This window comes from Astatotilapia calliptera, chromosome 7 (genome assembly GCF_964374335.1).
Source record: "Astatotilapia calliptera chromosome 7, fAstCal68.1, whole genome shotgun sequence".
In the NCBI taxonomy this organism is placed as follows: domain Eukaryota; kingdom Metazoa; phylum Chordata; class Actinopteri; order Cichliformes; family Cichlidae; genus Astatotilapia; species Astatotilapia calliptera.
Window position 1 is genome coordinate 33,593,033 of NC_137428.1, and position 143,740 is coordinate 33,736,772.

The window sequence follows — 143,740 nt, forward strand, 5'->3', positions numbered from 1 at the left end:
ACGCTTTCCTTCTATATTCATAGAGACATACATACATACATACATACATACAGGTAGCAGTGTTTCCCTTTACATAAAAATATAAATATATTCAGCCCCATCTCTACAGTTGTTTTTGCCATCTAAGTCATCCTGACTGGCTAAAGCTCTTGAGTAACTATCACTATGCTGCTTTATTCTGTGTAGGATGCTAAATAATTAAACTCCACATCCCCCACAAAAGAAAGAAAAATCCCCAAACTATGGTGGTATATGTGAGTAGACGTGGCATCAGGCATGCAATTACGCACAGTATGTGCTGTTACAAAGTATGAATTTGTTATTATTTTATGTATTTTATGTGTTTTTGGTTTTTTGTTTTTTTTCTGTATTTCTTTTCCATTTTCAGGTCTCTTGCACTTTGCTGGCTTTCTATTGTTGCAGTTTTAAATTTGTTTAAATGTTCACTTGGATGCTCTTTCTTTGCCTGTTTTTTTGTAGTATGCCAACATTCCCAATGCAGAAATACAAGAGATTGAAGATCGCACAAAAAAATAGTGTAAACTTTACCGTTTATTGGAGCAAATGGGATGACTCCAAAATTAACTTGACACTTCATTCACCTTCGTTGAACTCAAGTCTTTATAAATAAATAAATATAAATAAATAAATTAGAATTAACTACAACGTTCCTGAATTATAAATATTATTGCTCAGCTCATGTTTTATGTAATAGGAGGCCATTCTTGTTTGGTTTTACAGAGAAACTCAAACAGAATGACAGGCTGATGTTAGAAGAGTCGGTCAGAGTGTAAAAGACAAATCCGTGACTGTTGTGACACACAAAAAATAATGTATTATTTATTATTTTATTAGGAAACATAAAAAAACTACAAATAAAAACATTTGTAGGAAATCATCTGTGTTTGATTTACATACATTTACTGTAATAGATCACTTTCAGAAACACTCAAAAACATGATGTGTTTGGCTTTAATTATTTTCCTAGAATCTCTATAACACAATCAGAGTTTAAGTTATTGGATCTCCTTTTGTTACCAGGCCTCAGCTGCTCATCATGTGTGCTAATACAACTGTGAGAATGAGTTGCACAAATTCTTTACTTCTTTTGTTCAACTTGGTGATTTCTAGACAATACATTCATACTTTAGCACAAAGCATGTTGTTACAGTCTTGAGTTAGAGAAAGTGCCAAGTTACAACACACATTTCTGTTTCTGTTTTCTGTTTACAGGTTGGAGAAAGGAAAAACGCTGTGCTTTCCAGTCTGGTCAAATATCTAGGTCCTGAGGCTGCATCTTTCATGCATTATGAAGAAAAAGTAAGTGCTAAGTGCCAAATGTCTGGTGAAATAAAACGATATTTTTAGTTTAAGGTGGTTTTGTACAGTGCCAAAATGGATCCCATCTCTCTCACTCACTTTGCAGTTTTCTGGTTTGTATTCTTAAGGTATAGAGTTTTTGTATTATATTAGGGGGAAAAAATGCTTAAATTAAAAGTTATTTTAGACTTCACTGGGGTTTCACAGTGAGTCTAGAATCATTTCCACAAACCATAAATTGTGTCTAAAACCCTCCAAATTTGCATCCCTTTCTAGTGTGGAAAGTGGACAAGTTCTGTTAACAGACCTGCCTTTTTAAATTCCAAATGAGTAGCTGCTGCATTCTGTTATTCTTATTTTCCTGATAGTACTGCTTCTGATTACTCCGCTTTTAAAACATCTCAGGCACAAGCACAGCATGGTTTGCTCTTTTATTGACTGCATGAGCAAATACAAGAAACCTGAACTCCCAGCACCTTAGGAAATGAAAAACCAGTGGATTACACTTAAGTTGATGGCAATACCACCATAATAGGCAAATTATCTTATGGCTAGTGCTATCTTAGCTTTGATTTACTTTAGAACACCATATCTCTATCAATCTAGACCAGGGCTCGACAACCCTAGGCACGCGTGCCACACTTGGCATGCGAAGGGTTAACTGATGGCACGACCATAGCTGGACTAGCCATCGGTGGCCCGATGATTTTTTTTTTTTTTTTTTTTTGTAACGGTATAAACAATGAAAGCTTGTGGATTGGCCAGATGCTGGCCGGTGTGTAAAAATAACTCAGTTGTTTGGTGGTGGCTATGGCGGAGCTTCCACAGATTCAGTAAAATTAACAAGTGGTGGAGGCTGGCAGGTGGATGAGGGAGAGGGGAGGCAGGAGGAGGAGAGACCCGAGACGGGGCGGTCCGAGTGTCAGGTGAACTGAACTTCAGGTAAGAAGTTATGACCTGCAGTCTATCTGGGTCAGATATGAACCAAGTTTAGGTGGAGTTTATTTTCGTTGTTCTGTTTTTTTAGAGTCAGTTACAATAACTCGTACTGCGTACTAGCTAGCATGACAGAGTTTCTATACAGCTGGGTGGGTGCTACTATGTTACTGATAGTGAACTTTGTTTTATTCATAAGGTTAGTTAGTAGAGTTGCCAACCGCCCCGTAAAAAGACGGAATCGTCCCACATTCAGAGAAAATATTACGTGTTTCGGGTTGAGCTGAGAAGGAACACAGTCTGTCCCGGACTTCAGCTAGGATGGAAAAAGACACAAAGGTGGAGTTATTCTGTCGTTACGCTGCACAGCTGCCTCTTCTTCTCCTCTCATTCTCTCCTGTTGCTACTTTAATCATGAAACTGATCAATGATCAGCTGATCGGCTCTCTTGTTTGTTTATCGCCCACTTTGCGCCAGAAAGAGGAAACCGCCGGATGTCGCGCTAAACAACAGCAGCACGTTTAAGCTTGATCAGCTGTTGTTAGAATGTATTTAATATTAATTTCTAGTATCAGCTGATGTTTGCTGGAGCCACAGCTGTAAAAGCTGCTGGTCAGGATGTCGGTTTGGATATGTGGTGAGAGGGAAACATGAAGATGAAACCAGGAGATGTCCTTACTGAATCATCAGAGCTGAACAGGTGATGGAGAAACAGGTTTACCTTTTAGGTGACATGAATGAGTTGAAGGGAAGTTATGAACTGTTTCTGAGAGACAAATAACACCAATATCATTTTCTATGTAGCTGACAGCTGGTAACTGTGCAGGGGCGGGTCTAGCAAAGTTTTGCCAGGGGGGCAGGTAGGGCATTAACAGGGAGAGGGGGGCACAAAGAAATACTTTCTCATTCTCATTTAAAATGTCTGGCTGTTCTTAAATAATTATCTGAAGCTTACAACCAAAGTTTTCATCTTATGTAAAATGTATAGAAATCATACATATACCAACAAGACAGCGTTTGTTTTCATTCAAAGGCTTTATGGCTTTAATACCTGGTGGGCCGGTCTTTAGTCAAAATGCCTGGGCTGTTTTTTTGTCCCAGTCCAGCCCTGGGCACGACACGCAGTGAATTAATCTGAGAGGGTAAAAAATAAATGGCCGGGCCAGCGGTGCACATTGCAAATCAGCTCGCATAGACACATTAGTTGACGATATCTTAGCTAACAGCCCCAACTACCAGATTCAACTTGTAATTGGCTAAAAAAAATAACTTACTTACTAACTCACCTACTGGTGAGAGGGACGTTGTTAGCTTTCCACATTCCGACACTTCAAAAGCTTCAGGAGCTTTCCGCTCAGCACAGCATCAGCACCACGGAAATACACGGATACATCCGTAGACTCGAGACACAATGCATTTTTGGGACTTTCAGGTGTATGGACCAATGTTTTCTTTTCTGATCAAACCAGAAAGCTTTAATGAGCAGCTGGGTTTGTCTCGCATTAACTGGCTGGGTTAATGCCAGTTAATGCAACATCGAAGCAGCTAGAATCCACAGCTGTGCGTGTTCATGGAGCTTTCATTTTCACCTGCTGGACATCACTACCTGACAAGTTTAACTGTCTTCAGAACATTGCAGAGGCCTTATTGACAGTATTTGGCTCTACATATCTGTGTGATCAGATTTTCTCTCACATGAGTGTCCTCAGGCAGCCATCTGAATGCTGGACACTTGGAGACCTGTGTCTCTGTATTAACAGACATGCCATATTGGCTTAGTTTATTTTTCTTATCATTCTTGTGAGGAGACCATAAATAGCATTTGTATTTTCTGTTGTACAATTCATTTACTGTTATGGATAAAAAGTCTTTTTTGTTTCAAAATAGCTGATAACTATTTACTGATAGCTGCCAACATCTGCGAACAAATATAATTCTATAAAGTGGTTCTATATAGTGTGTAACTGTTCATATAGAGCGTTATTAAATTCATTGCTAATGCAATCATGTGGCACACTGACTTCTGAGGAAATTTTAAATGGCACTCGCCATCAGAAAGGTTGCCTACCCCTGCTCTAGACAGATGGACGGACGGACAAAAAACACCACAATGAAGAACATACACAAACAATTAACATGACTGTGTCATCAGCCGCCAGAATAATGAGGACGAAAGCCAGGATAGAATCAAAAAGTATAGTGGTGACTCTAAATAAGGCTCATAAAAAAGGTAATTCTTGACTTGTGACAGCCCCTAGGGACACACTAAAAAAAGGTCACATTTTGAAAGTTCAATGGCAGACTTTAGGTGGCTGCTTTAAAAACATGATGTCAAAATAAGCAGAACCTGAATAAATAAGTCACTGGAAGGCAAGCATGCTGAATTTAGGCTGGGTCTCCAAATGGGGCACAATCACCCATTTTGCACACGAGATACTACATCTTCTACAGTCCTGCATAACAACAATGTACATGCAATAAACTTTGAAAGATATTTTAATTTTAATCTGCCTATCATCCTAAAAATGTGTCAAACATAAACCAAATAGCTCAGCTATATTACATGACGTAGCACATTCATTTATGGCCTGTAAAGGAATACAGGCCAGATACAAGACTGATAATTTATTCACTTCACCAGCAGCTGCGGAGACAGAAAATATATGGCAGGATTGCACTGGCACGATCTTAAAGTCACTGAATAATCCACAGGACTTGTTGAGAACATTTTTATTTCTATGTTTATATTTAGTTGTCCTTTCTAAGGTGTTATTTAAATGTGTTGTCATGAAGGCATCCTTACTCTTCTTTAACTGGATGACATCCTAGGAGGTGCAAGTTGAAAGATTAGTTTTCCTGTGTGCAGATTCAAGGTGTTGGATGATTAGTATTAGTCAGTGTTGGGCAAGTTACTTTGAAAAAGTAATTAATTATAGTTACTAGTCACTTCTTCAGAGAAGTAACTGAGTTACAATATTCTAAAAGTAATTAATTACTTGAAAAGTAACTATTGCGTTACTTTTAAAAAAAATGGTTTAACCCTCTGGGGTCCAGGGTATAATTGGCCATTTTTAACTACTTTTGATTTTCCCTCCACATTTTACCTTTAAAAACTATTTACTTTGCCTAGTTTTGTATCATTCTTTTCACCACAACCTCACGTTTCTGAATTTACAGTTATGTTTTCATTTTGTCTGCATTAACACAATTGATCTAAAATCAGACAAAAAACATAAAATCAGAGTAGAAAAAGTTATATTTTTTACTGTAACAACCACAAACATGTTTAATGAATCATATTTCATAACTTTAAATGCAAATATAAATTGTCAATTTTAAAATCCTATGCACAAGTTTTGCAAACAACAAAGTTATTTGCAGCCATTTACCTTTTACCTTGATTTTTTTAAATAACCATTTCAAACTATTTACAGAACAATCAGCTGTTCTGCATCAATAAGATGCCACAAATTATTTGTGCCACTCCAAAAAAATAATTTCTGTTCACTATAAAGGAGAACATCACAGCCTGATACCTGCAGGTCTGACAGCAGCAGGTGTATCACTCCTGTTTCTACCTGGAGACAGCAGTCGCCTCATTGTTCTGACAAACAGCACAAAACTATCCACAACACTACACACTAACTACACAAGACAACACATTAACTACACAACACTACACACTAACTACACAAGACAACACATTAACTACACAACACTACACACTAACTACACAAGACAACACATTAACTACACAACACTACACACTAACTACACAAGACAACACATTAACTACACACTCCAAACACGCTAAACTTCACAAATCTCTCACACCACAAAACTCGCTCTCTCTCTTTTTCTGCTGTCTTTCTTTCTCTCTCTCTCCGTCACTCCTAAAACTTTCTGTTTTTTGTTGTTGTTTGCTCATAAGCAGAGAGTGCTTGCTAGCGCTGTCCTTAGACAGTAAACGTGACGAAACTATTGAGGAAAAAACACGTGTATATATTGTTTATCATGACTCACCTTGTTGCTTTGTCATGTGGTCATGTGATTGGCTTACCACGACTACTTTATTCTTCCTCAGTCAAACAGCAGCACTCATGCAATTGTTTTGCCCCCTTAGCTCCAGGTGTTGTGCTAGAAAGTGATCGTGATTATCGTCTGCGGGAGCGCGCAGCTGCTTAAAGCTGTAGCATCCAGATTACTTACAGCTACTTCCGTACAACTGATATAAGATGCGGTAAGCTGAACACAACTTCAACCGTCTGTTTGTTGAAAAGTAGTAACAGACCGCATTTTCTTGTTAGTAACGGTAACGGCGTTGTAACGATAGGAATAGTAATTAGTTAGATTACTCGTTACTGAAAAAAGTAACGCCGTTACTTGTAATGCCGTTATTCCCATCACTGGTATTAATTAGTATTACACATTTTCCTCAACAAATAATTCAATATAGTTAACATTTTCCAAAGGAAAATTAGATGCTACATTTTGTACTTTAGGCCTCACTGGGGCTTAAAAAGAGTCAAATTCTGTATAATCAAAACTGTTATTATGTCTTTTTGGTCCCCGCCTGAGAATCATTATATATTTAAGTTTTCACACTAAAATGTTTAATATTGAATGATTGTAATACGAGTTTTACGGATTTAGGCAGCCTGCAAACATTAAACTAATAACAGCTTATTTAGCATACTATACAGGAATGTCAAGGAGTAGTCCATGGTGTTTTCCATGGTCCATGGTTACGTCCTCATAAATTGTCAAAAATATTATGACTACTATGAAATCAAGTCATGTGATGTGAAACAATACTGAAAAATATAATTAAATCCATTTTCTCCTACAGGATTGGGCCAAGGAGGACTACAGTGGTGGCTGTCCAGTTAATGTCATGGCACCAGGTTTGCTAACATATTACCACCCTAGCCTGAGGAAGCCTTTTGGCAGGTAAACACCTTACTAATGGCATATATACCAGTGAATTACAATACTTATTCTCCCTTACATTAAAATAACTCATCGTCCATCTGTATTTGTATCCACACAAGATTAATATTAATGTTTTCAATGGCTAAACGTGTGGAGTTATAGAATTCACAGTTGTAAATGTTAACATAGTACAGAAGGTGACAGGATGAGAGATACTGAGAATATTTGCTGAATGTTTATACTATTTTTATACAACAAAAAATAGGTCTATTCTCCCTGCCAACTAGGTATTACTCACTAGCACCCAGTGCGTACAGATCATTGACATGAGTCGTGGGAGTGATTACATCTTTAATGATACATAGCATAGTAGTCCAGTTCTAAAGAAATGGCAAGAGGTCATCAGGAGGGGTGTTCTCATGGGAAAATGCCCTATAATCCATTTCTAATGGCCTCTTCAGAGATGCACAAAGCTGAAAAACGAGAGAGAGCAAGAGAGAGAGCGAGAGAGCGAGAGAGCGCGAGAGCGAGAGAGCGCGAGAGCGAAAGAGCGCGAGAGAGAGCGAGAGAGATGGGGGGGGGGGATCCAGGTAATGCATTTCCATAATGACATCAAGTCCGTGGGGAGCAGAGGAAGCTCATTACATAACGTGACTGAAACAGCAGAAAGGTGATGGTAGCTCTCAGCCACATCCCTACCCCATATAGGAAATTGATTCTCAAGGGCATACTGTAACCTTGACACAAATCTAGCACATGTAATGAAGACAAACCCAAGACTGGTGGACAAAAATGCTGCTGGTGCTTCCAAGGTAATGTATTTACCAGTGCAAAAAATTTAGCTAGTGTCCCATTATGGGATTTGACATGGTCTGTATCTTTATACTGACAATGTGATTTTTACACTTCACACACTGACTAATTATTCTAGGTTAATAATACGCTTGAATAGACAGCATGGAGGATGTTTGAGAGCAGAGAACAGGGTATGTGAGGTGTGAGGAAAAACCAAGACATATGAATAAACTGACCTCAGTAGGTTTTACACCAAGTTAGCATTTTGTTTAAAGAAAGATTAATTCTTTAGTATAAATATAAATACGTAGTTTAAACAAAAGATCTCTGTTTTTTACCAAGGGAGGATAATATGTCAAATCCAAAACAAGCACTGTTGTGCCCCTTTGTGAAAAAGGAGCAACTAAAAGTAGCTTGCTTGGTTTACACTAATTTGATTATATGTTTAATATAATTCCCGGGGCTTGCATCATTGTATCACTGAATTCTAACAACTTACAGAGCTATCACTCTCCATCGGATCTATGTTAAAGTCTGCATCTATTCAGTCAGTTCATGATTAGTCTGTGAGTCCCATCTAAGTCTGTCTTAACAGCAGCAGCCTCATTCTAAAATACCAGTATGAGTCCCTGTTCCAGTAGTTAAGGCCTGAACTTTCTTACTGTTTACAGGTGGTTAGCTCAAGCTAAAATAATGCAAAGGAAAATTAAGTCATGACAGATTTTCCACAAGCAAACCTTCAGGGGAACCACTTCATTACTGATTCTTTATGTATTTACATGGTTTACAATAAATTACATTTTCTTTGAAAACAAATACATTCTTTAAGCAAAACTTATCCTTCTGAATTTCTGAATCTTGATTTTGCCATAATCAAGGAACACTGATATATGACTAGGAAACACTGCACAGTAGGAGTGCTGAAAACATGCAAGGCACCCCCACTTTAAATGGCTGAGAAAAAAAAAAAAAGATACTGGCCACCAGTTCTACCCCTCAGCCTCAGGAGTGTTTTCAGAAAAGTTGATCTCAAGATCAAAGGTTTCGAACTCACACAGGCGACTGCATGTATGGGATGAATTTAAAAACCCACGTCACCTTGTTCTCGATTTATTGTGGTCACAAGATTTTTAGAAAACTTCAACTTTGACCATGACATTGAGGCCAAGGTCACCCGGGGTTCAAACTTGTCTGAGACGATTAGTTGCTTTAGTTGGTATCAATTTTAAAATCCTAGTTGACTTCATCATTCCCAGTTTTAGAGACTGTATAAATGTTATACTTGTGCATATCCAGCCGCACCTGTGTTATATGACTGACTTTTATACCACTACTTTTACATCCCACACACATTTAAGCTCACAAAACATTTCCTTTATTTTGAAAGAGCGCTACAGTTATGACGGCTGTCAGCTGAACGGTTTCACTTACTTCTTATCATTTAATCACCCATTTAAACAAGACACCAATCAAGTTCAATCAGGGCCAAAATGCAGACGTTTTAATTTGACAAGCTCTCGTTCTTTTCATCATAATGCTGCGGCTCATTATACTGTTTACTGCCACCTGCTATGCATGCCACTGTAATGGCCGAGTTGATTGATTTCCCTCTCCACCACTTCTGCATGTTTGATTTTTTTTTTTTTTATTCTTACTGGATATATTGCTTTCCTTTTTCATTATCATGTATCCTATATCTCAATGATATGAATCACTGCTGCATAAATCCATTACAGAGTACCCCTCAAGCAAGTGTGTAATCATATGCTGCAGTCAATTATCCTATAGTTGAGGTGATGTCTGGTACTTCCAAACATACATTCTGGAAAGCTAAACTTTACCTCTAAGCTTAGGCAGTTGCGTGTTGTGAGAGACAGACTCAGCATTACCAGCTCATTACCAAGCTCTCTGACATCTCAGACTTGGGTCTTAAAGTCTTAGAAATTCTGCTGTTGTTGAAGTTGCCTATTGGGCTGGACTAAACAGTCAAAATCCTTATTACACTCAACAAAAATATAAACGCAACACCTTTGTTACTGCTCCCATTCCCCATGGGATGGACGTAGAGACCTAAAATTCATTCCAGATACACAATATAACCATCCCTCCCAAACAGTGGTCACAAATCAGTCCAAATGTGTGGTAGTGGGCACATCTGCCATATTGAGATAATCCATCCCACCTCACAGGTGTGCCACATCAGGATGCTGATCTGACATCATGAATAGTGCACAGGTGTACCTCAGACTGCCCACAACAAAAGGCCACCCTGGAATGTGCAGTTTTTTACGCTATTGGGGGTCTGGGGACCCAGAACCGGTCAGTATCTGGTGTGACCACCATTTGCCTCATGCAGTGCAACACATCGTCGCATGGAGTCTATCAGATTGTCAATTGTGGCCTGTGGAATGTTGGTCCACTCCACTTCAATGGCTGTGCGAGGTTGTTGGATATTCGTGGGAACTGGTACACGCTGTCGTATACGCCGGTCAAGCACATCCCGAACATGCTCAATGGGTGACATGTCCGGTGAGTATGCTGGCCATGCAAGAACTGGGACATTCTCAGCTGCCATCTGCCCTGAACAATGTGAACCATGATTCATCTGTGAAGCGCACACCTCTCCAACGTGCCAGACGCCATCGAATGTGAGCATTTGCCCACACAAGTCTGTTACGGCGACGAGCTGGAGTCAGGTCAAGACCCCGATGAGGACGACGGGCATGCAGTTGAGCATCCCTGAGACGGTTTCTGACAGTTTTTGCAGAAATTCTTTGGTTGTGCAAACCAATTGTTCCAGCAGCTGTCTGGGTGGCTGGTCTCAGACGATCTTGGAGGTGAACCTGCTGGATGTGGAGGTCCTGGGCTGGTGTGGTTACACGAGGTCTGCGGTTGTGAGGCCGGTTGGATGTGCTGCCATATTCTCTGAAACGCCTGTGGAGACGGCTTATGGTTGAGAAATGAACATTCAATGCACGGGCGACAGATCTGGTTGACATTCCTGCTGTCAGCATGCCAATTGCACGCTCCCTCATTGCTTGTGGCATCTGTGGCATTTTGCTGTGAGACAAAACTGCACATTCCAGGGTGGCCTTTTGTTGTGGGCAGTCTGAGGTACACCTGTGCACTACTCATGATGTCAGATCAGCATCCTGATGTGGCACACCTGTGAGGTGGGATGGATTATCTCAATATAGCAGATGTGCCCACTACCACACATTTGGACTGATTTGTGACCACTGTTTGGGAGGGATGGTTATATTGTGTATCTGGAATGAATTTTAGGTCTCTACGTCCATCCCATGGGGAATGGGAGCAGTAACAAAGGTGTTGCGTTTATATTTTTGTTGAGTGTACATTCACACTGCAGCTTTGCCACACATTGACCCTCTGTTTACTCCTGATTACGCTCTATTCTTTTAGCACCTTTGCTGAATGGTATTTTAGTTGTTCAATTCAGTGTTCACATCTATTTGTGGATTTCATCGACATAGCCCATGAAATCCACAAATAGCCATAGTGTGAATAGAGAGTAAAGACTGTTTGTTGCAAAGACATCAAACACTATTGCTCAGACAACAGAAATTCATCAAGCATATTTGCCAGTAGGTCAGCTGAGGTGAAGCCCTTCTCAGTTGCATTGATCAGTGAAAATTGGTGGCTGCTGTAGTTTCAGAAGAACCTTAAAACCAGTTAGATGAGGTTATGTTGAACTGGACAAACATAATTAAAGTAGTCTAGATCAGCGGTTCATAAAGTGTGTGCAAAGGCCAATAATGTGGAACCCAGTGCAAATGAACAAATTTTAAAAAGCCGGGGGGGGGGGGGGGGGGGGGGGGGGGGGTTTAAATCAGCACACCCATTATTCACACACATTAAACTCATAACTTCAACTGGCTTGATTTCCTCTAACACAGTTATCACATGCAAGGAGGTAACCACCATGCTCCTGTATCATTATTCCTATTTTATTTTTATTTTTTTTGCATATTTGTCACATTTACAAGCTTTAGATCAAACAGATTTTAATATTAGATAAAGGTAACTCAGGTAAATGCAAGTTTTCTGTTTCATTATCCAAGGGAAAAAACTGCATGCCCCTTAGTAAGTTAATACATACATAACTCGATAAATTTATTTATTTAATTTAATTCAGTATTAAAATGCAATTGATGGCCTAAAACATGTAACTGCACACAATCATTGTGGTGGTGTAAGCAATAGCTTCTAAGTATCAAAACTGAGTTAGACTGGCATCATTTTTAACCAACGTGATTGGTTTATACGTCTTATTGTGGCATATGGTTTTTCCCTTTTTGTGGGTAGCCACAAACAAAGAAAAAAAAATTGTATGAGAACAAAAGAACCAATCATATGTACCAAATTAAATGCATGGTTGCCATATGAAACCTTAGATAACCCACCTCTGACCGCAGGTCATTCAGATTCACTCCCACTGAGGAGGCAAATAGTTTTTTTTTTTTCATAGATAATATAAAACAATAGGACAACAGTTACTACATAATGGACTGGCACTCTTACTTGCTGTAGGGCACTTGAACCACCCGGAAGATTGTCTCTCTTTAACCTGGAGAGGCTGTGAGTGACTCCATCAGGTCACCAAAACGTGGTACAAAAACATATTATATCCCAAAGAAAAAAAATCATCCACATAAAAAACCCTCATCATATCTAATAGTATGTTGAAGTACCTATAGTGTAGAAAGCTGTGAATAAAAAGCTACAAATCTCTAAAACATGCCATCCTCAAAAGGGGATTTGTCCAGTGAAAGCAAAAATGATCCTACATTTTATTGGTGTTAGATTCCAGTAAGACTGAGCGTTGTGTTAAAAAAAAAATCAAATTAACCATCATCTGCGTAAGGTGTGCAAACGCAAACATCAAAGAGACTGCTGGCAAAAAATACATAGTCAACAGACACAGGGAGGCAATGAGGTTAAGGGATATGTCCAGTTGCTACCTATATATCCGCAAACAGGTGGATAATTTACAGATACGTCCATAAATATTTGGACAATGACACAGTTTTTATAGTTTTGCCTCTGTACAACTCCACAGTGGATTTTAACTCAATCAGGGCGTGATTCAAGTGCAAGCTTTTTTTACTTTTAATTTAAGGAGTTTAATACAAATATTGCATAATTAGAGCCAGTTTTGTAAATAGTCCAACATGTTAAAGCACTTAAAAAAATATACAATTGACTGAAAAGGAATTTCACAGCACGACAAGGCCTGGTCCTTTGTTATTTCAAGAATAATTAATTAGTGTTGAACTTACTTTTGTTTGCTCACCGACGATGACTAAAATGCAGAATAATTTCCTTGGTTAGTAAAAATGCCTTTACAAAATTTAGCCACATTGAGAACTCTTGCTTGACTTTGTCAACCTGTATTACCAAGAGAGACCTTCATAAATATAAACACAGAGAGTTTGCAACAAGGTACAAACTGGTTACAGTCAAGAACAGGAAGGCAGCCACTGGCACTAGTATTTATTGACGTTTTAACTGCTGACAGAAGTAGAAGGATGAAATTTGATGTGTTGACAGCTACTCTCCGCTGTGCTCAGATAATGACCCAAAGCATAGTACAACCAACAACCAAGTCAAAAACCTGATCTCAATCTGACACAGCATGTTTTCCACATATCAAAGACAAAACTGAAGTCAGAGATGCCCACAAACAAGCAGAAACCAAAGACAGCTACAGTAAAGGCCTGACAGGGAATAACAAGGACGGAAACACAGCATTTGGTGATCCCGATGGGTTCTAGACAGTCTTTGACTTTACTGGATTTTCACCCAGTTATTCGAAACAGTCATTGTCCAATTACTTTTGTACCTCTGAAAAAGTAGTAGACATTATATAGCTGTAATTCCCAAACAACTAATGCAATGCTTTTGTTAAACCCCTCTGAAAGCCTGCACTTCAGTCACATTTTGATTCTATGAGCTAAAATCTACTGTAAAGATATGCAGAGGCAAAATTCTGAAAGTTTGATTGCCCCATATATTTCTGATCCTAACTGGTATCAAATGATCAGTGTGCAGTTGTTGATCGTAATTACGACTAAAAATTGTTGTTGCAATTAAGAACCAAGCAGACAGAAATGACTGTAGATGCCCTAATAGTCATTTTGTCACTACCTCTTCTGGTGAAAAACAACAGTGTGTATAAAATGGCCCAACTCCAACTGCTAATTTGAATCAGCCAATGCAGTAAGCACCCTTTAGAGGTAATTATTTACTGAAATAAATTCTCAAGGAGGTGCACAATTCAGTTCAGTGTACAAAAAAATGACAAAAATTACCTCTCGAAAAAATAGAAACAATTGACTCGGCTAAGCACAGATAGACTATCATCCAAAAGCACCAAGCCATGACACCCATCCCAATCTGCATTGCATGTTTAGTTTCTGCAGAATCTCAATTACAGGATCAGGTCAGGAAACGTTACGTGTTATTATGCTTGTTTAGGAGCTCATGTTTGGTTTTCCAGACCTTCCAGACAGTTCTTCAATACTATCCTACCTCTCGCTTCTATAGCTATTTGATTGGATCTTTGAAAAAAATAGCTAACCTGTATCAACAGCAGAGGGTGGATAGTGGCCTCTTTGCATAATGTAGCTGATGATAAGGGACAGTAATGCATGCACTGTAGGTTTGGGTATCGTCACTGATTTCTAGAATCAGTTCGATTCCGATTCACAAGGTCCCGATTCGATTCGATCCACGATTTCGATTCGATTCAAATTGGGGAAATTTTGCCTCAGACAGTCAGAAATATTATATTTACCAGTACTGACACTTGTGAGACTGCATCAGAGGTGTAAGAATCACAGCAGGTGCCTTTGTGTCAAAGTAACTGAGGATAAAACACAGAAAAACATGACGGAGATTTTCCTGGCCTGGCTTTTTATAGTAGATAGCCTTAAAAATATTCTGTAGTAGAACAAAAACAGAAGAATACCATCAATCAGCATATGAACATTACCTGATGCTGCTGAAGTGAAGCAGAGCAAAGTTACGGAGGTTTTATTAGAGACACAGCTAAGCATTTTGCAGTTTGTCATAATTTTAAAAAGTTTACATTTCTTCGGTATTGAACAGCAGAAGTGAGGCTTCCTTGTCAGAAGTCATTAAAAAAAACAAAAAACAAAAAAAACAGCGGCTGACAGCGTTGTACACCAACGGTAGACTAGTGGGTAAAAAGCAAGCGAATAATGCAGAAAATGGAGATTTTAAGATGGGAAACTGTTCTTAAAGTACACAGAGAGGGAGAGAGAGCCCTACAAAGTGTGATTTTATTGTGGGGGAAGCAAAACAGCAAAAGTAGGAGGGAATTCATGACGATGTTTATGGGAAGCGAAATGTGAAGCTTAGTTTGGATCTTCTTTTGCTGCTGGTTCAGTGAATTTTGGTTGGAGAGTGATGAAACCTGCAGCTTCAGAATCTAGTGCAAAATAAGACGTAAACACAAAGCGCGGATCCGATGCATCAGAATCTTTGAGCTGTCTGCTTTCAGCCGCGACGGTGTGAGAAAACCGACGTCTCACTGATTCTGATGCGTCAGATTTGTGCTTTGTGCTTATGTGTTTTTGCACAATCCATTTACCTTCTGTCATTTGCTGTCTAGCTGTTTGTTTAAATAGTTTTGTGAGGTTTAACCTGAGATTCTGGGATTTCTGACAAAATACATGTATATTTAAAAATCAATTCAGGATCTTAATGAATCGATATTGCTTTATTCAAGCTAAAATCGATTTTAATCGATAAATCGATAATCCAAACCCACCCCTATTTAACAGAGCTTTTGTCTACTGTGTCTTTGGGATCACCAGATGAAAGCAGCTACATGCATTGCCATGGTATCTCTATAGTCTATGACCAGCGTTTGTTTTCCAGATTTCTTTCATTAGCTCAACAACAACACAGCACTTCTTTTGAGAAACCCACAATGATAGACTCTTACCAGTGACATAGCCCTGCAGTCTGCACAGTCTGGCTGAAGCTTACTTTGACAGCAATGTGTTCAGATCTGAAGCACATGATGTGGACTGATGTTGACAATAAAGCTGGATACCATGGGCAGTAATTTGTAAGATTTATAAGACATTCTTGGCCGTATTGTCATTACATGGAGCAGAAGAGGTGGATGAGGAGCAACATCGTTACTGTGCTTTTCCAGGCAGCAAGCCCTACAGCGTTGAACAGACCTAATCTAATTTGTTAGTGGGAGATTTCAGTGCACAGAGACATAGACCATCTAAGCCAGGAGAGATTTGTTTTATGGGTGAATCTTAAATTGTATCTGTTTGTGAGAGGAAATCTTATCAGTCAACACCATCATATGTATTATTATTTCTTAAGACATCATAAATACATTACTATCATGTATTGACAAGGGCAAGGGAACACTGAACTTTGTGTGTATTCGTATATGAATCACTAAATTTCTTGATTTACAGGATACATTGGGCAGGAACAGAGACAGCCACCCAGTGGTGTGGATACATGGACGGAGCGGTGCAAGCTGGTCAGAGAGCTGCTCTGGAGGTGCTGGCTGAAGTGTCCCACATGACTCTGACCACAGAGGAGCAGGAAGAATTGCAGCGCATTCAAAATGTCAAGAGTGCTTCTAAGCAAAGACCATCATCCAAACTCATGTACCTGCCTACAAGCAAATCTGTGGTTATAGCAACACTGACAATAGGAGCCGTTCTTCTGCTGGCTCAGCATCAAAATACAGTATTAAAGATCAAAGAGTACTTCACAAATGCCTTTTCACCAATCAAGCACAACCTTCTGCTGTGATAACAAAAAACCCTGTAAACCAAGAGTACATTTAAACAAAAGCAATAAATAAAATAAATAAATTTAAAACAAGATGAAGGATATATTGGCAGCAACCAATGATATCAATTTCAAAAAGTTTTCACAAGATTTTCAAAAAACTTGACCTCAGACCTCTGATCTTGAGGTCAGACCACTGAAATTGGAACTCCATTCAAGGTTTTTAGTAGTTGCACCTGGGGTATCAATTTGAATGGTCTCCTTCTCGAGTTATTGCATTAACAAGCTTCCACAGTGCCCGTCTGCCAGCCGGGCAAGGTGACAGCAAAACCCCATCAGCCTTTTATGGCTGACGGGTAAAAAGCTACAGGTTTTGCTGGAATCTAAATTATTTTCACTAGCAGTGACTACAAAAACAACAACAACCAAATGCCCCCCCTAAAGTCATAAGGTTGTGCTTATGACATTAGGACCAGAATGCAGGACCTTTACATGTACTCTACTTTTGCTTGCAAGATGTAACTAATGAAGTGACTGGTGAATACAGATATATGTGGTAGAGCCTTTGGGAAAAATAGCTAAGAAAACTCAAAAGAAACTATTTATATAAATAGGAGGGGAAAAAAGGTCGGCACTGCAGTTGAAACCAGTTTGTCATGAGAAAATCAAGCCTTTACAGTGTATGCCTTTTGAGGTCTCACACAAAGCCATAACATCTGGATGAAAGGTTTGAAGCTATTCCACAAGCATGTTTTTTGACTCACAAAACCATCAAAAGATGAACGAGCGCAAGATGGATGAACCAGTCACACAATGGACATATCCAAGAGAAGGTGATTTAATCGCTATCACTTGATTGCACAGTCGATTGAAAGGATTTTTGTCACTTCCAATGTCTCCTCTAGAGAGAATCTCAAATGCCCACTAATCACTGTACGGTAGTCTGTGACTCCGTTGGCGCCATGGCTTTCCATTTGTCTTTGTTATCACTAGCTTGCACTGAATCAACTGCTTGTTCTCCCTGGTTTCACTTAAGCCAGCCCAGGCTGAATCAAGGCCAGTGTCCTAACATTTCTGAACATGTTTGATTATTTGTAGCATTTGATTACTGACCCATTTTTTGTTGAGAGTCAAATGAGCTGAAATCAGTGCAATGGTTCTCGTGTAAGTAAGTTCTGAATAAATTCAGTATAAAATGCAAAAAGATGCTTATGTACATTTTTCTATGAGTCGTCTGTAATACGTATAGTGGATTGTACTATTTTAGAACTCCTCATTGCTCTCAGAGGTACCTTATTATGATATATGCCATTGCCAGCTCAAGGCACACATGCAGTAATGTACCATCTGGGAGAATGGCAGCTTGCCTCGTCGGTTGCTATTTTTTACATCATTAGTTGAAATCCAGGTCTTGATTTTAATGATAAATGCATTCCCATCCCCATTCCCATTGGGATATCATGAGTACTAAGTAGAAAATAGTTGGCCAAACTATTGTGTTGAATGAACATGTGCAACATAAGTGAAACATGAGCCTCAAAAATGGCTCAGATTTTTAAAACAAGCATCAGCATACAGTGTCCATGTTAAAGTTTAACAAGTGTAGAAGCATGGATGCAAAAACCTAGTCATCACTGATAATAATGCCATAGTTCATTAGAAGTATAAATGCTTTGTATTTTTTAAAAATGACTGAAGACTGAAGCCACGATATTGTGGTACATCAACTAAAAACCCAAAACAAATTTCAGCATTTTTTACTATCTCTTGAGATTTTGCACTGTGGAGTGTTTTTTTTAATCCAATATCAAAGAAAAAAACAACAAAATAACATTTCTAGCAAAGTCTCTAAGTAATGTTCCTGTAATTACTGTAGCCTCTAAACACCTGTCAAATCACTTGCCATGGTGTTTGCCTTTGGGCAATAGCACCAACTTTAAAAATTCATACTTTCCAGTGCAGTGTAATCAGGGTGTGTAGCCATAAACAACGCTTTTCACAGGACTAAACCAGAACTCAGCTAGTTTAAATAGATGTCATTATTATTTATTTAGACACGCAGTGGCTTGTGAACAGAAGTGTAACATTAATGCAATCATTCAAAACTGGAAGAAAGGATGCATTCATCACGTGAGCAATTAGTTGATACAATGCCGGCAACTATGTTTATCCTGTCTTTTCTATTGTTGTTATGCAAATATCCTATTAAGAGCCACTGAGTTAATGCTTGCAAGGACTTCCTCGTGGCCTCTACTGCCATTTGTCAGAGAAGACTTTCCGTATTCAACAAACATCATGATTTTTGAGGCCCTTTTAAAACTTGATGAGTCATTTATGCAGCTGCTTTAGCAGCTGTAATTTACTCACTTCAAAGTGAGAGGCCAGTTCGCTTTAGAATGTAATGTATACAAGATGATTTTCTAGCGCCAATTTGTACCCAATACCAACATCCAACTTTGTTTTTGTTTTTTCTTTGAAGAGAGAAAAAGTCTGGAGGAAAATGATGGGCATATAGCACATCTGACTTTGACATTGATATTTATGTTCCGCCTTAAACCAGCAATAAGAAATATGCTGTGCCAATTGCACATTTCAATCCTCAGAGTCTGACAATGACTCATGGTGAAGGGTTCAAAAAAAGAAAGGATCAAAATATATGCAGCTTGTGCATCAAACTCTGGTGCTCACAATCCAACTCAATTTGGTCAGAGATACATTTATGTTAAAAGCAGCCAAAGGATCATCAATTCACGAGCCTTGAGAAAATAAATAAATAAAAATGGAGACTGGTAAAAGAGCCCTAGCAGGAGTGCTCATTTCTTCAACTTGAATTCTTCAGCAACTTCCATCTGGAGCTACCTGGATATATACTTTTCTTTTTCTCTGACATGTGGTAGCACTATAACTGATGTGTGAAATCTGGTAAGCAGCCTTCAAAACATTGTCATCACATCGGTTTACTTTACTATTTATTTTATACATAACTGTTTACATAAATCATGCAATAGAATCTTACAAGACAGAGTTGTTTAATCGTTATCACTTGATTGCACATATTTGATTGACAGGATTTTTATCAGTCCCACTTTCTCCCCTGATGAGTATCTCCTAACACCCACTGATCACCGAGAGGCAGTCTGGTGCCATCCCTTGCTATTTGTCTTTGCTAGCTTGCAAAAGATCAACAGAGACAGTTGTTCCGAGTTTCACTTAAACCAGTCACAGCTGAAACACAACCAGCAACCTAAAGTTTCTGTCGCATATACAGGCAGATTTGTACTAGGAGTCATAAAAAGACTGCAATAGCAACTGGGTGTATAGACAGCAACCCAGGCAACTAGACCAAAAGAAGTGACCGTGCTGCCAAGCATTCAAGGGGATTCGGAATGAATTGTCATTCATGAATACACGAGGAAATTAGATACTGACAAAGCACAGAAATAAAAACACTCACTGCCTGCGCATTTAGCACCACGGACAGTGACAGCATGGACTAAACAAGAAAGCGCCGTGTTTGTGAGCCATATACAAATTAAGCCGCAGAAGAACAGAAGCACAATAATGCCAACGGGTAAAAATAAGCTTCACTCACCCTTGAAATAGCTGAAGGCGGACAAAGTCTCAGTTAAGCCGTGTGAAGATAGCATCTCTCCACTCATTAGTGCACTTGCGGTAAGTTCTCTCGAAGGCCAGCTGCAGTAACTTGGCCTTCTGTGAATTAAACCATGTTCACTGTGAGACTGAATCATAACTTATTTCTTATGTGGAAGTCGAGGAAAGAGATCTTTGAATGCTGCATTAGGGTGAACAGCGTTTGCTACCATCTGTCCTCATAATGAAATCTACAGATCCCACCCCTGTCTTTAACAAGGGCATAATCTTCAAAATGACTTGATTATAACTGAGGCCATCATCATCGGAGAGTTGACAGAGCTCGACGTAAAGCAGCACGAGAGAGTGAAGGAACACCTGTCGCTAAAGAAAACATTGTTTAGCTTTTAGCTTGAACTGACAGATGTCGCGATTACAAATGGTTGGTTTTCTTTCCCTTTTTTGCTCCAGCCTGGGTCCCAGCTCCTCCTTCATGTGCTACAGAGAATGCCTTTGTATTTGGCACAGACTTTGTGTCACAGGAAAACAATTTTACAAGTCCGTCGTCTCAGTCAGCCGGCTTGAAAACTAAAGCGCCCCATCCACTCACTTCCTGTCACATTAATTTTCACCTGTTGGGGAAATCCCATTAACAAATCCAACGTTCTATCCTTAGGTACATGTAAGTCCCACGCATGAAGATGTATTACTTTCTCCTTTTATTCAATACAATTTAATTTAATTCTCATATAAATATATACAGAAGTAAAAAAAAATTAAAAATGGATGGATACCGTACTGTAGTTGTTCACTCAGAGAAATCACAAAGCAGTCATCGTCGTACTGTTTCAGTTTCAGTTTCCTTCTGTTTTGCAAATATAAACAACAACTTAAGAAGGTACATCAAGTTCAATACCAATTAGCACCTTTTCAGAAAGTGTGTGTACATTATTGTACTTTATTGACAATAATGTACACACACTTTCTGAAAAAAAAGAAGAAAGTGTGTACATTATTGTGTGTAAGTGTGTACTTTTCAGCTACAAGAGAGATTTTGTAATAATTTACAAATGATGAGAAATGTTTCAAAACGATGTAAAATGTAGGTTTCACCACAACTTGATACTTTAAAACTATCGTTAGTAAGGTGATAGCAAGTTAAATTAATATACGCACTTATCACTTTGTTAGGTATTGGACACTTTGCTAGAACCAAGTTGGAGCCCTTTTGTTAATTCTTCTCAGATTAGATTAAGTAATGTGTTGAAAATCGAGATTTTGGACCATATTGACATGATGTAAGGGTACCTATAAATAATATTCTTTACTTTATTATATATGTTGGTGGGTGATTCAGTAGGGAGTGGTCTCAAGCTGCTTTGAGAAATGTGTGAAAATAATGTGAGGCAAAAACATATAACAGCAACATATTCATTTGCATTCATGTGTGGCTTGTGAAAAACAGATTACCACTTATCTAAGTGTGTGAGATAGGGTCCCTACAACCCTAAAGAAAAAGACAGAATGCCAAATTAAATGGTAAAGTAGATAGTTACAGTTTTTGAGGGGATATTTATTTGTTATAGTCATTTGGCTTTTTTTTAACAAGCATTTTAAACTAGTTAAAGCAAAAAAAAAAAAAAAAAGAAGAAGAAAAGCACGTTTTGCTGAGCCCATTTCATTTGTCATTCAAAAAAGCAAAAAGGCATTACGCTATCCATGAAAAAAAAAAAAAAACATAATGGAAAACTATGAATTGGGCTCCGCAGAGCTCATGCCTTAACATTCTTGAAGCAATCTTTGTTCATCTTGACACTGAACAGAACCAAGAGCAGACAACAGCGAGAGAAGAACGTTGTCTTTTAAGAAACTCAGAGTATTTGTTCCTGAAGACTATTTAGAAAAATTCTAACAATGCTCTTCTCTAACAGAGACGAATAAAGGAAGGCATATAGAACATGGGCTTTCAATGTTTTTAGAGTTGCACAAGCTCTGTTTTGACATATGCTTTATTTCCATGTACGTTTGCTCATGTGTCAGCGAAATATGAAGAAATGATTGGTGTGGTAGCTCAAAGGTTTGCACAGTAGTGTGGTTTTGTCTTGGTTCTTATTTCTAATACTCTTTAGTCTGGTGTGTCAAAGACTGACCGAGGCTGTCTCTTCATAGTATCCACTCAGTCCATTTTTTCATCTCAAATACATGAAATTCTTTTAGCCTAACTCATAAAATAGGAAGTAGGAGCAGCTCCACAATTATGCTCTCTCTCATTCATAGGATTCGATCTTTGGCTGCATTTATGCTTAATATCTTTCCCTCAGGAGATACATCTCATTGATCCCAGTGTGTTTGGGAACATCATTGCTATGTGGAAAATACCCAGCTCTCTTAAACCTGCACACTTTAGCAGATAATCAATTGTATAAATCCCCTGGGTGACATTGCACAGTGGTGGGACATAATATCAGGTATTGAATGTGAGAATTAAAACAAAAATCTCTGTTGGCTTTAAAAATGTGCTAGATGTCACCATTGGATTTTTTTTTTCTGTTACTGTAATCTTCAGTTGAGTCTTCAAGTGTGAACTTATACAAAGTAGTGATACATCTCCCCCCCGTTTGTATGTTTTTTTGTAATCATTTTACTTCTTTTTTTGTTAAGAATATGTCCTACAAACTGAATTATCATATTGGCCTTTTGTCTTTGTTTAAAACAGTTCTTCAGGTTGCAGTTATTTAAGGTTAAGGGTCATGGATTACCAAAGTGAATAACAGATCTATCTCCGGAGTTTGCTTGTGCTGCTTATGGTGACTAGCTTAATTATTTAAGTACCAGTGGAGGTTCCAGCCAATCTGATCTAAATACTCCAAACCATGGGGTCTATTAGACCCCATTCCTACAATACTGGTCAAAGAATTCATACCATTAATTAATACTTTTATCTTAAATATGATCAATCTCAGCTGTTACAGGTAATTATAGGTCAATCCCTATTCCCATCTTCCTTTTATGTCTAAAATCCTTGAAAACTAGTTCTAAAAAGGCCAAATGATTAGGTGCAGAGGGTTGGTTTATTTGAAGAGTCTCAGTCAGGATTCAGAATTCATCAAAATACAGAAACAACATAAGTGAAGACTATGGATGACATTTGTTTTGATTTTTGTGCTTAGAACATGCTGTATGCATGTTCTAAGCACTACAGCCAAATGAAACTAAGTCCCTACAGCCAAATGGCTGCTCTCGGGGCTCTAAGTACTAGAGGAATATCTTAAAGACATCAAGGCCCTAATGCTTCCCTAAAATTCTTAGAAACATACCAGATACTTACACTGGATAGCTTTACCTTGGCCTCCCATGACACTATGAGAGATATTTAATGCTTTTTTTTTTTTTTTTTACCATAATATGTGTCTCAGTGTGCTTGATAAACAAATATGTAGGACTGCTTTCTTGCATTTGCGCAATATTTCTATAATTAGAAAAAAATTCTTAATCAGAGTGATACTGAAAAATTCGTTTATGCATTTAATACTTCTAGGCTGGACTACTGTATTTATTACTGTCAGGTTGCTCTAAAAGTTCAACAAATACTTCAACTGATCCCAAATGCTGCAGGGAGAAAGAGACATTTCTCCCATACTGTTCATTGGTTCCCTGTTAAACTGAAAATTTCTGTGATACTTACCTCTTTTCACCCTCTATGTATACAGGATTTTGGATTTTTGTCTCCTCTGCTCTCTTCTTTTGCCCTCAACCCAATTTAATTATGGCAGATGTCTGCCCCACCCCCATGTGGTGCCAGAGGTTCCTTCCTGTTAAAAGGGAGTTTTTCCTAACCACTGTTGCCAAGTGCTTGCTCATAATCATTGTCTCATTATTGGGGTTTTCTTTACATTACTATAGTGTCTTTACCTTACAATATGCCTTGAGATGAATGAACTAAATTTTAAGTAAAGTATCAACTAATAAGTAGTAAGTAAAGAAGGCTGTGAAATTGATTCAATCCATAAAAGTAAAAAGTAGCTGTTCTGGCACCTATTTATAATTTAGTTTTAAATTTTAATTTAATTTAAAATTTTTATTTTTTACAAATTTAACTAAATCCTCATCTTTCATATTAACATGATAATAAAACCAATATTAATATAACAGAATACAAACTTTAAGTTAAATTCTAATGAATTTGCACGCCATGAACATGTATTATTTAGAACACAGGCAGAAACAAACCAATCAAAAGATTTAAAAGTAAAAAAACAAAAACAAAGGTCTGTTCACTCTTCCCTACATTGCCTGCTGAGATACATTGCTTTTTGTGATTTGAACTGAATTCAATAAGACATAACCAGATATTTCATGAGCTATCAAGGCTGATCTCCAAACCCCTAGAATGAATTAGAACATTAAATGTAAGATTTAATTTTCAAATTTAATGAATGTCACTGAGCACCTACCTTTGACAAAAAATTCTCTTCTTATTCTCCTGTCCTTTCTTTCTTACATCTTCTTTCATTTGTGAGTGAAGTTAATTCTTTTTCTTTTTTTTGTCTCCCTGGGAAATTAAGCAGTTATACCTTTAGCTAGCAGACATTGTGTGGCAAACTACTAGGGGTGGGGGAAAAATCGATACTGTGTAGTATCGTGATATTTTATTTGCTAATAATGTGTCGATACAGGGACAGCAGAAATTGATATTTTGTTACAAAAAAAGTTTTTGTGGACTGGAAGTCAGAGCATGTCGATCCTTTTTCTGAGCAAGAATCCTGACACTGTCCAAATGTGTTTAACTTTTTTTTGGCAGCAATAAACATGTTTTATTTTAAGTTTAAAACTTTTTTATTTAATGTAAAATTATATTTTGTTTTAATTTACTTTCAAATTCTTCAGTTGCTGAAGGGGCTTCATATTTTTCATAAACTGCATAGTTCAGAATAGCTATAATTGTACCAGATGGTTGCATTCAGTTAAGTTGGACTAGACTGTAATACAAACCGTTCAGTTTGTCAACAATAAAACTGACTGAAATGAGAGAAAGACTGAGTGTGAGACTTTGATGTTAGATAAAATGAATATTGATAAAGTTTACCTTTATGTACAGAATCTGAATATCGCAAAATATTTTTAAAAAATTGCAATAATATCGTATCGTGCGTTAAGTATTGTGATAATATCGTATCGTGGGATGTATGGTGATTCCCACCTCTACAAACACACAGGAACAGTTTTGTGTTCGTAGGGATTGAAATTAAGAAGTAAAAAACAGATACTTTAAAATTCTACTTAAGTATAGCGATTTAGTATTTATACTTTATTACTTCCCAACTCTGCTGCTATTCATTCAAGGGCATTCAAACATCTAGTTTATTCCGCATCAAAATTGAGAAGTTGATCATTGTGATGAACAATCCTCTTATTTATGTGAAAGTGCATAACAGCTAGTTATCTGGGGCATACTAACTGCTAATCAAAGCTTTTTTGCTTAGCTTTCCTTGAGACTGATTACATATGGTTGTTCTAACAATTAACCACTGTGTTGCCCATTATTACTGCAGTCACTTGAGTGTAATATACAGTAGATTGTATATACAGTTTTGTTTGTGGGAGTTAACCGATGTGACTGATTGGGGTACTGACTTACAGTGGGGCAAAAAAGTATTTAGTCAGCCACTGATTGTGCAAGTTCCCCCACCTAAAATGATGACAGAGGTCAGTAATTTGCACCAGAGGTACACTTCAACTGTGAGAGACAGAATGTGAAAAAAAAATCCATGAATTCACATGGTAGGATTTGTAAAGAATTTATTCGTAAATTAGGGTGGAAAATAAGTATTTGGTCACCTCAAACAAGGAAAATCTCTGGCTCTCACAGACCTGTAACGTCTTCTGGAAGAAGCTTTTCTGTCCCCCACTCGTTACCTGTATGAATGGCACCTGTTTGAACTCATCATCTGTATAAAAGACACCTGTCGACAGCCTCAAACAGTCAGACTCCAAACTCTGCCATGGCCAAGACCAAAGAGCTTTCGAAGGACACCAGGAAAAGTATTGTAGACCTGCACCAGACTGGGAAGAGTGAATCTACAATAGGCAAGCAGCTTGGTGTGAAAAAATCAACTGTGGGAGCAATCATCAGAAAATGGAAGACATACAAGACCACTGATAATCTCCCTCGATCTGGGGCTCCACGCAAGATCTCATCCCGTGGGGTCAAAATGATCATGAGAACGGTGAGCAAAGATCCCAGAACCACACGGGGGGACCTGGTGAATGACCTGCAGAGAGCTGGGACCAAAGTAACAAAGGTCACCATCAGTAACACACTACAACGGCAGGGAATCAAATCCCGCAGTGCCAGACGTGTTCCGCTGCTGAAGCCAGTGCATGTCCAGGCCCGTCTGAAGTTTGCCAGAGAGCACATGGATGATGCAGCAGAGGATTGGGAGAATGTCATGTGGTCAGATGAAACCAAAGTAGAACTTTTTGGTATAAACTCAACTCGTCGTGTTTGGAGGAAGAAGAATACTGAGTTGCATCCCAAGAACACCATACCTACTGTGAAGCATGGGGGTGGAAACATCATGCTATGGGGCTGTTTTTCTGCCAAGGGGACAGGACGACTGATCCGTGTTAAGGACAGAATGAATGGGGCCATGTATCGTGAGATTTTGAGCCAAAACCTCCTTCCATCAGTGAGAACTTTGAAGATGAAACGAGGCTGGGTCTTCCAACATGACAATGATCCAAAACATACCGCCCGGGCAACAAAGGAGTGGCTCCGTAAGAAGCATTTGAAAGTCCTGGAGTGGCCTAGCCAGTCTCCAGACCTCAACCCCATAGAAAATCTGTGGCGGGAGTTGAAAGTCCGTGTTGCTCGGCGACAGCCCCAAAACATCACTGCTCTCGAGAAGATCTGCATGGAGGAATGGGCCAAAATACCAGCTACTGTGTGTGCAAACCTGGTAAAGACCTATAGTAAACGTTTGACCTCTGTTATTGCCAACAAAGGTTATGTTACAAAGTATTGAGTTGTATTTTTGTTATTGACCAAATACTTATTTTCCACCCTGATTTACGAATAAATTCTTTACAAATCCTACCATGTGGATTCATGGATTTTTTTTTTTTCACATTCTGTCTCTCACAGTTGAAGTGTACCTCTGGTGTAAATTACTGACCTCTGTCATCATTTTAGGTGGGGGAACTTGCACAATCGGTGGCTGACTAAATACTTTTTTCCCCACTGTATGTATAAATGCTGCTTATCTGCTTTCTGTTCAAGGAACTGGCAGGTCCTTATCCTTGTGCTTCATTCTCATTGCTGGCTTTCATTTTAACTCAGAACTGGCTGAAGGGCTTCTCCTGCTTGTTTTGCAAGCTTTAAATGGACTAGAAGGCCTTGACCTTTTAGGTCAGCCCATATAAGTCTCTTAGTGTTTCCACAGAGAGCTCAGCTTTTGAAGTTGCAAACCCTAGACTTTTGAAGAGCTCTCACTGTATAAAATAAAAAAAAAAAACCCACCTCATTTTATTCTTAAGCATCTTTGTGCAAGTCATGACTATGAATCTTATCACGGCATTTAGTTCATTTATTGTACAAGATTTTGATTGTTGTTTTCATCTTTGATTACTGGTAAACTTGATTTAATTTGGACATAACTACCACAACTATGTGTTCAGTTTCATGGAACAAATAATATGCAAGGTTGTATCCACGTGTTTTTAGGCATATTTGAATTCCAGTCTCATTTGAAATACCCAGCCTCCCTAAAGTAACTTTGTCCTTTTAATTGAGTCAACATTTAAACCCCTTTGCTTTGGAGAAATACTCCAGACATCCATCACTCTGGAGAACATCAATAATGTCATTGAGCATGCGCAGTGTAGCATGAAACTGTCCAGAAACACTACTTAATAAAATGTGTGGCCAATGTGCATGGTAATCTCAAGCACACATGTCCACAGATAAACTAAAAGCACTGCTTTGTTCTGCTGTGCATGCTTAAATTTGCTGTAGCATCGTCCAACATAAATCTCATAATTCTGTTATTAAGCTGCCTAGCCTGCTAACAAAGTGAACACAAAACAGTTTAGAGGAGGAAAAAGAAACAGGGTACACCTCAGGGGGCGGTTAGTCATATCAGTTGCCATACTCTAACAGGCTCTGTTTGTCTTTCCCTGCTGTTGTCAACACCTTGGTTTTCCCAAAGAAGGGCGTATTATCACTTTAGATGCTGCAAGCTACAGTTAGTTAAAAAAAAAAAAAAAAAAAAAATATATATATATATATATATATATATATATATATATATATATATATATGAAAAAATCAAAAAATTAAATAAATAAGTACATTTTTATGGTGGGTTGATGTCTTTTGTGACCTGGGTATTAATTTCTGCACAAATGCTGAACTCATTTCAGGTGCTGCTTTTGCATTTTTATTGATAATGAGTTTAATATTTATTGTGGCTGACCTAAATTTTCTGTATTGCACTGTCTGGCAGCTCCAACACGAAGGTTTTATTGTGGTTTATTGTGCTCATGCATGAATATTATGGGATACATTGATTTTGCTGGTTATTGTTTCCTCTTGGCTTAGCAGAAGCTCATATGCTGGCAGAATGTAAAGTCTACTGCTGTCTTGCACATACAATTATTGGCTGTACAATTGGCTTTGTTGGGAAAATCCCTGTGTACAGGACGTTGACCTCTTCACATTTTCTCAGCACATTTCATACTCAGGTAAACATTAGAAACATATTTTGTCTCAAATGTGGTCATAAGAGAGCCCGTTTTGATAAATCCATCTAAACTACTGAACTTCTTTTAATCCGTGTATATGTGTAAACTTTGCTCCTCAGTCCAGTTGCATTCATGGGTAACATTTAAGTTCAGGTACTTTATGGTGATCTGCTTCTTGCAAATTCTACATCGCACTTCATCGCTCCAAGACATAGATTGTAGATTTTTATACCCATGAGATGATTATTATCAGCTCCTCCAATCTTAGCTTTCTGCTACATGTTATGTGAATTATTCGGTTTAAAATTATTCATTCCAGCTCATTATGTTTTTCCCTGCAGTGGGTGGAGATGCTTTGAGGCGTGGCTTTTCAATGATGCCCCACAGATGCACATACCATATAATGTGTTGATGTATAAAATAGCCCACATTAACTTCACATTGTATGAGACATGGCTAATTGAGATGCATCATTTTCTTGACATTTGTTAATTTTGGAATTGCTGTAAAGAGGTATTCCTTTATGTTACTGTAAAGGTACTGTAGGGCCCCAAAAGTTAACGAAGCTAAGAAAATGCTCCAGAGGTGTATTTCAATATGTACTCAGTTATGTCTTTTAAAGGATCAGTCATAAATGGTCATGGTATATATGGTGTCCCCCCCCCCCCCCAGAAAAAAGAAGAAAAAAGTAAGGAGATGGAAGCATGTGAAAATATCAGACCAGCAGTTGGCAATGACTGAAGATGATCTCAACGAGAACCCTGCAGTCCCCCAGCAAGGAGCAGATGGCTTAAGCAGATGATCTGCTGATCGCCACTCCTGGTGTGTTGTGAAAGCAGTGATGTGACTGGTGCTTACGTAAAGATTTGCCATTCGTTCACTGATGGAGTTCGATATTTTAGCTTCTAACTCACTTCTCTCAGGCAGTCGCTGACTAATAGCTCCAGCAGTCGTAATTAAAGTGAGAGCCACCTGGTGAGCTGTGCTCCAAGTTGGAGATTATATGAGGTTATGAGTGATTAGAAGTCATTCCTAGAGAAGCAGACACAGTGCTATTTTAACATAAAAAAAAAATACAAATCCTACTGTCTGAATGAAACTTCAGATTACAGTGTCACATCAAATTAACATGCCTTACATAAAAAAAGAATGATTCGGTTGTGAGTCAGGTTGAGGCTAGGCAAATTTATTAGTGGCACATTTGTTTGAAGTGACGACCAAGAGCAGGGAAGGGAAAAATAATGTTTTCTTGCATCTCTTTTCCAATTGGAAGCATTCCAATGGATGAAAACACTATAGATCAAGGCCCAACAGGGTCTCTCATAATTTTTGACTCCTTTCTTCTTCAAATTTGCCTTTACATACATTCTCAGTTTTGTTCTTTCATTTGTCATATAATCTGACATCTCTGCTATCATAAATTCTTAGAGTAATGTCATATTTTTAAATTCTCCATATGATCCATTGTCCTACTTGCAGTGTATGTGACTGCAGCTGCTTCAAAGGTTTTTCAGATACTTTAAGCTATTCTTTCATATCCTGAGATGACAGCGATGATGTCTGAATGTTACGTTGTTTACGATGTCACGGGATTGGCTTGATGAATCTTGCATCAGTGTATTTTCCTCATAGTTTAACATCTTCTTCCTGGGGCTTTTCTGTGCAAGTGTTATAGACTGCCAACTGTTTGGACTCGGGTCAACAGGGAGCCCAAATCACATGAATTATGCATGGTGTCTGCTCTCAGGCATACAGCCCTGTCTGTGCTGCCACTGCACATGCAGCACCGGAGACGGAGACTGAGTTACAGAGATCATAGAGAACAGTGGCGAATAAAACAGATAGACAGGGGGGGAAAAAAGAGAAGGCGACAGAGAAATATAGAAAATATGACCAAACACAGAAATGTATAATACGCAATAGAGAAGAACAGGCCATTCAAAGTAGTGCTTCTCTAAAATTAAATAATGCTAGTCTAGCGTTTCTAAAAATACAAATGGCAGAGACGTTAAATTGCAACCCTTTTTTTGATTGTGCTAAATGTTTACTATTGGTGCCTGATAAATGCTATTTAAATGTTTTCAGACATCATTGTGGAAGTCTATAATTGCAAACAAAGCCCACCGTTGCAGAGTCTCAGATTTTGCATTTGTATTTTCTATAACTGCAAATTGAATATCTTTTTTTTGTGCTCCTGAATTTCACAACACATTTGCTGGAAGAGTTCCTCTATCGTGCCATTTTCTTTTTTGGACTAGATCATTCTATTAATTAATTAAGCACACAACTGGGGTATTGATCGATACAAATATTAACTGTTGGATGCAGGCCGACCCCCATCTCTCTGCGTGTTTCCTGTCTGTCTCTACTGTGCGCTGTCAATAAATAGCTGATTAATGAACCACTCACACTTCCATTCACTCCCATTGGAAATTTCACAACTTTGACACATGACCAGCTGACTTCATCAGCTCCGTGAAGCTACTGCACTCGAATGGAACAGCCCAGAAATGAAACCTACATTATTGAAGTATATGGTGTTAATCTTTTTTTTTTTACCCATTTCAAACATAACTTATTTGCAACAAGTTTTATAATCTGTATAGCTAGATAGTATCAGGAATAAATCTCCTTTGATAAATTTGAGTCCACTGATGCTTTGAGGCAGATGGAGGGGAAGAAAGGATTAAGAGTGAGACTGTTATGCATAGGATTGGCCTTGTATGTCATAATAATATAAAGAAACTAAAAACGACTCAAGTATGGGCACCCAGAAAGGAGGAAGAAAGTGTGAGCAAGGGGGAGTTGCAGGGGGATAAAGGTAGAGAAGAGTATAAAGACTGCCCGACAGATTGGCCATCTGGACCTCTGAGCTGACAGCCTGACATGTTCCAAGCGCAGCAAATGTGGAGCAAATTCACTAAGCAGGGCCCCCTCTTGAGATACGCAGCACATTACACAGGAAGCATAATTAGAGGCATGGTGAGGCCTGCAGCATCACCTTGAACAGAATGGTCAAACAGAGATCAATGTTCTGCTCTCTAAATTAATGAGGCTAATGTTGGTGTGACAGCATCGACACTCGGGATCTGTGGGGAATCAGACAGATTTCACCATTTGTGAATGGAGACATGAAACAAGTACAAGCTTATTAAATTCCAGTGCATGCCAAAGAAAATGCCTCAAACACATAGCTAGAACCCAAGAAAAATGATTAATGAATATTTTAATTGGACCAATTCATATTGCTCACCAATAAAGTCATTATTTTCTTTATAAAACATACTGTCGAAAGTGAATAAAGAATACAGCTGCTTACTAAATATCAACAAATTCAAGGGAGGAGGGACAGAAATTTACAATAGAAAATTATCATTTTCCGCCGTAGAAAGGTTATGTCGAGAGGTCCAAAACAAACAATCCAAAACTCGGTGTGTCAAACTCAAAACGAATGAAACACAAGCACACGCAGGAACTACACACAGCAACATCTGCACTCTCCTTTGAGGAGAGAGGTGGGCTGATTATCTTAAGGAAAGTGAAGCATGTATTAAACAAAAGTCATACAATGTAAAGCAGTGCTCAGAGTCATCTTCCTTATGAAGACTGTAATTGTAAGATTTTTTTTTTCCACAAAGACATACACATTATACACATGAGAAAAGCCGATTCAGTAATGGAGCACTGCTGTACGTCAGGGGTGTTGAGGCTAGCTTAAGATTTTTTTGGGGGGAGGGGGGGTTATTTCATTTAAAAGAACCATTCCTGGATCTGTTATGGCTCTTATTTGGGAGAGCCAAAAGCCAAGAAGTATCCATTTGGCTCTTTGGTATTTGTCATTGAAAACTGCAGAAACACATATATATATTTATATATATAAAGTACAACGTTAACGACATTATAATTTCAGAAAATCACATTTTATCCTTGATAGGACTTTTTTTTTCTTTTATCCCCTCATTTGCGTTTGATTGCCCTTGCTGTCCTCCAAATCGTACAAGACAGTCAAAGTTTGATTGCAGTTTATGACAACTTAAAAAAATAATTTCAAAAAAGCAAATAAGCAAACATCTTCACCAAATGTTATTGGCTGGGGGATAGTTTGCCTTCTTCAGGCAATTTTCCACAAGCTCCAAATGGAGATTCCAGCTGCTTAATTTCCACCAGACGTCAGACTTCCTCTTTACTGGCAGGTGCTTAAAAACTCAGTGACTCGTTCCATAAATTTTCTGCTCCAGTGAGGCACATTTACATCATAGCCTTTGAATAGTCTTTCTTAAAAAAAAAAGTAAAAAAAGTGAAAAATGACAGAACAATGCTTCATATGGAAACAAAATATGCAAGCCCACTTTAAATTATACACAGATTAGTTAACAGATTAGTTAACTAATTAGTTAACAGATCACCATTACTTGTTCAGTGCATTTTCATTGACGACTCATTGCTCGGTTTACACTTTTTAAAGCATCTTGAATTTGTACAGTGCCTCGTTGTCCTCATGGAGACAATAAGCTGTTAATATCTATACAATAAGCTTGGTTGTTGTTCATAATCATCCAGTTAGTTTTCATGAGTTTTCATCAAAAGGTCTACTGTGCAACATACAGTAAGATTGTATGTTCACAATCATCAGTGTCAGTATCTGTGTAGTGATGAAGCGATGTGATGGAACGGAGCAAAGCCAATGACCAAAGACCACAGGCCAAAAAAAGACATTAGAAAATTTTAAGAAAAAAAAAAAAAGACAGTAGTGTCTCCTTGTGTTGGTCCGTGGTTGCCTTTGTTAGCGTGGAATGCCATTGTAAGTGTGTCCTTAAATGTGAACTATGGGAGTAGGATCCTGGTGGGTTCTCTGCATGTCTCTCTCCTTGCGTCTCTGTGGTTTGCTGCATCATCCGAAAGCAGTCCGTTTGAGGGTTAATGGATGGTAGGCAAATCTCCCAACCAGGCACCGGGTAGGGGGCGTGGACATGTATACTCATTCTGCAAGAACAGAAAAAAAAATACAATGAAGACCATTTAACAGTTGGCCTGCACCAGTTACAGAGGTGGTGGTTACAATGTAAAGTTAATTACAGTGCCCAGTGATTTGATAACAGTACAATGGGGCTGTGACAGTGCCAGCAAAGCAAATTAGGGTAAGCAATTAAGCAGATGATGAAATCCCATAAGCTTAGATAACTTGGAAGGCTGAGGTGGAGTGACTTCCCAAATGTCTCACAAAGATTAAAAGGCAGCTCAGCACACAAGTATTCTTTTTGAAAATGTTAATTAAAGCTGAAATTAAAATATTAAATTTTTCACTTTAGTCGGTAACTGTTTACTACTCTTTGATGATTAACATACAACTGGATTAATTATTATAACAATTTTAATGAATTATTATGGTTATTGAAAGAGGAGCATTTTCCCCCGTTATTTTCCAGACTCTTGTTTTTAGAACAACGTGTTCCTGAAAAAAAAATATAGAGTAACTTTTGCATTATACATATCCATCCATCCCTCATCTGTGTGTTTGGACTGTGGGAGGAAGTAGCTGGAGAGAAGATGTAAATGCCACACGGAAAGACCCCAGACATGATTAAAACGCAGGACTATCTTATTGTGGGGCAACAGTGCTAACCACTACACCACCATGCTCTGAGTATCTTGATGCATGCTCAATCATCCAGGTAAGAAAATCACAAAAGGTTAATTCCTGATCCTCTGGACATAGTGTTTTCAGTGGGAGAAATGTTTTATGGACGAACCTTATTATAAGGTTCATCGACGAACATTGCCATTGTTCGTTAGTCGTGCTAGTTTTAGTCATTATGTAAATGTACTGTTTATAAGGCTGGAGAAACTTGCAGTCAGCTGAGAGTGAAGACGTCACTTGGATGAGTGGCGAAGCGTTTCGTCCACTGAAAAAGTCCAGATGAACAGAGTCAACTTTTTGGTCATGCTCTCAGCAGTTGTCTTTCTATCCATGTTAATTCTCTGATAGACCTGGTGACCTGTGCAGAGTGCACCCTGGGGGATAAGTGCATGGTCACACCTAAATACAGGGATAATAAAAGGCTCATTTCTATCACACAGCACATTGGATACACTAGAAAAAGTAAATTAGAAATCATCACAGGTGAATAATTTGGAACAGTTTAAATGTCAGTGCTTTCCCACAGGTCAAGTCAACCTTGTTGAGATGCTGCAAATAAGTAAGAATTTTGTTTGACATTTTACTCTAACCTGCTATGAACTGATCTCCACACGGAAAAAAAAGGCAAAGGCACACTCAGCCTCCTTATCCAATTTTGCCTCTGAGCATTTTTTTTCTCAGACCCTTTACAACTTAACCTTTAAAAGAGCCTATTTGTGACTTGGCTACAGGTAAATCCACATTGCATTAATAAGAAAAAAAAATGCTCAGAGTTTTGACAGGCTAAGCAATTTCTAAAGCTTTCTGAATCTGCTCAAAATTATTCCAGCTCAACTTTTTGCTGCTCAAGCTGAGATTGTTGTCAGTGTGAAGCAGATCTCTGTAACAAAGGGCTCAGACGAGTATGCCCCGAGCAGAACTTTGATTTAAACGTTATCAAACAGGCTGACAAGTCTTCACTCCACTCTTTATCTACCTCTCAGGTGGATGTGAAAGAAGTGGAGACAGCTGCACAAATTGTCATACCTTAGACAATTTCAACACAGCACAAAAACAGAAACAACTTGCAGCAAAACCTCAGACTGTGCATCTCTGAACACATGTGTAGCAACACAGAGACAATAAAGTGCACAACTCTCTGCAGACACACGCCTAAATGGAAGGAAATAATCCTATCAGGTACTGTGCCATCAGATCATCCACTCAGTAATTTCTGCCGTTAATCAGTATTGCAGACTTAATTTATCACATTGCAAACAGTATGCAGAATATGAGTGTCATTTGTTCATCTTGTAAAACATAATCAAATCCTGGCACGGTGTACAAGTTACTTTATACAGATTTATAAAAAAATACAATTATATATGCATAAACAAGCACTGAATTTCAGCCATCAGTCAGCAAGATATATGGAAAGGTCTTGAATAGATCTTCATAAATATGCATGTAACAGATGTGCCTGCAATCCTGGTAGATTCACAAATGCACTCAGTTGATATCCTCCCATGCATCCAATTGGCACATATCATTTTTAAGTTGCTTTAGTGTGCCTATAGTTGCTGCTGTGGCTACAAGCCACTTTGACACTTACAGTAACTCTATCCAAAGTCTGTTGTTGCAGATGCCTTCTCTGTTCTGCACCCGGGGCTGTTATTGCTTTTGCTGCTGCTCTCCTGCTCTGTGCATTGATGGGCAAAGAGGTCCCCTAACAACACATCACAACCAAATATAAATTGATGCAGAACTGTAGTGGTCCTGATTACAGTTTGCACAGTCTGTACTTTGCATTCCAGAAACAACTTGGAACATTACAGAATGTGGTCAGAATGGCTGTAATTTTAATCTGTATTCAAGAGCTATTCTTCACATAACTTGCTGAGTGATGGCAGAAGTGAGGACTGATGATAAAAGCCCACAATTTCCACATGTTAATTAATGAGCTTTATGTTGTTGTCTTGCATTTGTGCACTGCAATTATGCAAAATATCCTCTTTTTAGCACAGTGCAGACTTTCCTTCACGGCTACTGACATCTGAGCTGAGCTATTGCAAAACTCATTATGGTCCTTCAAGATGATTTTCTTGAATTGCTTGGGCAAATGAGTGCTATTGTAATAAACACTTAAGCTTATACCTCTTCAAACACTTCCAGTGCAAACAGCCATTAAATGGTCAGTGGCTTCTAAAGCTATACGTTTTATATCCTCACATGCTGGATGTCTAAGAATATCTTTGTTTCCAGACTCCATCATTCAAATCACTTCTACTGGTGAAAAAAGAAAAGATCATTAACGTCCTTCACAGCAACAGTGAAGGTTGTCCTATCCCCCCCCTCAAAAAAACAAAAAACAAACAAACAAACAAAAAAACAGTGAAGGTTGCCGTTACACAGCAATGAAGAAGTTTTGTCACCAGTCATCAGAAAAACGGACTTCACTTAAGCAGTTAAGTATTTTCTTATTGTAGAAAAATGACATTTTTTCTCTCCTGTTGCTTTCCCACCATTGTTTAGCAGGACAACTGGAGAGCAATGCTGACCTTTTTTTTTTTTTTTTAAAAAACCATAGCAAAATGTATTTGCAAGGGCATTTGACTTCTTCACCTGCTTGTTAAAACCTCTGCAGGAACTACTGGTATATTCAATGAAGCAACACATACGCTGCTTTCTTTTTTCTAGTAGCTTTCCCGGAGTTTAAAACAGGTGGGAAAAAGCTCAATAAATTCTATATTCAGGGGTCCCTGCCTCCCACCACTGAAAAATTGCAATATGTGGTAGAAGTGTAGCTGCTGTTTACTTACAACTGAAAATCACAGAGAACCTATTTCACTGTGCCACACACACACACACACACACACACACACACACACACACACACACACACACACACACACACACACACACACACACACACACACACACAAAATCTCCCCCACATTTCAGCCCTTTCCAGGCATCTGAACTGACAAACTTAATGTCCACAGTAAAGCCAGTAGGCGATAAGATAGTCCAAAAGAGAATCCAAAAATTTGAGGAAGATTTCTTTCTTTTTTTTTTTTTTTTATCCAAATGACACGTCTACTTTGTCATTTTAGATCTCTTGCCAACCCATAACCATCCACCCTCTTGGATGCTTGTGCAGTCCTGCTAGTTGTTCAGAAAAGAAGACATAAGAAGCTGGCGTTGATCCTGGTGGTTTCAAAATGGACAGTTCCCCCTGAATACACAGACAGAGATGGCTTGGCTTTTGTAGCACCAACCTCATCAGTCCCCCTATACAGATTTACTGGGGACAGAAGTGATGTGTAGGGTTCAGCCTCTCAAGGAGTAACATTGTGAATAGGCCTGGCACAGAAATCTAGGGCCGTCTGCTGTAGTGGCATTACTTAGGGCGATTGTGGCTCAAGAGTTGACAGTTCGTCTTGTACTCGGAAAGTTGCAGGTTTGACAGTCTCGGTCGTTGTGTCCTTGGGCAAGACACTTCACCCGTTGCCTACTGGTGGTGGTCAGAGGGCCCGGTGGCGCTAGTGTCCGGCAGCCTCGCCTCTGTCAGTGCGCCCCAGGGCGGCTGTGGCTACAATGTAGCTTGCCATCACCAGTGTGTGAATGGGTGGGTGGATGACTGAATGTAGTGTAAAGCGCTTTGGGGTCCATAGTGACTAAGTAAAGCGCTATAAAAGTGCAGGCCCTTACTTTGAAACACAAAGCATGTCCCCAAAAGTAGTACTGTATGAAGGCTCATGATTTATTCATAGTGAATCAAGTCCCACATTCCAACTCATGTACTAAACAGTTGTGGCTGATATTGTTGATAAGTATCCCCAGTACTCTACTCTACTCTAATCTTTTACTGTCACTCTCGATAACAGTGAAATTAATTTTCAGATGAAGCCTGCTTGTACAAGAGTATTCCATAGTCAATGTAAGTATGACTTAATAATTTCTTGAAAAAGTATGCATACAACCAGGGCCCATAAATGTGAGCCCTTTGCTTGTAAGCTTTCTTTTTTGAGTAAAATAAGTATTGCACTACTCTACACAGCTATGAATAAATTCAAGATAGCAAGAAGGTTTCTGGGTTTCAATCTGCTGGCTGGGGCTTTCTGGTGTAGAGTTTGTATGTTTCCCCTAAGCCTGGATGGGTTCTCTCTGGATATTCTGATTTCCAACCGCAGTCTAAAGATATGTATACAAGGTTAAGAGTTGATTCTTAATTGGTCATAGGTGTGAATGTGGTTGTCTCTATGTATTAGCCCTGTGATGGACTAGCAACCTGTCCACAGCATACCCTGCTTCTCAACCAATGACAACTGGGCTAGGCGCCAGCCCCACTGTATGCCTAAATTGCATTAGTGGTTAAGAGTTTCTATGGCCTTCTGTATTTGATTAGCAGTGGGAAATTAGTTGTTCCAAAAATGACCAAGTTGTTAAAGTGTGTACAGATGTATTTATTCAACGTTTGATAAACAGTTCTTATTTATCTCTATGTATTTATTTTTGTGTTTTGTACTTTCTGATCTTGGCACAAAAATCAAATCCATGGTGAAAGTCATGTTTCATTTCATCTGACATTGTAAGATTTGAAAATAAAGGTTAATTATATTTGAGCCTGCTGGTTTTGAATGATCAGTTATATTTAATTTCAGTATATAATTTTAACAGTCTAAAATACGTGTGGATGAATATTAGATTCAGATAGAATGCAATGCTAAAATCTTGACACTAATTTAACAGACTGAAAAGACTTCAAAAACAGCACAAAGGGGATGCTATAATAAACCGCAGAACATTTTTGTAGTTTTTTTAGGCTACAAATACATCCAATCTAGTTCTAAAATCATAATTTGACAACTACTAGGCCTACAGTTTTAATAGTATTCAAACCTTTAATCAAGTTTTTTGAAGGCAATATGAGTTTCCAAGGATTGTTTTATGATTTTCATCATGGACTGACAGGTGTTTTAATCCAACCTTTGAGCAAGCTTTCTACACGCTGTGAAGTGCTTTCATATTAGGCTTGCTTCTGTCTTTAGTCTCTGTTCACTGACATGCGATTGGTTTTTTCAGCATTTGGACCTCAGTGTCAGAAGAAAGCCAGTACAATAATTTCATTTTAGAGACCTAGCGAATCCAAAGTTTCCAGTCTAGTTCCAAAATCCTCTCTCTCTTAACTTTCACACCGACCCACTGCATAACCCCCATCTCTGTGGGTTTGTGACTGCCGATTTCAGAATTCCTATATCATATCTTGCACGCACGCACGCACGCACGCACGCACGCACGCACGCACACACACCTGTAAAACCTATATTCTTGATCACTAGTTAGGATTTATAATTGACACTTTATGTTGTGAGGGAATGTACTGGCTGTGAGTGCTGTGAGAGTGATTTGTGTTGTGTATATTGGCTGTATGGTTGCTGGTGTTTTTGTTACTCATTCTTGCAGAATATTATCTGAAACCATGCTCTGTAAACAAAGTGCTGCCAAATGACTTCATTATTTGGCTATTTGATTTGTGTTAGAATCATAGTTGCAAAATCATATGGGTGCAGGATGAAAAGAGGATGGGTTTCCATTAAAGTTAAAGTTAATTCTGAAAAAAATTCCAGATAATCAACAAAAGAAAATGTGACTTAAAATGCATTTCTTTGAAAATATCAGTCCTCTGTAATATGCTATTTATATTCTCTCTATATATGCTCTGTGGTGGGCAGATGTCAGTTTCTATTTCACAAAAGTATTCTATTAAATGTTTTGGAATTAAAGTCCACTCAAACATAGTCATACAATTGAATGACAAGCAGCTTCACAACCACTTATATTGCCACCTATTATCTTGGGACAAATTAAGCGGATAAATGATCCTGAGTTGATTCCAGGCATTTGGAATCAGAAGCTGCCAATTTGTATTTGGTAGCTGTTCACTGGAACTCTCTGTGAAGAGCTGTATAGTGATGAAATACAAGCGAAGGAGGACATCTTTAGACCAAAAGACAAAGAGATATAAAAACTGTAGGAGTAGAAAAACAATCTGGTGCAAAGAAGGGAAAAAATGGAATGAACTTGCCAGCTGGTTAACACCCAAAGGCCTGGAAGATCATTAAAGAAAACTAAAGTGAATGATCACAGAATCCTTTGGCAAAGTCGCTGTCAAAATCTGCAATTGATAGATGCTCTCATGTATGAAGTCCAGAGAATTTAAGGTTATTCCAAGTGGGGGGGGGGGGGGGGGGGACGGACCCCGGACAAAAACCTATATATTTCAAATTAGGTTGGTTTGTATAATTGGATAATCTGAGAATGTGGGACTATGTACATAAATGGAAATAATTCCTAAACAGTTAACACAGTACTTTTGTTAAAGCACTTTAATTGATCCTAAAGTTCTGCATTTAAATCATGCCTTGATTGTTTACCACAGAATTTGGCTGTGGTATAAAAATAAAAATGTATAAAAATGTATAAAAAGTGTATTAAAATGACCTGAAAGAGCCAAAAACAAAAAAAAACAAAAAAACCCCAGACAAAATCTATTCTATTCACTCATGTACCCTAATTAAGGTGGGCTTATTCATTCCATCTTTTTCTCACCCTCGTTCTCTTCTCGTGCATCTGAGGTCTGAAGCAGCCAGAGCTGCACCTAGGCAGCTGCCCAAACCACAGCTGTTCTGATTTTGACACACAGCGCATTCTGTGTGTCAAAATCAGAACAGGATAGTGCTCAGTTAACCTCCCCACAGCCCTGTCTCTAACAACCTTTCTGGTTGGAAATCCAGCTTTGCAGTGTCGCTCAGAAGACACACAGCCGCTGCTGCCTGTTTTTTTTTTTTTTTTTTTTTTTTTTACACAACTGATTGTTCTTTTTCACAATGGAATGTCTAATATTTTAAAAATATTCATTTATGCAATCAAATTTAGAATATACAGTGGGGCAAAAAAGTATTTAGTCAGCCACTGATTGTGCAAATTCCCCCACCTAAAATGATGACAGAGGTCAGTAATTTGCACCAGAGGTACACTTCAACTGTGAGAGACAGAATGTGAAAAAAAAAAAATCCATGAATCCACATGGTAGGATTTGTAAAGAATTTATTCGTAAATCAGGGTGGAAAATAAGTATTTGGTCAATAACAAAAATACAACTCAATACTTTGTAACATAACCTTTGTTGGCAATAACAGAGGTCAAACGTTTACTATAGGTCTTTACCAGGTTTGCACACACAGTAGCTGGTATTTTGGCCCATTCCTCCATGCAGATCTTCTCGAGAGCAGTGATGTTTTGGGGCTGTCGCCGAGCAACACGGACTTTCAACTCCCGCCACAGATTTTCTATGGGGTTGAGGTCTGGAGACTGGCTAGGCCACTCCATGACTTTCAAATGCTTCTTACGGAGCCACTCCTTTGTTGCCCGGGCGGTGTGTTTTGGATCATTGTCATGTTGGAAGACCCAGCCTCGTTTCATCTTCAAAGTTCTCACTGATGGAAGGAGGTTTTGGCTCAAAATCTCACGATACATGGCCCCATTCATTCTGTCCTTAACACGGATCAGTCGTCCTGTCCCCTTGGCAGAAAAACAGCCCCATAGCATGATGTTTCCACCCCCATGCTTCACAGTAGGTATGGTGTTCTTGGGATGCAACTCAGTATTCTTCTTCCTCCAAACACGACGAGTTGAGTTTATACCAAAAAGTTCTACTTTGGTTTCATCTGACCACATGACATTCTCCCAATCCTCTGCTGTATCATCCATGTGCTCTCTGGCAAACTTCAGACGGGCCTGGACATGCACTGGCTTCAGCAGCGGAACACGTCTGGCACTGCGGGATTTGATTCCCTGCCGTTGTAGTGTGTTACTGATGGTGACCTTTGTTACTTTGGTCCCAGCTCTCTGCAGGTCATTCACCAGGTCCCCCCGTGTGGTTCTGGGATCTTTGCTCACCGTTCTCATGATCATTGTGACCCCACGGGATGAGATCTTGCGTGGAGCCCCAGATCGAGGGAAATTATCAGTGGTCTTGTATGTCTTCCATTTTCTGATGATTGCTCCCACAGTTGATTTTTTTCACACCAAGCTGCTTGCCTATTGTAGATTCACTCTTCCCAGTCTGATGCAGGTCTACAATACTTTTCCTGGTGTCCTTCGAAAGCTCTTTGGTCTTGGCCATGGTGGAGTTTGGAGTCTGACTGTTTGAGGCTGTGGACAGGTGTCTTTTATACAGATGATGAGTTCAAACAGGTGCCATTCATACAGGTAACGAGTGGGGGACAGAAAAGCTTCTTCCAGAAGACGTTACAGGTCTGTGAGAGCCAGAGATTTTCCTTGTTTGAGGTGACCAAATACTTATTTTCCACCCTGATTTACGAATAAATTCTTTACAAATCCTACCATGTGAATTCATGGATTTTTTTTTCACATTCTGTCTCTCACAGTTGAAGTGTACCTCTGGTGCAAATTACTGACCTCTGTCATCATTTTAAGTGGGGGAACTTGCACAATCGGTGGCTGACTAAATACTTTTTTGCCCCACTGTATGCTGACAGACTGCACTGTGCTTCTATTAGTCAAAGCCCGTCCAATCAGGCGTTTTTATTTACAGTCTATAATTATATAGAATTTGATGCAGTTGACAATATTGTCCTATTTGTCTTAAAGGGCTTTTTCTGTTAGGGTAAGGAAGTTTTCCTTTAACTCTTCTCTGACCTTTGGGGTTCTGCAAGGCTCAATCCGAGACCAGTTATTATTCTCTTTTTAGATCCTTGCTTTAGCCAGCATCTCAATCTTTTTTTTTTTTTTTTGGCATTTCTTATCATTTTTATGCAAAAGACATTTAGCTGCATATGTCTTAAGCCTCACCAGCTGGATATGCTGTCCAACCTAGTTCTCTTTTTATCCCAGATAACTGACTGGCTCTCCAACAATGACCTTGTTTTAAATTCCAATAAGACTGAGGTCATGATTATGGCTCCTCCTGAAAAGCTTTTAAGAATGAGTGCAGTGATTGCTTCCTTTTGTTCATCTGCGAACTCCAGTGTTCGCAATCTCAGTGAAATATTTGATCACATTCCTCTCTTTCTCTCACTTAGGGGACACTCATTTGGGAGCTATAGTCTGTTCCCCTGAATTGGAGGAAATTGTTCATGCATTTGTGTCATTGCATCTAGATTACTGTAATATCCTATTTACCATATTAGATAAATCATCTCTTTCCCACCTCTAAGCGATACAAAATGTTACAGCCACGCTCATTACATAATCTAGCAAACAAGTTGACATTACCCTAATTTTATACTTTCTATATTGGCTTCCAGGTATTTTGAGAATTAATTTTAAAATTCTCATACTTTCAGTGGTGGGAATGAGAATCAGCACCTCCAAATCTGAGGCCATGGTCCTCAGCCAGAAAAGGGTGGAGTGTCCACTCCGGGTCAGGGACAAGACCCTGCCCCAAGTGGAGGAGTTTAAGTATCTCGGGGTCTTGTTCACGAGTGATGGGAGAAGGGAGCCGGAGATCGACAAATGGATTGGCGCAGCGGCTGCAGTGAAGCGGCCGCTGTACCGGTCTGTTGTGGTGAAAAGAGAGCTGAGTGTAAAAGCAAAGCTCTCAATTTACCGGTCAATCTACGTCCCTACCCTCACCTATGGCCACGAGCTGTGGGTAGTGACCAAAAGAACGAGATCGTGAATACAGGCGGCGGAAATAGGTTTCCTCCAAAGGGTGGCTGGCCCCTCCCTTAGAGATAGGGTGAGAAGTTTGGCCATTCGGGAGGGCCTCAGAGTAGAGCAGCTGCTCCTCCACATCGAAAGGAACCAGTTGAGGTGGTTTGGGCATCTGACAAGGATGCCCCCTGGGCGAGGTTTTCCGGGCATGTCCCACCAGGAGGAGGCCCCAGGGCAGACTCAGGACACGCTGGAGAGATCATATCTGGCTGGCCTGGGAACGCCTTGGTGTTCCCCCGGATAAGCTGGAGGAGGTGGCTGGGGAGAGGGAGGTCTGGGCTTCTCTGCTTGGGCTGCTGCCCCCGTGATCCGGCCCCGGATAAGCGGAAGAAAATGGATGGATCATACTTTCATACAGAGCATTAAATCGACTAGCTCCAGACTATTTATCTAATCCTAACCCTAACCTACTTCTTATTAAACACACCATTGACACCATGGTGTGTGACCATTGATTAACAACCACTGACCAAAACCCACTGATCAATGGCCGTGAGTACCATTCACAGAGAGTTGGGGAATGGCTGCAATCACAGCATTGTAAGATGGCAAAAGATGTACCATTAGGCCCCCTCCTTGATTCAGAGATGGTCTTTCCCTTTTCACGTAAATGGCTTCCTTGACTCCGCACTCAAACCAACATTCCTCCCTGTCCAAGATGTGTACATCCTCATCATTGGAAGAGTGTCCACTGGCCTGTAGGTGTAAATAGACTGCAGAGTCCTGGCCTGATGAGGTAGCTCTTCTGTGTTGTGCCAGGAGGATTGCCAGGATTTATACATCGGGAAAACCAAACAACCTTTGGCGAAGCGGATGGCACAACACAGAAAAGCTACCTCATCAGGCCAGGACTCTGCAGTCTATGTACATCTACATTGGACACATTGGACAATCGGACCATCTCTCCCTGTTCCTCACACCTCGGTATTCACCACTCATCCAACGTGTGAAACCTGCTGTGAGGACAATTAAAGTGTGGCCAGAGGGGACAGACGCAGTGCTCCAGGACAGATTTAAAAACACAGACTGGAATATGTTCACCCACACAGACCTGGACCAGTACGCCTCATCTGTACTGGATTACATCTCCAAAACCACAGACAGTGTCACCACCCAGAAACGGATCACCATGTACCCCAACCAGAAGCCTTGGATGAACCGGGATGTTCGTCTCCTCCTGAAGGCCCGCAACACTGCCTTTAGGTCAGGAGATGCACACGCCTACAGTACAGCCAGGGCTAATCTAAAGAAGGGCATCAAAAAAGCCAAACACCATTACAAAAAGAAGGTAGAAGAACACTTCTCCAACTCCAACCCCCGACGCATGTGGCAAGGACTCCAGACCATCACAGACTATAGGACCACCAAACCCTCCCCCGCATCCTCTGATGTCTCCTTCCTCAACGAGCTCAACAACTTTTATGCTCGTTTTGAGCGAGGGAACCCCACAACCACAACCAAAGCAGACATGACGCCAGACCACCAACCTATGATTCTCTCCCCCACCGATGTAGGAGCGGTGCTGAGCAGGATCAATGTCCACAAGGCTGCAGGCCCTGATGGCATCCCCGGGCGTGTTCTCAGAGCGTGTTCTGGGGAGCTTGCAGGAGTGCTCACAGACATATTCAATCTGTCCTTGGCCCACGCTGTGGTACCGGCCTGCTTCAAATCCACCTCCATCGTCCCGATACCCAAAAACTCCAACCCATCTTGCCTCAATGATTACCGCCCAGTAGCACTCACCCCCATCATCACTAAGTGCTTAGAGCGACTGGTCCTAGCACACTTCAAATCCTGTCTCCCCCCCACCCTGGACCCCCACCAATTCGCATACCGCCGGAACAGGAGCACAGAGGATGCAGTCTCCATCGCAATGCACTCTGTCCTCTCACACCTGGACAACAACAACACCTACGCCAGAATGCTGTTTATAGACTTCAGTTCAGCATTCAATACAATCCACCCCTCACAACTCATCAGGAAACTGACAGACCTGGGTATCAGTTCCCTCATCTGCAAATGGTTACTGGACTTCCTGACCAACCGCCCCCAACATGTCCGGCTGGATAACCGCTGCTCATCTACCATCACAATGAACACCGGTGTACCACAAGGCTGTGTGATGAGCCCTTTCCTCTACTCCCTCTTCACCCACGACTGCAGACCTGCTGATGGTTCCAACACCATCATTAAGTTTGCAGATGACACCACGGTGATTGGCCTCATCAGTGACAACGATGAGGCCGCCTACAGGGAGGAGGTGGATCGTCTGGCTGAGTGGTGCGACAGAAACAACCTGCTGCTTAACACCGAGAAGACCAAGGAGCTCATCGTGGACTACAGGAGGAATGCTGACCCACATCCACCCATCCACATTAAGGGGACGGCTGTGGAGCGTGTGAGCAGCTTCAAGTTCCTGGGAGTCCACATCTCCGAGGATCTCACCTGGACGACCAACTGCTCCAAGCTGGTCGAGAAGGCTCACCAGCGCCTCTTCTTCTTGAGGACTCTGAGGAAGAACCACCTGTCCTCAGACATCCTGGTGAACTTCTATCGCTGCACCATCGAGAGCATCCTGACCAACTGTATAACAGTCTGGTACGGGAACTGCTCTGCCTCGGACCGGAAGGCGTTGCAGAGGGTCGTGAAAACTGCCCAGCGCATCGCCGGAGCACCACTTCCTGCCATAAAAGACATCTACAGGAAGCGGTGTCTGAAAAGGGCTGGGAAAATCATCAAAGACCCCAGTCACCCATCACATGGACTCTTCACCCTCCTGCCCTCTGGGAGGCGCCACAGGAGCCTCCGGACTAAGACCACCAGGTACCGGAACAGCTTCTTCCCCACAGCTGTCAGACTCCTGAACTCTGCCTCCTGACATCTGACCCACGTTAAACTCATGGACTGAACATACACACACCCACAATGGACAACTGTACCCTCAAACACAATAATAACATGGACTGAACCACCACTCACAACCACTAGCACTTTATATAGCCTCTGTAGAAACTATCTACACCCTCACTTATCTTAACTGCACTACTGTATAGCTCTGTGTAAATAATCATTCTGTACATTCGATAATCTTTAATCCTACAACTGTTTACAACTTGCATAGTTCCCATTTCTGTATAGCTGTATATCCCAGATTCTGTAAAGTTATTTATTTCATATTCTGTATAGTTTTTCATATTTATATCCTGTTCATATCCTGTACATAGCTTGTACTCACTACAGCCTGTACATACTTATAGTTATAGAATATTCACAACATACTTCATACCGTGTACATTATAACATACCATAATAGACCCATTTCTGTAATATACTCACATATCTATATTATTGCTAATATATATTGTAATATATCTATATCACTAAAGCACTTCTGGATGGATGCAAACTGCATTTCGTTGCCCTGTACCTGTGCATGTGCAATGACAATAAAGTTGAATTCTATTCTATTCTAATTCTATTCTATCTACACCGGTCAATGGTTGTTGATCAATGGTCAAGAGAATTTGCATAATTAACATTAAGGAACTGACCTCCCAGCCCATTGTTCTTTCAGTGGGCTGGTTTCAGTCATTATGCAAATGTCTGTTTATAAGATTGGGGAAACCTGCAGTCAGCTGAGACTGAAGAAGTCACTTGGATGAGTGACGAAACGTTTCTCCCACAAAACGCTACGTCCAGATGAACAGAATCAACTTTTGCAGAGATACATTCGACTCTGTGGACTCGTTCAAAACTTTAACCAGGCCTTCTTTTTTAAATCCTTTTTGTTTTTTTAAATATGGTTTTGTATTCCTACTAAAGTGTAATTCTATTAGCTTTCATGTTTTATTGTGGTTACTCCTAACATTTGCTTATTTTATTGTAAGGCACTTTATGTCCGTGAAAAATATTCTATAAATAAACTGTACTGAGTTACTTATAAATGAGTAAATAAATAAATAAATAAATAAATAAATAGTGTTTGTGTGTGGATGAAGTATGCGAGAAAAAGAATTTAAATCCATGTATTTTTACTGAAAAACAAAGAAAAGTACAAGTAATTTTAATGAAACTCTGAAAACAGCGTGGCAAACTCACACAACTTTCTCTGCTTGTATATAATTACATAGAAAAAACCTACTAAAAAAAAACACCATCATTAAAAGCTTCATAATTATAAATGTTTCTCTTATGCTACATAGGCATACCAGTGAACAAATGAGCACTTTTAAGACTAAGTCCTGGTCTTTTCAAGAACACAGGTTACATGTCCAGAGCTGAACCTACTTTCATCCACCCCCCGCTAAAGCGGTTATGTTTTTAATTAGGATACTAATTAGCATTGTGCAAACATGATGTAATTAGTTTGCTCTCAGTTAGGACAGCTGGAAGTAACACAGACATATGCCTGCCACACTCAAAAGGATCACAAGCTTCTTGCTCCACTCAGAGCACCAATTACCCTGTTCTAATTCTCCGCCCTGTTTGTGTGAAGTTGCACGTTCCCTCAAAGTCCCTCAAAGGCAGGCAGACAATATGAACTTCACAGAATGTGCCAATTGTGAAATATAAAGTTAATGAGACAAAGGATATAGTTTAATTTTAAGTTATAAGTTTATGTATGAAAATAGCCACTCTTGTGTGTTCATGTACATGAATGGAACACCTCTAACCATCAACAAGGCAGGAAAATTAAAGCACCACAACCAGGCATATTTTTACTCAAAGAAAAACAAAGAACAAAACACAATAACAATTAAACAGGGGAGCTCTTTCTGGGGAGCTAATGCCCATACAGTGGGGCAAAAAAATATTTAGTCATCCACCGATTGTGCAAGTTCCCCCACTTAAAATGATGACAGAGGTCAGTAATTTGCACCAGAGGTACACTTCAACTGTGAGAGACAGAATGTGAAAAAAAAAATCCATGAATTCACATGGTAGGATTTGTAAAGAATTTATTCGTAAATCAGGGTGGAAAATAAGTATTTGGTCACCTCAAACAAGGAAAATCTCTGGCTCTCACAGACCTGTAACGTCTTCTGTAAGAAGCTTTTCTGTCCCCCACTCGTTACCTGTATGAATGGCACCTGTTTGAACTCATCATCTGCATAAAAGACACCTGTCCACAGCCTCAAACAGTCAGACTCCAAACTCCACCATGGCCAAGACCAAAGAGCTTTCGAAGGACACCAGGAAAAGTATTGTAGACCTGCATCAGACTGGGAAGAGTGAATCTACAATAGGCAAGCAGCTTGGTGTGAAAAAAATCAACTGTGGGAGCAATCATCAGAAAATGGAAGACATACAAGACCACTGATAATCTCCCTCGATCTGGGGCTCCACGCAAGATCTCATCCCGTGGGGTCACAATGATCATGAGAACGGTGAGCAAAGATCCCAGAACCACACGGGGGGACCTGGTGAATGACCTGCAGAGAGCTGGGACCAAAGTAACAAAGGTCACCATCAGTAACACACTACAACGGCAGGGAATCAAATCCCGCAGTGCCAGACGTGTTCCGCTGCTGAAGCCAGTGCATGTCCAGGCCCGTCTGAAGTTTGCCAGAGAGCACATGGATGATACAGCAGAGGATTGGGAGAATGTCATGTGGTCAGATGAAACCAAAGTAGAACTTTTTGGTATAAACTCAACTCGTCGTGTTTGGAGGAAGAAGAATACTGAGTTGCATCCCAAGAACACCATACCTACTGTGAAGCATGGGGGTGGAAACATCATGCTATGGGGCTGTTTTTCTGCCAAGGGGACAGGACGACTGATCCGTGTTAAGGACAGAATGAATGGGGCCATGTATCGTGAGATTTTGAGCCAAAACCTCCTTCCATCAGTGAGAACTTTGAAGATGAAACGAGGCTGGGTCTTCCAACATGACAATGATCCAAAACACACCACCCGGGCAACAAAGGAGTGGCTCCGTAAGAAGCATTTGAAAGTCATGGAGTGGCCTAGCCAGTCTCCAGACCTCAACCCCATAGAAAATCTGTGGCGGGAGTTGAAAGTCCGTGTTGCTCGGCGACAGCCCCAAAACATCACTGCTCTCGAGAAGATCTGCATGGAGGAATGGGCCAAAATACCAGCTACTGTGTGTGCAAACCTGGTAAAGACCTATAGTAAACGTTTGACCTCTGTTATTGCCAACAAAGGTTATGTTACAAAGTATTGAGTTGTATTTTTTTTTATTGACCAAATACTTATTTTCCACCCTGATTTACGAATAAATTCTTTACAAATCCTACCATGTGAATTCATTGATTTTTTTTTCACATTCTGTCTCTCACAGTTGCAGTGTACCTCTGGTGCAAATTACTGACCTCTGTCATCATTTTAGGTGGGGGAACTTGCACAATCGGTGGCTGACTAAATACTTTTTTGCCCCACTGTATAAGCTCTTGATCTCTACAGCATGAATACTTACAAAAAGCCCTCAGTCTGACTTTCTTTCTGGAACAAAAACAAATACTCAATCCTCTTATTCTTTAGGAACCAATCGTATTTCTTGGTTAATAATTTGCAACACTTATTCTGCATGAACATGACAATATAAAAGCCACTGTGAACAAAGATATCTGTAGATGGTTTGAAGTAATTAGGGTGTCTGTGTAGGTTCTCAGTCATCCAAGTAAGCGTAGTCTAAGGAGCTTGGAAAGAAAAGCGTCTGGACTTCTTTAAGTTGCTTGAAGACGTTCCACCTCTCATCCGAGAAGCTTCTTCAGTTCTAGGGTCAAATGGTGGAGAGTCCCAGATTTAAGCTCTGTGGGAGTAACCCACAGAGAGGGACAATGGACCCCCTAATGATCTTCTACCTAATGACATGAGCCAAGGTGTGAAAATGGGTGTAGGTCACAATCAGCCAAGGTTTCGGGTGAACTCATTGTGAAACCTAGCCCCACCCAATAATGTGATTTCTGACCTCAGGAAATCACATGATAGGGTGGGTTAGTCCCACAGAGCTTAAGTCTGGGACTCTCCACCATTTGACCCTATAACTGAAGAAGTTTCTTGGATGAGAGTTGAAACGTCTTCAAGCAACTTAAGCTTGAAGCTTTTCTTTCCAAGCTCCTTAGACAAGTAATTAGGATGCTCTCTTTATATAACAGTGTTCAGTAGAAATAAAAGGTATAAGGTAAAATAATAGACTCTCCACCAATGACTTGAAATTCATCCATTAAGGACCTCTAATTTAGTTTTTAGCAAGGTCTGTCAAATGTGACTTGTTGCTCACAGTGCTACATAGAAATATTGGGATCTGGGCAACTACACATTCTGTATATAAAGCAAAAACAGAGTTTGTACAAATGTAAAAGAACAAACAAACAGCAACTTTGAAGTACATATTTTGAAATAACCTTGTAATTTCTTTAAGCACCAAGTAGTTCTTGGACAATATTCAAAGAAACTGTCTGCCTTTTGTTCCATTCTGTGTCTAGATGATTCCACACTGCTTCAATAATGTCGAGATCCAGGAAAGAAATTCATGCCTGATCGCATTCCATTCTATATTTATTTTTCTATTCAGGTATGCTATATTGTATTGGCAATATGTTTGCAAGCTGAGAAATGAAGCTTCTGCCAGTCAGATGCTTTCCAGATGGCACTGTATTGTGGGTCAAAATCTGATCGTATTGTTCTGCGTTCTGTCTTCAAGAACGCAGAACAGTGGTATTGTGACAAGATTCACAATACCACTGGAAATACAGCGCATACAATATTTATTTTATTTTGTTAACACAAGGCTGCCGACATTCACTGTTGTACACCTCATCCATACATGTTTACGGTGACTTGAAATGTAGAAATGTAAAATTTGGATTCATGACTCCATAGGAGTCGTTGCCATTGACTGTCAGTCCAGTTCTTCTGGACAGAAAATTCATTCCTTAAGAATGACTTCTTGACAGCTGCCATGATACCATTTCTGATTAGGCTTCAGCAAACTGTAGATGGGCCAACAGATGCAACTGATGTCAGTTCTTTATTGCACTTTTTCTATTCCTTAAGGACGTGACTTACAGATACTGATCATCTGCTGTAAATAGTTTAAGCCTGCCACCACTTCTTTTATCCTCCACTTGTCCACGGGACTCCCACAGCACCATGGCATGATAGGACAAATTTTTTACTACTAGATTTTTGGGAATCAACCTTGTTGGGGTAGAAATACAATTTTATGCCTGTAGAACTTTGTTATCATAGGCATTTTTCAAAATTTCAGCTCAAGAAATGGGAACCAATGGTGTGTTTTTGTGACAAACTGCCAGTATCAAAATATCTAAAGATAAAATATAAAAACTATTCTTTGCCAAGTTTTCTGTCATTCGTAGACACAACATTGGTTCATCTGTTGAGTTAGGTAACCTTGCTTACAGTATGTCTGAATGATCCATAAGTCAGCGTTTAGTGGCTTAACAAACAAAGAAAAACATGCCTCTGAAAATGGTCAAGCACAAGGATGGGACGCAGAAAGGGTAAAAAAACAACAACAACCAAACAAAAAAACAAAAAAACAAACAAACAGCCAATATCCAAGGAAAAGCTTTGAAAGACCTTTAGAAAGTCAGGAGAACTGTTCTCCTGAAACAAGGTGTGGCTCAACATTTTTGCATAGTACTGCACAGTAAAGATATCCACTTTGAAGTAGGCCAGTACAACCAGAAGTAAAAGTAAACTGTTCTTATGTCATGTGAAGTTGAAAAAAAACAAACAAACAATATTCTATTTGTACAAATTAAGGGAGGCATTTAATCCATGGTCTATATGTAGAGCTCAACGATTTCCCTGAGCACATCCGATTCAGTGATTTGTGGCTGGGAGCAAAGTGAGCACACCCCTAATGAAATATCTCAATGTGTATGCATATTTATTTAAGTGTATGCACATGCATGTTTATCTCTGCTTGAATGTTATGATTTATGATAGCTGTGATTCAGGCAGGTGATGGATGACCGCATTAGAAGCAGCAGTTTTTTTCCCTTCAGGTCTTTCTCTGTATATATTATGTAGCATGCAATAAATCTGACTTCACATATCTCAAACAATAATACATAAATAAATAAGGCAAGTAATAATTTTTGACCTTGTTAGGTTACATGCATCATTTCAGCAATCATACTCAAAAAGGAATGTTCTGCTAGTGTAATGAAGGACGTGGCCACAGTGTCATACATTATTTGTGTTATTTCACTGCAGGACTTAAAACAGAAAATCTTCTCACATCTCAGCATTTGAGTCTCATATCCAAATGTTGGATACCACCAATATTATTTCCTGTGCCTTAAAATGCTGCTCACATTAGGTAACACAAAAGGGCCAGCTAGGAAAGTGTGACGAGGTTAGACTGCAAGATTTGACTAATTTTGAAGTACGTTTCATCACACAAAGCTTCAGTGATTATCTGCTTTGAATCATGAATATACTTAAACTAGAAGAATAAAGAACAGTGTTGCATCACGGACAACAGGATTTTCAGAGGGTCTTTCACTCTATTGCATGCACAGACTCACCTCACTCCCCTTTTCTCTACCTTCCGTTGTCAGAACACATATGGTTACTTTCTCTGTCTCCTTGTCACACTTGTTAACGTTCGTCCTTCATCTGTGAATGTAAAGCCTCAGCAGTTTCAACAACACTTCTCCTGCAGCTGTCTGTTAAACCTGCCAAACACTAATGCAAATGCTAACAAATTGAAAACTTAATGACAGAATTGCTTGTCTTTTTATTTCATCATAGAGGCATGTGATAAAATAGAACCCCTTTTCAAATAAATTCAAATTTACTGATTTAGAGTTTAAAAATACATTTGTCTCATTCCAGGGTAAATCCAATGTGTTTCTGCTGGACTGATGTGCGCTGATGATACTGCAGTAGCATATCGGTTCACAATCATTGATCAAATGGCCTACTTGGGAGTGGCAAGGTACTATGTTACACAGCTAACTACTACTTACTAAATTTCAGCAAAACCTTGGAGCTGGTTATAGAAAGCACAGCTGGATGCTCTTGAAACTGCTTAGTTCAGAACCATAAAACTACCCTACCACAAGATCTACTACTCTCCACTCCACCTCATCGTGCAGAACCAAAACTAATGTGATTACAAAGAATCCTCTACATGACAACGGTGACATATGCCAACTTCTGGCAAACAACTATGTAGCAACAACTGCAAAATGGTGACAAAAGAATTTAAAAAACAAAAACTAAACATTAGAGATTTTTTTGTTTTAGCTTTTGTGTATTCTTAACCTTATTAACTGCTGTCTTCACTGAGCCCACTGGATTGTTTATTGACTTGAATGTTTCCTCCATCTTTGAAAAGTGAATTTGTACTGTTTGATTTGAAATTGCAACATATACATAATACATTTGTACATATATGTTTTTTTATTATTATTTTAATTTGTAAGGAGCGAGCAAGAGGGAAATGGTCAGCAGAATCAAACCACAGCATGTGTCATCTCCTCAACCACGTGAGCTAAAGCAGCACGCAAATCATTTTTTAAACATCACACTATATGGTGATAAGCAATTTTTCAAACTTTTCTAAACAATAATGTATGTTAAATAACCTATAATCTGTATATTGGTAATGTATAATCAACACACTTACAAAAAGTACAATTTCTTATTTACAACAATCAAACCCCAGGGCTCTCCAAATTATAGTCAGGTGTATCGTCTTTGCTTCAATTATCCTTGAGATGTGTCAAGAACTAAATTAAAAGTTCCACTGTGGCTAATTAAATTCTTTAGAAAAGTACACAAGTGTGTATAAAAGGATGTGTGTCAAGAAAAAAAGAATAAAATGGCACAATGAATTTGTGAAACACACATTAGGGGAAGGGTTGAAATAAATTCAAAAGCTGAGTATTCATAGGAGCACCTAGAAACGACGTACTTCAGAGTAAAAACCAAGAGCTGTCACATTCACGCTAATAGAGTTTCAGAAATTCTCTGCAGAGACAAAATAACCTGACACAAGGACGACCATGTCAACAACTTGCCATCAATAAATACTTTATCATGAGTGCGAGCATTTAAAACAAATATGAGCATAAGGAAAACCATTGAGTCAGAAACTGAAATATTTGGATGAAGCATGTGGCAGCATGATACTATGGGTGTGGATCTCACCCATAGGGACACAGTGAAAGCGGACAGTTTAATTTTAATTTGGCCACTAAATTGAGAAAAGTCTCGTTTTGTCCATAAGAGGCCCAACTAAAACCCAGAGGGAACATTTGAGACCTGGACGTTTCCAAGCACTTTGACAATATCAGTCCAGAAGAATGTCATAAACTGCACGATTTCAGGTGTGAAAAGCCTATGGAGACTTATTTAAAAAGAATGATGGCAGAAAAGGTTGACAAAGGGTCTTCAAGTACCAATTTAATCTCAAACAATTTGTAAACAAGAAATTTCAGGTTTTGTCTCAATTTCACTTTGAAATTGTGAGCTGTCAAGTGAAGATGTGTAAGGTGTATGAATTTAGTCATTTTAAAATTAAACACTAAAATGTGGGTAAGAAGTAAAATGATCTGGATATGTGATATGGTGTTATTTTTGTGCCACTATTCTGAGCACACGTAAAATAAGTTTGCAGGTGCAAGTGTTGCATTTTGAGGAGAAATTTATTTTGAGCGAAGAAAAGCTAAATTTGAGTGAACAAAATTCATTGCTGCGTGCAAAAAATGTATTTCAGTGTTTGCTATTATCCGTGCACGCGAACACACACACACACACACACACACACACACACACACACACACACACACTAGCAGCCCCTCTCGCTCAGTTTTTGCATTTGCGCTTGCTCGCAATGTGTTGCTCGCGCTCTCAACATTTCTGCCCGTGCGCGCTCAACTCTTTCTGTACACCGTTATATTTGTGCCACAAAACCAGCCAAACTTCAAATAAACTTCAAATATCTGCTCGATTTATCAAGACATCACATATTTCCATAAGTGCTCTAATGTTTTCGGAGATGCCTGTTACCCACTGGCATCCTCACCCTGAAGTTTACACAGCACCGTTCTCGCATGAAAATATCTTAAAAAGTTTATTTTGTGAACCAGAAAGAGTGATATTTTAAACGCTGCCACTCTGTGTTCCTCCGCCACTGCCTCGTTTGAATTTTGGACGAAATGGATTCTGGGATACTGCATTTCGTCATTTCGAGCTGATTGGTGACGAAAAAAGTCCGATTTTTTTGCATCCAAGTCTGTGATTGGCTGGTTTTGTGGCACAAATATAACGGTGTGTACTAGGGCTGCCACAAACAATTATTTTGATAGTCGACTAGTCACCGATTATTTTTGCGATTAGTCGACTAATCAGATCATGCATCCATTGGACGTAAAACGTACAGCTTATTGCACCAGCATGCATCTGCTCTTATATAACTATCATTAGCTTACAGCTTTAAGTGTTTAAGGTATGTGCTAACTAAAAATAAAGACAAGATGATAGTTTATTAAATTTTAATGAAATTTGCAGATTGTTTCGGTGAAGTTTAATAAACTCCTTGCTATCTAAAATATACTGTAACAGGACACCGGAGTATATTCTCGAGCATCTCACACTTCTGATTATTGGACTCATCTCGGACGGGGATGAGTCTGCCTACAGGAGGGAGGTTGAACGTTTGGTGTCCTGGTGCAGCCACAACAACCTGGTGCTGAATGCCCAGAAGACAGTGGAGATTATTGTGGACTTCAGGAAGCACACAGCTCCACCCCCCCCCCCATCATCCTGACTGACACCCCCATCACCTCTGTGGACTCATTCCGCTTCCTGGGTACCACCATCACCCAGGACCTGAAGTGGGAGCCAACCATCACCTCCGTCATTAAGAAAGCCCAGCAGAGGATGTACTTCCTGAGGCAGCTGAAGAAATTCAACCTGCCAACACGGACGATGATGCAATTCTACACTGCAATCATCGAGTCCATCCTCACCTCCTCCATCACCGTGTGGTACGCTGGAGCCACTATCAGGGACAAACAGAGACTCCAGCGTGTTGTGCGCTCTGCTGAGAAGGTGATTGGCTGCAGACTCCCATCTCTGCAGGACCTGTACACCTCCAGGACATTGCGGCGTGCAGCTCGGATCTCAGCTGACCCTTCTCACCCTGGACACAGTCTGTTTGACCTGCTCCCCTCAGGCAGGAGGCTCCGGTCCATTCGCACCAGAACCTCTCGCCATAAGAACAGTTTCTTCCCCTCTGCTGTTGAACACATGAACAATAACCGTATGACTGTACCCGCCACTAACACATGACCCTACGCTGTGTCACTGCACCATTCCATGTTTGGCACTGATCACCACCTGCACTCATGTATATATCTATCTATCTACTTAGCACTTTTAATTCTTATTCTCATTTTTATTTTCATGTCTATTTAAGCTTAATTTATAACAGTATGTTTGCACCGAAGCACCGCAGCAATTTCCTAATGTTGTAAACCCGCTCAACATTTGGCAATAAAACCCTTTCAGATTCTGATCAGTTGTTTGCTTGAAGTTTATTCAGCTGTGTAAAAACTATAACTTTAATCTCAGCCAAACCGATTTACTCAGGAACAAATAAAATACTAAAAAAAGCCAAACAATAACATTTTTAAGTTATCTAAGTGACTTATATATATTTAACCTGAGTAGCGAAAGACGGCGGTGGGTTTGAAAACGATTTGCCGGGAGTCCGGTGTTCTCACCGGCTCGCTATCGAGCTAGTGGGTAACAGATGTCTCCGAAAACGTCGGAGTGCTTTTGAAAATATGTGGTGTCTTGATAAACTGAGCAGATATTTGAGGTTTACACAGCTACATTCTCACTTGAAAATATGTTAAACGTTTATTTTGTGACCCAGAAAGAATAATAAGAGTAATATTAAAACTAACTAGCTACCGCCATTGTTGGAAACTGAGCTGGGCTGCGCTATGAATTCTGGGACAGAGCTTCTTCTTCTTCGGGGTTTAACGGCAGCTGGCATCCTTGTACATGCAGTGCTGCCATCTTCTGTTTCAGTCCGTTATTACACTTAAATCCTACTACTTATTCCTGGGTCTTTTATGATTGTTACAGGAAAAATGATTCTATGTTTCTTTACCTTCTTTTAAATGTACAAAGATGCCTTTTGTCTGCCCTTTGTCTATGGTTAGATTAGTTTAGAATTATCTTTTTAGACTTTCTCAGCAAAGACATACTGTTTTGGGACATATTGTTTTAGATTGTTTTATCTCTCACAGCCTTCTCCCAGCTCTCTGCTGACGAGACTAGCGCCACATATGGAGTTGTTTATTTTATTTGTTTTGTATTTTCTTATCCTGTTCTCACTGTCTTTCCTATAAAAATTACCAAGCCACTGTGCATGGTGTGAGTTGTCCTTAGCAGCTCACCCGTGTACACGTTTGATAAAGAAAGTAACTTTGTCTCATTGTGTCTTTATTTCTCCTGGGTCTTTTACAGAGTTTTCCCCCAACATTTCTTGGTCCTTCGACAGCCGGATCACCTCCATCGTGTCCCATCTCCGTGACCAGTCCACGTTGTTCGCCTGTCGACAGCCCACACACCAGGTGTGTGGAAAAAGACCAAGAGCGTTAAATTCGGGTCTTGGCCAACGTCTTAGAAAGCGACCCACGGTGGTGGGACCCGATCGAGGTGGACCAGACCCGGCGACACCGACCAGGTAGATACAGACACACTGACACAATCTTGCGTAAAAGCGCATTTTGAATTCAGGGAATTTAAAATAGCGGAAGTAGCTCGTCGACTGGTAGCTCTGGGAGCTCGTCGACTGGTAGCGTAGCTCGTCGACTGGAAGCTTTGGAAGCTCGTCGACTGGTAGCTTTGGAGCTCTGGGTAGCTCCCCCAGCTGGGTCTAGACTGGGTCTAGGGAGTAAGTAGCTCTGGGAGCTCCCCTTATTATAAGGGTTCCGGTCGCGCGCGTCGAAGCTGTGAATGTGAATGTGTGTGTGTATTGTTTTAATTAACGGAGCAAGCTGAATTTTCACGGTTCAATAAGAGACTGAGCTGCTCCTACTGTGTTTTTCTTTTACTGCTATTCACTGACGTGCTGGTGAGTTGAGAGAACGGTCGAGTTCCGTCTCGTAAAGTTCACACCGCTTTTGGAAATAGTCCGAAAGTAGAAGGGCGTGTGAGCAACCACTCTCGTCTCTAATACCGGCGAAGGTGATAGCAGCTGTATTGTGTATATATTACTTACACAAAAATAAGTAAATACATAAATAAGATGGGTAATCAAGCAAGTGAAATTAAAACTCATTCCTGCTGACGAGCAGTGGTGAGAAAAGAAAAGTCCAGACGCCGGACAAAAACAGTGTCTGTAAACTGAGAGATTTAAGAAAACAAAATATAAACAGAAGAACAGAACTCAACTGCCAGTTTAGTAAAACCAGAAGACGAGACACTGTGCAGTGTCCACAATCCTTTTAGTAAACCATCACTCACTCCTGCAGCCGCATCTGCAGCAACACCCATATCAGGAAGAACTTAATAATCCCTTATTAAGTGAAAACTAGAGATCAAAGTAGTTTGTAGTTTAAAAGGGTTGAAAACAGACCCCACTGAGTAGCTACAAATATAAAAAGTACGAAATGAAGATAAACAAAGGGAAAGTTACAGTAGAAATTATCTTTAGAGTATTTGAAATTAATAATAGCAAGGATAACAACCTGTAAAGTGATATTAACAATGAAACACAGTTGGCATGATGACCATGCCCAGCATGTATAAAATGAATATAAAGCAAATAATTCACACGAAAATATTTTAATAAAATAAATAAGGTATATTAAGGCCGTGTCATTGTTCAGCCAAGGACAGTGTGTGAAAAGGTAACTGTCTCCACCCTGGGAAAAGGATGATTCTGCAGGTCATCTGAAGCCCTTGATGGATACAAAATGAAATATAAATAATATATTATAATAGAACTGCCTGGTCCGCCATGCAACAGAGAGAACAAATGTGACCGCAGATTGGATGAATTCTAAATTATCTGTTTGCCGAATAAGATGATCCTAACTAACAAATTGGCTCAGGAGTAGTATAGTGGTACACACTGATAAAATATTATAATATGCTATTGCTGTTATATAAGACAAAGGGTATAATATTAACAATGACATAATATTAATATGAAGAGGCACCTTAATCGGTTATGATGTGAGGTGGATAATTGTTAAGCAGTAGTCTGCATCAAGCTTAAGGTTTGCTGAAACTCAGTGTAATGACATGTGAGATGAAGACAATACAGAGAATAACTATACTAATGAAGTGCATAGAGGCACTTGACCAGCTTGAAACCTATCATCCTAGAATGACACATTGCTGAGATATAGAGCACACCTATAATAACAACCAATAAGCAAAACCCTGTAGACAACAGCTAAAACTACAGGATTGAGAAGCTGAATTAAATATGTAGACACTGCTAAGCTGATGAGCATGTTCCACATTTTCTTTTCTTTTTATTTATTTGTTTCTTTTAGAGCAGAAGCTGCTGTAACACACCCAAAGAAAGACTGTAGGTCTGACCAACCGTCTCAGTCATGGGCAAAAAGATGTCAGTCAATAAAATTCTAAAAGATAATTTATTGATGAAAAATATATCAAGAGATAAAAGATAAAACAGTCCAGTGTCCCACTTAAGAATTGTATAAAAACACACAGTCCCAAGGCCAGAGACAGCTATGACACACGGCCAAGTTGCACTCCACATGTTGCCTTTAACAGGGTTAGAAGTTGTACTTGGAGACCCACCACCCTGCAAGCATATAGTCAGTGGTCACTCAAGCCTCTGCAACCCAGCTGCCTTTAGGCTGTGGCATATAATAGGCCCTGGACTGCACAGAGAGACAAAACAACACACTTAATATAAAATTCATAGCGCAAAACCAATCCATCCCAATCATATCTGATTTCATCACATTACATACCTGCACAGAGAGACAAAACACAACAGCAGTGGTTGTAGTGTGGGCTATAAGTAGACCAGTGTATCAGTGCAATCAAGTACACCTGCCTCTAATTAGTCCAACCTCATTCCAGCCATTGGCTCACCAAAAATGTGACACACACACACAAAACCACTCCCAACCCAGTGCAACTTCACACAATAATATGGAGCTGAATTAACGCAGGCACATGCTATTAAAAGCCAACATATGCAGACTTCTGCCTTGTTCGGGTGGCAGCATTTTTCTTTTTTCTTTTGTGTCCTGACACGTTTATGTTTTTTGTTTTTGTTTGATTATTTTGTTGGTTTTGGAAACGAATTTAAACGAACTTGTGACCATACTTGAGAATCACAGTGACACATAGTGATTAGGCATATGATTGAAAAATGCCTAGGTTTAGAGCTGTGAGCTATGAGCTGTGAGCAATGCAAAGTTAAATATATGTATTTGTATAAATGGGAAACAACCCTAACTTGAAAGTTTGAAATGTGTGAGATCCATGCATTGTTTGAAGAACTAGAAATTATCTAAAACTGCCTTAAGTGAAAATGTAGAGTTGCATCTATTCTCCCAAACAAAAAAACAAAAGACAAAAAAAGGGAGAAGAAGCATTCTGTAACTTAGAAATAAGGCTGACTGTTGACAACAGACTAAAACACTAATTCGCAGGTGGCTATCAGGAACAGAGAGGCGAGCAAAGTCACAAACACCAAGGCCGCAGACAGCCACGCAGAAACAGCAGATAACATAGAGACAACGCCTGCTAGAACCGTGGAGAGGAAGGTCACTTCACACGAGATTGTTGCGCATGTGAAATACACAAAGATAAACAAATAACCATTTATATAGACAGCCAGTATGTTTTCTCTGCTGTGCATCATTTTGCAAAACATCTGGAAAACCAGAGGAATGATTACACCAACTGGCAAACCAGCATGCCAACCTCTTACAACGCCTACTGACTCTTTCATTACTACAGGCAACAATGTTGCTGACAGAGCAGCAAAATAGGCGGCACAACAGGCAAACATCACATTGATGGCAGTAAACACACATCAGATTCCACTGGATGTGTTGAAAAATGAACAAAAAGCAGCAAGCACAGCAGAGCAGGCAAAATGGCTAAAACACGGTGCAGTTCTGACAAACGATTTAATGATGTGTTATGGCAAGCCAGTGTTGCCGAAATCGCTCCATAAGATGGCGGCATTAGTGACTCATGGCTGTACGCATTTGTCATCGGGGGGAATGACCTGTATTGTCAACACTCATTTTTACACTGTAAATTTTGAAACTTCAGCAAAACAATTTGTCAGAACGTGCATGACGTGTCAAAAATATAATGCTCAGGGTAACCTGCGACCACAAAGAGGCCGTTTTCCAACTCCGCCTCATCCTTTTCACACAATTCATATGGATTTTATTGAACTAAGCGAATGTCAAGGGTCAAAATACGCCCTAGTGGTTATAGACGTGTTCTCAAAGTGGCCGGAAATCTATCCAGTGAAAAAGGCAGATGCAATTTCAGTAGCAAAGTGCCTGTGCAATCACTTCATACCCACATATGGCATCCCAGCTTTGATACGATCAGACAACGGCACTCATTTTGTAAATGATGTCATCACTAAAGTCTCTGAAGCACTCGGTTTCAGCATAAAACACCACTGTGCTTATCACCCTCAGAGCGCAGGCCTTGTAGAGAGAACTAACGGCACTATAAAACAAAGGCTCAGGAAATGCATGGCAGAAACAGGAAGGCCGTGGCCTGAATGTTTGGGTTTAGTGAAGATGTGGATGCGCTTAACACAAGGCTCCCATAAACTAACTCCATTTGAAATCATTCATGGCAGGCCGTTTCCACTGCCTATTACTAGTCAACCAATAGACAAAGCAATCAGAGAAAACACATTAGCAGAGTGGATGTCTAAGCTGTTAGAAAACAAAGAGATCGTTGTACATAATCAACAACCTGATGATGTTTCTCCAGTGTCTTGCAGACTAAAGCCCGGTGACTGGGTTCTGATCAAGGTGCTCCAAAGGAAAAACTGGAGCACACCCAGGTGGGAGGGGCCATACCAAGTCCTCCTCACTACACCGACCGCTTGCAAAATTGCGGAACGACCATCCTGGATCCATCAGAGTCACTGCAGGCGTGTCAGTGAAGCCATCTAAACACAGCTGACGGCAGGCTTGCCCGCTTGTTGTGATCTCGCCCGGTGGAGGGGTCAGCTTTCCTGGCCGGGGGGTCTACTCGCGACAGGAGGGTGTGTTCCGTCGTCATGAGGTGGTGGCTCTTATCAACTGCAGCGGCCCTGACCATGGCCGGGCTCCTCACCTTTGCTTCCGTGAGGGACAACAAGTCACGCTACATGGAGAAAAGGCAGACACTGTATGACAAAGGAAAGTACACCAAGTTTCCCCATGGATACGCCACCAACTTCTGGTGGCAGTTTATGAACACTACAGCTCACCTGAATAACAAAACTGACTGCTATGCATGTACCCATATGCCCCTATCCTCGCAGACGTCTGGCCTGTGGCCGTACAGCATACCTGAAGATCGCAGTTGGTGTCTGTTGGGCCTGGCAACACATCCAGGCTACGGTACTCTTTGGTCCAAAGCCAACTACAGCATCCCAGCAAAAGCAACCTGGAGGTCATCATCACTCACAAATGTGAACTGTTCCGGACAGACCTACCTACTGACCTGGCCCCAAGTCTCAGACCCACTGCCTGATGTAATTCTACTGAACAAACTGAACGCATCACAACTGCCAGTATGTGTGATGAACAATGGCTCGCGGGCAGTGGGGGAGCTGCCTACTCACCTATGTAAGCACATATACACTTTCTGCCCACCAAGGAACGAGAGGAAGTGTATGGCCTGTTCAATCAACGCCACCTGTGCCAGTAACACGACGCTGATGGGCCTAAACTGTCGCTCCGACTACAGCTACCGAATGCCACTACAAACAAAGACTCAGTACCAGACAGGATGTGCACGGACGGCACCCAGCAGCAGAGGAACCAGAGTTTTGGCTGACTGGTACTTCCTATGTGGCAACAAGGCTTATCTGTCACTCCCTGAAGGTTGGGGAGGTCTGTGCGCCCTGGTGGAATTATCAGATCACGTTTTCTTCATGCAAAGTGTTGCACATCACCCAAGCAGCCGGCAGAGACGTGAAGTGGACATCGCCTCCCCCAATTCTTTCGGCATTACCGTGGACACTGGAGTGCCGGGAGAGTTTCGCATCTGGGGAGGAGGAGTGAAATTCTTACAGAGCTTGATCCCCGGCATTGGAGTTGCCGAGGTGCGGGATCACGTGGAGATCAACCGATATGCTCTGCTACGACACATCAACTTGACTAAGACCCTGGGAACTGCCTTAGCAGGAGAACAGCAGGCCATCAGAACGATGGTGCTGCAGAACAGACTGACACTAGACCTGCTAACAGCATCACAAGGAGGAGTTTGCAAGCTGATCGGGGAAACATGTTGCACTTTTATCCCTGATGGATACGAAACTGGAGGAGACATTTATGAAGCTTTGCAGAATTTGACCGCTCTGCAAAAATATGTCACTGACCACACACCTGGAGCAGCTACAGCACAAGGCTGGCTTGACTGGCTGTTCAGCGGTTCATGGCTGGCTGCTGTAGCAAAGCCATTTTTCCTTCTAGGTCTCATCATGATAGCACTGCTCATATTAGTGTTGTGTGTGTTGCCATGCCTAAGAGTAATGATTTCAAAGATGATAACAACTACAATGACTGCTTATATTGCCGTGCCTCAAGAAGAACAACATCCCGTTGCAATTCTGTTAGAAGAGAACTTGTACTAGCTGCTAATAAATGACGTGGTGATTAAAAATGACTTGTCAAGTGATCATGCACTGATTAAAACATTAGTAGGTTATGCAAGTTTTCATGCTTTTATTTTTTTTTATTTTTTGACGTCTTGACTTTTAAATATAAAGTTTTCATTTTAAATATGAAGTTTTCATTATTTTACATATAAAGTTTTCAATTTAAGGTTTGCATCATTTTAAAATATAAGGTTTTCATCCTTGTATTTTTTGAAGTTTTCATTTTACATATTAGGTTTTCATCATTTTTAAATATAAAGTTTTCATCCTTTTTTATTTTTTGTAGTTTTAGTTTTTATTATTTTTTCTTGTTTATTCCACTTGTTATTTCATTTACTATGATTTTCATTTACTATGTTTTTCTTTTTATTATTTTCTTTTGTTTTATTCTTTAGACCAAATGACTGCCATTTCTGCTATGATGACATTTTGAAGATTTTGGAAATTAAAAATTGCCTACCATACTTAATAAATAATTTTCATAGACAATTGTTGTATACATTTAAAATAAGTTAAACAGGGGGGAATGTTACAGGAAAAATGATTCTATGTTTCTTTACCTTCTTTTAAATGTACAAAGATGCCTTTTGTCTGCCCTTTGTCTATGGTTAGATTAGTTTAGAATTATCTTTTTAGACTTTCTCAGCAAAGACATACTGTTTTGGGACATATTGTTTTAGATTGTTTTATCTCTCACAGCCTTCTCCCAGCTCTCTGCTGACGAGACTAGCGCCACATATGGAGTTGTTTATTTTATTTGTTTTGTATTTTCTTATCCTGTTCTCACTGTCTTTCCTATAAAAATTACCAAGCCACTGTGCATGGTGTGAGTTGTCCTTAGCAGCTCACCCGTGTACACGTTTGATAAAGAAAGTAACTTTGTCTCATTGTGTCTTTATTTCTCCTGGGTCTTTTACAGAGTTTTCCCCCAACAATGATCTTACAAAGGTTCAAACGACCCGTCGACTATTAAATCAGTCGTCGACGATTTTGATAGTCGACGTAATCGTGGCAGCCCTACGGTGTACAGAAAGACTTGAGCGCGCACGGGCAGAAATGTTGAGAGCGCAAGCAACACATTGCGAGCAAGCGCAAATGCAAAAACTGAGCGAGAGGGGCTGCTATTGTGTGTGTGTGTGTGTGTGTGTGTGTGTGTGTGTGTGTGTGTGTGTATGGATAATAGCAAACACTGAAATACATTTTTTTTTGCATGCAGCAATGAATGTTGTTCACTCAAATTTAGCTTTTCTTCGCTTGAAATAAATTTCTCCTCAAAATGCAACACTTGACTTGCACCTGCAAATTTTTTGTACGTGCGCTCACATGTTTTTTTTTTTACGTGTGCTCAGAATAGTGGCACAAAAATAACGTCATAATGTGAAGGCTTGGCATGATTCCTAACTCTCCCTACTTACTGCCCTCCTGTGCCACCTTCCTGCATCACTGCCTACTCCACCCTAGCACGTTGCACATGTGTGCAACTGTCTCCCCTGTATATTTAAACTGCATTTTCCCCCATACCTCTGTCCAATCATTGGATATATTCTTACAGTTCCAGCAGTTTATTAGTCTTAGCTTCCCCATATATTTGACACAGTTCTGTCTCATTCTTTTTTGCCTTGGTCTACTCTTTTTTTGTGTACTAAACCCATCTTTACCTCAGTAAAATGCTTAAAGCCTTGGGGCTAGGGATGAGCACAAGGATGTCTAACAGGATATCAGTTGAAGATGAGGTAGGAAAACCATCTATTATCTGTATCAGGGATGTTAGCTTTATAAGTAGAGAAATTACCTGAGTTTAATGTTAGCATCAACCTAACTACTCAGTCCTCTTTCGTTAAAATGTACCAGATACTGGATATCGGCCAGGTGTTCTGCATTAATCCAAAACCTAAGCAGAGATGAGTGCAGTTAAACTGGTAGAGTTTCACTCCAAATGAATGTATCAATGCAGGATTTAATAAGCACAATCAGCCAAACAGCATCGCTAAAAGGCAATCTTTTTTTCCCCCTCTCTAGCGAATTCTAAGAAAACATGATACATATTCCCACCAAAGCCATCAGTCTGCTGCTCTATCAGCTGTCACCGATTCCCACACTAAAAGTCTAAAAACATGTCAAACACAGAGTCTGACAAATAGTTATTAAACAGTCATGAACACACAGTAACAATGTGGGCTGTCTTGCTGCACAAACAAGCATTTATTTCTGTGCAAAAGCATCTACAGCCATCATAAAATCCATATCTCTTCTCAGACTGGTGGAGCTAATAGGTAATTTGGTTAATAATAGTTAATTTGGTAATCTTAAATTGGAGTTAATGTTTAATCTCCCAGTTAATCTATGAAGAAAAGCCTTGTTGTTGCTTCTGTCTGTTCAAATAGATTGTTGAGACCAGGTCTCTGTTGAGGCTGTACTGTATGATACAGGAGTCTTAAGAGTAGTCAACAAACTCTAAACCTACTACCATAGCCACACTGCGAAATTCACTTGAGGCAAATCAGATGCCTTCCAAATGAGGCTACATATTGTAAAAATCTGAACATCTTAAACTTTTGTACAGCAGTGTGGATCCAGATACATGGGTCCCCAAGCCCTCGGCAGTGCCTACAATGGCTTAATGAAACCAGACACGGATATAATCATTAGGAACACTACAGCAAAATCTCAACTGACAGTTGACACATTTTCTCATAGAATTAATGTTATTAGATCACACAGTTTGGCTGTGCACTGGGAGGTACAGTGTTTAAATCAAAATCTCCCCGTTTTTCCCCACACGTCTTCTGGGACCCCGCTAGAAATGCAGGGGCTCTTCTTTGGTCATGATGGCTCCCCGCAGATCCTCTCATCTCAGAAATGGCATTTCCTTAGTTCTTCTCTATAACACTCAGCTTTTACAACCAAGTTTCTGCATTTGTTTGATTAAAAATTAATTCGTCCTTCCCCAATGCCATCTTACTTGTATTTGTCTAGGTCATATCTTGGTAACATGGTTACAATCGTGATTATTGATTTCTGCAAGAGTGACACGAACGGGAGGTCAGTTTTCCATTTTCCTATTTTAGACCTTCATTTATTTATTTATTTATTTTACATTGGGAATAAGACTGCAGTGACTCACTTTATGAAATATTATCATGAAATGAAACAATAACTAATATAGGGAGAAAGTCACCCTGAATCAGAGTTCACGTGTTTTATTATGTAGTCAGAGACCGTTCAATTAATCAACATTTTATAAGCGTGAATAACTCATTAGCAAAGTGACACAAGGGAACCAACAGTATAAGTTCATGTAATGTGGTGCAAAACTGTCCTGCAGCAAGTCTCCTGAGCCTTTGCTCAGTCTTACAGATTATTTCTAAATCTGAAGATGAGAAGGTGAGAAACTGTAATTTGCTTCTGTGTTTCCTTCACAAACTGACTTAATAAATATTTTAATAGGGAATCATGATCTGTAGTCACTGAGTAAATGAAATTCAAGTCAGGACTGTCTGATGCAATACAATACATTTTAATATGATTAAGTATGATAGAGATGTTGTAAACACTTTTATTATTCAATTATTTCATCTGGACAGTAGTTTGGCCAACGGTTACACAAGGGAGGTTTTGGCATCAGTAAGAGGCAAAGATGTAAATTAAAATGGACTCTTTCATAATGTAATGATCATGATAAAAACCTTTTTAGATGATTAATTGTATTGTGTTTAGGCAGTGGTACAGTTTCATTTTATAAGAGGTAAAAAAGAAATAAGTCAACTCAATTTAAGCCTTTCAAACACCCCATTGTTTATCCATAATACCAAACTGCTATGGTTTATATACTGCATGTGCAGTGTTTACAGTAATTGATTTCTATCATGGTTGGAGGGTTTTCTGTACCGCTTACCCAGCGCTATACTCCAGACTGTACACTTGTCAGTACTATTCAGGCTCTGTGCTTTGGCAAATTAATTTTGACATAAGACAATGAAGTGCACATTCAAGTGTCAAGTCTCTGCTTTAATTTGAGCAGTTTTCAATATAGAAAGAACTGTTTGGGAGCCCTTTTAGCACATAATCCCAAAGTTTAGAGCTTTAAAAAGTAATTGGACAAATACACAATATACAACTATGTTTAAAAATTTGTGAAAAATCTTTTCGATTCTACAGCGGTGTGAAATTGTGGACCTTCATCAGCAGACACCTTCAACGATGCTTTCACTGTAGTCACAGTCAGCTTGTTGTGTGATCCCTTTGCCTTTGATTTATGCTTCGGTAAGTAAATGTAATCTAATTATTGGCTGACCAGTCAAAGACCTACTTTGACTGGTCAGCCAGATACTGTCAAGCTCTTGGGTTACTATGAACCCATGTTTATAATTAATGGTCTTGTAAATGATGAAAATTGTCCATTGAATTTTGATGTTGACTCTTGGCTTAGAACCCTGAATTCATTGTGTTGATACTGTCCGCAGTATAAACATCAATAAATGCCAGCATGCCAGTTCCATTAACGGTCACACATGCCTAAAAGATAACAGAACCATCACTAAGTCTAAGTGATCACGATCTAAGTGATCACGTGGTACAGATTGGTTGGGGTGGTTTATTCCATTTTTATGCCAAGCCTTCTTTTTGTGAATGTTTTTGATGCACTAACATTTAAGAGACTGAGAGAAGTCTTCACATGATATGAAAGGAAAGACGTTCATTTCTAATTTTTGGGTGTGTAAAGCAGCAATTTCTAATATGTTCATCTTTGGAATTTTATAGGGAAAAAGAAAAAAAGTTTGCTAATTTTAGGATTATGTCAGATGACTTTAAATCATCTCAGGCTATCAGTTATTAATATCCATATACCACACAATGCTTTTAAGGCAGATAGGGAAGCTGTTCCATTTCTAGGAAGCACTGGTATAAATAAAATGAAGATTTGAGACCAGGTAAGGTTTGAGATTAAGGGAGACTTAAACTGTGTTTTACCTCAGTATATACGGAAATAGTTTGAGGTTGATTTGAGACACAGTCTAGTGTCAGGTTAAAGCATCAGTTTCTCCAGGAAACAAATTTTAACTTTACTGAAAAATATACAATAATCAGAAGATAAATATAATGACATACATTCATATGATGGGTCTACTGAACTATTGTAGTACTTATCTGATCCTGGATTAAAGGATTTAGTATATATCTGGGGATGGGACGTGGACATGATCCTGTGAAATGAACAAAAAAAAAAAAAAAAAAAAAAAAAAATTGTATCTCATTTGAATGAAATTTGTTAGCTACTAAACCACAGCTAAACTTTTAATGTGTAAAGAGTAAACTTATTAAACAGATTTGGGAACATTGCTGCCAAGTATTCAAGACTGACTGCAATGTCTTGTGAAATGTGTGATTTCCGATCTGAGATTCATGCACCATATTATGGTGCATGAATTATATATTATATATATATATATTATATATGAATTATATATTGCAAATATACTTTAAGTGTAAGAAGATCTCATTGTGATTTCATCACCTCTACAATTCAGTTGAACTGACTAGTGTAATGGGGCCGGAATTTCAAATTTATCTCCATTCACTATTTCAGAGAACAAGCTGTATTTCTTCTCACTCATGTATGCCTTCTACTCTGGAAAAAAAACCTCCCATATTGTGTAGGCATTTGCGTTTGAACATGATAGTGCAGAAAACAAAATTACATGGGAGCAGGCTCTGCCTAAATGGTTCATTCAGTTATATTTTTGGTACTTGTTGAAAGAGGGGAAAGCATTACTCATACACGTTTCCTCCTCTGAATCTACAGTGGTTCTTTCGATCAAAAAGCCTACGTGTCATTTCCTATTGGTATACATAATTTGATGACATATAATTTTTATCTCTATTTTTCAAAAATAGATGTACTATTTACAAGCCAAACATATCTATCCATCATTACTTTCCTCACTTCAGAGCCTTAATCAACCGTGACAAAATTTGTTTAATACAAAAAAAAGTCTCTAATAGTAAGAGCAGGCCGCAGAAATTTAAATGCATCTAAATGTAGTAGGAATTTGGCTATTATTCCTTTTACTACCAGGTATTTTAGCTTAGTTAATTCATTACGACATTGTTGTGTTTTTTTCTTTTTGTTTTATGCAAAACATGTTCACATGTTCCAAATCACTTTTGACTGTCTGACATAATAAGATTTTATCCTGACGAACTGCCAAACAGCTACAGGAGATATTGTTTTCCTTTCCCCTTTTTTCTACTGAAGTGGCTGTTGACACTTGCCAGAGGGTGCAAAAGTGCAAGTAGCACTCCAAATGCAACTACTAGTGACAGTGTCATACTCAGCAGTTAATAAATGACAGCCTCAATGTGACATTTAACAAAACTTGAATGTACATTATATTATGAACCAGAATATAAAACTAACTTTACACATTCTTATCCAAAAATGATCACCACTAATAATGCAGGAGAGTCCAGGAGATAGGCAGTTACTGTAGAAGAGCTGGACAGGGCCATAGAAGGTCCTCAACCCATCAGGGAAGTATAGCATTAACTTTGATGGAGGACTACAAAGTTACTTTTAGCAAGCCACTGGTGTGAATGTCTGATCAAAAAAAGTCATAAGCAGGGTTCCCCCTGAGAACATGTTACAGACATGAAAGCAGGCAGTCCCTGGAGGATGAAGGAATTTAAACCATTGTCAGGCCCCCAAGCTCCAGCAGAACACCTCTGGGACATTTGTTCCATCACATCTGACACCACCAGCTTGCACCTCAGACTGTCCGGGAGCTCAGTGACTGCCTGGAACAGATCTGGGAGGATATCCTCCATGACACTGTCCGTCATCTCATTAGGAGCATGCCACAACATTGTGAGGCATGGATACAGGCACGTTTTATTTTCATTAAACGATGTGGCATCCTTTCATTCCTAACACGCTACCCGGTCTATATCAGGATAGACAGATATTCAGCATGTGTTTTTTGTCTTGTTTTGGGTTTTTTTCTATTGAGATCTGATGCATTTTTAAAGTGTTAAGAAGTGTATATGACAAAGCTGTAGGTGGTGTGTGATGCTATCATGTCAAAATGGACCCGTGCTGAATCAATACAATGAGGAAGAAAATGCAGTTATAATACATGCATGTAATTAGATAAAAATAAATAAATAAAAATAGCTCCATAGCTCCAGTCATCCTCAAAGTCATGGAGTCGCTGTGCCTAACTGACACTGGGAAAGAGGCAGGGCTCACCAACCGCAGGTCACTACTCACATGGGTAACACGGAGAGACAGATAACCTACAGCCATTTTTGAGTCACGATTTAACCTACCAAGTGCCATTTCACCCTGTTATAAGACACAGTCACACAGGGTGCACCACAGGACCATGGAAACAGCAATATAATGACGGGAAGTGGGATTAATTTGTTCACACAGAGGATGTCTTCAGATAATATGCAAGATCAATTAGTGATAATTTAATTAAGTAGCAAAATTTATTACAAACAGTAGCCATGCAGCCATTACTCATAGAAAGCACAGGGCAACATAAATGTAAGAGGTGTGTGAGGTAGGCTATAGGTATTTTATTTAAACTTTTTAAACTAGCACGGGTCACTTTGAGTAGAAAAGGCACTTCAGGCAGCATTATTCTGGTCTACTAAGACATGCTTTTTTCATGGGTGGATGTGGATTTTCAAAAAGAAAATTGTGCCTATAGGGAGCCATTTAAAAATATGTGATCTCCTCAAATATTTCTGTTTCCTTTAGGAAACCACACTTTAATGATTTAAACATTTGTAGAGAAAGAACCAGCAACTTTGCGCAGGAGGAGAGAACCCCCCCCCCCACACACACACACACACACACCCCCACCCCCCTAACAAAAACAACAACACACACACACAAAAAAAAAACAAAAAAACAATACCCCCCCAGTTCTGCACAAAAGTTGCAATGCATAAAGAAGGCAAAAATAATATTGTACTTACTTTAAAAAATGTATGTAAAACCGTTTGAATTGGTTAAATTGGTGGGTTTTTTTATTTTTACCTGATAGGCCTTGGAGCCCAAAATAACTCTTTGAGATTTCATAACCAAAAAGCATTGTGCAGTTCAAACTATTGACACACAATTAATTACTCTAACCTATGTCTTTTGAAGAGAACAACGAAGTATTTTTTATGACTAAACTACCTTCACACAGTTTCAAGGTTCATAGGGTACAGTCTGTCTAGCGCAGACAGCTTGTCAGGATACACTGGTCATTGCTGTAAACCCTCTTATGCTACTACAGCCATGCTCTTCCTACATAGAGGTGATTTCATGGGATTCCTTGCCTGGCTGCACATTAGCCACCAACCTCTTAATGATATAAATAGCACAAATGGCATAGTGCCTCCTTGTTCCACATTTTCATTCCAGCCGACTTCCTTCAGCCTTTATTTTCTCACATTTTCTAAACTCAAATGCTTCACAGTTGGAAATAAAACAGCAATGAGGAATCAAAAGGTGCTACAAGGGAAGTTTTAATAAGACAAATGGGAAGATAGTTGTGGATGCTTATTCCCTGCAGAATTAGAATGCTACACTACAGGGCTCCAACTAATGAGTAAAGATTCATTGTGAGGGTTTGAAAGACGATTACAAGGATCATCATGGAGAAGAAAAAAGAATCAGCTCCATAAAGTACAGCATATTTAGGCCCTGCAGTGGACGTTTGGTCTGCTGCTTTGGTCCAGTCTGAAATATCATACTTTTTTTTTTTTGTCCTTCGACACTGGTGTGTATTGCACTGGCTGTACCATTTTCCCTGGATTAACTCAGTGAGTTAACTTAGCCAGTTAACCTATAACTAGCAGTGCCCTTGGAATGTTGAACTTTAATATAGCCAACACTCAGCCTGATCAAGACACCAATACCAAAGGAAACCTTGTTAATATCAGTCTGATGCTACTGGCTTTGAAAATGTGAGTATTTGATACCCTTGTGAATGACAATGTTTCCATACTGGTATTTGCATTAAGCTGAAATCATAAATGTCCATCCATCCATTCATCCATCCATCGTCATCCGCTTTGTCCGGGGTCGGGTCGCGGGGGCAGCAGCCTAAGCAAAGAGGCCCAGACCTCCCTCTCCCCAGCCACCTCCTCCAGCTTGTCCGGGGGAATACCAAGGCGTTCCCAGGCCAGCCGAGAGATATAATCTCTCCAGCGTGTCCTGGGTCTGCCCCGGGGCCTCCTCCCGGTGGGACATGCCTGGAACACCTCACCCAGGAGGCGCCCAGGGGGCATCCTTGTCAGATGCCCGAACCACCTCAGCTGGCTCCTTTCGATGTGGAGGAGCAGCTGCTCTACTCTGAGCCCCTCCCGGATGGCCGAACTTCTCACCCTAAGGGAGAGGCCAGCCACCCTTCGGAGGAAGCTCATTTCTGCCGCTTGTATCCGCGATCTCGTTCTTTCGGTCACTACCCACAGCTCGTGGCCATAGGTGAGGGTAGGGACGTAGATCGACCGGTAAATTGAGAGCTTCGCTTTTACACTCAGCTCCCTCTTCACCACGACGGACCGGTGCAACGTCCGCATTACTGCAGCTGCAGCCCCAATCCGTCTGTCGATCTCCGGCTCCCTTCTCCCATCACTCGCGAACAAGACCCCGAGATACTTGAACTCCTCCACTTGGGGCAGGAACTCATCCCCGACCCGGAGTGGGCACTCCACCCTTTTCCGGCTGAGAACCATGGCCTCAGATTTGGAGGTGCTGATCCTCATTCCCGCTGCTTCACACTCGGCTGCGAACCATTCCAGTGCGAGCTGGAGGCCTTCACCCGATGAAGCCAACAGAACCACATCATCTGCAAAAATCAGAGATGAGATTCTGAGGCCACCAAAGCGAAAGCCCTCCGCCACTTGGCTGCGCCTAGAAATCCTGTCCATAAAAATTATGAACAGAACCGGAGACAAAGGGCAGCCCTGGCGAAGCCCATCACCCACCGGGAACGAATCCGACTTATTGCCGGCAATGCGAACCAAGCTCTTGCAACGGTTGTATAGGGATCGAATGGCCCGTAGCAATGGGCCAGACACCCCATATTCCCGCAACACCTCCCACAGGACACCCCGAGGGACACGGTCGAATGCCTTCTCCAAGTCCACAAAACACATGTAGACTGGTTGGGCAAACTCCCATGCACCCTCAAGTATCCTGGAGAGGATAAAGAGCTGGTCCAGTGTTCCGCGACTAGGACGAAAACCGCATTGTTCCTCCTGTATCCGAGGTTCGACTAACGGACGAACTCTCCTTTCCAGCACCCTGGCATAGACTTTCCCAGGGAGGCTGAGGAGTGTGATCCCCCTGTAGTTGGAACACACCCTCCGGTCCCCTTTCTTAAAGATGGGGACCACCACCCCGGTCTGCCAGTCCACAGGTACTGCCCCTGATCTCCACGCAACATTGCAGAGGCGTGTCAACCAGGACAGCCCTACAACGTCCAGAGCCTTCAGGAACTCGGGGCGGACCTCATCAACACCAGGGGCTCTGCCACCAAGGAGTTGTTTAACTGCCTCAGTGACCTCGCCCCCGGAAATTGGCGGGTCATTCCCCTCATCCCGAGACTCTGCTTCCTCCTCGGAAGACGTGTCAGTGGGATTAAGGAGGTCCTTGAAGTATTCCTTCCACCGCCTGACAATTTTCTCAGTCGACGTCAGCAGCGCTCCGCCAGCACTATACACAGTGCAGGTAGAGCACCGCTTTCCCCTCCTGAGACGTCTGACGGTTTGCCAGAATCTCTTCGAGGCAGTCCGAAAGTCTTTTTCCATGGCCTCTCCGAACTCCTCCCACACCCGAGTTTTTGCTTCAGCCACTGCCCGAGCCGCATTCTGCTTGGCCTGTCGATACCTGTCGGCTGCCTCCGGAGTCCCACAGGCTAGCCAAGCCCGATAGGACTCCTTCTTCAGCCTGGTGGCTCCCTTCACCTCTGGTGTCCACCATTTGGTTCGGGGATTACCACCACGGCAGGCACCCACCACCTTGCGGCCGCAGCTCAATGCAGCAGCTTCGGCAATGGAGACACTGAACATGGTCCATTCGGACTCAATGTCCCCGGTCTCCCTCGGAATGCTGTTGAAGCTCTGCCGGAGGTGTGCGTTGAAGATCTCGCAGACTGGGGCCTCTGCTAGACGTTCCCAGCACACCCTCACTACGCGTTTAGGTGCACCAGGTCTGTCCAGCGTCCTCCCCCGCCACCTGATCCAACTCACCACCAGGTGGTGATCAGTTGACAGCTCAGCCCCTCTCTTTTACCCGAGTGTCCAGAACATATGGTCGCAGATCTGCTGATACGATTACAAAATCGATCATCGACCTACGGCCTAGAGCGTCCTGGTGCCACGTGCACTTATGGACACTCTTATGTTCAAACAGGGTGTTCGTTATGGCCAAACTGTGGTTAGCACAGAAGTCCAATAACAGAGCACCGCTCGGGTTCAGATCAGGGAGGCCGTTCCTCCCAATCACGCCCCTCCAGGTCTCGCTGTCGTTACCCACGTGAGCATTGAAGTCTCCCAGCAGGACAACAGAGTCTCCAGGTGGAGCACCCTCCAGCACCCCCCCCCCCCCCCCCCAGGGACTCTAAGAAGGCTGGGTACTCTGAACTGCCACTCGGCGCATAAGCGCAGATGACAGTCAGGACCCGTTCCCCGACCCTAAGGCGCAGGGAACAAACCCTCTCGTCCACCGGGAAAAACCCCAACGTACCGGCAGCAAGCCGAGAGGATATTAGGATACCCACCCCAGCCCGCCGCCTCTCACCAGGGGCAACTCCAGACTGAGACAGAGTCCAGCCCCTCTCCAGGAGACTGGTTCCAGAGCCCAAGCCATGTGTAGAGGTGAGCCCGACTATATCTAGCCGGTACCTCTCAACCTCACGCACTAACTCAGGCTCCTTCCCCACCAGAGAGGTGACATTCTATGTCCCCATTGCCAGTCTTGGCAGCCGGGGGTCAGTCCGCCAGGGCCTCCGCTCCTGGCCGCCACCCAACATAAATGTACATGTGGATTTTGTGCTACTACCACTCCTCGCCACACTGTTTGGTAGAAAGACACATGTATTTACTGCACTTCATAATTCTCTACCTGAGTAAATGTATTCTGCTAAACCTAATATGAAGAATCAGCAGTCTCATCCCAACAAACCATATGCATTTCTCCATCTTGGCATTTGCATGCTAGGTTATTGCTGGAGTTTTGTTCAGCTGCACAATGCTGCAAAGAAAACCGTCTCAAATACAATTGAGAAAAATCTCAACTGAAGGCAACAGACTTTATCCCACATCCCAGCATTCCTACTTAATTTGAAAATCTTTTCTCAACACACCATTGTTTCTTCAAAGAATGGAGAATAGCGGATAAAAGTTTCTGGTTAAAAACTACTAAGAGTATCAGCAATAAAAAGCAAGGACAACGTCTTACGTGAGTTGTTTATTAACTACTTAGCCAATCACACAAAGATCTTATTGCTTCACTAGCTTTAGGGCACTGTCTTCCACACCCATTTACACCCATTTACTTGTATTAAATAAGAGCAGGATGAAGAAGTGTGCTGGAGATGAATTGCTGTATTCTGCAAGACTAGCACTGCAGGCAAATGGAAAGTCAATACAAAGTAGATTCATTTTTGAAGTTAATTTCATACTGTGTGGCTTAATTTTAAGTAATATTAAATTTTTTAAGAAGTTAGTTTCATTTAAAAAAAAAAAAAAAAAAAAAGAAATCCCCTTTTTTGTGTGATGACACTTAATGAGGTTTTGTGGCTTCTGGCATGAAACAGACACGCTCTTGACTAGATGGGTGTTGTTGAAATAAATCCTGCTGACTATGAAGGTGACAAGAACTGCCCATTCATTTTTGATCTATTGATTGATTCAGTTTAAGGCAGTAAATGGTATGAAACGCATATGGCATATGAGTGTCACATTAAGACAGAGGTTCAATATATGTTTATTCACCTATTTTTTTGCTGTTGCTTACTAACTTAACATACGTGTCGCAGAGGTCAGACTGCCTGCTATTACAGTTCAAGAATGGCCAGAAACATTTGTTGCAAGTTCCTTACCTTTTTTTTTTTCCTACCTTTATTTTCTTTATCCTTGCTACATTTGTCAGTTGCTTTACTAACATTAAATGCATAATTACTAAACAATTTACCTATGTCAGTGTGTCTAGTTACAGTGGGGCAAAAAAGTATTTAGTCAGCCACCGATTGTGCAAGTTCCCCCACCTAAAATGATGACAGAGGTCAGTAATTTGCACCAGAGGTACACTTCAACTGTGAGAGACAGAATGTGAAAAAAAAATCCATGAATTCACATGGTAGGATTTGTAAAGAATTTATTCGTAAATCAGGGTGGAAAATAAGTATTTGGTCACCTCAAACAAGGAAAATCTCTGGCTCTCACAGACCTGTAACGTCTTCTGGAAGAAGCTTTTCTGTCCCCCACTCGTTACCTGTATGAATGGCACCTGTTTGAACTCATCATCTGAATAAAAGACACCTGTCCACAGCCTCAAACAGTCAGACTCCAAACGCCGCCATAGCCAAGACCAAAGAGCTTTCGAAGGACACCAGGAAAAGTATTGTAGACCTGCACCAGACTGGGAAGAGTGAATCTACAATAGGCAAGCAGCTTGGTGTGAAAAAAATCAACTGTGGGAGCAATCATCAGAAAATGGAAGACATACAAGACCACTGATAATCTCCCACGATCTGGGGCTCCACGCAAGATCTCATCCCGTGGGGTCAAAATGATCATGAGAACGGTGAGCAAAGATCCCAGAACCACACGGGGGGACCTGGTGAATGACCTGCAGAGAGCTGGGACCAAAGTAACAAAGGTCACCATCAGTAACACACTACAACGGCAGGGAATCAAATCCCGCAGTGCCAGACGTGTTCCGCTGCTGAAGCCAGTGCATGTCCAGGCCTGTCTGAAGTTTGCCAGAGAGCACATGGATGATACAGCAGAGGATTGGGAGAATGTCATGTGGTCAGATGAAACCAAAGTAGAACTTTTTGGTATAAATTCAACTCGTCGTGTTTGGAGGACGAAGAATACTGAGTTGCATCCCAAGAACACCATACCTACTGTGAAGCATGGGGGTGGAAACATCATGCTATGGGGCTGTTTTTCTGCCAAGGGGACAGGACGACTGATCCGTGTTAAGGACAGAATGAATGGGGCCATGTATCGTGAGATTTTGAGCCAAAACCTCCTTCCATCAGTGAGAACTTTGAAGATGAAACGAGGCTGGGTTTTCCAACATGACAATGATCCAAAACACACCGCCCGGGCAACAAAGGAGTGGCTCCGTAAGAAGCATTTGAAAGTCCTGGATTGGCCTAGCCAGTCTCCAGACCTCAACCCCATAGAAAATCTGTGGCGGGAGTTGGAAGTCCGTGTTGCTCGGCGACAGCCCCAAAACATCACTGCTCTCGAGAAGATCTGCATGGAGGAATGGGCCAAAATAGCAGCTACTGTGTGTGCAAACCTGGTAAAGACCTATAGTAAACGTTTGACCTCTGTTATTGCCAACAAAGGTTATGTTACAAAGTATTGAGTTGTATTTTTTTTTATTGACCAAATACTTATTTTCCACCCTGATTTACGAATAAATTCTTTACAAATCCTACCATGTGGATTCATGGATTTTTTTTTCCACATTCTGTCTCTCACAGTTGAAGTGTACCTCTGGTGCAAATTACTGACCTCTGTCATCATTTTAGGTGGGGGAACTTGCACAATCGGTGGCTGACTAAATACTTTTTTGCCCCACTGTATATATGTTAATATCTTTTTCGACCTGTCTCTGCAGTGAATGTGATGACATAGTGAGTTATCCTTATTCTCATTTTTGTATCTGCACATTTTAGTACGTGTGTACATGTGCCAGCTTTGCAGTTATTAAGACTGAAGCAAAACAAGATATTTGTGTGTTTTTGACAGAACAAGTGAGGTGGGCGGGTTGATGCTACTGTTATCTGAGGATGAAGTATACAGTGGCTGCCAAAGCCAACGGCAAGAAGAAGGGAGAGGAGGGGGGCAGGTAGCAGATTAGAAAATTCAATTTAGGGCAAACGCGGAGGTGGATCTTTTATATAAGGTGCCACTGAGCTGTTTTCCCCTTTTCAGTCTAAAAACTGTTCAAAAAAATATACTATAGAATCTCCTCTCTGTTTTTGGTGTGATATCCAGTAAAACAGAAGATCCTTATTTGTCTTAGCTCCAGGGCCAAATCAGGCTCCAGAAGCTGCTAAGAATACACCACTCACCGGGGTTTGTGTTGTGTATGTATGACTGCATCTCTTCATGTGAGATAGGAGGGAGTGCCTAGGGTGCAGAATCACATCTACATTTTAGTACATGCATCATCATCCAGCACAACCTTCCTGGGAGTTCTTTTGAGGATGACCCAGCAATCGAGGGAAGAGGGCATGAAATTGTCCCTCTGAGAGGGCTAAGAGGTTTGTTGCACCGAAGAAGTGGAAATACTTCTCACCAAGGGACATCTTGGCATTGTCATACAAGCAGCTGTTCCAACTGTCCGCCATTTTAAATGATGATAAAGTAAGATGTTTTGCAGTTTTTCTCTGTTATGTCAACTGGAAAAATACTTGGGCCGTGCAGCCAGAAATATATATCGCTCCCTCATTAGCCCTCCGTTTCCATTAAAAGAGGTTCAGTTATTGGCTGACAGGAGCAGCAGGATCTTGCTCTCTGGAGCATAAGACACAGAAAGTTTAAAAAACAAGAGAAAACAAGACAGAAAGCTTACTATAGACCAAAAAAACTCTTAATAATTCAGTTACTTTAAACTCTATCTTGCTCGATCACAGAAATGATGAATTTAATAATGTAAGACCGGAGAGGATTGCATGATGCACATATTAAAAGCTGTTTTAGTGCCTGCAAGGGAGAATTTGGGGCAGGAGGGGAAGTGAGGGAGCAAATGACTAAACTGGAATCAGGGGTGTGAGACTTACTGTATATTCATTGAGATCTTTCTCAGTAGTGTATGCCTGCTTGCACTTAAGCTCTTAATGGTTCCTTAGAGCTGATGAGGTAAAGGGGAGAGAGAGCGGAAAATGAAAGTGTTCTTCTAAATGGTTTTTGGAAGAACGCCTGTCAAGTGGAACGGGACTAGAGGGGAAATTAGCCAGGGGACATGCAAAGTGTACGCTGGGGCTGACTGTGTAACACCCGCCTCTCTTCAAAGCCATGTTAACGTAAAGGGTGGGGGTAGGATACCAGCACAGTATCTCCCAGAAGCAGGGATCGCTTGAGGAAAGACCAATGAGAGAATGAACTGCCAAATCTACTTTTTCAGTTTCTCCTATGGGACAATCAAACATCACTCACCTCATGTTGATTTCTTAAACTGTTTTAGTGACTGTTTATGTCAAAGCGTGCTATTATAACAGTATTTTAAACATATATGATTGCCTTTCCACACACATACAACACAATACTGTACAACATTAAAATCATTACAACTGCTTACCAAAAATACATGTAAAGAGCTCTTAAGATCAAAATATGCATCCCAGTATTATTTATTTTAACTGCCCTATAGGTATGTGTAACAATTTGTACTACTCAATAATCTGTCAACATGTACGAGGATCACAAACAAGCCCAAGATGAAGTTAATTTATGCTTTGAAGTCTTAAAAAGAAATGCAGCAAAAACATCTTTAAAAAAAAATAAATAAACAAGATGAACCAATTCGCCTGTTATTATAGCTCACACACAGAGTCTGTGAATTTCATTGTCTGGGCAGAATTGTCAACTTTATCAACACCAAAACTGAATACAATGAGTTCAAACTGTGCACTGCTATATTATAGCCACAGAGCTGAGCAGCATGACGTAATGCTCACACTGCAACCATGCTCGTATGTTTTACTACTATCTTTTTCTTATAATTGTAGCTATGTCAAAATATGTATAATTGACCTTTTACAATATCACTTTATAACAGAATTTGTTAATAGTTGTTTTACTGCTGACAGAAAGAAATGTTTCTTAAATTACATTGATTTTTTTTTTCAGTTTAATTATAATAAATTGTGTATTAACTGAGGTATCATTTTTTATTATTTAAAAGGCATTCCAGAGATTTAGAAAATAATTTTAGAAATATAAAAATGTGATTGAAACATATTCAGTGTTATAACAAAGACTATTCCAATTTTTCCAATATTTCAAAGTAGCTGAACCCATCTACAATGAAATACAGCACTGTGTTGCCAACCGAATGTGATCAGCAACAAAATGAATCAGAAGGCAAAGATTATCATTCTAATATTTAAAAGAGTCACCCATTTATGCTTTAAACTTCATGCCGCCTGTTAATGTAATGCTATTATGTAAATTAAACTTCAGCATTCACTATTTTGAAGATTCATGAACATCACTATTTTGGTATAGAAACAATGAGTCAATAGGCCTACCAGGGCTTATTAAAGCTTCAAGGGAAGTTTTAATAAGATGAATAGGATGATAGTTGTGGATCTCGAATAGCAGAGTATACCCACACATATGAGCTTCCTGAAATAAGCCGTGTTTCATTTCTATTTGTGGTAATGCTTGCAATCATTTAGGCACCACGTCTAAAGCTGTTTTTTTTTTTTCTCCAATAGCTGTAAATTTTCCACAACTCCTACATGAGAGACCTGCCCATATTTGAATTCTGTACATGGTGTATTACTGATCCATTTTGGTGATCTCAGCAAACGCCATGCATAACTGCAGCTAACCTCAACCTGTGAAACCCCCCCCCCCCCCCCCCCAAAAAAAACCCCCAAACCTCTGGAGCTGCACAGGCTTTTAAGTGTTGAGTTTCTTGCCTCAAAATCTTTAGGATGTAAGTAAAAAAGACATCGACTTGTCTCCTGCTGGGCCGTGTCAGTCAGAATACCTCACCGAATTCTAGCCACACCAGAGTAAATGTGTTGTGCTAGCTTTTGTTTGTCCCCATTGCCACCCAAAAGGGACTGCTGGCGTTGCACACAGCCGTAATGAAAGGCACAGCCAGCAAGATGGCACTTTCATCAAACTAAACCAGGCTGACACCAGCTTCTCAATTATTAAACGGCTGAAATAGGCAACAGTGTAGAACGCCCCCAAGCAAACTACTGTAGACACCGTCAGTGATGTTGAAAAGGAAAGATCGTTTTTGAGATGATGAGATTTGGATTATGGTTATGTGGAGAGAAACAATACTTACACTGACACTGATTGCTACAGAAATATTTGCAGTTAAAAGAGAATCAGAGCATTGCTTTTGTTTGTATCAAACTGGAGTCAAGCTGTGTGCTGGTGACTAACACAGCAGTCACAAGACACTGTACAAATATAGATCTCTTAATCTTTTCAAATGAAGTATACAATACTTTTTTATCTTTAAAAGACATTCATTTTTTCAATTCTTTACAAAGAACCTAACTCTGATGTTATGGACTTCTTTGGAATTTGAATACATCTATAAAAACAAAACAATGAAAAAAAGCCCAACAAACTATTAATCTAAATGCTTTTTACCAAATTCCAAGTAGGATTTTGAAAGTGAGAATTAACTTTATTAACTGAGTTTGTTTTCCCACATTATTCTCTACAGTGAAAAGTTAATAACATCCTTGTTCAGAAAAAAACCGCAAATACTCCACTGAATAAAATCGGCCTAAAGATATGTAAATTTAACATAATGTCCTTTGTTCAGCGTAAATGCGTGTTGGATGCTTGGCCTTGTAGCAGGGTAAGAAATGCTTAAAAAACCTTCATAGTATGCAAGTGAGCAAGATACCTTTTATTGGCTGGTTTTCATTTGCAACTGATGAGCCCCAGATTCATTTATTCAGAGCAGAGAAAAGCTATACAGCTGTGTTTCTGATCTCTGGAGGGTAGATTAGCATTGGTCAAACCCAGGCGTAATCAGGCATCTGATTCTCTATTTACAAAAGCAAAGGTATGTTTCTTTTAAGAGTTTTCAATTGGCGTAGTTTTGGGGTACTAGTAAAGTTTAGGGGCAAACATCCATTCAAGCTATGGCTCATTGCACAAAATTGAGATTTCTTCAGCAAATATTACAAGCTTTGGGAAAGAGATATCAAAACACCTCCTCTATGCCACCAAGACATCTTGTAATTGAAACTGAATAAGCACCAAAGGGGAAGTGGAGAATTTTTGAAAGAAGCCATAACCCTCTGGATGAATAGCATCCTAATTGGCTTTAGATTTGACATTAGTTTCACCCCTTAACCACTGGACTGCATCTTTGAAGTGCTCCTTCATTCATCCTTGAAGTCAGACTGCTTGATTAGCTGCTTTGCTCACAAAAATCTATGCATGAAACTGATCGCCATTTGTTTATTCTGTATGTAAGTACATGTCATTTTAACACACACACCATTTTTTTTAAACCTTGGGAGCACTTGAAATCAATTTAATCCTCGTACATTTCTCTTTATCGTTACTGCTGACATTATCCATTCGATCATAATGCAGTGCATTATGACTGAACTCTACAATAGCCCAATATCATGAAAGTGAATCATGAAAGCAAACCAGCTACCATTGTAACTGTCAATAGGTCCTTGTAAACATATGCCATGAGGAAAACTGGAATAAAAATACTGCTATAACTGCAAGTAGGAGATTGAAAACAATTTTACTGTTGATGTAAAATGTTAAAAGCTGGACCTGCTCCATTGTCAATATCAAGTGAGTTACGACTTAGAGTATATGGAACAGGCTGATTTGATTAGGTGATTTGGTTGACTTGCTGTAATTCATTCGACCTCCCCACATCTGTAATGCTGACTTCACCTACAGGGAAGGAAAAAATATATATATTTTCTTACTGACATTTACTTATTATATTATAACTTCACAATGTGAGAAAATTAAGTTTATAGCTCAAGTAAAAATGAATAGTACCAAACAATTTAAATTTCAAAATTAAACATTTTGCTCAGTGAGCCTCTTTCACATTAGAACCCACAAAGTTTGAATATGAGTTAGGATAGCTAGAGAAAAAAAACTATTATTTGATGTATTGTATCCTCCAATTCCCCCTTTTTTCAATTTAATTGAAATCAATCACATTTAAAATAAAATATTTAGACAAAAATATTTTAAGTATTTTAATTTACTTAAACTATCTTGGGCCCATTGGTGAAAAACACACAGGTGTGCAGTCATTACTTTGAAAGGTAAAATTTCCGTCCCAAAATTAGACATGTCTTCATGTTTGTGGTTGTAATTACAATGGTTTATACATTCACTCCTTACCAGAGCAGAGGGTTCCTCATTTAAGCCATATCATAAGCTTTGGGATTACCATAGTGCCTCCCCTCTATGCAGATTAACATAAATTTCCTCAAGTGAGGAGGCATGCAGTGCGCCAGACACACTCAGTGCAGATCATCAACTTTAGACATCTATAATGGATGTTCAGCTGACGATAGGCAATATATTTGAACTTTATGTTCTATCTAGTATTGATCAGCTGCTCTCACTTTGTGACAGCAAAACTACCAAATTCTTACTTAACAGCATTGCACTTCGTAGACCCTTGCCATTTTACCTTAATAGATGCTAAATATAGTATATTTGGCATTTTTCAATAGAAAAATTAATTATGTAGGCACACATTTATGCATTAGTCCACAAACACGCACACAGAAACACATCATTCTCACTCCTCCAAACACGCAAGCCAAAAAAGCTTTAAAACATCTAAGCCATGCAATGCTAATGTGGAGTAGTGTCTACAAATTAGTTAGACAGTTTCCAATTATTCCCTGTGCTTTCAAGTCTACATACCATGAAGAACATTTTCAAAAGGGTAGCTTTGAAAAGATCATCCAGATAACCAGTGATACAAAGATAAATTCCAAGCAAAAGAATGGTAATTAAAGCCATAACCAATATAATTCAGAGAACAAAAAATTATGCATGCATTAATTATTGTGTTAATGCAGTCCTCTGAGACCATGATGTAGATTTCTTTTCCTAGATCAGATCAGATTAGCTGTTTTGTATTTTCCCCTTTAGAGTCGGTTTCAAAATAAAAAACTGGAATAATTGGAGACATCTAACATTTGGAGTCAAGCGTGCTTTAAATGAAGAGTTAAGGGTGCTTTACTGTGATTAGTGTTTTTACAGTACATACTTGATAAAGGATTTACCTCTCTGTTGGGTCTTGTATTTTGATTTTGAGTTTTTATTTTTAGGCTGATGCGATCGATCATACCTCACACTCCCTGGAGCCAGAAATTGTGCAAGTGCAGGAACCAGTGCCATTGCCTAGCACCTCCAATGCTTCCGGTGTTGCAGCAGGATTGTAGCTCATGTAATACTCTTGGAGCTGGGAGCTGAGGTTCTGTTCTGGCTCTGGACTCTTTTTGCGACGCTTCCGTCCCACCATGGATCTCTGCTGCAGCAACCTGGTTGCACCTGGGTAGCGCCGCCACAAAACATAAAAAACTGTCAAGATTAATGACATGGTGAAGAAGAGTGCTACGCTGCCCACAACCACTTTGTGCAGAGTCATGTGCTCTATCTCTGGGGGTGGTATGTGAGTGGGTCGAGGGCGAACCACTGAGTCTCTGGGATCTTTGCTCATATGCCCGGGAAAGGTAGGATGAGGAATGGGTCGAGGTCTAAATGGTGGGAGAGGACCAAAGGTACTGGTCGGTGGCATAGGTGGAATGCCACTTGTGGGGCCAAAGGTTGGTTCGGCAGTGGCTTCCGAAATGAGCTCTGATGTTGGTGAAGGTGTTTCAGTCAGAATGTAATCGGTTTCCTCACAAATACCATGGCTCCTTGTAGCATCCATGACTTTTTCTCCCTGGAGATACTTTGGGCTGCTGCATATCATTGTTGTGTCTTTACTACCCCGAAAATTTCTCAACCAAGCAACAAGTGGGCATATCCCAGTTCCACAATCCCAGATATTGCCAGCAAGACTTATTGAGGTCAGTGAGATCCACGCTGACACTGCCTCCTGAGACACATTGGACAGCTTGTTGGATTCCAGGTTTAAGACTTGCAGGTTGGGCAAGCAGTGAAACACAGCTGGGTCCAGAGTCTGAATTTCATTTCCAGACAGATCAAGCTTCTGCAGTGTATACCATGTCCATGGCAGACCCTGGTTGACCACCCTAATTCGATTCCACTGCAGATAAAGTGATCTTAGGTTGGCTAAACGTGGAAACAAAAAAAAGTTGATCCGAGAGAATTGGTTATGTTCCAGATGTAACTCCATCAGCTTCTGTAGACCCAGAAAAGTTGTGCGGGTAAGAGCTTTGATTCGATTGTAACCCAAATCCAGAAACTCCAAACTTCGACACTCCAGAAATGCTCGAATTGGGATGTTGGAGAGACCATTGGAGCGTAGGTGAAGGTTTTGTAGTTTTCGTAAGCCATGGAATTGACCGGGCTGTAGATTTTCTAATTTGTTGTAGGACAAGTCCAGACTTCGAAGATTTGGAATTCCATGAAATGTTGAATTGTGTAGGGCTGTAATCCTGTTGGAGCTCAGAATGAGCTCTTTGAGTCTGCGGACCCCCTGGAACGCTCGACTGTCAACAACTGAAATCTGATTGTGGTCTAAGTAGATCCAGAGAAGCTGGCTGAGGTGAGCAAACTGATATGGTAGCAGCGTATGCAGTTCATTGTATCGCAGGGAAAGGCCCTGGCAGCCTACTGAGATGTTTTCTGGAACATCTAAAAATCCAGATGAATCACAATGGACAGTTTTTCCCTCACATCGGCAGCTATTAGGGCATGTTCGCTCACCAAAACTGAATAACAGGGGAGCCCGCAAGAGAAGAAGCAAAGGGAAGAGGAGGTGTGTCAGTCGTCCATCACACAGCAATGGACCTACAAAACATTAGGAGAAAGAGATACAGAGAAAAACGTAAAGATTTGAATGGTGATCAAGTTATATTTACAATTTCAAAATATTCATGCTGTCAAACAAAAAGGACTAAGAAGTATTATTACTGATTTACCATGCAAAGTCAGCAATGTGTTGCTTGGGCTGGTGCAACAACAGCTTTATACATCCATTGAAAACGACTTAAATATAAAATCTCTTCTACAAAGATCTCAAAATTCGACACTGGTAAATATAATGTTTTTTTTAAATTGTGGGTTTTTTGTTTGTTTGTTTAAATTATTTCTTTAGTGATCTAAATAGTTTATCATTCAGCAGTGGTACTTTTCTGTTTCTGTTGAGATTGGCCCTTATTTAAGTATCTTTATGACTTCTCTTTACATTCTTTTTCTTTACATTATGTCATGAAAAGAATCATATTTACAAAAACCCGCCAGTCATGTCATGACCTAACACACAGTTGGGACAGTGGTTCTACGTAACCAACCGGTCATGACAATGGTTTCTTAAAAGAAATACACTAACTGACATATAGTTCTCCTCATAAATGAATATTCTGAACAGACTTCTCAAGGTCGATAACAGCATGATAAAAAATATACACATCTGATTAAGTAACCAGAAGACCTACTGCTTAAATGTGCAGCATTTTAGGTTTACAGGATGATGTAAAAGAGATATTTTCTCAGAATAAGTATTAGCCCTCATCAAGTTGTTTTGAATAAAAAAAAGCTTCCATGATTTCATACACCCTACATGACATTTGTTCTGTCAAATGGCTCTGTGAATCATTTACAATACCATTAGACCAGGAGTGGGCAACGCCAGGCCTCGAGGGCCAGTGTCCTGCAGGTTTTAGATGTGTCCTTGATCCAACACAGCTGATTCAAATGGCTACCTCCTGAAAATGTCTTGAAGTTCTCCAAAGCCCTGGTAATGAACTAATCATTTAATTCAGGTGTGTTGACCCAGGGTGATATCTAAAACCTGCAGGACACTGGCGCTCAAGGCCTGGAGTTGCCCACCCCTGCATTAGATTATAGTATCTCAGGTCTTTTATATAGGACCTTAAGACCTTGTGCAGCCTATCAACATGGCCTTAGCACAACTTCTGCCTGTTGCTTCAGTGGCAGCCTCATCTGCCATGCAAATGCAGCGATTGTCCAAGTATTAAAGCTGATCTTAGATCTTGGCACATTTTTTGGACATTCAGCAAGACAACCAAAACAAGTTCACACCACTCAAATTATGTAAACACACCTTCATATCAATGCTGACAGGCAGACCTTGATTTCAGATTCGGCTGTATGTTTAAAGATGTATCACTGTCCTAACACATTCTGAGTCTGAGTTATAAGATAACTTATGTTCAACGAACAATCCTTTGAGATTATTTCTTTCCAGAACGTTGAGGACTGACAGATGGACCAACATCATTAAAGATAAACAGATATCATAACAACAACAACAACAACAATGCATTCCTTTTGGTAAATTCTTTGAATTAAACCTGAAGGTCTGCAGTTCAATAAAATCTTGACTGATTTTAAAACCCTGTGTGATTTACAAAAGTAGAAAAAAAAACCCCCAAACAAAAACGCCTTACTGTCCAAATACTAAGGGGCCTGACTGCATATCCGTATCCACACATAACCGAAGTCTCTAGAACTTCCAGCTTTCAACTATCCAGTGCTGTCAAAATTGAGCACATTCTGTATCACAGTAATGGTGAAAAAGTATTGTTTGGCATGTCTAAGGTGGACTTTTGTAATCCCTGTGTCATCCTTTAGTAATATCATAATATCGTTATAAGCTCAGGCTGCTATGGGGACCTCCCATAATGTTCTAAGTAATTATACTCTACTCTCCACACTTTAGACTTCACTTTTACATTTAATTAACTTTGTGATATTCTCTCTCCTGCAGTTTGTGCCCTTTCCTCTCTGTCCTCTTTCTTCTTGTACCTTTCTGCCCGTATCTCTGGTTCCAGAGCTGTACATGTCTTGTCTGTAGTTACTGGCCCCAACAGCCTGCTCAGTGTCTGCTATCTCTTAATGATCAACCTTTTTTTTCCCCCCTCTTTGCTCTCCTCTCACCCCACCCAGTTGAGTCAAAAGCTGTCCTCCCTGAGTTTGGTGCTGCCCAATGTTTCTTCTTGTTAAGTGGGTCTTTTTACTCCTCACAATTATCAATTGCTTACTCATGGAAAGATCACAGGGTTTTCCTCTACAACACTACAAGCTCTCTTTCGTACTGTATAAACTGTCCTGAATGATTTTGTGTTACATTAATGAAACTAAAAAGAGGTTGAATAAATAATTGTTTATTACTAGCTTCAGAAAATCCAATTTTTGTACAGTTCAACTCTTGCACTTTCTCTATACTAACCTGCTGCTGTAAGCTGCAAAGTAAGAAAATAAAAGGCAATTTTTCCCCTGTGCAGAAAATGGTATGCAGAAAATATTAGTATGCATCATTAATCCACAACTTAGGGGTTGTCATACAGCACAGTGACAATTTCATGCTAAAATGGGCAACAAACATCCAATGTCATACATGAGCTGCCACCACAAACTGCAAAATGCAGCTATGCTATACTTCAACACTGGCAGGTAACTTTTGACCTTTACGGAAATTACATTTAACCAGTGATTTGATTTACTCCTGTACGCTTCCTGAATCAGTGCGGTTTTAAATTTGCAGTGTTTTAGCAGTTTTTGCCATGCCTTCCTTGGAGAAATTATAATAGAAGAATCAGAATACATTATTATTATTTTACATTATTCCATTACATTCAATAAAGAAAGATGGATGGAAACTACATTGGGTAACCTGGTCGACAGCTCCTGTGAACATGAATTAGTCTATGCATCAGTCTATGCTTTAGAGGACACGATTTCACTGTCTTAATGTGTTCCAACAACAATTACCTTGTGGCCACTGGGAGTGCACACACCAACTTTGAGAAAGTGTGTGTTATCAGAATAACACAAAATGTCAAGAAATCATTAATCTGCATCTTGAGAGATAAGAGGTACAGATTTTCTTTGAAGTAACTTATCTGGTTTCAGCATCTCATCCAGCCTTCCCCTGTGTTTAATGAGTTATGTGACTGTTAAAAGGAAAATCATTCAAAATAATACTTTTCAGATTTCTTACATATCCTGCTATGATCCAGACAGGCATACAAATTCAGTTCAGCACTCTACATTTAATTATATCATAAAATAGCAAAACATAAGTAAATAAATTTCAAGAATAAAGCTATTTTGTGAATTGTACAGCAGGTTATTGGGGGAAATAAACGGAAGCAAATGAGTGCATGAAAATAAGTCAAGATAAACTCAACAAAAAAATAATGGTTTTATAAATAAATCACTCTAATCCTTGAAGCAAAAGATGCAGTGGCACTTCCATCACCTCCTGTAACTACTTTGTGAACTCTCCAAGCATTTGCTGCACTACACGCAGCCATCAGTTTTCCCTAAATGATAATCCCATTGGAACATTGGCTGTGTTGTAAAACCCCAGGGCAACCTCACAATGTCATATCACTAAAACTACATCTGGGATTTCATGTGCATGTACTCCTAAAAAAAGAATAGCAAAATATGAAAAAACAAGAGGAGGTTATTAGATGGCAGAAAACTCAAAGCTATGCAGCCACAATAATGTGCCACTGGGCTCATAGACGCCTACGCATGACAGTGTCTTTAATTAGCACACAATGGTTCAGCATAGATTTCTGCATAGAGAGAATAGTAATAAAAGCCCCTTGGACATATGTGCGCTAGGTTCCCATGAGAGGCTTTATAGAATACAATGAAGAGAAATGTTTACTCTCAGTACAGTTTCATTAATCAGAAATTAAATGGGGTGCTACATGCAGGCAGTCATAGGCTTCCATTGATTTCACGTATTAGATGTACACCAGGGCATAAGTAAATATATCTATGATAACTATTACAAATAAATTATTTAATAATATAAAATGTGTCTTTCAATATAGCTGTGTTTGTGTCATTATTAAAGTTAAAAAAAAAAAAAAAAAAAAAAAAAAAACCCACACAACCAAAATATTAAAAATCATATATAGAAAATCATTAAGTTACAACCTTTATCTAAATACAGCTTAAATAAAATAGAGCTGCCACAGGTTGATATTAAATCCATTCCCCTGCAGATCAGATTTGATATGGGATTTGTGGTAAGCTACAACTTTCCAGCAGCAAGGCTCCTTCTTCTCAGTAGAGCGTGACCAATCAGAGCCGGAGGGTTTTAAAGATTTCATATCTTGTAGATTTAACATCTTGGAGATTTCAACAAAACCAGCATAGTGCAGCAGCACCAACATTGCATTAAGCTCCAGTTTGCCACTGCCACCTATTTTACATTAAGTACAAAGAGCAGTAGGAGTTTGTTTGAACGGAAGTCTCCAGGCAACAAGTGACATCACTACAGACAATATCAGATCAGATTCTGTACAAATCCCTATAAGCCAGAAACGATTTGTATTAAACTTTGTGCAAATGTCTTCTTATAACCTATGTAACAGCCTTGTAAAGTGTATTTCACCCTTTAGCTTTTATTTGAAGTTAATTTTCTCTTACTATTTGTTTTAAAAAGAATCCTACATTAATGACTACCACAAGTCTTAAAGAAAAATCAAAAGTGACCTTGAAAATGAGAACCACGGTAAATCTCATTGTACATTTTGTCAACACATAAAGAGTAAATTCAAAGGTCAGAGAAAGATAAACAGATGAACGGTTTTATTTCCAATGACCTGTGGGTACATCTAAATTTAAATCCATATAAAGCCGATGATTGGTCGAGCTGGAGTAGTAGTAAAATAGTAGTAGTCTTCTACCACAAAATATATTATATATTTTAGTGAATGCATTAAGTAACCTAGTTTACTGATTCAGTAAGGATAATCTAGATTATATTTCCTATGCACTCAATGTACACAATGACTCTCAACATGTACATAACAGAAAACGTTTCAGCAACCAAACTAGATGCAAATATAATTTTTGTTGCCTCAGATGGCCAAAAAAAACAAAAAAAAACAAAACAAAAAAACCAAAAAAAAACCCAGATGGGACAGTGTCAAAAATTTCTAAAAGACTAAACCCATACCAAATTTAACACCACCTTTATTAGTTTAGCATTTCATTTAAAGATTTCTTGCAATAGCAATAAAAGGTTTTAAAAACAGATTTCTTATAAGATGGAATTGTACTCTTAGTCAAGTATGTAGGAGACAAGTAGAGCAGACTTTCTTTTATTTTGTGCAGCGACCAATGTTTCAACACAATTTGCAGCTGATGAAAATGCAATTGAAGACCATAAATATTAATTAAGAAACAAGTTCTGTGCTCCGGTATCCCTGGAGCTCAACAACGTCCTGAACAGAGGTAATTTGCTGAAGTTACACTTAAATGTGCACACTAAATGTCAGCTGAAATGGGTTCAAATGCAAAAAAAGCTAAAGTTATTACACAATATCCTAAAATATATATTTTCTCCAATTACCTCACCCAAGGCCAGGTTCCAGTGGCAACCTTCCCGAAATCCCATAAAAGTGACACTGCCCCTCCCCCCAGGACAGAGTGGTCTCTGGCAGGCCCAGCAGAGTCAGCTGTCATCTTCCTTGGCGGTGAGACAAGTTGATATTTCATTTGAATGCACAGTGCTCAGGCACTGATGCAAAGGCTATTACCCAGAGTGCCCAAGTGGGTTGGCCAATAGTACTACATGCTGCAACAGGCCACATGCTGGGGCACTTCAAAGAAATGAAAGTGTGGAGAAAAAAAAGAAGAAAAAAAAACTAAATATTTCTTATTAAATGTTCTACCATATAAAAGATAATACACATTAAAAGGAGGGGTGTATGAGGTGGCTTTTAAAGGTTATTGACTGGCAGAAAAGTATAGTTAGCGTTTTATATTTAAACATTCGCTGCAGCTGTGCCTGTTTTAAATTGGAAAATAGAAGACCGTCTACACTATAGGCTTAATTGTCACTTTCTCTTTCTTTCTTCTCTATAAATATGCCAACATACTAAACTAAATTAAGATAGGATGTGACTGTGAGAAATACTGATCCCAATATGAGGCTTTAGTCTAGAAATAAAAGAGTATAATACATTCTAATCTGTATTTTTGCATAACCTAAAGCTTCAGGTAACACGATTTCTCCCAGTCCTACTTCCTGTGCATCCTTTTTTAACCTGACACTTCTGTTCTGACACAGCATCTAAGAATTTTAAAGTGTATGATGTGTGATTGAGCTTAGGCAAGCAAAACTGTATGGTACTACAGCATGTGTGATATATTACACTATTGAGTGTGTTCACTCAGATTTAAGGCACATAGAATTAAAAATACTTCCAGAGGACAGAAGAACGTGACATATTACCAGTCACGGGGCCTATCATGCAATTGTGATTAATTGGACACAGTGGCATTACAATATTGAAATGAAGTACCTTTTACACACTTAAAACCCATTATTTTACGGCCATTAATTTGAAAATTGGAGTCAGCTGTAATTTCAACTCGCAGCGAAAGCATGAAGCAGTATAAAACAGCTGATTTATGATAAAAGCTTATTTTACTACTACTGGAGCTGCACATACGTGCATACAGACAAGCAGCCAGTCCTACATACACAATACACTGCATATGGTGAGCAAAATATATGTAAAAGTGGAGCTTAATAGCAGTAATAGAAAAATACAGCTTAAATGGGGCAGCATCCATTAAAATTTTAAATGAAATGAGCAGTCAATTCTGTGAGCTCAGTTATTCTGTCTGGATTTGTGGGAGACGTAGTAACTGAGGTCTATTGAGTCCACGACCTACTCAAGCATAGCAGTTAAATGGGGAAATGAAGACAGACAGAGCTGCTCTTGCTGGAACCTTCACTAGGAAAAGAGGCATAGAGTTGTGTGCAAACAGAAAAGAAGTGCAACCACTGGAGCAAAGAATTAGCCAAATGTTAATTAACTTTTATGTCATTAACTTGATAAATAAGGGTGAAGACTGATGAGTGTTCCACGTAGACCCCATTTGTGCATCCACTCTGTACAGTTGTTTGAGGGTATGCTTTGACATTCTGCCCAGCAGATGCAAAGTGTCATCTGAAAGGCTTCTTTGCCTTGAGATCTTCTCCATTTCTACTTTTCTGCTGAACCGGAATTTCATATATAATAACAATGAAATCTGTTATTATGAAATATAGTCACATCTTAAAAGTGAACTTACTTCTAGTGGCCATGTGAACAAGTGCGTATAAAAAAGGAAAGATAAATTAAACATCTTGGTAACTTAACAAAAGCAGTATGCATTCAGGATTTTAAAGTTATGCACGTTAACCCAAAACAAAAGTAAGGTACATTTGCACCGCCCTTCACAAATGTAGAATTGGACAGGGAACAGATCAAAGTGCTCTTCAGTGCACTTAAAGAACTCTTGCATCAGTTGCTTCAAACAGGGAAAAAAGTGGCTGATATGATGTTCAGTTGGTGGGTTGGTTGGCTATTTGTCAAGGAAATTGCAGAGAATTCAACCGTTTTGGGAGCATGACTGAATAATTTTGGTTGATAATCTGTTGCTTATACTACTCTACGCATTGTTAATTTATAAAAGGTACGTGCATTCAGGAAAGCTTAGCAGTTCTTGTCATGAAATTTAAAAAAAGAAACCTGTTGCTGCATGGTTTTGTGTGTGTTTATGCCTCTTTAAATATGACAATACAAAATCTGTAATTTGCCAATAGGCACGCCTATAGATTAACTCTTTAAGACCTAATTTTGTAATCAGGATTTTCTAAATCTAAAGAAACTGAAGTCACTTGTTGGCAACCAAAGAACACAGAACACACGGCAGTCAAAATAACTGCTGTCAGCATCAAGAAGGCAGGTCCCAAGTGAAACTTTTCTCAATTTTGGGGTGAGCAATTAAAGTTAATCAACATATATCAGGGTTACCTAAGCAACTGGAGCCTGTAGTGACATTTCAGGCAACCAAAGGCCAACACGCCTCCTGTGTGAATGCCCCTTAAGCATATAATATTCCAGATCAATAGGATGAGTAACATAATTCCTTGTTTATGCATTTATTATTTATCCACAACTAACTGTAACAAACATCAATACCTATTTATAAATCCTGTGCAGAGGTGCTGAAAGTAAAGACTAACGATGGATATGCTGCTTCCACTGAGAATTCTTGGTTGTGACGGGCAGACAGTAAAACCAGAGATCACTGATGCAGGAATCAGTTTGTAGACCTAAATGAAAGAGCTAATATTAACCTGCAGTTAAAGACAGCAAATTCATGGCTTAGTCAAAGAATGTCAGGAAAAGGACTTTTCTTTAGCTAGCTACAGTGAAGAACGAGCCTGTGGGTCTAAGGGACTGCTGCAGGGGAAAGCAGAATGTAAATGTAACTGAAACCCCACGGAAAATAAAGACATTTGGATAAAGTTGCCAGTAAAGTATGGCAGGGAAAGTGGTGGTGCGACAGAAAGTTAACATCTCTGGATGTCTGTCTGACAGATAGAAGCAGGGGAGGAGAGGGGAAATAATGTCTGTGTGTGTCAGAAAGAATACCACAGTATCGCAGCTGGAATGGAGAAAGACTGGGTGTGATCTGTATTGTTTTAATTTGAGTATGTGCAAACAATTACTGAAAATTAACTTCAGGTTTTTCAAATTTGATAGAGCTTTAAATCTATGAGCCAGAGTGTGTGAAACATCATGTCTAAAGGTACGTGTTGCCTAGCAATGTGAGGATTTGCATTACATTTTAAAAACGGAACAAAAATTAGATGATCACAAAATGTTAATTAGTTAAATGGTTTAAAGCAAGTGGCCATGACCTACCCATGAACTTACTTCTTTAAAAATAAATGAATCTTGTTTATGTTTCCATGAGCTAAAACTAAAGGGTTAAGGTAATCTTAAATTATTTTATTTTCCATCAGAAAAACCAAAACAAAACATTTTCAATTTTCTTGAAAATAATTTGCCAGACCACATCAGGTAATTTGGCAATCATGTTTCAAAAAGGAAATGAATTAATTCTTTCACTTGTTGTTCTTTTTTGGAGGTGTCGACCAATTAAATAATCATTACTACAGTTTAGACTGGCGCTCTAACCGATGTCATTTAAACGAAGGAGCCCAGCAAATAAAAACATGACGACTAAAGTGATGTCTCGCACAAGTCACAACCTAATGTAGAGTATTTGTACACACCACATTCTTAATTTGCAAAGAGGAAGACCTTTAAAAGGGCTAATTGGTAATTTTGAATGTCAACATTTTTATACCACCAGGTTTTCATGCCCATGAAAGCTGCCCGCTTTCGAAAAAGCCAGCCTTAATGAGAAGAGTTGGATGGAAGTGCTCTTAGCCATGTGACTTTTTAAAGTGAGCTTCAGCCAGCCCATTCTGGTCTGGTGCCTACAGTTTTCTCTCAGCCATACTGTTGGCCTGATATTGGTGTGACTTTGAGCCACATGAATATCCATAAATACACATCTGTTTATGCATGTGTGAGTAGCCTATGTGTTTCTGAATATCACAGACTATCACAAAAATGACATATTGAAAACTGAGAATAATAGATGGAAATCTGTGGTACTTAAGAGATGTCAGAGTACTGTTTAACGTCCCCATTAAAACTTTAATTATCTGGTGGTTGCAATGTTTTGATCTGACATGACGTGTCTTACGAAGATCCATGAAAGACAGGAAGCTGCAGGAGTGTAATTAAAGTTATCAAACAGCGGACACTTTTTATTATACCTTGATATCTGCTATTTTATCTAGCTATTGTACTCTTTATCTTTTCTAGTCTAGTGGAAGACGTTTAATTCCTTGGTTGAAAAGATACACAAAATTTTAAGTGCAATTTCTTCACAAATAACAATGCACAATATAAAGTAATAAGCACGTTTCACTCCAAAAAAAATATTTCATATTATTTCCTTTGGCGCTACTTATCCATCTACATTGCGTTGGTGCAATTAGTCCAGTTTGGAAATACTAGCTGTACAACTGTCTGTCTTCTTTTAACTATACAGGAACTAACTGAATTTGGTCTTCCAAAAAAATAAACACAAAGCTTCCCTTCAAGTAATCATTACATAGAAATCCAAAAATCAGCCAGTTTATGAGACACAATGTAACCACTTGATGATCTCCACCTTGTCATATTGTAATATTAAATGGCTGAATATTTCTATTGGTTGGCAGATACTGTTTGTCAGAAAGACAGAAAAAGTCACTATGTAAGATTGCTTGGAGTAACTAGGTCATGACTTCTGCAATGAGATATTGCTGCTGAGTTTTTTTTTAATGTATTTTTTGGCACACTGCACATCACAAGGTCAGTGCCATTTAGTTTGTTTATGTTTAAAAGAAAGAAGACATCTTCATACAGTGGATACATCCAAAATAGGGCAACTCACACCAAAACAATCTTGATGGATAAAGAGATTTACGGGCCAGAAATTTTTTTACATAAATTTGATTTTGGGATGAACTGTCCCATTATTATGATGGAATTTACTGTTCTGGTTGGGGTGGATCTGCCTTTTATTTACCTACCTATATAATTTTTAAGAATCAGCATTTAGACACAAAGATTTTTCTTTAAAGTCCAGGCAGCATCAAACTGCATGAGGCAGACAGGCTGCTTCTCAAACTGTTCCACCCAATAAATCAGCCATATCACAAAGTCTTCCATCTTTACACCCACAGCGCTTTCCATCTCAGGCTGTCAGTGACAGCTGAAACTCTTCACAGCCCCATAACATCGTACATATCAAGAACTTTACTGCTCCTGCCTTTCCTATGGGCCTACACACTCACACACACATGCACAGCTTATTGGTTTATAAATCGGTGCAGAGAGCCAGAGAGCTCTGCAGATCAATATAAGTGCTGATGTCAAAAGATCAGCACAAACTGAACCGTTTAAGCTAGCCACTGCAAAGCGCGTCTGCTGTAAATGTTGAGGAATTAACAACAGAGATGATGTTAATGCATAAGTGTGTGTCCAAATGCGTGCGCGTGTGAGTGGTGGCATGCTGGTAATCAGCAAAGGTCGAAAGCATTGCAGGCTACTTTCATCCAAAATTGTGGCAAGACACATTTATGTTTAATCAGAATTCAACACTTTGTGCCAGTGATTAGTCAGTCCCAATGTGCATTATAATCAGTTTAATGATTTCTGTTGCTCATGCTGTAACCAGCTCATTTTACTTTGAGAAAGCTATATTGCATTAGATATCTGAACTCTGGATCGTGGATTCTGCCTTCATTATTTTAACTGCTTCTTACATTTTCTTTTTAACTGGCTCCAGTGAAAACCAAAGGAAAAAAAAAAAGTGGGGTAGCATAGATAGTTGAAGACAAGGTGCATTTTCTTTTTCCAAAATGCTTTTGCTAACCTGAAAAATCAAGACTCCTGGCAGAAATTCATCAGAATAAAGCACCCAATGCACAAATTGCTCTGAATAAAACATATCCAAGGCACAAAACTGGCATAAATATTATCTGAACAGTTTCTTCTTCTCTTCATGTGTCTTCACACACATGAAGATGAGCATACACAGGGATGCTGTGGTAGTCAGAATAAATGACAGTGTTGGTCATTACTTTTCATTATTTTAAAGCCCCTGGAAATCTAATTTCTAAGTCAGCCTCTTACAGGTCATATGAGCGATGGGCTACTACATAAATTAACACTTTCTCTGCCAAAGTTAGAACCACTGCAGGTTCTTTCACATAACAAATTGTCATCATGTGCACAGGTCTGGAGTGTGGGGGACATTACTGGAATAAAGTGATGTCATGTACTTCCATGCAGGGAGTGCAACATAGTCATGAGTTGCATTTTACAACTGAATTCATCGTCTGCCTAATGCATAATAGTTGCGGCCAGTTTAAGAAGATACGCCATTAGTCAGCGACACAGGTTTCATCCAGATTTTTGTTTAGGATTTGGGCAACGAAATTTCTTTGGTTAAGCTTAGAGAAAAACTGTGCTTTTAGTCAGCTGAAGCAAACACCTCTGTCAAGTCACCGTAACCTTAACGACTCTCTTTGAGTGTCTAAATATAACCATAAAAAGTTGAATGAAGTTGAAGATTGCAGGCACTGCCACCGGATAATGTGATGGAAAATTGGATTGTGGGGAGAGAAAAAAAATGAACACAGTCAAGACATTTTCAATAACAATATTGTTATGATTTGTCTAACATATTAACTAGAAACCATTACTTATAGTATCAAGATATATATTATACTTCAATACAATAGGAAGTATAGAACACAGTCTTCAATAATCAAAATTGATGACAAACACATGGATGCTCAGCAGCCACGACACTAGGTACACCTGTTCAACTGTTTGTAAGGTGCATAACTAATCAGAGAATCACATGGCAGCAACTCTATTTAGGCATCTAGACATGGTTGAGATGACCTGCTGAAGTTCACACTCAGCACCACAATGAGGAATAAAGTTGATTTAAGTGACCTTGAAAGTGGCATGGTTGTTAGTGCCAGATGGGCTGGTCTGAGTATTTGAGAAACTGCAGGTCTGCTGGGATTTTTCCACACAACCATATCAACAGTTTACAGAGAATGATCAGAAAAAGAGAAAATATCCAGTGAGAGGCAGTTCTCTGGGTGAAAATGCCTTGTTGATGCCAGAGGTCAGAGGAAAATGGCCAGACTGCTCTGAGCCGATGGGAAGGCAACAGTAACTGAAATAACCACTCATTACAACCAAGATGTGCAGAAGAGCATTTCCGAATTCACAACATGTTGGACGCTGAAGCAGATGGGCTACACAGCAACAGAAGACCATAACAAGTACCACTCCTGTCATTTCAACTGGCTCACAAAAGCTGGAAAATTAGAGAATTTGAAAAACATTTCCTGGTCTGACTAGCCTTGATTTCCTGCTGCTTGCATCGTTAGCCTCGAAGATCACACTGAGTTCACTGTACTGCTTGACAGTACATTTATCATATTCAACTTCTGACAGAAAATAAGTATTTAAGCGAAAATTTAACCTTATATCATCACATCTAACTATCAAGCATAAAGAACCTTTAAGCTTGACAGAAATGTTGTTTTTATTTCTCAACTCACTATGTTTAAAGTTTTCTGACAAGTGACCTCTTGTGGCCACATGAATAATGACTGTGGTAACTGAGTAAGAGGTGTTCGATGATGTCATTGGCGGTTTCTTTTAACCAAAACCCAAATCTCTTTCCTATTTACCAAGTGATTTTAGTTGCAGAATCGTAGCAGACCAGAATAATTTTGGATAATTAATTATCTTTTCTGTTGCTCAGGCTGGTGGACTTGCAAAGAAAGCAAATCAAGCCAAAATATTAAGAAGCCTGCATAATCAAATGTAAAACCATGACAACCAAATTCAGGCCGTGATGCACCTCAGTGGCATAAAACGTTATCATATGCCTCTAGCTGCAGAATCTTTTTCTTCTCCAAGCTCAGCTCCCACTTCTTACTGCCAGACTTTGTTCTCAGTTTTGTGTGTCTGCCCATATTTCACCGTATCAGTTCAATGTGCAGGACACATTGTTTGGGAAAGCCATTCACAGCTGAAGTCATTGCAGGATTTCAAGAAAAGGAAAAAAAATTGGAAAAGGCATTGCTTTTCAAAATAGCCCAACAGTCTGCACAACAACAGGGACAAAAACCCTTCAAATCAATGACCTGGAGGTACACTGAAAGAATCTGCTATATTATGACAGTTTGATGGCACGAGTGGGAAGCAGTACAGAACATATTACTAAACCTCAGCAAAAAAAATGACTAATGGGGACTTTCAGTCATTCTCAGAATAAGGAAAGATTCCTCACAAAGAGAATAATTCTTAGTGGTGGCTTCAGCAGGTTTTAAAGTAGCTAGAGCTACAACTGTTTAGATTGTTCAAAGTCAGACTTTTTTGTCTCGATGTTTTCTATAAAGTAGAGACAGGGTTTTGTAAAAGTCATAAAGTCGTGCAAAGTCTAAAGGAAACTGCAACAAGTTCTGTTATAGTTTTAATCCATAGGGCAGAGAGACCTTGTCTTTTACATAAACTTATTTACTATATTTGATCTGATTAAAACTTGGCAGTATTACTGGCAACATGAATGTAAGAAGCTGAGGAAAAAAGTAGACTGCAGGAGCTGCAGAAAAGTGGATGGTTTACTGCCAAGAGCAACCTATAAACAACAGTAGATCTCCTAATTATCTGCACTATTATAAGCCTTAAAATGTGAAATTTAAAAAAAAAAAAAAAAAAAAAAAAAGCTGTGCACACAGGTGACTTCTTCTTTTTTCTTTTCTTTTTTCTTTGTTTTCAAAGACATTCAGTTGAGGCTTTTCAAGAGTGCTCCGTGGACTAATTAGCGTCTCAGTCTGCTTGAGGAAACTGACGGATTATTGAATATAAGGGACGTTATTTCAGTCTAACGGCTCTGTTGCTCTTGTCTGCTCAGTTCTGCTACAGTAGATGAGTGTGTACGGACAGACTGGTGAACACAGAGATGCCGTGTCACAGAAACTCTTGCTTCACTCTTGGAGCTGAAAATGTAGCTTCCTTGTGTCATTTATTGTTGTGGGATGAATACAAGTTTCACTGCTTGGGCCATGGAGCGGGGAGTTCACATCCATCGCTGTTTAGCTGTCAGTGAAATTGCACACTGATAAATTACGCACTGTAAAAATATTACTTGATTGTTTGTTACCAGTTTTGAACATGAAATGGTCAAAAAGAAAAATGTGAGATGTGACATTTTATTGCATTTCTATTTTTTTTTTTAATCAATGCAAATTGAATGCATTGAAGCTGAGTCAGTCTTGCAAAACAGGCACAGTGAAGAAAGTTGTTATGGGAATTATTCACAGTTAGACCAAGCTATTAATTGATTAATGAGAGGACAATTGAGCAATCTTCTGTTGATGCTAAACTGTTCAGCTGCTAGTTTTCTGTATATGATATTAAGATAATGCCAAGTTTTATTGTTGAATTCACAAAGAAAACTTCAGCCCTGCCAACAGCATAAACTTCCCCTAATTAATCAGCCCCTGAATGAGGGAAAACAAGGTGATGGGTGCGACTGGGATGTAAGAGAGCGCTTTAGTGAGAAGTGTGGATATCCTAACAAATGCAGCCACTTATTCTGGGTTATAGTAATTGTGATGACATAATTAAAATGTGCTCATTAGCAGCACTAAGCTCCTCATTACTTGGGAAAATGCCACAATTCTGCACAGATGTGTAGGCACCATGCTTTCCTTGGGCCTGTTTCAGCTTTTCATTAGATTTAGTAATAGAAAAATAAAAACAAAGAAAAGGCGCATAAATCCAACAGAAAATCAAGTCAAACAAAAAGAGTGGCTGCAGTGTTAGGAAGAGTTAGGAAAAAAGAAAACAACTCATATAGGTTTCAGTGCACCACATGCTCTGGTCCAATGGTGCGTGTACGCGCTCGTGCATGCCTGGATATGAATAATAGTCTTTCACTGAGCTATTCAACAACAAAAGTTGCACTGAAAGGAAAGGACATGAAACATGAGGTTTTCTGTTTGAGCAGCTCCAGACTGCTTGAAAGTGACAGCGTCATTTCATCGCATATTCAGTGACAATCCCAAACACCCACAACTTGTTTGAGGACCAAGTATATGTAAAAAAAAAAGAAGAAAAATAAGGAAAAAAAAGTGCTGGAGCTGCAGAACACGAAGAATCCCCTGAAACACTGAAGAGAAGTGTGGGTTTGTAAGGCTGAGGAGTGAATTTAGCTTTGGAGCACCCACAGTCAGTAAAATGGAGGAGGTGATAGGCAGTGTGGGATGAGATTGTAGATACCCAGAGCTGTCAGGAGAAGAGGGGCAGTCAAAACATGTCAGTGCTTAGAAAGGAGAAACAAGAGGGGGTATGAGGTGGAAGCCAAAGAAAACAGGCACATCTCACCACCATTTTTTTTTTTTTTTTTTTGCCCGTTTCAGGTCAGGTTCAGATTGGGTGAACAAACTTGCCATTGCAGCATAAAAATCAAGGACAATTAATGAGCTGTTCAGCTTCAGCTCGTGTTGCAATGTCTCGTCGACTGATTCAGATTAGGGCTACATCACTTCCACACCAACAAGGTGACAGTAGTCTTCTCTGTCTCCTCGCCTTGATATTCACAAGCATGAACTCTCCCGTCTGTTTCTTCCTTCCTTTCTCCCCTCTCCTCAAATTCCCAAATAGAAAACGAAAGCCTCTTTTTTTCAAGTACTCACACAGATTCTGAGCGAATAGGACAAAAGTAGTCTCCTGCTCTTAAATAAAGGAGATGCCAGCTTGCTGCGCATTAATATGCCACAGAAGACTTGGGGATTTTTTCCCCCTAAACGTCTACACATTCACAAAGGGCGGGAATCGTTTTAAAACGACACAGTTCTCCACTTACTTACCCATATTGTCTCATCGGTCCGTTCCCTCCGTCCTCCGTAGTGCTATCCACCGCACAGATCACGACTTCTTCTCTCTTGTCTTTCCAGTACCTGGAGAGCCGAGGAGCTCTTTTCGCCCCTTACGCCACGGGTGACTCACCTGCCTTCATTCTGAAAAAACTGTCTCTTGATTATAAAAAAGCTTTTAAAGTTTGCGCACATGCTTCCTCACACGAAGCAACTTTCCAGACCTGTCGCGAATAGCCGTGTCATTAAGCCCTAAGTTGGAAGCCAAACGCCTGGCTCTACAGGGTTCTTTTACCCTGATAGACCCTTGGTCTCGGAGCAGGTATCTTTAGAAAAAAAAACAAAAAAAAAAAACAAAACTGCAACCAAAAAAACAAAACAGTCACGCTGCAAAAGTTAAGAGGTTAAAACGAGCATTTACCACTGGGATCGCTTGCAATGAACGGCTGTGCGCCAGGTGTCCTCTGCGCAATCGTCCAGCGGAGCAGCAGAGGCGCTAGGCACGGAGCACAAGCAAGCACGGGCACTGTCGGGGGCTCCTGTGCAGTGCTTTGGCGAGGTTTGCGTGTGCGCGCACGGCCGCGCGAGGGAACGTGTGTTCGCGCATGTGGGAGAAAGAAAAAGAGAGAGAGGGAGAACACGTTCGACGCAGCATTCAACAGCTGCAGGCATATTTTTGGTCATATATGAAATTTTTATTTTCTTTTGTTCTTATTTTTTTTCTTTAGGTTCGCCTGCTTCTTCCACCGCCACCACAAATCAGCGGAGGAGCCGCCCCCCATTTAACATGCTTTTCCAAGTCTATTATGCAGGTGTGGAGGATATGCTGAGGGCTATATGTGGTCGTCATTATATCATGAGTGGGTAGCCTGCCTGATCCCACCTCGTGTTGCATAATTATTGCAGATAGATCGACGGGAAACCTGTTAGAGCGGGGAAACTGTTGGACAGGGTGTCGGGCTAATTAAAAATAGAGGAATAAAACATTGAAACATATCCAGATATTTCTCTGTAGGATGGCATGACACTACTGCTGAGAAACCAGAGAGATAGTGGTTGTTTAAGTTTTGCGTAATTGTAAAAAATTACATTCTGATATGGCATTCCTCTCTTACATTGACGATACCAGTTTATAATGATTTCAAATGTTTGATTTGGTGCTTCCTTTTTTGACTCACTTTACATTCTGACTAATCCCTGGGATGGTGTTAAGTCACCCAAACGGTACTTCCTTTATTTTAGATGATTCAGACACAGAGTTAAAAAAGGAAGATCAATTATAAAAATGTGCCCATTATGAAATAGCTTTAAGTTTAGGCTTGACAGACTGTGGGCTAAAGTGATTCACTGAACATTTTATAACACCATGACATTGAAAGTGCAAGGTTTACACACATCTTTCTCTCACTCTCACTCTCACTACAAGTGCCTTATTGAGGAACAGTCCACATCTCAAGAGCCTGAGAGTCAAAAGTTAGAGTGTTGTAGTATTGTGTAAAAGTCTCGAGCTGCTACTTGTTTCCTAATATTTTGCTTCCAAGGATCCAGAATTTTTTTTTTAATTTGTTTCCAGGCTTTGTGGAGATCATTCCAAGTTTTTCTTTGGACACTGGCTGCTTTCACTCATTTTCAATCCTTGTAACTGACCATTGTTCTTCTTGTTGTTATGGCACTTAACACTGACCAGTGAATCATTTAAGTATTAAAAAAAGGCACCAAACTCAAGGGATGAGCCAGTGTTGTGTCTACACATCACAGATCACTTAGCAAAGAACCAATATTAAACGGTCTCTTTAGGTGCTTATTAGCAGGTATTAGCAGACTGTCACAAACACATAATTTGCTTCCACTGAGTGCTTGAAAAGAACAACTGACTTCTTCCTGATTTGTGAGTTCACCTTTCATCCAGGAGGCTTCTTCTGTTCTAAAACATCTGAGAGTCTGTGATATTTTACCCGTAGTTGTCCTGTTAAATGTGGTCCTGAGGGTCATTGCCACGTAAGTCAAGGAGTACACAAACATAAATTACTTAAATTAGTGAACTTGCACAGGAAAGAACCTCAGACATTATTGATGGAGAAAAAGGGGGACTAATGGAACAAGATTGTCATCTCTTCAATTGCGCGTTTGTCAGAGGAACTCCGAAGAAATTTCTTCAAGCATTACATTCCAGGACACTTCAAACACAGCATCAAGCTCAGACAAAACTGGTTAGGCTTCAGTGAGGATCCTTTACATGGGAGAAACCAAACGGCCATTCAACAAACACAAGGCATAGCACAGGAAAGCTACGTTAACAGGACAAGACTCAGCTGGACGCCTGCATCTAGAGAAAGGACATTGTTAGTGTTAGAAAGATGCTAATGTTCACATTTTGGACTGAGAAAATGAATGAACGAGTATTGTTGAACGGAGGCAGTGACTTACAATTCCAGCCAGCAGCCAGCTACAAGTCTTGAGATCCATTCCCAGGTGTTTCATCTCCCACTCACACCTTCATTTATGTGACCACAATAGCGCAAATGATGGTGGTGTTGGGAAATGTCTCATACAAGAATCACACCTCTGCTCTGGTGATGATAATGACCTGCACCATTGTTCACATCTTGTCTCATGTGGTAACTCACATGATTATTAGTGGGCAACGACACTCTGGACCACCTCCAATGAGACAACAAGGGGTTAAATACCCAACAATTTCCAACAGTTGTTTTTATGTTGTTGGACCCCTGGGCACAAATGTCTGGTGGGCCTTGGGGTACTTCTTTTGCTGATCAGTTTTGTTTTGTTTTTTCTTTAAAAATTCTACTAGAAAATGTATAAGGATATATTTAATATTTAATCTGTCTGTGCGCACGCACACACACACACACATGTAGCCCTCATTTACTCAGACTTCACTTATCTTTTACTATTTATGCATCTTTTAAACCCGGGTTACACCCACACACACACACACACACACACACACACACACACACACACACACACCTGTTGTCTCCTTCCTCCCTCACCCTCTCTCTGTCTGTCTCCCAGATGATCTCCTTCTTTTTCTCCTTACATCTCGTCAGTACCATTTCTCTCCCTCTGTCTCTTGCACTTGTTCACCATCCCTTTTCCCGATTAGTGTCAAAACAATAATTAATGCAAAAGCATTGCTCAGTGAGATTTTCTGAGAAAAAAGCATGCTTTTGGGACGTGTCCACTTACATGAGCAATAAACAAGTTTTTTTTTCTTTATTATAAATAAATAAATAATGCAGGCAACATTGACGTATTCCCTGGATGTTTGCATCCTTGCTTGTGAAGGACAGCGGGCCCTCCGCTGATGTGAGCAGCCTGGCTTCTTTATTTAGAGCCTACTAAATTTTCTGTATATATGTTATATATATATTCCACTGATTTTCAAAGGCAGGGTTCATGTGTAATAAGAGGAGTAAAGCAATGTCAATACAAACTGGGCCACACAGATGCAAAGCAGCATGTTTTCCAACCTATTTGTTTGTTCCTCGTGTCGCTGAGCTGAACAGCTGTAGAAGCACAGTGATATTTTATGGATCAAAACATCTTTGAATGTCAGATATGGTCATTTTCTTTGAACCAGCTGTAAACTAACAAGAGCGCCTTTATTTTACTCATGAATTTATTTATTTATTTAGTTGAATTTCAACTAGCAAGCTGACCATGTCTCCTTGAAGCTCCCAAGGCTCAGCCTTTCAGCTCTTTGCATACCACACAGCTCAAAAACATTCAGCTATGCTACATGTTCCATAGCGTTTTACACATTTTTGAAGTGGAATCTGCCGATAACACTTTCAGTGGCTCAGACAGAGAAAACACTTGTGATTAAGAGTGAGAAGTACTGTAAAATTTCATTTAACAAGCATATTGAGCAGCAAGTTTGAAGGTTTGTAGCTTGTTCTGCCACCTGGAGCCAGAGGCGCAAGGAGGTGGAGCTGTAAATCAGAAGGGCTTTAAAGTCCTGATGCACAGTCCCTCCTCCTTCTTCTGAACCGCAGACAAGGTCTTAATGCTGATAGTGAGGAGGAGGAGGATTGAATTGCAACAAAGTGTGGTGTCAGCAAAGAGATGTCATGTGGAATCAGATAGAAGTGTCCACCATGACAGAGTGAGGATGGTTGATGGAACTAGATTAGCTAGTGGATGGTGGTAAGAGTAAGGGAAGACTTAAATGACCAGACATGACAAAACATGGTATTACTTTCACTGTAGACGTTATATAAAGATGGACATAGCATTGCCCATTATGACTGAAGTCCTATCCCCTCCTGTCTTGAAACCACAAAGAGTGAAGAAGAGGGGGGGATTTTCAAAATTTAATACGGTAACAGCTTGTCAAACACAACTCTATAATTTACACAATATTATCATGTATTCAGTAAAAATTGAAACTAGAAACGGAGACCTTAATTTTATTAGAAAAGTGTGTACCAAGGTTATAGATCATGTGATCAATACCTCATGTTGTAGATAATGTGAGCAGAACGTTTATTTCTATGTGAGTGGACTTATTGGTGGCTACTCCAGAGTAGAACAAGCACAAAGGGAGTTTTAAGTAAGGCAAGGCAAGGCAAGGCAAGTTTATTTGTATAGCACAATTCAACAACAAGGTGATTCAAAGTGCTTTACAGAGACATTAGAAACAAAAACAAATAAAAAGCATGATTTAAAATTGATTAAAACAAGCAAACAAACAAACAAACTAATTAACAAACAAACAAACAAACAAAACCGTATATAAAATCAAAACAGATAAAATCAGAACAGTAGATAAAATCAGTAGTTAAAATATAAGTTTTGAAATTTAAGCTTAAGTGCGGATTTGGTGCTTTATTCAAATGCAGCTGAGAACAGGTGAGTCTTCAACCTGGATTTAAATAAACTGAGTGTTTCAGCTGATCTGAGGCTTTCTGGGAGTTTGTTCCAGATATAAGGAGCATAAAAGCTGAATGCAGCTTCTCCGTGTCTGGTTCTGACTCTGGGAACTGATAAAAGACCGGATCCAGATGACCTGAGGGATCTGGAAGGTTCATACTGGGTCAGGAGGTCACTGATGTATTTTGGTCCTAAACCATTCAGAGCTTTATAGGCCAGCATCAGAACTTTAAAGTCTATCCTCTGACGGACAGGCAGCCAGTGTAAAGACCTCAGAGCTGGACTGATGTGGTCCACTTTTTTGGTCTTAGTGAGGACTCGAGCAGCAGAGTTCTGAATGAGCTGTAGTTGTCTGACTGATTTTTTAGGTAGACCTGTAAAGATGCTGTTACAGTAATCAAGCCTACTAAAGATGAATGCATGGACTAGTTTTTCCAGGTCCTGTTGAGACATCACATCTTTTATCCTTGAAATATTCTTGAGGTGATAGAAAGCTGATTTTGTTATTGTCTTAATGTGTTTTTCTAAGTTTAGGTCTGCATCCATCACTACACCCAAATTTCTCGCCTGGTTTGTGGTTTTTAGATGTATAGATTGAAGTTCTCTGGTGACCTGTAATCGTTTTTCTTTGGCACCAAAGACTATTACCTCAGTTTTGTTTTTGTTTAGCTGGAGAAAATTGTGGCACAACCAGTCATTAATTTCCTCAATGCATTTACCAAGAGCCTGTACAGGGCCTCGGTCTCCTGGTGACATTGTGATATATATTTGTGTGTCATCTGCATAGCTATGATAGTTTATTTTGTTGTTGTTTATAATCTGTGCCAGTGGGAGCATGTAGATGTTAAACAGAGGGGGTCCCAAGATGGAACCTTGGGGAACTCCACATGTGATACTTGTCTGCTCAGATGTGAAGTTACCTATTGATACAAAGTATTTCCTGTTTTCTAAGTATGTTTTGAACCAGTTTAGTACAGTTCCTGAAAGACCTGTCCCGTTCTCCAGTCGTTTGAGTAATATGTTGTGGTCAACTGTATCAAATGCTGCACTGAGATCCAGTAAAACTAGGACTGACATTTTTCCACTGTCTGTGTTCAGACATATGTCATTAAACACTTTGGTCAGAGCAGTTTCAGTGCTGTGGTTCTGTCTAAAACCTGACTGGAAGGCATCGTAGCAGTTATTCTGTTTTAAGAAGTAATTGAGCTGTTGAGAAACTGCTTTTTCAATGATCTTACTTAAAAATGGGAGATTTGAGATCGGCCTGTAGTTGTTCATTTGTGTCTTGTCAAGATTGTCCTTTTTCAGTATAGGTTTTATTACAGCAGTTTTTAGTGATTCTGGAAACACACCTGATAATAAAGAAAAGTTGACGATCTGTAACAGGTCTGACTCCAAAGTCTTTGAGACCTCTTTGAAAAAACTTGTTGGCAGGACATCTAAACAGCAGGAGGAGGAGTTCAGTTGACCTAAGATGTCCTCCAGGTCTTTGCTGTTAATAGGGTCAAACTGTTTCATGGTGTTTAAACAGTTTTTCAGTGGACACAGTACATAGTCTGGATCTGCTGTTGATGTACCAATTGCTTGTCTAATCTTTTGGATTTTTTCTGTGAAGAATTTGGCAAAGTCATTGCAGGCCATGGTCGAATGAAGTTCAGCTGCCACTGACACAGGAGGGTTTGTTAGCCTGTCAACTGTAGAAAATAAGACCCGAGCATTATGGCTGTTTTTGGTGATGATGTCAGAGAAGTAGGACCTCCTTGCCCTCCTCAGTTGTAAATTATAATTGTGAAGTTTCTCTTTATAGATGTCATAATGAACCTGGAGGTTTGTTTTTCTCCATCTGCGCTCAGCTTTCCTACACTCTCCTTTTTCATTTTTCACTAGTGTGGAGTTTCTCCATGGAGACTTTTTCCTTCCAGAGATAACCTTCACCTTAATGGGAGCAATAGTGTCCATTACATTTAACATTTTAGCATTGAAGCTATTGACGAGCTCATTGACTGAACCTCTGGACAGGTCAGGTGTTAGTGGGAAGACCTGGTTAAAGATCTCACTACTGTCTTCAGTTATACACCGTTTTGTGATCACTGCTGTTGATATATTTATGTGGGCTGAGATTTAACTTTCAAAGAAAACACAATAAGTACTCACATGTCTACATCTGCCTGTCTTTGGGGATGAAATTCTGTACATCAGCCAAGCAAGGTATTACAAATATTTAGCCTTTATTTAAAAGACCTGTTTTTTATTGGAAAGACAGATTCAGTGGGGGCACTCGACTAATACAAGATGGAAATTGGACTGACATTCAGTATTGATTGAATATTTAATTTGCAATATCGATTGGCAGGCCAAAGTGAGTAATATAAAAGCTTATCTTGCAGGAAATACTATTAAGTAGTCAGTGAAATTGGTATAAATAGTGTTTAATTTTTAAAGTTAATATTCACTTAATTTCCTACAAACTGAAATATTTTATTTAGTAAATGCTGTCAGTTTATACCCCATTTTGTTCTGTAGATCTAATTCCTCTTGGACCGACAGATGGAGCAAGACGTTTTAAAGGAGGAAGGATTGATTGGAGCGCTAGAGTGTCAGGTGTGACTGTGAGGCAATCGCAAATGATTTAAATGACTCATGGGTCACTTAGGAGGGCTCCTGAGCAAAATTATGCCTATACAGGGCCCTGGGGAGGTTGACCCTGCTCATGATCGGAGCATGTGCGCCACATTTTTCCATTCACTTATGTTTTCATTCATGTTAATTTTATTTTGGACAAGGATATATTAAAACCTGGAGAAATACTTTGGCTTAAAGCTGTAAGCGGTGAAGTTTTATAATCTATGTGAACAGATATGTGAACACCTATCATGTGCATAATACACAATTAGTTGTTGTGACATCTGCTTAAATTTATATCACATCTGCAAAACTCTCACAAATTAAAAAAGGAAAATTCTCCACCATGGTCACTGGCCGTATATAAAACTGAAAGACTAAAAGCCTGCTCTCATAACTTTTTATGTGGCATCAAATTTCTCCCGATCTTTTGGCATACTGTTTTTTATTTAATTAGACTAGGATCTGGACGTGATTCTGCTGCTGCAAATCAGTTGCAAGTTGACGGTGAAAACTTTTTGTCATATCTAGGACAACAACATCTTGTACCGTGAATATGAAATGTTAAATGTCTCAACTAGGCAGCCATCTTTCTTGATCACATCGCCCTGCTGTTGTAAGGCATTACTGTCTGCAAATTATCTTAGGAGAGTCATGACTCTGAAGTAGACAATCACGAGAGACGTTTGCATTGGTAATGTAGAAACTAGACTTTAAACTATTTATAGTTGTTAAATTTAACTTTAATTTGCGATATAAGTCATATATCAATTAACTAATTCCACATATTTGTCTGATTTTTCAAATAGTGGAATAAGTAGGATAACATTGACAGGATTACTTTTGTAGCTTAGCTACAGCTAAATGTTTTGATAGATTAACATCCTCAGCTCTTTTGAAACATCAGACATACATGTAAGCTTCTGGTGTCAGTCTCTCATGGGGAAAGATTTCTTGTTCAAGAGGCAGAGATGAAAATACTGGGAGCTCACAATACTGTGCTGCCACCAGACAGTATTATCACAGACATGCCCTCATATACACCAACCATTTGACTTGCTGGGAGTATTTATGCTGCCACTCTTCAACCTTTTGATTCACCAGCTTCATGTCGGTTTCTTGTAGAAATGTGGGAACTAAGTAACTGAAGTAGAAATGAAAGGACAAAGCCATGGAGTAAAGGCCACAATGAAAGTAAAGTAATAAAATAATTTGCATGACACAGTTTAGCGTGTTCAATCTGAATAATTTACTTCAGCAGTCTTCAATTATCCACTGTAGTTTAGCCATGCAGAGATAAGTGGCTTTACTTTCTCAACAAGTGTTCTGGTCACTATTGACTGCTGAGTCTATAATGTGACAGCAACCAACAACCAACAGACAACATCATTCCAAAATCCAAGTTGAAATCTCAAATTTTGTTGTTTAGGACATTTTCTCAGGTATACCTTACTAGGACCTTCTTTAGCCTTCAGAGCTGTATTAATTCTTTTTGGCATCAACACTGTGGTGGAAACATTCTTCTGAAATTTTGGTCTATATTGGTGTGATAAGATCTTGTAGCTACTGCAAATTTGTTGACGGCTTATCCACGATGTCACTGTTTCATTTCACTATATCCCAAAGGTCCTCTCATCCCAAAGGACTGGGAGCTGTGGATTGGATTTAAATTATACTTATTTACTACTGAAGGGTCACAAAATATGACACTCCATTACACTGCTATCACAAGTATACAACAAAGCATTAGTAAAAGGCTGGGATATCATGTTATTCATGCCAGAATATCATAGCAGAAATTAAGATTTATCAAACCAGGCAACACTTTTTCAGATCCTCTTTTTTCCAGTTTTGTTGACTCTGTGTAAATTATAACTTTCCTGTTCTCAGCTGTGGCACCTGGTGTGGTCTTCTACTGCTGTGGGCCATCTGCTTTGAGCTGTTGTGCATACAGAGATGCTCTTCTGCTCGGTTTTAACAAGTGGCTATTCAAGTTTGTGTTCCTTTCCTTTTAGCTTGAAGTAGTTTGGCCATTTTCCTCTGCTCTCTGATAACAACAAGGTATTTTGGCCAAGAGAATTGCTGCTCGCTAGATATTTTCAGTTTTTCAGTCCACTTTCTGTAAACCGTAGAAATTGTTGTATGATAAAAGGTCAGTAGATTTGCAGTTTCTGAAATATTTAGAAATACAGCCTGTCTGTAAGCAACAACCATGCCACATTCAAAGTCACTTAAATCCACTTTCTTCCCAATTCGGTTGCTCAGTTAAAACTTTAGCAGGTCGTCTTGACACAAATCACTTTCACTAAATCACTTTATCTACAATATATTTTTCTGATTAGATATTAGTATTAAAAATAACAAACAGGAGTTTAATTTAACAGGTGAACCTAATAACGTGTCTGCTAAATGTACATTTCAGAATGATGATGATGAAATTCTGGTTTTGGATTGCAGGGGTTTGAGCCATTCTAGCTCTAATTCACTGACTGTCCAAAGAGAAATCTGATCCCCCGTTTTCACTGATATTCTTCCCAAATTCACTTTAATATGAGGTGTTTACAACTCTCAAATTTCTATATTAAACAAAAGTCATTTTATTTTGTTGTCCAAGATAAGGACAATGCTGGACAGTTCCTCCCACCCACTCCATGATTTGCAGGCCAGTCACAGAAGCATGTTCACTGAGATTACCCAAATATACCACCGGACAACACAGGAAATCATTCCTGCCTGTAGATCTCTCTCTCAGCTCAATTCCTAACTCTAAAGCACAGTACACGCTGCAATAGTTGCACACCCATAATATCACTTCCTCTACAGAGAAAATGTAATATAAGTCAATATAATAAGAGGGGCACCTCAATGTCAACTATTTATATTTAATTATGTGGAATATACTGGAATATTTATAATTAGAGCTATTTGTATTTATTAGAGTTTTTTGTTATATTTTGTCACTTTGTAATATATTGTAATATTAAATTTAGTTTTTTTAATTACTGTTCTTACTGTCACAACCTCACACAACCTCTTCTGGGATTAATAAAGCATCCCAATTCTGATTCTGACTGTGATTTAGCCACACCACTGATAAAAAAAGTATTTGATATTTAAGGGATAAAAGCCAGATGATTGTGATTATATGAACAGTTTCTCAAAAATCAGTAAGAAAGATGGAGACAGACGTCAACAGCGGATGTTTGAAATGGCAATCAGAACTTACTGTGCAAATGTTTTCTTTTCTTTTCTTTTTATGTGGGAAAATGTGTTGGACAGTAGAGAGTAAAAACTTTCAATATATAGGAAAACACAAGGAGCTTCCAGTGTTGCCAAGCAACAGTAAATATTCTAGCCCAGAGGCAAACACCCTTAAGAAGTCTTGCCACTGGGCAGCCATCTTCAAATGCCACCTGCACCTGTTTGGGCAGTTATATTGAAGAATTATCTACATTATTTTCTGTGGACACACAGACATAAATACTGCATGCAATCAGCAGTTAACGTGATTAAAAAAAAGAAAAAAACTTTTTTTCTCCTGTTGTCATTCAATTTTTATCATCCTCTTTGCTGGGTTTTAAATTGTCCTATAAATTGGTGTTATCTGTCATATACATGACTATGCTAAAGTCATGTATATGTCAGATAAAGGACAGGTAACATCTTCAATGTTCTTGTTCATCGCCTCTTTATAACCACTTTCTCATCTACAACACATTCAGCCTTTTGTCTTTTTTTTTTTTGCTTCAGTATTATTGATACTTGTCTGTTAGTAACATTACTACATTACTATTACTACCTACACATTCATTAACATTGCACATGGTTAAATGTTTTAACCAAGAACTTCTACTAAAACCTTAATATGAAATGACCTGATATATAAGTGTTTTGTAAGCATGTACTGCAATTCCTTCTATGGCTCCAAGTCACTTGCACAATAGATTGTCCGGACATCGCGCCGAACAAAGCTTCCAACCCCCAATTAATTGACCGAGCTCCAACTCTTTAATAAGCACAGATATGCATTGTGTATAAAATAGTCATAACTGCACCTGAAATACAAGGTCAACATAATAACTGTATGCATAACATCTTAAGGCCTTCTTAAAGCTATCTGTTACATTGTTAAAGCCTCGTCTTAGCCTGCTGCTCAAAATAACTTCCTGCTTCTGCAAACTCTCTGCAAGCCTGTTTCCTGTCCTGTTACTTTTAGCCTTTCTGAAAGACACACACTGTTCAACCCCTGAATGCAATATAAACTCCAGATTATATTATTAATGCAATGGTAATAATGATGATTATTTAACAATAGCAGTAAAATAATTTCCCTGCTCCACACTGTGTAGCAGTTTCTCCTCATATGAGTAATGTAAGTTGACTTTAAATGTGCTGCAGTTAGGAGCCTAGCATGAAACAGTAAATCCTTACTAATTATAAGTATGTCAGAGCTATAATTAAATATTGTAAAAGGATAAACACTCAACAGCAATGGACTTTTTTTTTTTTTGCCAGAAAGGTCTGTGGACATAGAAAGAACCTCCACTGGTTTTCTGGCAGTGTTGGTAAAAAAAAAAAAAAAGGCTTTCGCAAGACAATCATCATGCTGAATATCATTATCTTCAGTGAGAAATAATAAAACAATTTTTAAATGTAGCCTTTAGTTTGTTTTTAGATTTAACAATTTCCGTGTATCTTGCCATAACACCATCCATGGCTTCGATCATTTCATGAATCACATGGCAGTTACTTTTGACTCCCAAAGAAGTGTCTAAAGTTTTTTGTGATAGTTCTTTAGGTCCCTTCAGAATACAGTTGGCCATCATGCAACTCTCACTCTCTCCCTCTCACACATGCATACACACAACACACACACAAAGTTAAAACAATGCCAGCCACATTGGTGCAGCTGGTAAAATGTGATACAGTATTAATTAGTGAGCTTTAGAGGTGCTGTATTGTTGAACTTTTAAGAGAGCCAGACAAGCTGTTATACACAGACTCAAGTCTTCTTGCTAAGGTACGATTAACAACTCCAAACCATAGCTCCATTAATTCATATTGTAGATATGAGAGTGATGTCAATCATCTCAGACAAAACATGTCTATTAGCAAAATTCTGGACTACTCCTCTATAGAAATACTGCTGCTGGAAAGTTATTCCTTGGCCAATTTACTGACTTGTAACCACTTCATTCATTTACATTGGTTTCTTAAATGAAATATCAACTGAGTTTTATCATCTCTATAGCGGATCTGTTTTGCAGCTTGCAGGGTCAGTAGCCCTTAAAAAATGCATGCGGTAACTGGTTTTTACCACATTCCTCAGATTATGTGAAGAGCTTTGAGTGGCGTGCTGGTATATCTCTGCATATCAGTGGTTTTCAATTGGAGCTCTCAAGGTGCAGAATCCTGCTGGTTTTCTGTCCCACTAGGCTGATAATTACATTTGTGTGGTTTCCAAATTCATTCTCAGTTTTAATGACTTAAAATAAAGGGATTCACAGCTGCAAGAATAAAAACATAACGGTCTGTAGTTTTCCATCTCATTATTGTAGGTTATTGGTCTCTTCATAGTACAAGTATATTTACTATTTACTAATATATTTATACAGATTTTTGCTTTTACTTCTTCTCTATTCATAGCGAGAAACTGGAATTGGTTACGTAGTATTTTACAAATAGAGTTATGAAAGATTTAAAAGAAAAGGACTGAATCGAGACCTTGGAAACATCTTGTATCTAAGCTGCAAAAAGGGAAAGTTTAAGTGCTGTCCTGTTCTTGTACATCAGTTTAAAAATACAAGAAAAGGCTTCAGGCTTTGTATGATTCTTAACTAGATTAAACGGCGCATGTTAAATTTGATATAAATTGTAAACATGCATATCAATTATTCAACAGTATAAGTAGAGGTCAATCAAGCAGATAAGGTCACATTACCATAATAAGACACCACTTATCCTGTCCAGTGAAGTTTTATCAATACCCAACAATGAGAGCCAAAAATTATTTCAGTGCATGAGCGCAAATCAGTGTATAATGCAATTTCTCAAACACATGGCTACATATGTAAGTGCTATTCAGTAATTACTGAACCTTTATTGGGATATAGCCTTCTGACAGTCTTTTGATGCTGAAAAAAAATGAACAAGTATGGTTTCTCTTTTTTTAATTTTATTTTTGGGGGCCTTTTTTGGATAATGGAGCAGTGAAATACACAGTTTGGAGTCAAACCAAGGTCACTGTTCAAAATTTATAGTGACGCCATCACAAACACCTTATATCAACTGCCAGTCACAATGGCAGGGGAAGGGTGATTTGGGTTTGTTTTGCAGCTTGCAGTCCCTGAATCTACCAGGACCTCCTTTTAAACCAAAGTATTGTAGAATCAAATGTGAGGCCATCTGTCCGACAGCTAGAAATTTGTTAATACAACAGAACACAACCACAGAATGGCTGAAAAAAATAAGCCCAAAGTCTACTTTAGACCTTAATATAGTTGTTCATAAACAAATGCTCAATGAACTAAAGTAAGATGATAAAGAAGAGTTTGCCACAATTCCTCCACAAAGATTTTTTAGAGATTGATAAAATTATACAGAAAATGATTCATTAAATTGAAAAGTGGTTCTACAAGCTACTGAATGGTGGGGTGCAAAGTTTTTCCTGTGAAAACATTTTAACGTGAACGTGTTTGTCATTCTAAAAGTGCATTCACTTGAGTAGATTTTCACATCTAAAACAGTCAGAGAAAGTCATGAAACATGTTTGCTGTTATCAGAGTCAGCACAAAGATGCAATGTAGAATAAGAAACTCTGCTTATCTCTATGTCCATCGTCTACTGTAATTTTCACATTGCCTAAACATGAGAGGTCTAATGAAGGTTGTAAAGTTATATCATTCTACTTGGATTTTTGTTTTTCCTGTAATATTATGATAAATAGAAGGACATTATCAGGGCATGGTGGATGGCCAAATTCAATGAGGAAATTTTTTACTAAGTTTTCTACCAAACTTGCTTGAAAACGAGAAAAAACACCAGCTGCTCTGCTGGGAAACATAAAATATATCTTTATTTTCTTGGATCAGACCATAAAACTGCTTCCGTGGTTTTATCTGACCATCGTATATAAAGGCTTGGTTCACAGCTTTATCAAATACATGACCTGGAAACACTGGGAATTGTGCCAGCAATATGTTTTTTACAGTCAAAATTAGCACTGATGTTTGTCCAACTTCCTAGATGCTAAAAGAAAGATGTATATAGAGGTATATAGGTCATAATCCAATGGGGCATATTGGAAGCAATCATCAGGGCCTCAGATCCTTAGTGATGCCTCTTTCCACACATTTGTTATGTAAACATTATTCACTTGCCATAACTCCATCTGCCAGCATGCGACATGCACAGACTCAGGACATTATAAATGATGGAACAGAAAAACAGCAGAGCTCTACTTTGGACAACCTGTGGTTTCACCTAGTGACAAGTTAATGCAAGGAATCATCTATTTTTCAAATGCTATATATGATGAGGAACAAGTATATTCCAACCAATACAAATAATCATTGGTCAGGAACTCTTGTTTCCACTATTTTTCGTGTCATTTTCAGCTCTAAACATGGGTACTTGGTGTTGAGATGTATCAATATACATTTACTGAAAAAGCAACAATTGGTGTCATATCAGGCTTAAGAATATATCCCCAAGCCTTTTTGATCCACTTCTGCATTTTGGACATTCAGGATATTGTCTACTCCATATTACACAATTTTTCCTTTGAAAGCAAAGACAGAAAGAGCTCACAGGGTGTACCGTATCCTGTGAGACAGGGGATTTAGAAAATGTAAAGGATATGATTTAAAGTTAAACATGTTTTAGATCTGCTTCATGAATATAGGTAAGGCTGCCACAGCATGTCCAGAAAGAACCACTCTGTGTAGTTCTTTCTGTCAGTGTTTTGCTCCTCTCTGAATCCGACAGATAGCAATTACAGTTCATGCATGCATCCTCAGCTCCTCTGAGCTTATCATTATCGCAAGAAGACTATCCATCATGGCCATACACATGATGAGTAGAGGCAAGACAAATGGCACGCACCTTAAGTGCACAACACTTGCAATGAAAGAAAACAACACTTGAAGATGATGAGCACTGAGAATTTCCAATTGAAAAAAAAAATCCAATTAATTTTATTTTTCTATAGATAGATAGAGAGATAGACGTGTGTGTGTGTGTCACGGTTCTGGGTCCGTTGGACCCAGTATTTTGAGTTCATTATGTTTTGGTACTTTTGCATCATGGATTTTCCTTTATGTTTCTCTGGTACTTGGTGTTTCAGTTATCTTGGTGTTTTTCTATATTATGATTTATGATCTGATACTGTTGTGATTATGATTATCATTTAGTAGCCTTTGGTCAGTGTCAAGTCTGTCTCTGTCTAGTCTGTGTCTTAGTAAAGTGTGTTTTGTTTCCTGTTTTACTTTGAGGGTTCTTGTTCCTGTCTGATATTTGTGTGTGCAGCTTTGTTCCCCTTGTCTCGTTAGCCCTGATCTCTCCCAGCTGTGTCTCCCTCCTGTTGCCGATTCCCCCGTTACTACCCTGTGTATATAAGCCCTGTGTTTTCCCATGCTCGGTGTCGCGTCGTACCATCAGATTATACCTGTGTGTCCTTGGTCTCAGTGGTCCATCATCACTTCATGTTTGTTTTCCTGCCAGCAATAAAGCTGAGGGTTTTGAGTTTCAATTCTGTGTTCGAGTCCTGCATTTGGATCCTCATCTCTGCCTGCCCGCACACAGAGCCCTGACAGAACGACGCGACCAGTAATGGATCCAGCAGACTCCGTATGGTATCGGCAACTCGCAGTCTCCACCTTCCTCAAGGAGAGGGAGAGGCAGGGGGCTAGGTGTGCCTGGGAGCACGAGTCACCATTCGATGGGTCTCGTTTGGCTCTGGGTGGGTCCCGCAGCTTCCAAACTGCGATGGCTACCGCCGTTCCATCAGCTGTTCCGTCAGGGATGCGAGGGGCCAAGCGCTCTCCCTCGACGGCAGTAGCTCCTCCGTTTTCTGGCGTCACTCCACCGCTGCTCTCAGAATTCAGGCCCTGCAGGAGGGGCAAGCAGCGACGAAAGAAGGATTATGTGGTGGAAGACACTGGGCTTACTCCACTGCAATCCTTTGCTTTGTTTTTGGGACTTCCACGTTCGGAGCTACACAAACTTCCCGCCTCTTCGTCCCAGCCCGGCCCACCGAAAGACTTTCGGCCCGGTCTGCAGGAGGATTCGCAGTCTGGCTTATCTCCCTCTTCCCAGAGTGAGCGACGCTCACGCAGCCGTCGCTCCGCTTCCTCTGGACAGTCAGCAGTGGTGAGCAACAAAGACTGTCTATCTCATGCACCTCCTGAACTCATGAACATAACAAACAATAAATCCACCCCTAAGATTCTGAAGACTACCTGCCATTCAAGTGAATCTAAATCCACTAACTTAAAGGTAGTTGAGTCTGTGTTTGTTAACCCTGTGAACCCCTGCTCTGAGGATTTAAGAACCTGTTTTCATTCTGCCCAATCTGAACCTAGTGTTAAAATGAATAAGACTACTCCACTTAAATCTGGGGGGAGAAATGTTCGAACTGCTGTGAAATTTCCGGAGGCTTCAAGTTCTGTTTTCAAGTCAGCTGAAAGGGGGGTGGTTAATGTTTCTAAGCCAGCCTTTCAACCATGTACTTTTCAGCAAGGGCGCAGGCAGTTGGTAGTAGAGCTGGGCGATATGAGATTTTTTCATATCACGATATGTTTTTTTCATTTCAGGCGATAACGATATCTATCACGATATAAGCCAAATAACTATATTTGTAAGATTTAAATGTGCCGTTGCTCACAAGTAAAATGTGAAATAATCAGCAGCTTGTTTTTATTTAAATATTTATTTCCCATAATAAGTTCAACAGGGTAGATGTACTTAAGGAACATGAGACTTTTTCAGATAAATAAAGGCAAATATTGCAAACTACACAAAAGGCAGCCGCTAAAGCGTTTAAGTTTCAAAATAGGACAAACGAAACAGACTAAATTGTCAATTCCACTTAGAAACAAAATATTAATTCTAAAAATAAGTCTTAGTTTGTTTTACAGAAGAACAGACAAAACTGACTAACTTTTGTCAATATCAAATAAACTGAGAACTAAAAGGAAATTCTCAATCTCTCCTTGTTGTATAGCTTAGCTTTTCAAACAGTTTTAACAGTTACTTTAGTCTGACAAAAGCCGAATGACGAATTAGCGCTTCCAGTCAGACTGAGGCTACGTCCACACGTACACGGGTATTTTTGAAAACGGAGATTTTCCGTTTTCGTTTTAAAAAATAATCCCGTCCACACATAAAGGCAGAAATGAAGGAAAACGCTGCTATGAACATGCCAAAGCAGCAGGTGGCGCTAGATTCCTAACCGTGCCTAAATGTTGGCCAATCAGAAGTCTAGAAGCCTCGGTGGGAAAAAGTAAACAAAGCTGCGGCATAGAAGCAGAACCGAGTCGTATGTGTGGAGGGACAGTAACTGTGTGTATATGTAAGCATTTAAACACTGCAGAGAGTAGAATTAACAGTAACAGTATTGTAGAAATTCATTTCACCGAAACAATAACGTGGCGCAGTGTGACGCATGCACCAGTTTATTGTATTTCCAGACTTGCTTTCGGCACAATTTACAGTGCACGCTACTCTGTTTTTTTGTCAGACTTGAAATAGCCGAAATACCTTCACACTACGGAACTTCTATGGCTCTTCCGTTTGACAATCTCTCCGGCATTGGAACCATCATCTGTTTTCTCTTCGGTCACGCTCGGTTGATTTTTCTAGTCGGCACACTCATTTCCTCCATTATGCGCTGGCTCCATTACCTGCTGGCTGCTTCCCAAACAAACACACGTGCGGCTTGGCACTTGTGCTGTACGTAACAAGTCACGCGACGTGACGCTGCGGCTGTGATTGGTTCGGCTCTGCGCTACTTAATTTGGATTGGCTGACCTTTTTTTTTTTTTTTTTTTTGAGGACAAGAGCGGCGAGGTCTATCGCGATAGCTTAATTTCTCTATCGAGTAAAAGTTATATCGCGATACATATCGTTATCGTTCTATCGCCCAGCTCTAGTTGGTAGGGACAGAAATTGCAGGCTGTAACTCAGGCTCTCTGAAGGAAGGGGCTGTCTGTTCCCCAAGGACATTTAAGGACTCTAGTTGCACCTCTCTACAGTCTATTAAGACCGTGGCTCTTCCCAGGGACTGTTCTGTGTCCCGGTTGAATGTTTCTGAGGTTGCCCACTCTGCTAAGACTATATGCCCAGACCCAGTTGGCAATATTGGGCATTTTGAGACCATTCCTGAGCTTCTCGCTCCTCCTGTTTCTGCTTCTAGGGTAGCTCGGGCCCAGCGTTCCCCTCCACCCGTTTCAGTTCCTCGGGTGGAAGGGTTTGGTGTTCAGCTGGTGCCGGCACCCGTTCCTGTGTCAGCTGGAGGCTCAGGTGAGCCCTTCCAGCAGTTTTTGTCGTGTTCAGAAGGCTCAGGAGGATTAGCTCAGTCACCATCACAACCACCATCACTACAACCTTTATGGCAGTTCCCAGCTCAGTTTTCCGGTCAGCAGCCACCTTCAGCTCAGTTTTCCGGTCAGCAGCCACCTTCAGCTCAGTTTTCCGGTCAGCAGCCACCTTCAGCTCAGTTTTCCGGTCAGCAGCCACCTTCAGCTCAGTTTTCCGGTCAGCAGCCACCTTCAGCTCAGTTTTCCGGTCAGCAGCCACCTTCAGCTCAGTTTTCAGTCTCACCTGGTCAGCAGCCGTCTGTAGCCCAGTCACCAACTCCACCACCACCACCACCACTATCACCTCAAGTTCAGTTATCCATGGCTCAGTCGCTACCTCAATCAGACTTTTTGCAGACTTTATTACGGTCCATGGCCCAGTCAGTAGCGCAGCTAGTGCAGGAATCGTTAGCTTTGTCTTCTGCTAAATCAGCCTCTCATCTCCACCCTCAGTCAGGGGTCCCTATTGCCTCTGGCCCTGCATCTACTCCAGCTGGAGGGCCCGAGGAGCCCGTCCAGCCTCACGCCACGTCTGCTGGAGGGCCCGAGGAGCCCGTCCAGCCTCACGCCACGTCTGCTGGAGGGCCCGAGGAGCCCGTCCAGCCTCACGCCACGTCTGCTATAGGGTCTGAGGAGCCCACCCAGCACCACGCCTCGTTAGCTGAGGGTCCTGGGGGACCCAGCCAGCCCATCCTCACACCTGCTGATGGTCCGGGGAAATTGGTTCAGCCATCACCTGCTGAATCGTCCCCCGTGACTTTTACATCATCACCTGCAGCCGTCCCGCTGCCGTCAGGTTCCGCATCCACGCCTGGTCCGGCCTCCGTGTCTTCATCCACGCCTGGTCCGGCCTCCGTGTCTTCATCCACGCCTGGTCCTGTGGTTGCCACGCCGCCGTCAGAGCCAGCTCGACCCGTTCCGCCTTGCCTCTGCCGGCCGTTTTCCGGGCCTCTAAGGTGGCATCATGGCCTTCGGGGACGGCCTCCGGAAAGGGTTTGTCGCCGCCGCTGGCATCGCAGCCGCCCTCCGAACCTGCTCAGTGGCCGCCACTGCCTTCCAAGTGGTCGGCCTCCGGAACTGTTCGCCCGTCGCCGCCGTTGCCGTATCCACGGTCGGCCTCCAGAACTGTACGCCCGTTGCCGCGTGCACGGTCGGCCCCCTGAACTTTTTGTGGACTCTTGGTGAGCTCTGGTTTCGTTTTGTTTTTGATATGCTCTCCTGCGTTTTTTGGACTCTGGTGCTCCTTGGTTTTTTTGTTTTTTTTGTTTGGGCTCTGTCCCTCCATCCTGGACCCACTCCGCCCGCCCTGGCGCTTTGTTGTGCTTTTTTTTTTTTTTTTTTTTTTTGTTTGGGGCTGTCGGGAGTCAGCCCTTAGAGGGGGGGGTACTGTCATGGTCCTGGGTCCGTTGGACCCAGTATTTTGAGTTCATTATGTTTTGGTACTTTTGCATCATGGATTTTCCTTTATGTTTCTCTGGTACTTGGTGTTTCAGTTATCTTGGTGTTTTTCTATATTATGATTTATGATCTGATACTGTTGTGATTATGATTATCATTTAGTAGCCTTTGGTCAGTGTCAAGTCTGTCTCTGTCTAGTCTGTGTCTTAGTAAAGTGTGTTTTGTGTCCTGTTTTACTTTGAGGGTTCTTGTTCCTGTCTGATGTTAGTGTGTGCAGCTTTGTTCCCCCTGTCTCGTTAGCCCTGATCTCTCCCAGCTGTGTCTCCCTCCTGTTGCCGATTCCCCCGTTACTACCCTGTGTTTTCCCATGCTCGGTGTCGCGTCGTACCATCAGATTACGCCTGTGTGTCCTTGGTCTCAGTGTTCCATCATCACTTCATGTTTGTTTTCCTGCCAGCAATAAAGCTGAGGGTTTTGAGTTTCAATTCTGTGTTCGAGTCCTGCATTTGGATCCTCATCTCTGCCTGCCCGCACACAGAGCCCTGACAGTGTGCGTGTGGTGTGTGCGTGTGCGTGTGTGTGTGTGTGTGTGTGTGTGTGTGTGTGTGTGTGTGTGTATATCTAAAGCTATAGGTATATCTACTATATACATACACACATGCGCGCGCGCACACGACTATCTATCTATAGAAAAAAAAAAAAACACATCACACAGACATCTAACTCTTTTATCTATATTTATATAGATAAAAAGTAACTATTTCTATGATTAACTATATCTGTAGAAAGATAAAATCAATGGGAAATTCTCAGCGATTTTCAGCTTTATATATTTATATATATATATTGGTGGCCAGTGTCACTCCTGAAATGTATATGAATGTTTGTTCAGGCTTATACTGTGTACACATGTCAGAAAAATCACATCACCCTGGGATTACTTTCATTTTCAGTGATCTCAACAAACATTTGGTTTTCATAGCAACCATCCAATCATCAGCTACTTGATAGCCTGTGTGAATAGATCCTCCTGAATATGAATGCCATGATTTGAGACAAAAAGACCACTTTTACTACCCAAAGAGCAATAATGCTGGGAGTGAGTTTTGGCTGAGAGAAGGACGAGGTAGAGAGGATCAGATAGATTTATGATTTGATTTGTATTTAAGAGTGAGAGGAAGTTATTGCTTGGCATGAAGTCAAACAAAGCAAAACTAAACATAAACCCCACATCTTCTGGTTAAACTCAGCTCCTTCGACAAAGGAAAATCTAGCAGTTTTCATAATTTTCAATACTCAAACCAATTTGAGTAGATTTACAATAGTTATATTTGTCACAGTCTAAAATGACCTTTTATGTGTAGTGGAAAGAAAACATGAGAGCCAAAAGCAAACACAGGAATAAATAGGGAGGATGCCAGATTTGAAGATGGAAAATCTTGTCAGATCAAACACCGTCGTTTTTCATGGAGCATTTAAAAAGCTTTTTTCTGCTCTTGTAAGAAAAGGTGAGAGCAGCATTTGCCATTTATCTCTTTTTCATTGCAAAGACATTTAAGACATTTTTTAAGCAGGATGGAAATATTTAGCCCTATTTTCCATTTTAGCTGAATTGTCATAATATGTACTGTGTGATGTGGGCTAAGAAGCGGTATCAAAGAAAAAAAATGTAAATCTCCCACAGAAAAAATGTGGAAGGAATGCACCAATCAAACAAAGAGAAACATGCAACATGAAAATAATCTATTAGAAGTTGTGGCCTTCACAGTTGGGATTAAACGGCCTGCATTTGTATAACTAAGGTCCCTAAGGACCCCAAAGCGCTTTACACTACATTCAGTCATTCACCCATTCACACACACTGAAGATCGGTTGCTACAGACACCAATGGCTTGTTCAGATTAGCTCAAGTAGCTGATGATCAAAATGCTCTATACTTGTTCACATATGGTAAGGTTTACTTTTTAGAGTTTGTTTATAGTCAGTGGGGTCCATTATGTTGGTAAAGAGTCCATGTGGAGAGCAAAAAATGAATTTTCATAAATGGAATTTTGAAACTGATTAATTCTATAATTACACCATGCCTCCACTGGGTACTTATCATAAAGATATATCACAGCATCTTTTTGGCACTAATCAAGATCCATCATCACACCATAAACCTACACGGTCTCATTGTGAGTGTTTGCTTTTAAATAAAAACATGTAAAAGCAACTATTTTTATTTACTGGTCACTAAGACCTCGTGACTGTTTTAGATGTAAGTGCTGAAAATGAAATGCATGTGAAAATGGAAGTTTCCTGTAAAAAAGCTTATTTTTTATTTTTCATTTTATTTATTTATTTATTTTTACAGTTTCCTGTAAGATCAACTATTGGATAGGATGGCTTGTAAATGCAATAACATGAAATGTCTTTATCAGTGTCTCACATCGTCATGGAGACATTTTGGCCAACTTTTCTTTGGTTATCTTATTTGGTTTTCACCAATGTTACACTGTGCATTATGGCCAAACATTTCTACTTTGGTTTGAGGTGTCCAAAAGACATTATTCCAGAAGTCTTGTGGTTTGTTTAAATGCAGCTTTGGAAAGCTAAGCCATACAGCCATCTTCTTTTTATGGAGAGGAGGCTTTCTCCTGGTAACCCTTCAAACAAGCCATCCTTGTTCAGTCTGTTTCTAGTTGTACTTTCTTGAACTTTAACATTTAGCAAAGTTACTGAGGCCTGTAGAGTATGAGATGTAGCTCTTCTTGGGCTTTTATGTTATTATTTAAGCACTGCAGAGTCTGACCAAGGGGTGGATTTTTCTGGGACATCCACTCCTCAGAACTGTGGTATTGTGTTAAGAGATACCTAAATGCTCCAGAGCAGCAAACTGCCAAAACTCTTGCTTTTATAGAGATGGTCACATGCACTGATAATCGGTTAATCAAATGCAGTTGGTTAGCAGCACCTGGTTGTTGCATAAGCTGTTTATTTTAGATGGAGATGATAAGAGTGTTCTAGTCTACTGCACTCACTGTACTAGTAGAGTGTAAGTTCGAAAGCTCTTACATTTTATAGCTCAAAATATAATGTCTATTCAAACAACTGACCTTCAGCGAGTGGTATTTAGACCTCGAGTTAGCTGGTGACATAGCAGAAACAGCAGTCCCTCACTCTACTTACAAATGTTAGCATTACTGATATGGTTTCCCACAAAGTGCAAATTATTATCATTTTTCTCTTAAAAAAGAAAAATACCTCCTACAGGAGAAAAAGCCCCAAATGGGTTTGCTGTGAAAATGAGTTTAACAACAACTGCTGCCTTCACCCATTCTCACAAAGGGGGAAAAAAAAACGTACTTTTTAAAAAAATATTGCCAACAGTCTTTGATCTGACAAGGTTTTCCATTTCCAAATCCAAGGTCTTACCAATTATACTTGTCTCTAACGCTTGTGTTTTCTTTAAACTGCCTTTCAGCCTATTCCATTAATCCGTGCCAGAAGTTTTGCTTTATGTGAAGAGTCCTGAGTTTGAAAATCAAAGGTATACATAACTAGCAAATTTTCTTATAGAAGAATTACATCTATTCCCAGGCCGTCAAAAATGTTTTGCCAAGCAACTGGTATCTTAGAGATGCACACATGGTGTCCTTTGGCATCTGTGCTGTTATGGACTGTGTTATGGCAATTGTGAGTCACTCCCAGTGTGTTTGTCACTCCCAGTCCTTTGCAATTTCGTCATTCATAAAAGACCTCTCTGCATCACGTGTACACACATTTGACAGCCATGAATTTTTGGACATACAGGCATAATATTTTGAAGGAGCATACTTTTACCAAAAAATAACCAAGCTTTCTGGAGTTTAAACCTGACCAGCAAACAAATGAAGGCGGAGGCATCTAATATTGCTGTGGCATAAGCGCACAAAGACCCATAATGCTGCCTGCGAGCTGGGATTGAGAGAGGCAAGACAAGCCACTAAGGATCGAATAGATGAAATGTGTATTTAAGAATGGATGGAAGGTATTGCTCAGGACTCATAACATTTACTCAAAAAAGAAGAGGAAAGAAAAGAAGACAAGGCGAAACAACAACAAAATTTCCACTTCTGCAGTTCAACTTTGGTTAGATTTAATTTGGCCACAGCTACTTTGCTGTATACATGAATCAATTTTCAAACTATTCTGTGCAGATTTACATTGCCAATGTGTATAGTGTAACCACAGAAACGAGCGTGATGTGTAGAAAGGTGAAAATTTGCTTTGATTCAAACTGAGGACTCCAGTCTAGCAACCTCTGGGAGCTGGAAAGCACTGATGAGAGCTGACTGTTGAAAAAGAAAAGACATGCATCACAGTCTAAGAAGCAGTCCAAAGAAAACATAAGCCATTCAGCCAAACATAAGAGTAAATAGTTAAGACCCTAGATTTGGAAATGGAAAACGCTGTCAGATCAAAGACTGTTTTTCTTGCCCTTGTGAGAATAGATGCAGGCAGCATTTAATCTTGCTTTTATGGTGACCACGCTTAATGCATTTTTTTAAAACATCAACCTGAACTTGTTTTTCTTTTAGAAATATTTCAAGGCTAAGTGCGAAATTGTTGCCAGAAAATGTATCGACGTGGTGTGTGATACTGCAAATTTTGGTATAACTCCAAAACCTGGTAAATACAGGACCAGGACTGCCAATATCAATACTTTCAACTTATAAAGACAGCTTATGTAAAGGGGAGCATTGTGTTATGATTCATAAGCTGAATTTTAATTATCAAATTTAATCACCATTAAATCACTCGGAATTTTGCTTTCCATAATAATTCGTTAACACAATAAAACACACCTTTCAACTTTGAATGAGACCTGGAATGTAAACGTGTCTGCTAAAGCACTCATTGTTTAAATGCGCGATATAATATGAAATACCTGACCAGACATTCAGTACGAAAAGGTTAGTATAGTGAGACATTTTTCATAGCTCGTGTTTGAGGTATTTTTTTTCCATTTCCAATAAAATGTATTTAACACAGTTCAGTGGGTTGAATATATTATCTGAATATCTGAGGTGATTGCTCTGCTACAGTAGGCAATTGCCTAAAGTAACAACTACGACAATTGCTGAAGATCCAGTGTCAGTTATGACTGAGACATTACTTTCACCACTGAGCTACCTGGTTATTCTTTCCCTCTCTCAAAGGACTGTAACAATGGGCTCTGCCTCTGGTTTGGGAGTCTGGGTCTGTCTGATGGATTTCCATTTTTTCTCTCTTTTTTCTCTCTTTTACTACTTGTTCCAGGACAAAGTTCACTTTTTCATGGTTTTTCATGTCTTTCAATAAGTTGGTGGTGTTGCCAAAGTAGAGAATTTCCTTTCAGTAGGTATCATTGGTTGCAGTACTTTAATTTAAAGCTGCAAAGCACCTATACACATTGCTTTGCTTTCTCGCTTAAGTCAGCCTAGATAGCTCTGCTCATTGGCATATGAGTCACATGACCGTAGGACAACTAAACACAGCAGAGCGTGCAAAAGGGGGCGTAACAAAGTGTGCCTGCATGACAGGAACAGAGTTTGCACAGACATGTCTACTTTCTGACAAACAGGAGCAACATACTGAATTTACAGAAGAGAAAAAAACTAAAGCATCAATCTATCAATATTTGGATCAATCCGCCCACTGCTATGTTCTACTGCCAAACAGAGGCTTCTTTAGAATTTCTCATTTTATTTTATTTTGACAGGCTGGATCACAACATTTTATCATAATCTAATCAAATTTTTCTTCACCTATTTATTTATTTGCTGTTATCTTCATTACAGTTAATGAAGAAAAGGTTGTTTTACTAGACTGTTTCCCGCTTAAGTATCATCAAATCAAAAATAACAGTAAGTATGGAGGCAGTTTATGCAAGACTAGAATTTAATAGTCAAGGCTAAAGTTTTGCTCTGATGCCACAGTGGACACTGAAACTATTAGTGCCATTTGAGACAAAGTTTTCCAATCAGGAAAAACTGTTCTGGAAGGAGAATGATAATAAGTAAGCAAGAGGAACAGCTGCATTTATGAGGCTGTAGTAATCTCACACAGACTCCGACACCTGGATAGAAGATTCTGCAAACTACATTTAAAATTATGTTATAAAGGCAACAAACCACAGATCATCGTGGGCTCTGTTTTGTGCAGCAATTATTATCGTCAGTATTTAAAAAAAAAAAAAATCAATTCTAGTTCTTTTGATTTTCGTTTATATCATGTTCATTTGATCAACCCCCATGACTGCGATATTGAGTTCTCTGTTTCATATTGAGTTTGGGTCACCAGTAAATATGAAATGAAGAATTAGAAATACAACTTTTAAGTATGAAAAGACATAACGCTTAACAGATGATTATACTAAACTTCTGATAAAGGTGAAAACTTTTTGATGTCCGTAAACCCCAAGCCAAGTACTGCTAAATTTTACGTAAAACATTTGACTTTAAAGGTTTTGCTAGTTACCACAGCAGTAACTAGCAAATGTTACTGCAATGGTCTTTACGGTAACTGCCAAGGGAATGTCTGGTCATGTAAACATGGTAAGTGGACTGGTTCTTATATAGCGCTTTTCTACACTGAGCACTCAAAGCACTTTAAGCAACCTCATTCACCCATTCACATAAGCACTTTTCTGTGTAAGTGTATCCAAGTGCTTTGGGTTACTATCTTGCCTAAAGATATTTGGTATGCAGAATGGTGCAGCCAGGGGTCAAACCACCAACCTTCTGATTAGTGGATGACCTACTCTACCTCCTGAGCTAAAGCCTGTAATATGATTACTTTGGATCATACAATAACTAGCTTAGCTCGGTCAATCTCAACCACCCTAGGGGCCGTATCCCATTTTGACCTCGGGACTTCCAGGCCATACTTGGCACAGATGTTCCTGTATACTATGCCAGCAACTTGGTTATGGTAATCAATGTGTGCCCTGCCTGCTAGCATCTTTCACGCTGCTGTTATGTGCTGAATGTTTTCAGGGGCATCTTTGCACAGCCTGCACCTGGCGTCTTGCCTCATGTGGTTGCCCCCAGCTTCTATTGATCTTGCACTGATGAGTACCTCTTGTGCATGCTTAGTGCCTCCGTGCTCTCTTTCAGTCCATTTTTTTGACTGGAGCCATTGGCAGGATTTCTGCATATCAGCCTCTTCCTCTATTTGCCAGTTCCTCATCTTGCTAGTGGAAGCCCCAAGGCAAGCTAAAGAGAGGACGCCCAAGAAACACCTAGTGAAGAGACCTCGAGGCAGAAGCGAAAAAGATGGGCTACACCTGGACACATCTAGAAAGAATGGCCCAGGATAGAAATCTGTGGAGATCTACCTTTGGTGGTCCATACCCTGGGAAGGGTGATGGGCAGTAGTAGTACTGGTTCTGACACTCACCAGTCCTCTGACTCCTTCCTTCCACTTAGTGTACAGTGTGTGGGTGATGGATCTGGGGTGAAACCCTCCAAGGAACTGGTAAGGCGCTTCCTTGTCTTAATGTCCACGGCTTCTAGCTCTTCACTTGGCCAGCTTATTATCCCAGCATGGTATCTGGCTAGGGGGTGGTGTGTTTTATTGCCTTTCAGACTTTTTGTTGTTAAAAAATTCTCTCACTGACAGAAACAAAATATCTAAAAAATGAACTCTGATACCTAGAATAAGTACTGACAGTGTTTTTAAAGACATACAGATAGATTCAGATAGATTTGAATTGTTCAGTGTTTCCTAAAGTTGAAAAAAATCATACATTTCTAGTGTAGCCTGTTGACTTGTCAACCTCAAAGTGTTATTATTACTATACTTGTCACCTTAATGAAAGTAGGGAAAGCACTATAAACGAAAGCACTATAAACATTTTCCAGAATGTTTACAGTGACCAAAAATCTTTATTTTGGTCATTGTGAGAATTGGCTCAGTTTATTATTTACAAATTCAAACCCTAGACAAATCATTCTGGACATAGCATTTCATTTTAGGGCTTATCTTCACTTTCACTGACAAATGTTGGCTGTGGCAGCTTATATCAGCTCTTAAAAAGTACCTTGTTAAACAAGAAGATTAAATGTTACAAAGGGTCAAAAAATCAATTCAACAGTGACATATATATATATTGATACAACCACAATTCTTAGATTGTTGAGATTATTAGTTTTCTGTGTGTGTTGAGTATGGAGGATCAAGGACTTCTTTTTCAGCAAACTGATAAAATAAACCTTAGAAGCTTAGTGTACTTTATTTGGAGCTGAAGATGAAGTTTCACTTTTTCAATTTGTACAATTTCATACAGGTTAATCTTAATAGAATCTTTTTCTCTATATGTGTGTGTGTGTGTTTGAAAAAGCTGAGGCACAGAGAAACACGAGGAAAGACAAAGAGGAAAAAAAGCTGCTGCTCATCAATCTAGCAATGTTCATCATTTGTATGGTTTTCATGTTGTATAGTGTAGCTATAAAGCAAACAGAATCGCCCGTGTTTGTATGAGATTCAGCCAAGACTGATATTTGCCTTGTTGCCTCGTTTGGGAAAAAATGTGAGCTCTGATAAACAATAATTACAAATATCAGACTTTTCAACCCAGGGAATGATTTGGGCTGCCATGTATAACAGTGCATACTTGCAAAAGGACTCTGACTTTAGGCTGTTCCTCATTTTGCTCAGTTTAGACTGCCTTTAAGTGGGTGTCCAAGTCATGATGTAAAGACATAGGCAGCAGGTTTGGTTGCTAGGTTGCAGAGACTGAAGAGATAGAAGGGAACCAGCAACAAAGAGAGCAGCAGCAAAATTTCATTTAAGAAGTGCTATTTTCCTCAGACTACACACTGATACTTTCCACATTGTCCACAGTATGCTGCACTTTAAATGGGTTATAATCTTGTCATTCATCAGGTTTACTGCAGGAGATATGAAAGGATTTTCTGTTGCATTGGATTTTATTTGTACACACAAGCTTTAGACACTTTAGACTTTATGACAATCAGAGAAGTTGACAGATTGCATCATTTTGCCTTGTTTTATCTCTTTGGTGATTTATCCTTGGCGCAGATTGGGGCTGAGCGTTAACTGTCATATATTTAGCACTGGCAGGCCCCATTGGCATTGTATTTTTATGCCATGGCTCACTCCCTTTAGTGAAAGTTTTCAGTGTGCAGGGTGGTCTAACCCAAGAGACCTTTAGCAATCCAAAGTAAGAGAAGCTTGTTGCTGATGTTGTGAAAAGTGTTGCAAAAGAGTCTATCCGATTGTTCAGTCTGACGTCACTAGCCATGTCTGGGTCTAAACTCCGCTACAGGTCCATATATCAAACGATCACTATGGCATTACTGAGAGTTGAAAAACTGTCTAAAGTCTTTAATCTTTAATAAAATGATCAGCGTTCTGCTCTACCAGGTGTAACAATTGAGTTTAACATCCAGGCATCCATGAAAACGGAATTTATGACATTTAACGGAGTTAGAAGTTAGCAGGAAGTTAGCTCGCTAGCTTCTATCTAAATACAATATAGCATGTCCTGACTGCGGGGTTTTGGAAACAAATTAAAACGTACAGCTCTGTTATCACTTCCAGCATAAATGAAGACAGAAAACTAAACAGCAGTGACGTTTGTAGGGTTACTGAAGTTGGGCTAGCTGGTATATAATGATGTGCTACGTGACCGCTAGCGACACAGCTATGTTGGCATAATATAAACAAGCTAACTTTTTTTCCACTCGATAAAAGTTAACGTGAGTGTTCTCGGTGGTCAGGAACAAATGTAATCGCATGGCAGGATGCTGTAAAAAGACCAAACTTCAGCCAGGAGAACAACTGAGATAATCCATCCACTAGGGATGGGTATTGATAAGATTTTCACGATTCCGATTCCATTTTCGATTCTGTTTAACGATTCGATTCTTTATCGATTCTCTTATCGATTCTTTTTAAAAAAGGAGAACACTAAGGTCGATTAGCTTAGAACTTTGTTTTATATTTAGGAGTAACATGGCCTTACAAACCCAACAGTGAAATCTTAAGAGATCCAGCCTACGGCTCTTCAATGGGGTGTCACAGGGTCCCCAGGAAAAAAAATTGTAAATGTAAAATAATAAAATAAATATTCTTCTGTAGCAATAACAAAGCATAACATAAATTATTCTGTAGCAATTACACAAGAATATCCAGTAATGTCCCTGCCTACAATTAAACACATTCACTTACCTAAAATTGGGGGCATCTGCTGTGGCAAATGGGTGCAAGCCTTTTACCACAAACTTAGTCACTGCTCGGTGACATTCGTCTATCCTGGCCTGAAAGGAGACGCTACCGGTAGACTGCAGCGAGAACTGCCAGCATCTGAGCCAGACTCTGTCTGTCTGTCTCATCATGGTCACCTAAATGCACAGTAATGGCAGGTTTTGTAATAAGGCAGATCGCGCTAACATAATATGCACTGTTAGTTGATGATTTACCTGCCGCATTAACGGGAGAGGACGTGCAAACGTTACCGCTGCTGCTGGGTTGAGATTCACGAGTCCGGAGCGGAATTAAAAACATGACATTCATTTAAGGTTATCACGTGTTTTGTGAACAAATGCTTTTGCATATTCGTAGTGTTTCCTCCCTTAAATTAAGTATCTACTTTGGAAGTATTGCAAGTTGCCCTGTTGTCATCCGTTCTCGTAAACTTTTGAGCGTTTGAGCCGCTTACGCGCCGTGTTTCCTGCCAGGTAAATGACGCTCCGCAACGTGGTGACGTCATTCGGGGCGACTGGAATCGATAAGGGAATCGTTTGCAAAAATGGCAAACAATTCCAAGGAATTGAAACAGTGGGAATCGGTTCTCAACAAGAACCGGTTTTCGATACCCATCCCTACCATCCACAATACGAGGTTAGTCATTCATATACTGCTGCATGGGCTGGGCTGTAGTTACATCCTAAGGTTTTAAAAACTGAGCTTAAATAAATGATTAGTGATAATAAAAGCTGAGGGAGGTCAACAGTGATCACTGACTGTTTTAGGAGCTTTTTGAGATTAAATAGAAAAATAGAAGAAAATAAATAACATTAAACATGTTAAATTCAAATTCAAATTTTATTTGTCACACACACACAACCATACACAGTATGACATGGGGGTGAAATGCTTGTAGCTGTACAATGCCCGACCATTAAATGACAGAAGAAAAGTTTTACAATATTTACAATTTACAGTTTACTACAAAAATTGACAAATTAACTTAGGAATTTACAGTAAAGAATGTGCAAATAGCAGAAGAGATTATAAAGATAAGGATTATAAATTATAGGAATTATAGGATTATAGGAAATGTGTGGTGACGTGTGTGAGAGTCCAGTCTTATAGTGACGTGTTTGGGAGAGTCCAGTCCTACACCTGGTTCAGGCCCCGAATAGCCTGGGGGAAGAAGCTCCTCCTCATTCTCTCTGTTTTGGCCTTAAGGGAGCGGAAGCGTTTCCCAGACCTCAACAGTGAGAAGAGTCCATTGTTGGGATGGGAGAGATCCATCATAATCTTCCTAGCTTTGGACTTGCACCGCTTGGTGTAGATGGACAGCAGGTTAGGGAGCTCTGATTGAATGATGCGTTCTGCCGAGCGCACCACCCTTTGCAGATCTCGTCTGTCCTGCTTGGTGCTGTTCCCAAACCAGGTGCAGATGTTTGCCGTCAGGACGCTCTCGATGGTGCAGGAGTAGAAGTTCTTGAGCACCTTCAGTGGCAGATGGAAGTCTCTAAATCTTCTGAGGAAGAAGAGACGCTGACGGGCTTTCTTAACCAGGGTGTTGATGTGACAGGACCATGACAGGTCCTGAGTGATGTGGACACCCAGGTATTTGAAGCTGTCCACTCTCTCCACTGGGCACCCACTGATGATGAGGGGTTTGTAATTCCTCGCCTGCTTTGTAGTGAAGTCCACGATCAGCTCCTTAGTCTTGCTGATGTTTAGGAGGAGGTTATTCTCCTGGCACCAGGTCTCCAGGTTCCTAATCTCCTCCAGGTAGGCCGTCTTGATGTTGTCGGAGATCAGGCCCACAACAGCAGTGTCGTCAGCAAACTTGACAATGGAGGTGGTGTCGGATGTGGCTACACAGTCATAAGTGTACAGTGAGTACAGCAGGGGGCTTAAAACACAGCCCTGAGGCACTCCAGTGCTGAGTGAGATGGAGGGGGAGACTTGTTTTCCCACCCTCACTGATTGGGGTCTGTCTGTGAGGAAGTTGAGGATCCACTGACACAGTGATGAGCTGAGTCCTAGATCCGTCAACTTGGTGAAAAGCTTAGAGGGAATTATTGTGTTGAATGCTGAACTGTAGTCCACGAACAGCATCCTAACATAATTCCCTCTGCCAGTGTCCAGGTGACTCAGGGATGTGTGGAGCAGGTGAGATATGGCATCGTCTGTGGAACGATTAGTCCGGTAAGCAAACTGAAGTGAGTCGATGGTGGCAGGAAGTGAAGAAGTGATGTGATCTCTCATCAGTCTTTCAAAACACTTCATCACAATTGAAGTCAGTGCTACTGGACGGTAGTCATTGTGGCAAGCGGGCTGTTGTTTCTTTGGAACAGGGACAATAATGGACTGTTTGAAGCACGTGGGAACCACAGCTTGGGCCAGGGAGAGGTTGAAGATCTCCGTGAACACCGGTGCTAGTTGATCAGCGCAGGCTCTAAGGACCCGGCCAGGGATTGCATCTGGTCCTGCTGCCTTCCTGGTGTTCACCCTCCTGAAGGTGTTCCTCACGGCATGCTCTGTGATGACGAATGCATTTTCTTCACTGGTGCACTCCGAGTGCGCGCAGCCGTTTGTTGTTTTAATTGCTGCGGCGTCGAAGCGAGCATAACAACACAAAAGCCATATTAAATGCAGACTACTTTCAAATTCAAATTTTTATTTGTCACATACACAGTCATACACAGTACGATATGTAGTGAAATGCTTGGACAACTGCTCGTGACCTAAAGAAAACAAAAAAGGAAAAGGCTATGAATAAGATAGGAAATAAATATGAAAAATTAAAAAGGGTAAATTTAACTAGGAAGGAATAAAATATAAATTAAGGTTAAAAATGAAATAACTGTACAACACAAATTAGAATGAAGGGTAAATTTAACTGGGAAAGAATAAGATAAAATACACTCAACAAAAATATAAACGCAACACCTTTGTTACTGCTCCCATTCCCCATGGGATGGACGTAGAGACCTAAAATTCATTCCAGATACACAATATAACCATTCCTCCCAAACAGTGGTCACAAATCAGTCCAAATGTGATGCAGTGGGCACATCTGCCATATTGAGATAATCCATCCCACCTCACAGGTGTGCCACATCAGGATGCTGATCTGACATCATGAGTAGTGCACAGGTGTACCTCAGACTGCCCACAACAAAAGGCCACCCTGGAATGTGCAGTTTTTTGCGCTATTGGGGGTCTGGGGACCCAGAACCGGTCAGTATCTGGTGTGACCACCATTTGCCTCATGCAGTGCAACACATCGTCGCATGGAGTCTATCAGATTGTCAATTGTGGCCTGTGGAATGTTGATCCACTCCACTTCAATGGCTGTGCGAGGTTGTTGGATATTCGTGGGAACTGGTACACGCTGTCGTATGCGCCGGTCAAGCACATCCCGAACATGCTCAATGGGTGACATGTCCGGTGAGTATGCTGGCCATGCAAGAACTGGGACATTCTCAGCTGCCATCTGCCCTGAACAATGTGAACCATGATTCATCCGTGAAGCGCACACCTCTCCAACGTGCCAGATGCCATCGAATGTGAGCATTTGCCCACACAAGTCTGTTACGGCGACGAGCTGGAGTCAGGTCAAGACCCCGATGAGGATGACGGGCATGCAGTTGAGCGTCCCTGAGACGGTTTCTGACAGTTTGTGCAGAAATTGTTTGGTTGTGCAAACCAATTGTTCCAGCAGCTGTCTGGGTGGCTGGTCTCAGACGATCTTGGAAGTGAACCTGCTGGATGTGGAGGTCCTGGGCTGGTGTGGTTACACGAGGTCTGCGGTTGTGAGGCCGGTTAGATGTACTGCCATATTCTCTGAAACGCCTGTGGAGACGGCTTATGGTTGAGAAATGAACATTCAATGCACGGGCGACAGATCTGGTTGACATTCCTGCTGTCAGCATGCCAATTGCACGCTCCCTCATTGCTTGTGGCATCTGTGGCATTTTGCTGTGAGACAAAACTGCACATTCCAGGGTGGCCTTTTGTTGTGGGCAGTCTGAGGTACACCTGTGCACTACTCATGATGTCAGATCAGCATCCTGATGTGGCACACCTGTGAGGTGGGATGGATTATCTCAATATAGCAGATGTGCCCACTACCACACATTTGGACTGATTTGTGACCACTGTTTGGGAGGGATGGTTATATTGTGTATCTGGAATGAATTTTAGGTCTCTACGTCCATCCCATGGGGAATGGGAGCAGTAACAAAGGTGTTGCGTTTATATTTTTGTTGAGTGTATATAAATTAAAGTTGAAAATAAAATAACTGTACAACAAAATACACAATATAGAACTATATAAGAATGTATGAAGAAATATAAATAAATATATACACAATAACAGCAGCTGTACAAGTATTAACTGGAAATGAAGAATGTAGTGACCAGTGTTGTGCAATCCACATTATGTCTTGTGCAGTGCAAATATGCTTAAAGTGATTTAAGTGATGAAGTGAAAACAATGTCCAGTGTGTGTGTAAGTACTGGGTCAGTACTGTGTGGTGGTGTGATTGAGAGACCGTATCGCCTGTGGGAAGAAGCTCCTCCTCAGTCTCTCTGTGATGAAGTCTCTGACCAGGCGTTCAAAGCACTTCATCACTACTGAGGTGAGGGCTACAGGGCGATAATCATTGAGAGAAGCAGGGTGGGGTTTCTTCGGGACAGGAACAATGATGGACTCTTTGAAGCATGTGGGGATCACTGACTGAGATAAAGAGATGTTGAATATCTCAGTGAACACAGGAGCTAGCTGGTATGCGCAGTCTCTGAGGATACGACCTGGGATGCCGTCTGGTCCTGCTGCTTTCCTGGTGTTCACTCTTTTGAAGGCTCTCCCTACTTCATGCTCGGAGGTGACGAGAACGTTTCCGGTGCTGGCAGTATCTTCCTGTCTGCAGCCGTTAGCGCCGCTAGCACTAGCATTGTTGGAGTCCTTAGCTGCAGCCTCGAAGCGAGCATAGAAAGTGTTCAGCTCGTCTGCCAGAGTCACGGCCGCGTTCGTCATACCGGTTGTTGGTGCTTTATAGTCCGTTATTGTCCTTAGTCCCCGCCACATGCTCCTAGAGTCACTCTGTTGGAGTTGTGACTCTAGTTTCCTCCCGTAGCGCTGCTTCGCCTCTTTCACCGCCCTCCGCACGTTATATGACGCGGCTTTGTACGGGTCCATGTCCCCCGTCGTGAGTCCCGTGTTGTAGGCAGCGGTGCGGGATCTCAGAGCGTCGCGGATGGTTTTATCCACCCACGGCTTCTGGTTGGGAAACGTTGTGATAGTCTTTGTCTCCACGGTATCATCCGCTAGTTTCCCGATGAATCCCACAACCGCTTCCGTAAACACGTTGACATCATCATCGGAGCTGTTTCTGAACATGCCCCAGTCTGCGTCATCGAGTGCGTCCTGTAACGCGGCCACCGATTGATCCGTCCAGCGCGCGACCTTCCTTTGAACCGGAACTTCCTGTTTCAGCCTTTCTTTGTATTTTGGCATGATGGCGGCGTGATCAGATTTACCAAACGGAGGGCGGGATTGTGCCTTGTAGCCGTCCTTGATCGTAGTGTAGCAGTGGTCCAGTGTCCTTTCACCTCTGGTGGGGCAGATGATGTGTTGATAAAAGTTCGGCGCTGCGCGTTTGAGGTTGGCGCTATTAAAGTCCCCCGTCACAATAAGCGCAGCGTCCCGGTGTTGTGTCTGGTGCTGTGTGAGTGCCTCATGCAGCTTGCATAAGGCGGTGACCGTGTCCGCTTGTGGTGGAATATAAACGGCATTTATAATGACCAATGTAAATTCCCGAGGTAGATAAAAAGGACGACACATGATGGACAGTAGTTCCAAATTTGGTGTGCAGGAGCGTGTGAGAGGAACAATGTTCGCACTGTTGCACCAGTTGTTGTTCACCATTAAACACACGCCGCCTCCCCTTGACTTCCCCGAGTCCCGTGTCCTGTCCATGCGGTGAACCGAGAAGAACTCGGCCGGCTGGATGGCGTGGTCCGGCACCGCTGGGTTCAGCCATGTCTCGGTGAAGCAGAGGAGATTGCAGTCCCGAATGTCTCTCTGGAACTTTACCCTGGCCCTGAGCTCGTCAAGCTTGTTCTCCAGTGACTGGACGTTGGCGAGCAGGATGCTAGGCAGAGGTGTGCGGTGTGCACGAGCTCTCAGCCTGTTCCTGACGCCGGCTCGCTTCCCTCTAGGCCGCCGCCGCTTCCCTTTGTTCTCCCTCAAGATCTCACTCGGCCAGCTCGGATTCGGAGTTAAAAACTTCGAATTGTGAGTACATTGTATACCAATAGAAACAAGAGTGTCACTGTCATACCTAATGTACCCAATGGTGATGATTTTGCCGATTTAGAAACGCTGAAAACTAACTTAAAAAACAAAGACAAAGAAAAAGTGGTCGGAGCAGTCGTGACGGCAGCCGACCTCACCGGCGCCATCTTCTTTTACTTTAGACCAGGAAGTAGGATTCGTCGCGTCATCACTGAACAACCGGATTGCAAGGCAATCCATCAGTTTTTCGAAAACCTAACCAAATGCTTATTGTGCCTAACCCTAACCAAACTGTGATATACAACAGCTAAAAAGCTCATGTCGAGGTCAGAAGTTGTGTGACAATATCTCCCTTAAACAATTCTTTTTAATTGTGTCAATGTGATGGCCAACTTGGATTTGTCCCAGCACATCACTGACCAGTATATCAGACCCAAAAAGAGAAGCTAAATGACAAATCGCATCCAACAATGAATAGAAAAAATAACAAAATAAAAATGGTAAATGGCCTGTATTTGTATAGCGCCTTTCTAGTCCCTAAGGACCCCAAAGCGCTTTACACAACCAGTCATCCACCCATTCACACACACATTCACACACTGGTGATGGCAAGCTACATTGTAGCCACAGCCGCCCTGGGGTGCACTGACAGAGGCGAGGCTGCTGGACACTGGCGCCACCGTCCCTCTGACCACCACCAGTAGGCAACAGGTGAAGTGTCTTGCCCAAGGACACAACGACCGAAAACACAAATCAACAAAAGGGACTGAATGTACATTTATAGCCTGTAATCTTTAACTCACTTTAAACTGCACTGAAAAAAATGGAAAAAAAAGTTTATTAATTATTCACGACTTAATCATGTATATTTTTAAATGATTTTCCTGTTGACTTTTTTATATATTTTTTTTATTTGAATTATTGATGTATTAATATTTCACATTTCTAAAATAAACATTTTAATGACTCTTCTTTTAGTTTCAGCTAATTGGTTTGGCTGTTTATTTCTAAATTTATATTTCCTGTTAGAGAAATGAAATAATGTGCATTTTAACTGTTCAATTACTTGCTAATTAATGAAATGTTTCATTCCCATTTCTACAACAGTATTTGCCATCTTAATACATGATAAACATTTATGTATATAACCTCTATCTGTAATCAACAAACAGGTCTGCAGGGTGCCTGCAGGCAGGATCCACACTGTTCCCCCATGCCAGCAGCACACTTCAGCCCCCTACTGCATGTCAACACCACAGCTTTATTGGATTTGAGGGAAATGAAAGGAAAGGCTGAATCTGTATATGGTTCAGAGCATAGGCTACAGACCCACTCTTCTTGTGGCCTTTGTTCTTATAGAGTTGAGTATTTATATCAAATGTAGTAATTAAAAAGAACATCTTGAATTACACCCATAACTGGGATGTAGAAACGAGGCAGTGTTTTTAGGCTGTATGTGTGGTTAAAACCCTTTTTTTCTCTCCACCACATCCCACATGAAAGACTTAACAATTGCCACTAGGCAACTGTGAAGTCTTGCATGAATGATGGTTATTTCAACTCATTTAAATCATTAAATTTGATGAATGTCTTATCTGCCGACCATTCGGGCCAAGCAGTCAAATCAGAAGTGAAACTCATAGTGTTATTACACAAGCAAGCTTCAAGGTATTGGGCCAGATATCATGAAGTTCTGAAAAATAAGTATAACTTGCTAACCTTTGAGAATTTGATTTTTCTTTTTTTTAATATCCAAGATTAATATTTAAATCTGTGACCAGCCCTGGCCAGGCTGAATTAGTCACATAATTTTATTACACATTAACAAAGGTGTCACTGCAATGGGAAAAGCTAGGAGACGGAAAATGGAAACTTACACTGTGATAGTCCTCATCCACAGTTAAGGTCCACAAATGTCATATTAAATAA

The 143,740-nt window shown here is 40.1% G+C and overlaps 4 protein-coding genes across 7 annotated transcripts in view; 2 read left to right on the forward strand and 2 right to left on the reverse strand.

The window, feature by feature from the left end:
* The window catches only part of LOC113025979 (putative flavin-containing monoamine oxidase A), a 58,602-nt gene extending 40,601 nt beyond the window's left edge, over nt 1–18,001 (forward strand). Inside the window, exons 10-12 of the mRNA XM_026174310.2 lie at nt 1,234–1,320; nt 7,106–7,206; nt 16,473–18,001. Coding sequence (XP_026030095.2) covers nt 1,234–1,320; nt 7,106–7,206; nt 16,473–16,818 — 534 coding nt within the window. The 3' untranslated portion in view covers nt 16,819–18,001. The remainder of the gene's footprint in view (nt 1–1,233; nt 1,321–7,105; nt 7,207–16,472) is intronic.
* Nucleotides 1–20,567, reverse strand: part of vsig8a (V-set and immunoglobulin domain containing 8a) — a 92,555-nt gene extending 71,988 nt beyond the window's left edge. The window contains exon 1 of the mRNA XM_026174318.2: nt 20,390–20,567. Within this exon, the coding sequence (XP_026030103.2) occupies nt 20,390–20,546 (157 nt within the window). The 5' untranslated portion in view covers nt 20,547–20,567. The remainder of the gene's footprint in view (nt 1–20,389) is intronic.
* An 11,772-nt stretch (nt 20,568–32,339) lies between these two features.
* lrrtm4l1 (leucine rich repeat transmembrane neuronal 4 like 1) lies at nt 32,340–106,054 on the reverse strand. Of its 4 annotated transcripts, none has more exons than XR_003272854.2 (3): nt 104,801–106,053; nt 86,589–88,284; nt 32,340–34,113 (listed from the first exon to the last, which is right to left on the reverse strand). XR_003272854.2 is itself a non-coding variant. In XM_026174308.2 (3 exons), exons 1-3 carry the CDS (start codon nt 104,802–104,804, stop codon nt 34,048–34,050), a joined length of 1,701 nt encoding a protein of 566 aa, XP_026030093.1. In that variant the 5' UTR covers nt 104,805–106,052; the 3' UTR covers nt 32,340–34,047. The 4 variants fall into 4 exon arrangements, 2 of the variants coding, with proteins under 2 accessions (XP_026030093.1, XP_026030092.1); XM_026174308.2 differs by having other exon boundaries at nt 86,654–88,284; nt 104,801–106,052; XR_003272853.2 differs by lacking the exon at nt 32,340–34,113 and adding an exon at nt 84,752–85,224 and having other exon boundaries at nt 104,801–106,054.
* LOC145430073 (uncharacterized) lies at nt 58,588–66,226 on the forward strand. Its single transcript, XM_080304435.1, has 2 exons — nt 58,588–59,193; nt 63,471–66,226. Exon 2 carries the CDS (start codon nt 63,763–63,765, stop codon nt 65,323–65,325), a length of 1,563 nt encoding a protein of 520 aa, XP_080160561.1. The 5' UTR covers nt 58,588–59,193; nt 63,471–63,762; the 3' UTR covers nt 65,326–66,226.
* Nucleotides 106,055–143,740: the final 37,686 nt, after the last annotated feature.

What these genes read in the sequence shown, in the direction of transcription:
- LOC145430073 (XM_080304435.1), top strand. Translation starts at nt 63,763, where the DNA reads ATGAGGTGGTGGCTCTTATCAACTGCAGCGGCCCTGACCATGGCCGGG.
- lrrtm4l1 (XM_026174307.2), bottom strand. An exon ending in CTGGCTCCAGGGAGTGTGAG is followed by an intron (nt 85,225 to 86,653) that starts GTATGATCGATC and finishes CCTTCCCTGTAG; the next exon opens with GTGAAGTCAGCATTACAGAT.